Source organism: Schistocerca americana, chromosome 9 (genome assembly GCF_021461395.2).
Source record: "Schistocerca americana isolate TAMUIC-IGC-003095 chromosome 9, iqSchAmer2.1, whole genome shotgun sequence".
NCBI classification, from domain to species: Eukaryota; Metazoa; Arthropoda; class Insecta; order Orthoptera; family Acrididae; genus Schistocerca; species Schistocerca americana.
Genome location: NC_060127.1, coordinates 139,212,187 through 139,356,365, shown reverse-complemented (window position 1 = coordinate 139,356,365; position 144,179 = coordinate 139,212,187). Strand labels below are relative to the sequence as shown.

General features: G+C 41.4%; 2 protein-coding genes across 2 annotated transcripts; one reads left to right on the top strand and one right to left on the bottom strand.

Moving 5' to 3' along the window:
- Positions 1-3,741: 3,741 nt before the first annotated feature.
- LOC124550748 lies at positions 3,742-4,287 on the bottom strand. The gene has a single exon (XM_047125470.1). It carries the CDS (start codon positions 4,285-4,287, stop codon positions 3,742-3,744), a length of 546 nt encoding a protein of 181 aa, XP_046981426.1.
- Positions 4,288-47,756: 43,469 nt separating this feature from the next.
- Positions 47,757-112,274, top strand: LOC124550747 (cytochrome P450 4c3-like). Its single transcript, XM_047125469.1, has 5 exons — positions 47,757-47,952; positions 50,850-51,077; positions 70,803-71,033; positions 93,837-94,037; positions 111,837-112,274. Exons 1-5 carry the CDS (start codon positions 47,767-47,769, stop codon positions 112,272-112,274), a joined length of 1,284 nt encoding a protein of 427 aa, XP_046981425.1. The 5' UTR covers positions 47,757-47,766.
- Positions 112,275-144,179: the final 31,905 nt, after the last annotated feature.

Sequence of the window (144,179 nt, the reverse complement as noted above, 5' to 3'; positions counted from 1 at the left end):
TCGTCCGTAAATGGGAAAAGGAGTTGAAGTATAAGAACTGCTGGAAACCTATACAGATGAGGTGAGTCAAGGATGACATAAGACTTTCATGCCTAGCTTTTCGGTTTAGCCTTATTAGCATATGATGAGACAACAGCTATCAAACAGGTTGAAACCTTTGGAGAATGTGCAGAGAAATTTGGTCTACAAATATCTATCCTAAATTCTGAGTTCATCGCCACAAAAACTGACACCCAAAATCTGATTACAAAATATCAATAGAGTCCCATATTTTAAATACGTATGTGAAGTCATTGAATCTACAGTGTGAGAGAAAACAGCACAAAATGTTCGCCTCCAAAAACAGAAGAGAGCCCATGTAAGATCCTACAAGGAGTGCATTAAAAATGCATGTCCAATAACAATAAAATTCGGCAATATAACACAGTACTAAAACCTGAAGGCTTTATGCAGGTGAACCCCTGACAGTCCACACATAAGGTGATCTTGAAAACTTACTAAAGGAAGAATAAAAAATTATGAGAAAGGTACTAGGGCCAAAGAAAACAGAAGGGTGCTGTAGACCCCAATCTCGTCAAACAACTCAGAAATTGTCCAGCCTTGCAGCAGATGTTATGAAAATGCGATTAAAATCTAACACGCACGTCTCTAGACTTCACAAAAGAAGACTTATGCAAAATATTCTTAAATACATAGAAGGACTTAAAACTATACCCTGGAAACAAGAGGTCAAAAAGGCCCTGCAAGAAACACAGATAAATTATTCAGATATGTTGTTGAACTTGAAACAATCATGCGGTTACAGTTTGAAAGTGAATATACATGCTTTTATTAACATGCACAGAATGAATGTAACACAAGGGTAGGCAAAACATCACCACGTTAGTAGAAACGTCCTTAAGATGTCCGTAGCAACTGCGACAAAGATAAATATGTACCAGAGGCATCGATTCTAAATTCCAACACCCCCACTAGAGGAATGTCTCTCAGTACTTCATTGTCGCAGTCCAAATTCTTCAGTTGGTTGCTCATGTCTGGTTCTTGGCAGTGGCTTTGTAATCATATCTGCAAGCATTCCATTTGTGGAAATTTGTCCACTGTGATTCCTCCTGTATCTATCTTTTCCCTGATGAAATGATGCCTGGTGTCAATGTGTTTAGTGCGACCTTTGTATCCATTTGTCTTTGATAGATCAATTGCACCTTTGTTATCGCAAAACAATCTTACTGGGCCCCTCTTATGGGAAAGGGGATATCTCTCTTTTGATGATTCAGCCAAACTGCTTCCTGACACGCAGAAGTTAAATCCATATATTCTGCTTCCGTCGTCGAGAGAGTTACTGTTGGTTGTTGTTTACTATTCCATTAATTGCTGCACCTTTTTACACAAATAAAAAATCATTGGTTGATTTACTATCCCCTATGTCCCCAGACCAGTCAGCATCAGTGTAACCTGTGATGTCATGATCTTCTATGGAAAACTGTAGCTTGAAGTCTTTAGTTCCCTTTATATACCTTAGGATTCGCTTTACAACTTGTCAGTGGGATATTCCAGTGTTATTATTAAACTGGCTCACAACTCCAATTGCGTACGCTAGATCTGGTCTAGTATCTAATTGTGCATACATTAAGATACATATGGCGTCTTTAATTTGGACTTTCTTCATGGCTGCTCTTTCTCTCCCTGTTTTTGGGCTCATTTTAGGAATTAATACTTGGTTATTGTCAAGCGGAGTGGATACTGGATTACAGTCTTCCATGTTATACTTTCGTAAAATCTGATTTATGTAATGAGCCTGATCCAACCATAAAAGTACAAGCTTATGATCTCTTGTCACACGGATCCCTAGACAATTGGATACTTCTCCAAGGTCCTTTAGTTTAAGTTGTTCCTTTAGTTGTTCTTTAAATGCAATTCCCTTTTGCATATTGTTACAAAATACCAGCATGTCATCTACGTAAACAGCTACAATTGATATATCACTTTCTTGGTTTCTGTGATAAACACATGGATCAGTGATGGACCTGCTGAATTTTAAACTTCGTAGAACTTTGTCCAGTTTGAAATTCCAATAGCGACTTCCCTCTTTAAGTCCATACACTGCTTTCTTGAGTCTTTTAATATCTTCACATTTCACTGTTCTTGACGTGTAGTCAACTGTGGGAATTTTGACATAACTCTCTTCTTTCAAATCACCTTGCAAAAAAGATGTCACCACATCACAATGATCAATGTCCGAGTCGTATTTAGCAGCTAGACTAAACAAATATCTGAGTGAATTGTATCGTATCACTGGTGAGTATGTTTCTTCATAGTCTAAACCTTTAACTTGAACATCCCTTAACTACAAGTCGAGCTTCATGGAGAATTATCTGTCCTTGTTAGTCTCTTTTTATCTTAAAGGCCCACCTAGCATCCATCCCTTTTTTGCCTTGAGGCAGGATAACTGACTCCAAAGTTTTATTTTCCGCATGTGACTTCAATTCTTCTTCTATTGCTTGAAACCAGTTCTCTGAATCCTTGGATTGCAAAGTACTTCCAAAGTTGTGGCTCTGATTCTTGTGAATCTTCTTTAGTAAGATAGGTCACATAATCATCCATCTTCTTCGGTATGGGTGTTCTGGAAGATCTTCTGAGCGCTTGTTGAGGCGGTTCTGATTCTTCTTCTATTTCGACTAAGCCCGTTTCTTCTGAAATGCTGTTATCGGATCCGTTGTCCCTTGAGCCATCTTCAATCGTAATGTTCTCCTCCTTATTTGTGAATGGAATAGATATCTGATTTGTTTCCAGCAAAGATCACTTGTCCCTGGCTTGTTATTATTCTCTTGAATTGTTTCTTCTTTAAATATCACATATCTGGATTTAATGATTCTTTGTTGAACCGAATGGAATAACCGGTGTGCCTTGCTATCTTCACAGTATCCAACAAGTAAACACTGAACACATATCTTGTCCCATTTTAGCCTAATGGTTTTTGGTATGTGGACAAATGCCTTACTACCGAATAATCTTAGATGCTGGAGGTCAGGTTTCTTCCCTAAGAAAGCTTGCTCTGGCATTAGGTTGTTCAAAGCTTTTGTCAGTACTTCCCCACAAAAATTCATAGGCAATTTCGCTTCAAATAACATACATCTTGCCTTTTCCACGATTGTTCTATTGTACCTTTCCGCCACACCATTTTGTTCTGGACTGTAGGGAACAGTGGTTTCATGTTTAACTTCGTCTTCCCTTAAAAATTTCGCCACTGTTTCATTTACATATTCTTTTCGATTATCGGTTAGCAAGATACAAAGCCTTTCGACTGAGTCTCTATGAACTTTTTAAAATTGCGTATAATGTCAGGTACTTGGTATTTGTTGCTGACAGAATACAAAATCCTTCCAGAGAAATCATCAGTCACAGTTAGTTATTCAGCTCCACCAATCGATGTGGTTTGCATTGGACCACACAAATCTGAATATACTAACTCCAAAATCCCTTTAGCTCTAGAAGTGGAGTGAGGAAAGGAAAATATAGTTTGCTTACCTTATAGGCACGTAACACACGGAGTGTCGACGGCTCCTTTATATTTGATGCCATTAGCCAAACCCTTTCGTAATTCTTCTGTCGCATCTGAGCGTAGGTGGCCTAATCTTCTGTGTCATAAATTCACATCGATAGACAAGGATGCGTATTTTGTTTCTGCACTGCGATCACTTGGTTGGTCCAGCCAATATATTCCCTTGACTAACGATACTGTAGCTATGAATTTCTTCTCTGTATCTCGAATGCGACAGCCTCTATTGTCAAAAATGACTGAGTGACCTGTTGCACTATTTTGCTCACAGAAAGTAAATTTGTACCCAGCTGAGGAACATAAAGTACATTCAGCACCTTAATATTTATTTTCTCTCTGCCTGCCACAGATTTAATATGCGTGCAACCTCTCCCTTTAACGGGTAAATTTTGGTTGTTGGCCACGACCACTTGTAAACTGGGAAATGACGCCAGGAAATTTAAATCACATGGATGGTGTGACATGTGAGCTGATGCACCAGAATCCACAAACCAGTCTTTGTGTATAGTTTTAGTTGACGGTGGCATCATGAAGAATGTCTTGTAACTGGTTTCTTTAATTACTGATTTTTCGGTTGCCTTGTTTTTACTGCGAGAATTTATCGCTATGTGTCCATATTTGTTGTAGTTGTAACATCTTGGACCTCTGCGATTGTCGTGTGAGCTGATTTGCTTGTCTTTTTTATTCGCCTGGAGAGCCACGTCATTAACATCGTGTTGCTCTCGCTTCATCCTTTACTTCCTGTAGTAACTTCTTTTGAATGGAATTTTCTGTAGTAATTTGTTTTTAATGGAATTGCCCATTATTGGCGTGTTGGAGTTCTCTGAACCCATTATCCTTGGTTTGTGCTCATTAGGCAGCCGAGCTAATGAGATGCATCCTACCCACTCGTATTTAACTTCAAAGTTAAGATCGTTCAATTTGTTGACGTTAAAATTATTCTCGACACATATTCTTCCATAGACGTTCTCCAATCGTGTTGATTTCGTTCTCAACTAGCCTATTCATCGATAAAGTCCTGAATCTTCATAACTTAGTTTTAATTCAACCCACACTTCTTTTGCAGAAGACGTGTTCTGGAGATGCACATAAATAGCAGGATCAACTGATAAGATTATTTTGGCCCTTACAGGGCATATCTTAACTTCATCTTTCATCTCGCCTGTTATACACTGCCACAGTTGTTCGTGCTGTAAATAAATTTTCATTGCAAATTGCCATGTATTGTAATTTACTCTTCCTTTCAGTTATTCAATTAATGGCAACGAATTAGCACTGACTGGACTCATGATATCGGCGTTCTGTATCTGCATCTTAATGTGACGAAAAAACGTAGTTTTTAATCACTTCAGATAAACTGCTGAGTGACTGTGACTCAGCCCATAACCTGTTGTTATTGAACTTGAAATAAACACATGGTTACAGTTTGGTAGTGAACATAAATCCTTTCATTAACATCCACTGAACGAATGTAACACAAGGGTAGACAAAACACAACCATGTTAATAGGAACGTCTATAAAAGAGTCCATAGCAACTGCAGCAAAGGTAAATATATAGCAGAGGCATCGATTCTAAATTCCAATGAGATATTTTGGACAGAAAGGTATTTAAGCAGAAAGCTGACAGATGGGAAGTTATGTCAGAGATCGAAGCTCCAAAGAAAGCTGGAAAAAAAAGCACAGAGAAAAGGAAGAGAGACCATGGAGAAAAAATTAGAGCAGTGTGGAAAAAAAGAAAAAAATCAAGCAGCTTTATGTGATTCAACAGGGTCTAATCTCACATAATAATACTATTAATAATAATGTATGTATCCTCATTGCTTTGTATTAAATCTATGATCTTATTATCATAAGCAAGTTCTTTCACAAACAAATGAGAATCATATCCTGATAAATTATGTAAATAAATTCGTACCAAACTGGGATGTTTTAAGTGTAAATTATAATTATTACATAATGGATATATATATATATATATATATATATATATATATATATATATATATATATATATCAGTTAAGTGATCATGGTAACGAACTTTTTTATTATTTCTTGTATAATGACATCTATGTAATGTACAAGTTTTCAGTACACATGACCTCATTGTTCTTCAAGTGATAATGGTCTCATTTCTTCAATTTTCTCCAGTTTCAGCATATTTTCTTCCAATTTCTTCAACCTCTTTTTTATACAGTCAATAACTTTTTTATGACAATTTAGTTCTGTGTATACAACACTATATTTATAATGTCCATTAATGTATCTGATATAATAACCAACTCAGTACATTTTGATATTTCGTTGTACATGAATTTCGTGGATTTGGTTGACAGTGGTCCATATTTTCAATATACTCTCAAAACCTTCATAAATAACAAATGGGACTTCCTATTTATATCTGTTTTTCAAAACTTACATATGACACTTTCTGTGGTAACTCAACTTTTAATGGTTTGTTACTGAGTAATTTGGTGTGTGGCAATCTAATTTCTCTTGACTAATGAAGTGGAATAAACATGTATTACAGATAAATTTGGATCCTTTATGTTTTGAGATATCAGCTAAAAAGAATGAAGAAAAAACCTTTAATCCAACAATAATGTTGGTTTCCATTGTTTTTAAAATATAAAAAATTTACATGTTTTCTTTCTTAAGTTTTCTAATTTTTGGTAGATACACTTGATACTGTTCATGAGATAAATAAACGTTAACAAATGCCATTAATTCTACTCTCAGTTTTTGGAATGTTATCAACAACCAGAGGAAATTCAAAATTTTCTGATTTCTGATCAATATACATAATGCAGATTTTATACACCACATAAAACATTTTTCATCACAATTTTTTTTCGGCCCCGGTCAGGTTGTACGATCGCGGTCCACATCAAAGAGCTTCTCTCTGGGCTTCAGGTTTTCACTGTTCCACCTCCTTTCCGGGCCACTTTTCGTACACCCTCATGGTGTGTTCCTCGCCCTTGCCTTCGGCTCGACTTGGCACTGGCCTGAAGGACTCAGTCCCTCCAGAGGCCTTCCGCTGCCGCTTTTATTCCATCCTGGCCACGTATCAGGGCTCTGGCGTTGCCTACATTGACGGTTCGATGGTTGCTGGTTATGTCGGTTATGCACTAACTCTAGGGGACCATTCTGAACAACGTTCCTTGCCGGATGGCTGCAGCGTTTACACTGCTGAGCTGGTCGCCATCTTTCGTGCCCTAGAGTATATCCGCTCCTGCTCAGGTGAGTCCTTCGTTATCTGTAGCGATTCCCTGAGCGGTTTACAAGCTCTCGACCAGTGTTTCCCTCGTTCTCGTTTGGTGATGGCTATCCATGAGTCCCTGCATACTCTTGCCCGTTACGGCCGCTCTGTGGTCTTTGTGTGGACCCCCGGTCATGTCGGTATCCCGGGCAATGAACGTGTTGACCGCCCGGCCAAACAGGCCACCAGTGAACCCCCTCTAGACATTGGCCTTCCGGAGCCTGATTTGAGGGCAGTCTTACGCCGCGAAATTATCTCGCTTTGGGACGCTGAATGGCGCAGTCTGGCCTACCCCAACAAACTCGGTGCCGTCAAGGAGACGACGACTATGTGGCACTCCTCCTTGTGAGTCTTTCGCAAGGAGTCTGTCGTCCTCTGCCGACTGCGTATTGGGCACACACGGATGACCCATGGCCACTTATTGCGCTGTGAGGACCCCCCCTCTCTGCCTCTGCGGCTCGGCATTGACAGTGGTCCACATTTTGTTGGACTGTCCACTTTTATCTGTGCTCAGGCAGACGTTGGCGCTGCCTCACACGCTCTCTGCCCTTTTAATCGATGACTCTGCCATGGTGGACTTAGTTTTGCGTTTTATTCGGGCAGGGGGTTTTTATCGTTTAATCTGAGTATTTGTTATGTTGTTTTGTGTTGATTCTGGCCATTGGCCTACGATTTTAATCTGGGTTTTTGATGTGTTTCTCGTTGGATGGCTTTTCCTTTTTTGTTTCCATGGTTGGCCAACCACCATGACACTCTGTGTGATTTTAGCTCGTCTTGTCTGGTCTTTGTCTAAGTTTCTCTTGCTCTGTGTCATATGTGATCTATTCTGTTCCTCGTTTTTATTCTCTGTGGGTGTTTTTAGTATTTGGAAAAAGGGACCAATGACCGTAGCAGTCTGGTCCCTTTAATCCCACAAACCACAAACCACCTCACTATTTTTTTACATTAATAGGAGCTTAATTATCGTTTATTTTTCTCGTACTTCGATGCAAGATGATCCTCTCAATGGAACATATCTGTTAATTTCTAATTGAAGCCCAAATAACTCTTTTTAAAGTCCATTCTGATCCCCATGCTTTCTCTGTAATGAAAGTATAGGTTTGTGTTTGTTGTCCAAATTTCTGAACTTTATCATTTGTCTGCAATCTGTACTCACAAAATAAATATATATTTACTTTCAAACCATTAAATTACTCTAAATTTTCTGTAACTATTTTCATAATTTTTGGTTTTTCCGCATTTAAGAAATAATCCAGCTCAACTGAATGTATATTATTTTCAAAAGTTATAGTTTGCAATCTGTTTTTAAATGCTGTATCAACTAGATGATCTATAATTGTTTTTCTGTCTCTTTCCTCTCAAATACATTATTACAAAAAGGATATATTTCTTTCAGTGGTTTAGGTTCTATATTTTGAAAAATTTCGTCATCACCTCCGATTTTATGAAATCGTAATTGTTTCCAAGATTTTTTCAATATTAAAATGACCAATAATAAATGTAATTAAATCAGCTTTTCTAACTATAATATCACTGCAAATTATTCCTTCTACAATAATCATGGAGTTGGGCAACTGTCAATTCCTCCCTCTATTAGAGATACAGAACATTAGGCTTTTGAAATATAACTTTCGTTTTCACTTTTTGGTTCTTTGTACATAAATGTTTTTTGTGATAACTTTTAATTACATCTTTTCCACTTTTACACACCTTTTTTCAGCTTATCTTGTATTTGACATAGCAACCATTCATTTGAGAGTTTGTCCCTTCGAGAATTTAAGTAAAAACAATTAATACCTTTAATTTCTTGAGAAACTATACATTTTTGTTGAACTATCACAATCATCATTTTCCATAGATAACGATATTTTAGAATTCTCCTCGCATGAAACTTATTGTAAACGTTTTTTTTACAATATTCAGATATAATATTTTTTCCACACACACTGAAACTCTTGAATAGATGTATTTCTTTGATAGTTTCTAATACATTACTTACACATATGTGAATGTTTATCCTTTGTATATTCATGTGAGTTAAAGTTATCAATTGACTTCTCCCATTCACAAATTTTACACTTATTACATATAATCCCTTCCATTTATTGAGATAATTTTCATCAGTGTAATATCAATTATTATTTATTAAATACAATGGAAACTCATAAGTTGTTACAATCGGTAAGGAAATTTCAACAATATATAAATTAGAAAAGCATCATTATGTTATTGGCGACACAAAAATTAGGATACGTTCTGAGAAAGAATCTGGGAAAATATAAGACAAATATGTAAAAATGACTCATGAAGAGAATCTGAGACGATTTAAGAAATATATTGAATATTGTGCAAAACAACAGGATAATTATTTCCATTACCATAAAAGTATGATTTAGCAGGTTCTTTTATAAGAGGATCAAATATGATATTCACATATGAGAAATTATAAGATTAAGAAAATGGATCTAACTTCACGGCCTACCAATTGAGTACTTGAAGGATTACCTTCATTTTCACATTGCAAAACAAAGTTCATATTACTAAATGAATGTTATTTCATGTTGCTGCAGACTACATAATGTATAGGTAAAATTTTTACACTCCCAAATTTCTTTCTAACTAGTATTTCTACTATGTAATTTTTATTTCGTTTATGAGTTTTTAATACAATACACATTTCATGAAAAAGAAAATCTGATCTATAGTGACACAATCTTAAGGAAATTAGTGAAATACAGCTAAGCAATTGTATCTGATATATTTTTATTGTATGGAGTCAGTGACAGTTGTAGCAGTCTTTACTCTATGTCCAGTTGCAGGTACCTTAAATACAACATCTATTATGACTGAGTGAGGTGGCACAGCGACTAGCACACTGGACTCATATTCAGGAGGACGATGGTTCAATCCCACATCTGGCCATCCTGATTTAGGTTTTCCGTGATTTCCCTAAATCGCTCAAGGCAAATGCCAGGATGGTTCCTTCGAAAGGGCACCTCTAACTTCCTTCCCTGTCCTTCCCTAATCCGATGAGACTGATAACCTCGCTGCCTGGTCTCCTCCCCCAAAATAACCCAAACCTTCTATTATGAATGTATTTCAATTTATTAACAACAACAGTTGTCAGCTGAATTTGGAAAACTGGGTTAAAAACATTTGGTTTCCATCGTTTGAAGATAAAAATGTTCTTATGGCGAATGAACTTTTATTATTTATATATTGAATTCTAGATGTATCCATTCATCCCAATAGAAATTTTAAATAAATGAAAAACATTTATATTAATTTTCTTAGAGACAACTAAATATCGTGTACAGAAACAATATGTGACCATTATATGGCTCTATAATATGAATTTATAGAAAACGAAATTTAGTTATCAAGAACTAATAATCTTGTTCAAAAGAAAGTGATTTTATTTGCTGTTGAAAGTTTTAAAAATTCGGTAATTTCATTCAAAACAAAACAATGTAAACAAGTAAAATATAATACATATCTTTAGAAAATAATTTATTCAGTTACCTGAATTCTATTACAATAGTTCAAAAAATAAATCTCAAAAAATTATTTAACAATAAATGATAGAAATACAAGCAAAAGGAAAAGAATGCTTACAGCCAATAAGTATACTTTCTGATGCAGTAGAGATAAAGAAAAAACAAATTAATTATTTGCCACATCTAATTTAGTATTGGAGGGCAGCGTGGAGGGTAAAAATCGTAGAGGGAGACCAAGAGATGAATACACTAAGCAGATTCAGAAGGATGTAGGCTGCAGTAGGTACTGGGAGATGAAGAAGCTTGCACAGGATAGAGTAGCATGGAGAGCTGCATCAAACCAGTCTCAGGACTGAAGATCACAACAACAACAAGCAGTAGGTCAAGAAAAATTAAAGTTGGTGATGAATTATCTTAAAATAAATTTTCACAAAGGTTATCTGGTTGTAATAGTGGAAGACCTGAACAAGATAAAACATTTTGTATTACAAAGTATGAAAGTACAGCTTACAAACTAGTGAAACATATGCTTAATGTTTATTTTGGTGTACACAGAGTAGATGAAAAAGTAAACAAACGTAAGAAAGTTTCTTCTCTACTAGCCATTCTCTGTAGGTAATGCTAATGCCAATTCTTACTGGTCTCACTTGCTCCTTGACACTAGGTAAAAAATTATGAAAGAAGCTGCTATGAGCTTCTCACTTGCTGGCCACTCATGGTAGGTAATGTTACAAGCAACCCTTGCTCATCTCACTAGCATCTTAACACTAAGTAATAAATCTATGAGAGATCATAGAGAAAGCTTCTTGTCTACTAGTAATACTTAGTGGGTAATGTGCCACCAATTCTTACTGCTCTCACTAGCTTCTTCACACTAGGTAAAAAATTTGTAAACAAAGCTACAAAAAGATTCTCATCCACTAGCTACTCTTGACAGAAAATGTTACTAGCAACACTCACTCATTTCACTAGCTTATGTACACTAACTATTAAGAGATCATAAAGAAAGCTTCTTGTCTACTAGCCATTCTTAGTAGGTAAAGCTACTGCCAATTCTTACTGCTCCCACTTGCTTCCTCACACTAGGTAAAAAGTTCTTGGTGGCCAGTTGGTGAGAAACTTTTTGTAACTTCATCCATAAATGTTTTACCTAGTGTGAAGAGTCTAGGGGCATAATTTCACTAAAAGTTTCAATGTTCTCATTATGCTTATTTTCAATCTTTTTATAAATTCTCTATGTATTGGTTGATCCAAACTATTAGAATTAATGGACAAGTGATTAATTTTTTTTCATTTCAACCATTCTGGAGCTAGAATATAGTTGGAATAATTAATGTAGCTTTCCCACAACAACTTTGTCCAATTACTGCACATTGAGTTGTATTTCATAAAAGCTTACCATGTTTACATTTTGGTTTCTTTCCTGGAATTCTTAATTTTTGGTTCTCAAACAGCTTTCATTTAGTTAAATAAAATATTTATTAATAAAGGAGTACAGTATTACAACTGAGTGGTGAGTTACCTTCTCTCAAAAAAAGACTGACAGTGCCTATATGAAACAGCTTATTAATGTTGCACTGGTTGGCCCTTATTCAGCTTTTTTAACTCAGAATATTACATCGAAAAATAATGAACTGTATGGTGACAGAGAAACAATAGTGATTCCTGCGTGTTAATATAGTTTGAAAAACTTATAAAAATTTATTCATTCCAGAAAGCCTCATATAAACATTAAAGCACTTGGAATTATAAACAGACTAACTACTGAGTGCCACTACAACTTAAAATTACTCATGTATATAATAGATAGTATCAGAAGTGTGCTTGGATTTAGTGATCAGATTGTTATAGCTGAGGAAATGACTGTTTCTAATGATCTTCCTAACATTATTCTGTTAGAATTAATCAACATAAATTTTAATCTACTTGATGCAATGTTTGTAATGAATATTTTCAACGAGTAACTAATATTATTGCTTCTTTCAATCCAATACTGAATTTTCTCGACTAATAATTCATGAACCACATTATCCTGTGTAATTGCAATTTTTGATACCTCAAGATTAAGAAATTACTCTAACTTATGAGAATGATCATTTCATTGACTTTATTGGTGCTAATGCAACAGTTGTTTTAGAAACTCAATGAAACTGTTCCTTACTAAAAGAGGAACAAAATCGCGTGAGTTACCAGTTTTATTAACTTCCTGTGAATGACAAGACTACAATAATCTCAATATCCCCAACAAGAACACAGAAGTTAATATAAATATTGGTGATGGTTTGGTTCATCTTAACCATGTTGAACTGTATATCAACTTCAGTATTATTATTACTAATGATACACATAATAACATATGATTGAAAATCCAATAAAAATTGATTGATAACTACATGCCAAAGCTGTTTGATGTCACCTCCATAAAGAAAGGAAAAAAATATTTGGTCTAGAATGGAACAGCCATTAATATCTTCATCTATCGATTGACTTCCACTCTAGCTCATGAGTGAGCCACAGGAGGTCGATTGATAACTACATGGCAAAGCTGTTTGATATTATCACCATAAAGAAAGGAAAAAAAATTTGGTCTAGAATGGAACAACCATCTTCATCTATCGATTGACTTCCACTCTAGCTCATGAGTGGGCCATGGGAGGTAGTATCCTTAATAATGTAAAGAAAAATGTAAGAAAAATGAAGTACTTTTCCCACTAGATTTGTGTGGTTTTTTTTCCAGAGATTATAAAGAAGTGATGCGGGAAGGAGATTTAACAGTAATTTTTTTACTTGAAAGTGCTGGAGATGATATTCTAAGATGGGATGATAAAAAGTGCTGGAGTTAAGAAAAAGGGTACTATTCCAAAAGCAGATGAGATTGTATCAGTATTTATAGTGTTCCAGTCGTAAACTATGAATGAAAATATTCACTAGAACTAGAAGAAGGAAGACTAAGAAATCCAAAAATTCTAATTTCTTTCTTTGAGTAACATGCAGTTGAAGTAGCTTGATTAGATGTAAAAAGAAATTTTGAGCTACATGTTACTAATTATTATAATTCTCCAGAGTTTGATATGCTTATTTTATGTTCGTTATGTTTCAAACTAATCGTAAAAGTAATCTGCTAATTGATTCTTCTATATTAGATCATAATAATTTGCAGAATATCTACATAGAGAATAGAAGAAACGAAGTTTTTCCTCAAACAATGTGGAATCTATATCCACCAAATGATTACGTGAAAACATATCACGCTTTCCTAGATTTCAAGAGAGTAACTCAATTTAATAGTGATTTTAACGTATATCCACTCAGTTTTATTGGAAATTATATTATTTTTGCTATAAATACATCTAGGAAAATAAATGTTATAGCCACACAGAATCCAACAATGTAATTAGTTGCCACTTTAAACGATAAAATTGCCAAAGGTACAATTGCCTACATTGTCATGTATGGAAAGAAACATGTTATGTATCATGCTCAGCATATATTTTGGGTGAAAATTATAATATTATTAACTTTATTCTATATAAATGGATACTCTACTGAAGAAGCTCAATAATGCAAGCAGTTCTAATTTTTTTAAATGAAATGAATTGAATGAGGTTAGTGGTTGTGAATTTTTAAAAACTAGATATGGGGAACTAATTTGTAGAGAACTCGATAGAAAATTTATAATTATTGAGATTTACAGTTCTTTGAAGAAGGTGATGTTAAAGTAAGAAGAAACTTAAAAATAATGATAATGAATTTCGCTATATAGAATTCACTCTGTTAATATTTCGTACAAAATATTTTCTAAAACCTGTATTATTTATACTGCGAAGGCAATTGAAAGTATAATTTCAACCACGTTGTTAAATTTATGTGCTTTATATTTAGAGTGCAGTTGAAAATATAATTTCAGCTACCTGTCAATTTGGGCGCGTGGGTGGAATGAGTGGGTAAATTGAGTTATTGCGGTAATTTATAGATAAAGATGTCGTTTTACATGCATGTAATTGCCTTCTGTTTTGTCTAAAAAATAAAGCTTTTTATTTTTATCGGTTATATAAAATACCGCTATTTGGTAAAACTGCCCCTATGTCACCCATATAATCTACAGGGTTATTACAAATGATTGAAGCGATTTCACAGCTCTACAATAACTTTATTATTTGAGGTATTTTCACAATGCTTTGCACACACATACAAAAACTCAAAAAGTTTTTGTAGGCATTCACAAATGTTCGCTATGTGCGTCTTTAGTGATTCGGCAGACATCAAGCCGATAATCAAGTTCCTCCCACACTCGTCGCAGCATGTCCCCATCAATGAGTTCGAAAGCATCGTTGATGCGAGCTCGCAGTTCTGGCACGTTTCTTGGTAGAGGAGGTTTAAACACTGAATCTTTCACATAACCCCACAGAAAGAAATCGCATGGGGTTAAGTCGGGAGAGCGTGGAGGCCATGACATGAATTGCTGATCATGATCTCCACCACGACCGATCCATCGGTTTTCCAATCTCCTGTTTAAGAAATGCTGAACATCATGATGGAAGTGTGGTGGAGCACCATCCTGTTGAAAGATGAAGTCGGCGCTGTCGGTCTCCAGTTGTGGCATGAGCCAATTTTCCAGCATGTCAAGATACACATGTCCTGTAACGTTTTTTTTCGCAGAAGAAAAAGGGGCCATAAACTTTAAAACGTGAGACTGCACAAAACACGTTAACTTTTGGTGAATTGCGAATTTGCTGCACGAATCCGTGAGGATTCTCTACCACTCAGATTCGCACATTGTGTCTGTTCACTTCACCATTAAGGAAAAATGTTGCTTCATCACTGAAAACAAGTTTCGCACTGAACGCATCCTCTTCCATGAGCTGTTGCAACAGCGCGGAAAATTCAAAGCGTTTGACTTTGTCATCGGGTGTCAGGGCTTGTAGCAATTGTAAACGGTAAGGCTTCTGCTTTAGCCTTTTCCGTAAAATTTTCCAAACCGTCGGCTGTGGTACGTTTAGCTCCCTGCTTGCTTTATTCGTCGACTTCCGCGGGCTACGCGTGAAACTTGCCCGCACGCGTTCAACCGTTTCTTCGCTCACTGCAGGCCGACCCGTTGATTTCTCCTTACAGAGGCATCCAGAAGCTTTAAACTGCGCATACCATCGCTGAATGGAGTTAGCAGTTGGTGGATCTTTATTGAACTTCGTCCTGAAGTGTCGTTGCACTGATATGACTGACTGATTTGTGTGCATTTCAAGCACGACATACGCTTTCTCGGCTCCTGTCGCCATTTTGTTTCTCTGCGCTTTCGAGCGCTCTGGCGGCAGAAACCTGAAGTGCGGCTTCAGCCGAACAAAACTTTATGAGTTTTTCTACGTATCTGTAGTGTGTCGTGACCATATGTCAATGAATGGAGCTACAGTGAATTTATGAAATCGCTTCAATCATTTGTAATAGCCCTGTACTCACATGTGTTCAGACTTAGAATACACTGCACCATCTGTAAATACAAGCTCTTAAAATCGCATGTGTCTGACATCACTGATGATTAGGTCCCACAGAGATAAGTAATTGTGAGGATGTTAGCTGCAACGTTTAACCTGTTATTACAAATAGTTGCAGATATCTTACGTATGACTAACATTCGGTGGCTCAGCTGCCCACTTGAAGAGTCCTATCCTTCCTCGGAGTCCAGTAGTTGTTTCCGATGCACAACTGAAGGTTTACTGTAACCCGTGGACCTTCAGATTGACGATGAAACACAGAAATGGCGTCGGGATTGAATACATCAGGCACCATACCGACTTCTGTCCACGCGAGTAACGTTTCAAACGGTATCTGCTTGGAATCTTTCCTAGGAGTCCAGTAGTTGTTTTCGATGCACAACTGCACGTTTACTGTAACCATAGGACATTCACATTGACGGTGGAACACAGAAATTGCATCGGGATTGAATACAACAGGCACCATGCTGATTTCTGTCCAGGGGAGTAACGCTTCAAACGGTATGTGCTTTGATCCATTCCTGGGAGTCCAGTAGTGGTTTCCGATGGAAAGTTGCAGGTTTACTTTAAGCCGTGGACCTTCAAATTGACGATGAAACACAGAAATTGCGCCGGGATTGAATACAGCAGGTACCATACCGACCTCTATCCAGCCAAGAAGGTTTCAAACGGTCTCTTCCTGGAATGTTTCCTGTGAGTCCAGTAGTTGTTTTCGATGCACAATGCCAGGTTTACTGTAACCCTTGGACCTTCACATTGACGATGATACCCAGAAATAGCATCGGGATTGAATACAACAGGCGCTATGCTGATTTCTATCCAGGGGAGTAATGCTTCAAACGGTTTGTACTTTGATCCATTCATGGGAATCCAGACGTAGTTTCCGATGGAAAGCTGCTGGATTACTTTAACCCGTGGACCTTCACATTGACGATGAAAAAGAGAAATCTCTGCTTGAAATCTTTCCTGGGAGTCCAGTAGTTGTTTCCGATGCAGATGTGCGGGTTTACTGTATCCCTTGGATTACACATTGTCGATGAAACACAGAAATTGCATCGGGAGTAAATACAACAGGCACTATGCTAATTTCTTCCAGGGGTGTCACACTTGAAGCGGTCTGTGCTTTGATCCATTCGTGGAAGCCTAGTAGTAGATTCCGAAGGACAGCTGCAGGTTTACTGTAAGCCTTGTGCCTTCACATTGATGATTAAACACAGAAATTGCATTGGGATTGAATACAAAAGGCACCATGCTGAATTCTGTCAATGGGAGTAACGCTTTAAATGGTATGTGCTTTGATTCATTCCCTGGAGACTAGTAGTGGTTTCCGATGGTAAACAGCTGGTTTAGTTTAACCCATGGACCATCACATTGACGATAAAACACAGAAATTGCGTCGGGATTGAACACAGCAGGCACCATACCGATTTCTGACAAGGCGAGTAATGTTTCAACGGTATCTGCTTGGAATCATTCCTGGGAGTCCAGTAGTTCTTTAGCGATGCAGAACTGCGGGTTTACTGTAACCCTTTGATTTCGCATTTACGATGAAACACAGAAATTGCTTCGGGATTGAATACAACAGGCACTATGCTGATTTCTGTCCAGGAGAGTAACGCTTGAAACGGTCTGTGCCTTGATCCTTTCGTGGGAATCTAGTAGTAGTTTCCGATGGACAGCTGCAGGTTTACTGTAACCCTTGGGCCTTCACATTGATAATGAAACATAGTAATTGCATCGGGATTCAATACAGCAGTAACCATGATGATTTCTGTCCAGGGGAGTAACGCTTCAAACGATCTCTGCTTTGATCCATTGCTGGGAGTCCAGTAGTACTCGTATATTCCGGTAAGCAGCTGCTGGTTTACTGTAACCCTTGGGCCTTCACATTGACGAAGAATCATAGATATTGCATCGGGATTGAATACGACAGGCACCATACCGATTTCTATCCAGCAGAGTAAGGTTTCAATCGGTCTGTTCTTGGAAACATTCCTGGGACTCCAGTAGTTGTTTCCGATGCATAACTGGAGGTTTACTGTAACCATTGTGCCTTCACAATGAGGATGAAACACAAAAAATCCATCGGGATTGAATACAATAGGCACCATGCCCATTTCTGTTCATGGGAGTACCGCTTCAAATTGTCTGTGCTTGATTCATTCCTGGGAGTCCAGTAGTATTTTCCGATAGAAAGCTGCAGGATTTTTCAACCCGTGGACCTTCACGTTGACGATGAAACACAGAAATTGCATCGGGATGGAATACAACAGACATCATGCTGATTTCTGTCCAAGCGAGTAACGTTTCAAAGGGTATCTGCTTGGAATCTTTCCTAAGAAACCAGTAGCTGTTTCCGTAGCCATCCTCAGGTTTTCTAAAACCCATGGACATTGATATTGACGATGAAACACAGATAATGCGTCGTGACTTAATACAGCAGGCAACATACCGACTTGCATCCATGCGAGCAGCGTTTCAAACGGTATCTGCTTGGAATCTTTCCTGGGAGTCCAGTAATACTTTCCGATGCAGAACGGCGGGTTTACTGTAACTCTAGGACCTTCACAATGACGATGAAACACAGCAATTCCATCGGGATTGAATACAATTGTCACCGTCCTGATTTCTGTCCAAGGGAGTAACGCTTGGAACCATTCCTGGGAGTCCAATAGTTGTTTCCGATGAATAACTGCAGGTTTACTGTAACCCTTGGGCCTGCACATTGATGATGAAACCCGAAATTTCATCGGTATTCAATACAACAGGAACCCTCCGTCCAGGGGAGTATCGCTTCAAATGGTCTGTGTTTTGATCCATTCCTGGGAGTCCATTAGTAATTTCCAATAAGCAGTTGCTGGTTTACTGCAATCATTGGACCTCCACATTGACGATGAAACACAGAAATTGCATCGGGAATGAATACAGTAGGCATCATACCGATTTCTATCCAGTCGTGTAACGCGTCAATCGGTCTGTTCTTTGAGAGTTTCCTGGGACTCCAGTAGTTGTTTTCGGTACACAACTGCAGGTTTATTGCAACCCTAGGACCTTCACAATGACGATGACACACAGAAATTTCATCGGGATTATATACAACAGGCACCATGCTGATTTCTCTCCAGGAGAATAACGCTTGACACGGTCTGTGCTTTTGATCAATTTTTAGGATTCGAGTAGTAGTTTCCGATGGACAGCTGCAGGTTTACTGTAACCCTTGGGCCTTCACATTGACGATGAAACACAGATATTGCATCGGGATTGAATACAACATGCACTATGCTAATTTTTGTCCAGGTCATTAACGCTTTAAACGGGATGTGCTTCGATCCATTAATGGGAGTACAGTAGCAGTTTCTGATGGACAGCTGCTGGTTTACTGTAAACCGTGGTCCTTCACATTGACGATGAAACACGGAAATAGCGTCGGGATTGAACACAGCTGGAACCATACCGACTTCTGTCCAGACGGGTAACGTCTCAACCGGTATCTGTTTTGAATCTTTCCTGGGATTGCAGTAGTTGTTACCGATACATAACTGCAGGTTTACTCTAACCCTTGGACCTTGCCATTGACGATGAAACACAGAAATTGCATCGGGAGTGAATACAACAGGGACCATGCTGATTTCTGTCCAGGGTAGTAACGCTTCAAACTATTGTATCTTTATCCATTCCTGGGAGTCCAGTACCATTTTCTGGTCGAAAGTTGAGGGTTTACTTTAACCCGTGCACCTTCACATTGACGTTGAAACACAGAAATAGCGTCGGGATTAAATTCAGTACTCACTATACCGATTTCTATCCAGGCGCAACGTTTCAAACTGTTTCTTCTTTGAAACTTTCCTGGGACTCCAGTAGTTGTTTCCGATGCACAACTGAAGGTTTACCGTATCCCGCGGACATACATATTGACGATGAAACACAGAATTTGCATCGGGATTGAATACATCGCGAAACATACCGACTTCTGTCCAAGCGAGTAACGTTTCAAACGGTATGTGTTTGGAGTCGTTCCTCCAAATCCAGTAGTTGAGTCCGTTGCACAATTGCTGGTTTACTGTAACCCTTGGACATTCTCATTGGCGATCAAACATAGAAACTGGATCGCGATTAAATACAACAGGCACCATGCTGATTTCTATCCAGGGGAGTAACGCTTCAAACGGACTGTGCTTTGATCCATTCGTGTGTCTCCAGTATTAGTTTCCAATTGAAATCTGCAGGTTTACTGTAACCCTTGGGCCTTCACATTGACGATGAAACACAGTAATTGCATCGAGATTGAATTCAACAGACACCAGGCTAATTTATGTCCAGGATAGTAACGTTTCAAACGGTGTCAGCTTTGAATCTATCCTGGTAGTCCAGTAGTAGATTTTGATGCATAACTGCAGGTCTACTGTAACCCTAACACCTTCACGTTGACGCTGAAACACTCAGATTTCATCGGGATTGAATACAACAGGCACCTTGCTCATTTCTGCCCAGGGGAGTAACGCTTCAAACGGTCTCCGCTTGAAACCATTCCTGGGAGTCGAGTAGTTGTTTGCATTGCACAACTGCAAGTTTACTGTACCCCTTGGGCCTTCATATTGATGATGGAACACAGAAATTGCATCGGGACTGAATACAACAGGAACCATGCATATTTCTGTCCATGGGAGTAATGCTTCAAACAGTTTGTGATTTGGTCCATTCCTGGGAATCCACTAGTAATTTCCGATAAGCAGCTGCTGGTTTATTGTAATCAGTGGACCTTCACATTGACGTTGAGTTACAGAAGTTGCGTCGGCATTGAATACAGCTGGAACAATACCGACTCCTGTCCAGGCGAATAACGTTTCAAACGGTACCTGCTTGGAATCTTTCCTAGTAATCCAGTTGCCGTTTACGTTGCACAACTGCAGGTTTACTGTGTCCCTTGGACCATCGCATTGACGATGAAACACAGAAAATGCATCGGGATTGAATACAACAAGCACCATGCTAATTCCTGTCCAGGAAGTGCAGCTTTAAACGGTCTGTGTTTTGTTTCATTTTCAGGATTCGGGTAGTAGTTTCCGATGGACAGCTGCAGGTTTACTATAACCCTTGGGCCTTCACCTTGACGATGAAACACAGAAACTGCGTCGGCACTGAATACAGCAGTCACCATACCGAATTCTGTCCAGGGGAGTAACGTTTCCTTTAACTCGTGTACCTTCAAATTGACGATGAATTACAGAAATTGCGTCGGCATTGAATACAGCTGGAACAATACCGACTCCTGTCCAGGCGAATAACGTTTCAAAGGGTACGTGCTTGGAATCTTTGCTGGGGGTCCAGTAGCTGTTTCCGATGCACAACTGAAGGTTTACTGTAACACTTGGATTTCACAATGACGATGAAACACAGAAACTGCGTCGGGATTTAATGCAACGGGCACTATGCTGATTTTTATCCATAGGAGTAACGCTTGAAACAGTGTGTGCTTGGAACTATTCCTGTTAGTCCAGTAGTTGTTTCCGATGCACAACATTTAGGTTTACTGTAGCAATTGGGCCTTCACATTAACGATGAAACACAGAAAATGCGTCGGGATCGAATACAGCGGGCACCATACCGACTTCTGTCAAGGCGTGTAACGTTTGGAACTGTATCTGCTTGTAACCTTTCTTGGGAGTCAAGTTATTGTTTTAGATGCACTACTGCAAGTTTACTGTAACCCTTGGACCTTCCCACTGACGATGAAACATAGAAATAGAACTGGGATAAAATACAACAGGCACCATGCTGATTTCTGTCCAGCGGAGTAACGCTTGAAACGGTTTGTGCTTTGATCCATTACTGGCAGTCCAGACGTAGATTCCGATGGAAACTGCAGGTATACTTTAACCCATGGACTTCACATTGAGGATGAAACAAGGAAATTGCATCGGCATTGAAAACAACAGGCACCATGCTGTTTACTGACCAGGGGAATAACGCTTGAAACGGTTTGTGATTGGAACCATTCCTAGGAGTCCAAGAGTTGTTTTCAATGGAGAGCTGCTGGTTTACTGTAAACCGTGGACCTTCACATCGACGATGAAACACAGAATTTGCGTAGGGATTGAGTTCAGCAGGGACCATACCGACTTCTGTCCAGGACAGCAAGGTTTCAAACGGTGTCTAGTTCGAATCTTTCCTCGGAGTTCAGTAATTATTTCCGATGCACAAATGCAGGTTTACAGTAACCCTAGGACCTTCACGTTACGATGAAACACAGAACTGGCATCGGGATTGAATTCAACAGTCACCATGTTCATTTCTGTCCCGGGGAGTAACGCTTCAAACGGTCTGTTCATTGATCCACTCCTGGGAGTCCAGTAGTAGTTTCAGACGAACAGCCGCAGGTTTACTGTACCCCTTTTACCTTCACATTGACGAAGAAAAACAGAAATCGCGTCGGGATTGAATACAGCTCGAACCATACCGACTCCTGTCCAGGAGAGAAACGTTTCTAACGGTCTCTGCTTGCAATCCTTCCTGGGCTTCCAGTAGTTGTTTCTGATGCACAACTACAGTTTTACTGGAAACTTTGGATCTTCACATTGACCATGAAACACAAAAATTTCATTGGAATGGTATACGACATGCACCATGCTAATTTTTGTCCGGGGGAGTAACGCTTCATACGATCTATGCTTTGATCCATTTTTGGGAGTTCAGTAACAATTTCCAATAGGCAGCTTCTGGTGTACTGTAACCCTTTGTCCTTCACATTGATGCTGAAACACAGAAATTGCGTAGGGATTCGACACAGCAGTCACCATGCTCATTTCTGTCCAGGGGAGTAACACTTCAAACGGCCTGTGCTTTGGTCCGTTCCTGGGAGTCCACTAGTAGTTTCCGAAGGACAGCTGCTGGTTTACATTAACCCGTGGACCTTCACATTGACTATGAAACACAAAAATTGTGTCGGGATTAAATACAGCAGGCAACATATGGACTTCTATCCAGCCGAGAAACGTTTCAAACAATCTAAGCCTGGAGTCTTTACTGGGACTCCAGTAGTTGTTTTCGATGCACAACTGCAGGTTTAGTGTAACGCTAGGACCTTCCCGTTGACAATGGAACACAGATATTGCATCGGGATTGAATACAACAGTCATCATGCTGATTTCTATCCAGGGGAGTAACGCTAGAAACGGTCTGTGCTTGGAAGCATTCTTGGAAGTCCAGAAGTAGTTTCCGATGGACAGCTGCAGATTTAGTGTAACCCTTGGAGCTTCACATTGACGACGAAACAAAGAAATCGGATAGGGATTGAATACAACAGGCACCATGATGATTTCTGTACATGCGAGTAACGTTCAAACGGTCTCTGCTTGCAATCTTTCCTGAGAGTCCAGTAATTGCCTTCAATACTGACTGCAGGTTAACCTTAACCCTTGGACCTTCACATTGACGATGAAACACAGAAATCGCAACGGAATAGAATACTGCAGGCACCATTATGATTTCCCTCCAAGCGTATCACGTTTCACACAATCTCTGCTTGTAATCTTTCCTGGGTGTCCAGTAGTTGTTTCCGATGCACAACTGCAGGTTTACTGTAACGCTTGGACCCCCACATTGATGATGAAACACAGAAATTGCATCGGGATTGAATACAATAGGCACCAAGCTGATTTCTGTCCAGGGGAGTAACGCCTTAAACTGTTTGTGATTAGAACCATTCCTGGGAGTCCAGTAATTGTTTCCGATGCACAACTGCAGGTTTACTGTAAACCTTGGGCCTTCACATTGACGATGAAAAACCGAAATTTCATCGGTATTGAATACAACGGGCAGTATGCTGATTTATGTCCAGGCGAGTAACGCTTCGAAGGGTCTGTGCTTTGATCAATTCCTGGGTGTCCAGTAGAAATTTCCGATGGTCAGCTGCAGCTTTACTGTAACCCTTGGACCTTCACAGTGACGATGGAACACAGAAATTGCGCCGGGACTAAATACAACAGGCACTATGCTGATTTCAGTCCAGGGGAGTAACGCTTCAAACGATCAGTTTTTTGATCCATTCCTGGGAATCCAGTAGTAATTTCCGATGTACAATTGCAGGTTTCCCGTAACCAGTGGACCTTCACATTGACGATAAAACACAGAAATTGCGTTGGAATTGAATACAGCTGGAACCATACCGACTTCTGTCCAGGCGAGTAACGTTTCAACCGTCATATGTTTGGAAACTTTCTTTGGAATCCAGTCGTTGTTTCCGATGCACAACTGCAGGTTTACTGTAACCCTTGGACCTCAACATTGACGATGAAACACAGATATTGCATCGCGATTGAATACAGCAGGCCCCATGCTGATTTCGGTGCAGGGAAGCAACGCTTCAAATGGTATATGCCTTGATCCATTACTGAGAGACCAGTAGTAATTTCCGATAGGCAGCTGCTGGTGTACTGTAACCGTTGGACAATCACATTGACGATTAAACACAGAAATTGCATCAGGATTGAATACAACAGGCACCACGCTCATTTCTGTCGAGAGAGTATCGCTTCAGAAAGTCTGTGATTTGATCCATTCCTACGAGTCCAAAAGTAGTTTCTGATGCACAACTACGGAAATACTGTAACGCTTGGATCTTCACATTGACGATGAAACACAGGAATAGCATCGTGATTGAATACAATAGGCGATATGCTGACTGTCCAGGGAAGTATTGATTCAAACTGTCCGATGGAAAGCTGCACATTTCCTGTAATCCGTGGACCTTCACATTGACGATGAAACAAAGAATTGCATCGGGATTTAATACAGCAGGCACCATAATGATTTCTGTCCAGTCGTATAACTTTTCAAACAATATCTGTTGGAACCATTCCTGGGAGTCCAGTAGTTGTTTCCGATGCACAACTGCATGTTTACTGTAACGCTTGGACCTTCATATTCACTATGAAACACAGAAATTGCATCGGGATTGAATCAATAGGCGCCATGCTGATTTCTGTAATCGGGAGTACCGTTTCAAACGGTCTGTGATTTGATGCATTCCCGGGAGTTCAGTAGTTGCTTCCGATGCACACCTGGTGGATTACTGTAACCCTCGTACATTCTCCTTGACGACGAAATACAGAAATTGCATCGGGATTGAGTACAACAGGCACCATGTTCATTTATGTTTAGGGTAGTAACGCTTCAAACGGGCTGTGCTTTGATCCATTCCTGGGTGTCCAGTACAAGTTTGTGATGGACAGCTGCAGATTTACTGTAAACCGTGGGCCTTCACATTGACGATGAAACACAGAAATTGCATTGGGAGTGAATACTAGAGGTGTTATGCTGATTTCTATCCAGGGAGAAACGTTTCAAACGGTTTGTGCTTTGATCCATTCGTGGGAGTCCAGTAGTAGTTTCCGATGTACAGCTGCAGGTTTACTGATAGAATTGGAGCTTCACATTGACGTTGAAACACAGAAATGGCTTCGGGATTGAATACAACAGCCAATATGCATATTTATGTCCAGGGGACTACCGCTTCAAACGGTGTGTGCTTAGAACCATTCCTGCGAGGAAAGTAGTAGTTCACTATGGATAGCTGCAAGTTAACTGTAACACTAGGAATTTAACATTGACGTTGAAACACTGAAATTGCATCGGGATGAATACAACAGGCACTATGCTGATTTCGGTCCAGGGGAGTAACGCCTCAAACAGACAGTGCTTTGATCAATTCCTGGGAGGCCATTAGTAGTATCTGATGGACAGGTGCAGTTTTACAGTAAAACGTGGCCCAACACATTGACGATGAAACACAAAAATTGTGTCTGGATTGAATACTGTTGGAACCATACCGACTTATGTCCAGGCTAGTATCGTTTCAAACGGTATCTGTTCTGAATCATTCCTGGGTATTTAGTAAACGTTTCTGATGCACAACTGCATGTTTACTGTAACCCTTGGTCTTTCACATTGACGATGAAGCACAGAAATTTCATCGTGATTGAATACCACAGGCACCATGCTGATTTCTGTCCAGAGGAGCAACGCTTCAAACGGTCGGTGCTTGGAACAATTCCTGGGAGTCCAATACTAGTTTCCGATGGAAAGTTGCAGATTTACTGTCACAATTTTACCTTCACATTGACGATGAAACACAGATATTGTTTCGGGATTGAATAGAACAGGCACCATGCTGATTTTTTTCCAGTCTGTGATTGGATCCGTTCCTGGGAGTCCAGTAGTAGGTTCTGATATACAGCTGCAGGTATGCTGTAAACTGTGGAACTTCACATTGACGATGAAACACATAAATTGCGTCGGGAGTGAATACAACATGCACCATACCGACTTCTGTCCAGGAGAGTAACATTTCAAACGGTTGTTGTTGTTGTGGTCTTTAGTCCTGAGACTGGTTCCATGCAGCTCTCCATGCTTCTCTATCCTGTACAAGCTTCTTCATCTCCCAGTACCTACTGCAGCCTACATCCTTCTGAATCTGCTTAGTGTATTCATCTCTTGGTATCCCTCTACGATTTTTACCCTCCACGCTGTCTTCCAATACCATATTGGTGATCCCTCGATGTCTCAGAACGTGTCCTACCAACCGATCCCTTCTTCTAGGCAAGTTGTACCACATGCTCCTCTTCTCCCCAATTCTATTCAATACCTCCTCATTAGTTATGTGATCTACGCATCTAATCTCAGCATTGTTCTGTAGCACCACATTTCGAAAGCTTCTATTCTCTTCTTCTGTAAACCATTTATCGACCGCGTTTCACCTCCATACGTGGCTACACTCCGTACAAATACTTTCAGAAACGACTTCCTGACACTTAAATCTATATTCAATGTTAACAAATTTTTCTTCTTCAGAAACGCTTTTCTCGCCATTGCCAGTCTACAGTTTATATCCTCTCTATTTCAACCGTCCTCAATTATTTTGCTACCCAAATAGCTAAACGCCTTTGCTACTTTAAGTGTCTCATTTCCTAATCTAATTACCTCAACATCACCCGACTTAATTCGACTACATTCCATTATCCTCGATTTGCTTTTGTTGATGTTCATCTTATACCCTCCTTTCAAGACACTGTCCATTCCGTTCAACTGCTCTTCCAAGTCCTTTGCTGTCTATGACAGAATTACAATGTCATCGGCGAACCTAAAAGTTTTTATATCTTCTCCATGGATTTTAATACCTACTCCGAACTTTTCTTTTGTTTCCTTTATTGCTTGCTCAATATACAGACTGAATAGCACCGGGGATAGGCTACAACCCTGTCTCACTCCCTTCCCAACCCCTGCTACCCTTTCATACCCCTCGACTCTTATAACTGCCATCTGCTTTCTGTACAAATTGTAAATAGCCTTTCGCTCCCTGTATTTTACCCCTGCCACCTTCAGAATTTGAAAAAGAGTATTCCAATCAACATTGTCAAAAGCTTTCTCTAAGTCTACAAATGCTAGAAACGTAGGTTTGCCTTTTCTTAATCTAGTTTCTAAGATAAGTCGTAGGGTCAATATTGCCTCACGTGTTCCAACATTTCTACGGAATCCAAACTAATGTTCCCCGAGGTCGGCTTCTATCAGTTTTTCCAATCGTCTGTAAAGAATTCGCGTTAGTATTTTGCAGCTGTGACTTATTAAACTGATAGTTCGGTAATTTTCACATCTGTCAACACCTGATTTCTTCGAGATTTTAATTATTATATTCTTCTTGAATGAGGGTATTTCGCCTGTCTCATACATCTTGCTCACCAGAAGGTAGAGTTTTGTCAGGACCGGCTCTCCCAAGACTGTCAGTAGTTCTAATGGATTGTTGTCTACTCCAGAGGCCTTATTAAGACTCAGGTCTTTCAGTGCTCCGTCAAACTCTTCACGCAGTATCACATCTCCCATTTCATCTTCATCTACATCCTCTTCCATTTCCATAATATTGTCCTCTAGTACATCGCCCATGTATATACTCTCTATATACTCCTTCCACCTTTCTGCTTTCCCTTCTTTGCTTAGAACTGGGTTTCCATCAAAGCTCTTGATATTCATGCAAGTGGTTCTCTTTCCTCCAGAGGTCTCTTTAATTTTCCTGTAGGCAGTATCTATCTTACCCCTAGTGAGGTAAGCCTCTACATCCTTACATTTGTTCTCTAGCCATCCCTGCTCAGCCATTTTGCACTTCCTGTCTATCTTATTTTTGAGACGATTGTATTCCTTTTTGCCTGCTTCATTTGCTGCATTTTTGTATTTTCTCCTTTAGTCAATTAAATTCAATATTTCTTCTGTTAGCCAAGGGTTTGTACTAGCCCTTCTTTTTACCTACTTGATCCTCTGCTGCCTTCACTACTTCATCCATCAGAGCTACCCATTCTTCTTCTACTGTATTTCTTTCCCCCATTCCTGTCAATTGTTCCCTTATGCTCTCCCTGATACTCTGTAGATCCTCTGGGTCTTTCAGTTTATCCAGGTCCCATCTCCTTAAATTCCCACCACTACTACTACAGGCGTGGGCTTCGTGTCTATCTTGGCCACAATAATGCGTTAACTATGCTGTTTGTAGTAGCTTACCCGTACTCCTATTCTTTTATTCATTATTAAACCTACTTCTGCATTACCCCTATTTGATTTTGTATTTATAACCCTGTATTCACCTGACTAAAAGTCTTGTTCCTCCTGCCACCGAACTTCACTAATTCCCACTATATCTAACTTTAACCTATCCATTTCCCTTTTTAAATTGTCTGACCTACCTGCCGATTAAGGGATATGACATTCCACGCTGCGGTCTGTAGAACGCCAGTTTTCTTTCTCCTGATAATGACGTCCTCTTGAGTAGTCCCCGCCCGGAGATCCGAATGGGGGACTATTTTACCTCCGGAATATTTTAATCAAGAGGGCGCCATCATCATTTAATCATACAGTACAGCTGCATGCCCCCGAGAAAAATTTCGGCTGTAGTTTCCCCTTACTTTCAGCCGTCTTCAGTACCAGAACAGCAAGGCCATTTTGGTTAGTGTTACAAGGTCAGGTCACACAATCATCCAGACTGCTGCCCCTGCAACTACTGAAAAAGCTGCTGCCAGTCTTCAGGAACCACACATTTGTCTGCCCTCTCAACACATACCCCTCAGTTGTGGTTGCACCTACGGTACGGCTATCTGAATCGTTGAGGCACCAACGGCCAAGTCCACGGTGGAACGGTATCTGCTTGGAATCTTCCCTGGGAGTCCGGTAGTTGTTTCCTATGCACAACTGCAGGTTAACCCATAGGCCATAACATTGACGATGAAACACAGAAATTGCATCGGGATTGAATAAAACGGGCACCATGCTGATTTTTGTCCAGGGGAGTAACGCTTCAAAAAGTCTGTGCTTGGTACCATTCCGGGGAGTTCAGTGGTAGGTTCTGATATACAAATTCAGGTATACTGTAAACCGTAAAAATTTCACAGTGACGATGAAACACATAAATTGCGTCGGGAGTGATTACTGCTAGCACCGTACCGACTTCTGTCCAGGCGAGTAACATTTCAAACGGTATCTGCCTGTAATTTTTCCTGGGAGTCCAGTAGTGTTTTCCGATGCACAACTGCAGGTTAACCCATGGGCCTTCACTTTGACGATAAAACAGAGACATTGCGTCGGGATTAAATACAGCTGGCACTATGGTGAGTTCTGTCCACGGGAGTAACGCTTCAAGCGGTCTGTGGTTGGAACCATTCCTGGGAGTCCAGTAGTAGTTTCCGATGGACAGCTGCAGATTTACTGTAACCCTTGCGCCTTCATATTGACGATGAAACTCAGAAATTAATCGCGACTGAAAACAACAGGCACCATGCTGCTTTCTGTCCAGGGGGGTAACGCTGCAAACGGTCTGTGCTTGCAACCATTCCTGGGAGTGCAGTAATAGTTACCGATGGACAGCTTCAGGTTTACTGTAACCCTTGGACCTTCTCATTAAAGATGGATCGCAGAAATTGAATCTGGATTGTATACAGGAGGCACCATGCTGACTTCTGTCCACGATAGTAACGCATAAAACGATCTGTGCTTGGAACCATTCCTGGGAGTCCAGTTGTTGTTTCTGATGCACAATTGCGTGTTTAATGTAACTCTTGGACCTTTACATTGACGATGAAACACAGAAATTGCATCGAGATTGAGTACAACAGGCAGCATGCTGAATACTGTCCAGGGGAGTAACGCTTCAAGCGGTATGTACTTTGATCCATTCTTGGGAATCCTGTAGTCGTTTCCGACGGACAGCTGGAGATTTACTGTAACTCGTGGACCTTCACATTGACGATGAAACACAGAAATAGCATGGGGATTGGATACAACAGGCACCATTCAGAAATCTGTTTCGGAAAGTTACGCTTCAAACACTCTGTGCTTTGATCCATTCCTGGGAGTCCAGTAGTGGTTTCAGAATGACAGCTGCACGTTTACCGTAACCCTTCGACATTCACATTGCCGATAACAAGAAGAAATTGCATCGGGATTGAATAGAACACTCGCCAAGCTGATTTCTGTCCAGGAGAGTAAAGCTTTAAACGCTCTGTGCTTGGAACTATTCCTTGGAGTTCAGTTTTAGTTTCCGATGGACAGCTGCAGGGTTACTGTAACCCGTGGACCTTCACATTGACGATGAAACACAGAAACTGAGTCGGGATTGAACACAGCAGGCACCATACCGACTTCTGTCCAGGCGGAATTGAACATGGTGCCTGTTCTTTTCAATACCGATGCAATTTCTGTGTTTCATTGTCAATGTGAAGGTCCAAGGGGTACAGTAAACCTGCAGTGGTGCATCGGAAGATTCCAAGCATAGACAGTTTGAAACGTTACTCGCTTCGACAGAAGTCGATATGGTAACTGCTGTATTCAATCCCGATGCAATTTCTGTGTTTGACCGTCAATTTGAAGGTCCATGGCTTACAGTAACCTGCATCTGTACATCGGAAACTACTATGGTACCCTAGGAATGGATCAAATCACAGATCGTTTGAAGCGTTTCTCCCCTGGAGAGAAATGAGCATGATGAGTATTGTATTCAACCCGGATGAAATTTGTGTGTTTCGTCGTCAATGTGAAAGTCTAATGGTTACAGTAAATCTGCACCTGTCCATCGGAAACTACCACTGGATTCCCAGGATTTGTTCAAAGCACAGACCGTTTGAAGCGTTATTCCTCCGGACAGCAATCAACATGGTGCCTGTTGTTTTCAATCGCGATGCAATTTCTGTGTTACATCTTCAATGTGAAGGTCCAAGGGATACAGTAAACCTGCAGTTGTGCATCGGAAACTACTACTGGACTCCCAGGGTTGATTCCAAGCACAGACCGTTTGATGGGTTACTCGCCTGGACAGAGATCAGCATGGAGCCTATTGTATTCAATCCCCATGTAGTATCCGTGTTTCATCGTCAATGTGAAGGTCCAAGGGTTACAGAAAATCTGCAGTTGTGCATCGGAAACTGAACTGAACTCACAGGAATAGCTCCAAGCACAGAGCGTTTGAAGCTTTAGTCTCCTGGACAGAAATATGAATGGCGAGTGTTCTATTCAATTCCGATGCAATTTCTTTTTTTTTATCGGCAATTTGAATGTCCATGGGTTACGGTATACCTGCAGCTCTCCTTCGGAAACCACTACTGGAGTCCCAGGAATGGATCAAAGCACAGACTCTTGGAAGCGTAACTTTCCGAACAGATATCAGAATGGAGCCTCTTGTATTCAATCCCCATATTATTTCTGTGCGTCATCGTCAATGTGAAGGTCCACGGATTACAGTAAACCTCCAGCTGTCCATCGGAAACGACTAAGGGACTCCCAGGAATGGTTCCAAGCACAGAACGTTTGAAGCGTTGCTTCTCTGGATCCAAATGGGCATGGTGAATGTCGTATTCGATAGGATGAAATTTCTGTGTTTCATCGTCAATGGGAAGACCCACGGGTTGTAGTAACGCTGCAGCTGTCCATCGGAAACGACTACTGGATTCCCAGAAATGGATCAAAGCACAGACCGTTTGAAGCGGCACTCCCCTGGACATAAAAAGAGCAATGTTCCTGTTGTATTCAATTCCGATGCAATATCTGTGTTTCATCGTCAATGTGAAGGTCCACGGGTTACAGTAAATCTCCAGCTGTAAATCGGTAACGACCACTGGGTTCCCAAGAGTGGATTAAAGTACAGACCGTTTGAAGCGTTACTCCCCTGGACATTATTCGGCATGCTGCCTGTTGTACTCAATCTCGATGCAATTTCTGTGTTTCATCGTCAATGTGAATGGCCAAGGGTTACAGTAAACCTGCAGTGGTGCATCGGAAAGCACTACTGGAGTCCCAGGGAAGATTCCCACCATAGACTGCTACTCCCCTCGTCAGAAATCAGCATTGTTCCTGTTTTATTCAATCCCGATGCAATTTCTATGTTTCATCGTCAATGGGAAAGTCCATGGTTTACAGTATACCTGCAGCTGTCCGTCGGAAACTACTTCGGGACCCCAGGAATGGATCAAAGCACTGACCGTTTGAAGCACGACTTCCCTGATCAGAAGTCAGCATGATGCCTGTTGTATTCAACCCCGATTTAATATCTGTGTTTCGTCGTCAGCGTGAAATTCCTAGGGTTACAGTAAACCTGTAGCTGTCGATCGGAAACTAATACTGGACTCCCAGGAATAGTTCCAAGAACATATCGTTTGAAGCGTTACTCCCGTGGACAGATATCAGCACGGTGCCTGTTGTATTCAATCCGGATGCATTTTCTGTGTTTCATTGTCAATGTGAAAGTCCATGGGTTACAGTAAATCGGCAACTATCTATCGGGAACCGCTGCTGGACTCCCAGGAATGGGTTAATTGGCAGACCATTTGAAGCGTTACAGCCCTGGAAAGAAATCAACATGGTGCCTGTTGTATTCCAATCCCGATCCAATTTTGCTGTTTCATCGTAATTGGAAGGTCGAAGGGTTACAGTAAACCGGCAACTGTCCATCGAAAACTACTACTTGACTCCCAGGAAAGATGCCAAGCAGAGAACGTTTGAAACGTTACTCGCCTCGATAGAAGTCGGTATGGTAAGTGCTGTATTCAATCCCGATGATATTTCTATGTTTCATCGTCAGTGTGAAGAACCACGGGCTACAGTATACCTGCAGCAGTTCATCGGAAACTTCTACTGGACTCCCAGGAATTGACCAAAGCACAGACCGTTTGAAGCGTTGCTCCCCTGGACAGAAATTAGAAAGATGCCTGTTGTATTCAAACCCGATGAAATTTCTGTGCTTCGTCGTCAATGTGAAGGGCCAATGGTTATTGTAAATCTGCACCAGCCCATCGGAAACTACTACTGGAATCCCACTGTTTGAAACGTTACTTCCCTGGACAGATATCAGAATGGTGCCTGTTGTATTCAATCCCCATGCTATTTCTGTGTATTATCGTCAATGCGAAGGTCCGCGGATTACAGTAAATCTCCAGCTGTCCATCGCATACGACTACTGGACACCCAGGAATGGATCAGACGCGGACCATTTGAAGCGTTACTACCCCGGACAGAAACCAGCATGTTGCCTGTTTTATTCAATCCCGATGCAATTACTGTGTTTCATCGTCAACGTGAAAGTCCAAAGGGATACAGTAATCTGCAGTGCTGCATCGGAAACTACAACTGGACTCCCGGTGTTGATTCCAAGCATAGACCGTTTGAAACGTTACTCGCCTCGAAAACGGTCTGTGCTTGGAATCTTTCCAGGGGATTCTGTAGTTGTTTCCGATGCACAACTGCAGGTTTACTGTAACCTCTGGACTTTCACATTCACGATGAAAGACAGAAATTGCATCGGGATTAAGTAAAGAAGTTACCATACCGACTTGTGTCCAGGCGAGGAACCTCTCAAACGGTATGTGCTTTGATCGATTTCTGGGTCTCCAGTAGTCGTATCCGATGGACAGCTGGAGATTTACTGTAATCCGCGGACTTTCACACTGACGATGAAACACAGAAAGAGCGTGGGGATTGAATACAACAGGCACCATTTTGATATCTGTCCAGGGAATTAACGCTTCAAACAGTCTGTGCTTTGTTCCATTCCTGGGAGTCCAGTAATGGTTTCCGATGGACAGCTGCATGTTAACTGTAACCTTTGGATTTTCAAATTGACGGTGAAACACAGAAATTGCATCCACATTGAATACAACGTGCATAATGCTGACTTCTGTCTAGTTGAGTAACGCTACAAACAGCCTGTGCTTGGAACCATTCTTGGAATTAAGGTGGTAGTTCCTGATGGACAGGAGCAGATTTACTATAACTGTTGGGCCTTCACATTGACGACGAAGCACAGAATTTTCATCGCGTTTGAATACAACAGACACCATGTTGAATTCTGTCCCGGGGAGTAACGCTTCAAACGGTCTGTGCTTTGATCCATTCCTGGGAGTCCAGTAGAAGTTTACGATGGACTGCTGCAGGTATACTGTAGCCCGTGGTTCTTCACACATACGATGAAACACAGAATTTGCATCGGGACTGAATACAGCAGTCACCATACCGACTTCTGCCGAGGCGAGTAACGTTTCAAACGTTCTCTGCTTGGCATCTTTCCTGGGCGTCCTGTAGTAGTTTCCGACGGACAGCTGCAGGTATACTGTAAACCATGGAAGATGAAACATAGTAATTGCATCGGGATTGAGTAAAACAGGCACCTTGCTGAATTCTGACGAGGGAACTAACGCATATAACGGTCTGTGCTTCGATCCATTCCTGGGAGTCTAGTGGTAGATACCGATCTACAGCTGCAGGTTTACTGTAACCCTTGGACATTCACATTGACGATGAAACACAGAAATCGGATCGGGATCGAATACAACAGTCACCATGCTCATTTGTGTCCACGGAGGCAACGCTTCAAAAGTTGTTTGCTTGGAACCATTCCTGGGAGTCCAGTAGTCGTTTCCGATGAACAGCGGGACATTTACTGTAACCCTTGGACCTTCGCATTGACGATGAAATACAGAAATTGCATCTTTGTTGAATACAACAAGCACCATGCTGATTTTTCTCCACGGCAGGTACGCTTGGGAGGTATGTGCATGCTTTTGGTGACAGCTGATTTGACTTTTCGTTTTAATATTCTGTGGAGGGGTTCATCGATGAGTGAGTGTAAAAATGTTGGGTTATATGAACATTATTATTATATTAAATCTTTTTGCGAATATTATTCTATTATTTTTTCTATTAGTTTATTGAATGAACGGCTTGGCATATGTACTTGGTCATTCAACAGGATTTTCCCCTCTGCTTTTTTTTCGTATGTGGTAATTTTCTTGCAGGGTTTGGAAGTTTTAATGACACGAAAATAATTAGAATCAACCAAAAAAAAAAAAAAAAAAAAAAAAAAAAAAAAAAAAAAAAAAAAAAACGCCTCCATCAGACCAGATGTGAAGAAACGCAGATCAGCAAATCGTAAGTAATTACTATTTTCACAAAGAAATCACGAAGCGAACTGTTTAATAATCTAAAACTAACAAAGCTCTATCTTTATAGATGCCACTGTTAATATCTTAGAACAAGAGAAGGCGAAACGTGTATGGGATAAATAGAGTAACTAGCAGCAGGAAAAGGATGTTTTATTTACGAAACAAGAATTTAGTACAAGAACTGGTACAGTACTGTTGAGACAACGTGTAGCGCGCCTTATGATCCACGTGTGCGTGTAGTGTGCAGAACTTGTCCCCACCTGGTCTACACGGCAGTTTCTCGCTGTCGACGTCGGACAACAGTTGTACTGCAGACTGGCACCGACACTAGTTGGGAAATATTTTTACAAAGTGACGTAGGAATGAAGTGCAGTGCTCCATTTGCTTCGAAACATTAAATATTTGTATGCCGTTTCTATGAAATAATGGAAACGAGGAAGGAAGTTAAGGAAACAGTAATAAATTAAAAAATTAACGATTAATTCGTGTCAACTTCGGTAGCTGAGAGGTCAGCGTGATGGAATGCCATGCATAGGGGCCCGGGTTTGATTCCCGGCTGGGTCAGAGATTTTCTGCACTCAGGGATTGGGTGTTGTGTTGTCTTCATCATCATCATCATCATCATCATCTCATCCACCGGGGTGGCGACAGGAAGGACATGCGGCCACCCCTTAAAATTAACCCTGCCAAATTCGACGGTAACCATGCCGACCATGCGTAAATGCTGGACGAAGGCACAAGAAAAAGAAGAAGAAAAACAACAATTAATTCATATTAAACAATGAAAATTGAAAGTAGGTAATCTGATGTCTGTGTCTGCATAAAATGAATTTATCCGCTTGAAGCCCTTAAAAGCGGACAAATTAACACGAGAAACAGAGTTCTCTAACCTCAGTTTTTACCATTTAGCTGTGATTATTCGTAATGCTACAACAGTGGTATGATAACCCATTAGAACATTATTTTTGAACAGTTACAAAAATTAGAATCAGTAGGGGAATGCTGGTGAATTTTTTATCGTATTTAACCACTTTTCGAGAAAAGCGTCGAAAGGTAAACGAACTGAGATTTCTTTCACTTCCGTATTTAATTAAATACGTGATTGCGTGCATCTTGAAACTGAGAGAGTCAACATTTTTAATTTTTTTTATTTCTACGTTTGTTACAGAAAATAATAAGAATGAAGACTAAAAACAGATTTTTCAGAAATCGATTATGTTGAACGGTTTTAACATCACATGAATCTGTCGTGAAGAAAAACCGATAGGCCCGGAAACCAGTTGTGGCAGCGGAAGTCGCCATCCCTTGGCTGTTGCCGTCTTGGAAGATGGCAGTCTCTCCAGCATACTCAACATAACGATATACAATGAGGTGAAAAATGTCATGGACTATCTCCTAATAACGTGTAGTCTCCTTTTGCTTGAAGTAGTGCACCTACTCGACATGGCATGGACTCCAGAAGTCGTTGGAAGAAATATTGAGCCACACTGCCTGTACAGCGGTCAATAATTGAAAGTGTTTTGCGGATGCGGGATTTTGTGCACGAACTGCCCCCTCGACTATGTCCCATGATTGTTCGATGGGAATAATGTCACTTACTCCAACTGTCCAGAATGATCTTCGAATCACGGACGATTGTGGCCCAGTGACATGATCCACTATTTCCATAAGAGGTTCATCGTTGTTTGGGTACATGAAGTCCATGAATGTCTACAAATTGTCTCCAAGTAGCCGAATCAGAGGACGCAGTCCATTCCACGTAAACCCAGCTCACATCATTATGGAGCCACCACCGGCTTGCAGAGTGCTTTGTTCAGAACTTGGGTCCACCGCGTCGAGGAGTCTGCACCGCACTTGAACCGTGCGACCAACGGAGGTCGGGACTCATAATACCAAGCAACGGTTTTCCAGGCATCTAGGCTCCAGGCGATGTGATCACAAGGCCATGTAGTGCTGTTAGCAAAGGAATTCGTGCCCGTCGTCTGCTACCATTGCCCATTAACACCACATTTCGGCACACTGTCCGAACTCATACGATAGTCGTACGTTCCACATTGATTTCCGCAATCTAATTTTGGACGTCTCTCCAAATCTCGGTGAAGATAACAGGGCTTTATATTCAATAACTTCGGCACACAACAAAATGATAATCACTTCACTGTGTATCTTGTAGTTTTATACTCATCTTACTTGCGAATGGGCTGTAGGGGGGTATAATCTTACCGCACTACAGTCCTTTTGTAAGAAATACTAATTCTACGAAATTTCGCGTTCGCTAACTCAGAAAGACCAATTTAATTGTAGTGTTTCAGAACCCATTTAACTTTTATTGAAACGAGTTTTGTTTATCAGTGTGCTGCTTGGACACCAGAAGGATTCATGCTGTGATATTTACCATGTAACCCAATGGCTACCATCATTAAGTTGCAGTTGCGAATTAATGAAAATTAAATTACTGGAGAATAAGTGAAATTACTCTCATGATCAGTATCAGCAAATAAGTTAGCAATGCGATCAGTAAAAGTTAAGTTAGCGATGAAGCTACTAAATTTCAGATAAATACGCATAGATCTGAAGCTCTCTTTTCCATCTGCACTGAATGGGCTCTCACACGTTCAGTAGTAATAATATTGTCAAACTATCCATATATTGACAGTCTGATTGTTCGCATTGACGTGAGAGTATCGACGGTTTGGCAATATCCTCCGTTCACACGTTGCAGAGCTTCATGAACCAGAATAAAAATTGTAATGGAATGAAGAGTGATTGCAGCAGCAAGAACGAAGATTTGTGTAAAAATCATTTACTCCATGCAGAGGACAGTTATCTTGTAGTAGGCCTATACGTCGATAAAGTATGGCTTTCACAAAATCAAAAACGTATTTTACTAGACTTCAGCGCAAGTAATGGCTGTACCTACGTTTACTTTTGTGCAGTGTGGGGAATGTTCTCGATCTTATTGAGGCGAGCCGTCGTAACTGAAATACTGGCGCCACCAATTCAGCACTCTCGCGCTCGGAGTTTGTCGTAAATAAAATGCGTTCTTACCTGACACGATACAATACTGATGTCTCAGATGTTAGCAAAACTAATTTCATAGTTTGATTAACAACTTTGCCTCTGGAATTTTGCACACGGTCCAACACAACGCAAATTCAGCAGCGACGACTTTTTCGTTACAGAGGCGGAACAGCTTCACATCTCCTACGGTATTTTATTTTTTTATCTCGAGAGCCGCAAATTTTCACGATAAAATATCTATCGCATGCATCTATAACATTTGAGAAAGTTCTTATATCATATTCACTCCAAATATATCGATGGTTCTGTTTTTTTCCGCGGGCTGAAATACTATACAAATGCGCACAGGATAATCTGTTTACCGTATACAAATTCCAGGAATTGACTACTGACAGGCTGCGGAACAAAAAAGGTCTCATGAACTTATATTCGGCAATACATGGTTTCATGTCCATTATAATTATCCGGGCTGTTATGGCGTGGTCGGTTGATGAATTTTGTCTCAATTCCCAACGTTTCGTCTCCGACTGCGGGAGACATCATCAAGGGGGTCCGTAGGTCAATGGAAGGTCCAACACACCCACTGGCTCGCTACTGACTGCCGCTAAATTCCGTGTCCGCGCGCTCCCGCGACGCGGTGTGACGTCACGTGTTTTGAAAACGTCAGTGCAATTGGCCGCTGTCCGTCGCCGTCGATCGCCGTTGCCATCACCCAGTAGTGGACGGGTGGTACACATCTTCTTTAGCACCGGCATCCATATCCTGCTTAATTTCACGCCCTTCTCCTTTCGGTTGAAATTATTTGGGTGTTTAGCGATTTCGATTGCCTCCCTGTAGAGCCTTTCGTAGCATCCGCTTGTGGCCGCTAGTACTTGCGTCTCCTCGAAACGAATATTGTGGTTCCCTGGCTGAAAAGCATGCTCAGCAACAGCTGATCGTTCCGTTTCTCCTCATCTACAATTTCCCTTGTGCTCTTCCAAACGTTTAGAAGCAGTTCTTTTAGTTGTACCCACATAAACATCACCACAGCTGCATGGGATCCTATACACTCCAGCTTTTTCCAAAGGTTTGCGAGCGTCCTTGGCAGGCTTAAGGTATTCCTGTATCTTCCTGGTGGGCTTGTAAATTACGGTAATATTCCGCTTCGTTAAGATCCTCCCTATTCTTTCCGTTACGTTTTTAACAAACGGCAGGAAAACCTTAGATTTTGCAGTAGCCTGTACGTAAGTGTGATTTCTGCGTGGCTGCCTCAACGCACGTTTTATTTCGGCGGACGAATATCCGTTCTTCGTTAGTGCATTGTGGAGATGTTCCATCTCAGCGTCGAGCAACTCAGGTTCACAAATATTTCTAGCTCTGTCCGCTAACGTCTTGATAACACCCCGCTTCTGTTGTGGGTGGTGGTTCGAATCCCGGTGCAAATAACGGTCCGTGTGCGTGGGTTTGCGGTACACTGAGTGGCCCAAACTACCATTTTCGTTTCTAAAAACAAGCACATCGAGGAAATGTAATTTGCCGTCTACCTCCTCCTCCATTGTAAACTGAATTCTCGAGTTTATGCTGTTTAGATGTTCGTGGAACCGGCTTAGTTCCTCCCTACCATGTCTCCACAGCACAAACGTGTCATCCACGTATCGGAACCATACATTTGATTTTTTGCTGGCAGTACCTAAGGCCTGTTCTTCGAATTTCTCCATAAAGAAGTTTGCAATTACAGGACTTAGGGGGCTCCCCACAGCCGCGCCATCCGTTTACTCATAAAACTGTTCATTCCACTTGAAGTATGTGATGGTCAAACAACACTTAAACATTTCTAAAATATCGGCAGGAAAAATTCGATCCAGCTGTTCCAATACATCATTAAGTGGAACAATGGTAAACAGCGATACCACATCGAAGCTGACCAATATGTCCTCAGGCTGGACCACTATGCCATTTAATCTGGTGATGAAATGTGTCGAATTCTTATATAAGAGTCCGAACGGCCCACATGTGGCTCCAACAGCGAAGTCAAGAACTTGGCTAACGAGTAGGTGGCGAACCAATGGCACTTAGTATCGGCCTTAACGCCGCATTTTCGCCGAATTTTGGGCAATCCATAAAGCCTCGGTGGTGGCGCAACCGAATTGCAGAGACCTTTCTGTACACTCTCTTCAATGGAGGACTTTTTTATTAACCGCGACACAGTTCTAAGAACGTTATTTGGGTCCTCATTCAGCTTCCTATATGCCTGCGGATCCAATAGATCAGTAATTTTACTCTGATAGTCGGCCACATCCATAACCACCGTTGCGCTTCCTTTGTCAGCTGGGAGAACCAAAATACTATCGTCGTCATTCAGGAGTTTTAAAGCTCTTCTCTCACCCACAGTTATATTACTTTTCGGCGGTTTTGCATTGGCTAATATTCTCACTGTTTCTATACCGATTTCTTCAGCTGTTACAGAATCCACACTGCGAATTCCTGCTTCTACACTGGCTATAATTTCTTCCGTGGGCACAAAACGCGGCCTAACAACAAAATTTCCTCCCTTGGCAAGCACAGATGTCTCATCGTCAGATAACGAACGTTTGGACAAATTGATAACGGTCCGGGAAACGTCTAAATGCCGAACAGTCTGATTAGGTAGCAAATTATCAAACTTCTTCTGTCTACTAGACGTTGTCAACATACGCTTCTCCATGGTATCATGCAGTAGTCTATCAATTTTGTCCCAGTCACTGCTGCACAGTTTATTACTGATCGTAATATGGAGAGACATTAACTTACAGTTTGTGCTTGCCAAGTCCCGTCGGGTCTGCTGAATGCGCTCTAGCAGTAAGGCCTCCTCAGTCCGTTTGAAAATGCGTTGTGCCTTTCCCGAACAGAACAGTCGCTTTATCTTCAGAAACTTCGGTATAACGCCCGCAGTCGGAGACGAAACGTTGGGAATTGAGACAAAATTCATCAACCGACCACGGCATAACAGCCCGGATAATTATAATGGACATGATATTTCCGGCCGTGAAAGTCAACATTTTAGCATCAGACGCCTCTACGGGGCGGAGATGTCAAGAGAAGTGCGACGCCTGGAAGGCCTCCAGAAGAAGAGAGTGCAGCTTTTGTGTTCCCTCACATTCCTGTCTCGTTGCAGAGCCGTCGGCGTTATACCGAAGTTTCTGAAGATAAAGCGACTGTTCTATTCGGGAAAGGCACAACGCATTTTCAAACGGATTGGATCCGCAAACATATAGGAAGCTGAATAAGGACCCCACTAACAACGTTCTCAGAACTGTGTCGCGGTTAATAAAAAAGTCCTCCATTGAAGAGAGTGTACAGAAAGGTCTCTGCAATTCGGTTGCGCCACCACCGAGGCTTTATGGATTGCCCAAAATTAGGCGAAAATGCGGCGTTAAGGCCGATACTAAGTGCCATTGGTTCGCCACCTACTCGTTAGCCAAGTTCTTGACTTCGCTGTTGAAGCCACATGTGGGCCGTTCGGACTCTTATATAAGAATTCGACACATTTCATCACCAGATTAAATGGCATAGTGGTCCAGCCTGAGGACATATTGGAACAGATGGATCGAAGTTTTCCTGCCGATATTTTAGAACTGTTTAAGTGTTGTTTGACGACCACATACTTCAAGTGGAATGAACAGTTTTATGAGCAAACGGATGGCGCGGCTATGGGAAGCCCCCTAAGTCCCGTAATTGCAAACTTCTTTATGGAGAAATTCGAAGAACAGGCCTTAGGTACTGCCAGCAAAAAATCAAATGTCTGGTTCCGATACGTGGATGACACGTTTGTGCTGTGGAGACATGGTAGGGAGGAACTAAGCCGGTTCCACGAACATCTAAACAGCATAAACTCGAGAATTCAGTTTACAATGGAGGAGGAGGTAGACGGCAAATTACATTTCCTCGATGTGCTTGCTTTTAGAAACGAAAATGGTCGTTTGGGCCACTCAGTATACCGCAAACCCACGCACACGGACCGTTATTTGCACCGGGATTCGAACCACCACCCACAACAGAAGCGGGGTGTTATCAAGACGTTAGCGGACAGAACTAGAAATATTTGTGAACCTGAGTTGCTCGACGCTGAGATGGAACATCTCCACAATGCACTAACGAAGAACGGATATTCGTCCGCCGAAATAAAACGTGCGTTGAGGCAGCCACGCAGAAATCATACTGACGTACAGGCTACTGCAAAATCTAAGGTTTTCCTGCCGTTTGTTAAAAACGTAACGGAAAGAATAGGGAGGATCTTGACGAAGCGGAATATTACCGTAATTTACAAGCCCACCAGGAAGATACAGGAATACCTTAAGCCTGCCAAGGATGCTCGCAAACCTTTGGAAAAAGCTGGAGTGTATAGGATCCCATGCAGCTGTGGTGATGTTTATGTGGGTACAACTAAAAGAACTGTTTCTAAACGTTTGGAAGAGCACAAGGGAAATTGTAGAAGAGGAGAAACGGAACGATCAGCTGTTGCTGAGCATGCTTTTCAGCCAGGGAACCACAATATTCGTTTCGAGGAGACGCAAGTACTAGCGGCCACAAGCGGATGCTACGAAAGGCTCTACAGGGAGGCAATCGAAATCGCTAAACACCCAAATAATTTCAACCGAAAGGAGAAGGGCGTGAAATTAAACGGTATATGGATGCCGGTGCTAAAAAAGATGTGTACCACCTGTCCACTACTGGGTGATGGCAACGGCGATCGACGGCGACGGACAGCGGCCAATTGCACTGACGTTTTCAAAACACGTGACGTCACACGGAATTTAGCGGCAGTCAGTAGCGAGCCAGTGGGTGTGTTGGACCTTCCATTGACCTACGGACCCCCTTGATGATGTCTCCCGCAGTCGGAGACGAAACGTTGGGAATTGAGACAAAATTCATCAACCGACCACGGCATAACAGCCCGGATAATTATAATGGACAAGATATGTCCGGCCGTGAAAATCTACATTTTAGTATAACACATGGTTTCCATGCCAGAGGCCACCCATTCAGTCACACTTTGTTACAGAGACTGCGATCTAATACCGGTGTACCATGCAGCCACAGTTACAGTATGCATGGGTTCCTCTTATAGGGTGGTACTGTTCCTGATACGTCATGCCCTAACGGCCACTCTTGCCGTAGTAAATGGTAATGCTGTATCCGATTCGCTTCTCTTGCTGACTGACCTTGTAGTGGATGCAATACAGCGTTGCTCACAATTGCTAATTATTCGGCTCGAGAGCGTGCCTACATGGTGTTTACTTACGGAAAGGCAAATGGCAATGTGCCGCAGGCAGCAATCTTGTATCAGTAGACCTATCTCCGCCGACAACAACCACAGCATTCAATGTTTGCAACAGTGTTTCACCGTTTTTCTGAGACAGGAACGTTGCAGGAACCAGGAAATCATGAAGGACGTAACCAAAATATTCAGACACCGGACCTGGAGGAAAATGTGATTAACATTGTGGAAGGCGACTATCGGTTAAGTACCAGGAGGTAGGCCTGCCAGTACAGGGTAAGCCATACGATCGTCTGGAACATCGTCCATGACAAATCTTACTAGCCTAGTCACTTACAGCGTGTGCAGGTCTTACAAGCGATATACTTTCTACATCAAAAGCAATTTTGTCACTTCACCACGCAACCACGATTTTGAGATTTGTGTCATCCATCCCATTCACAGATGAGGCAATCTTTACATGGAATCGCATCTACAGCTTTATTAACGGTCATCTTTGGAGTAGTATGCAGAACCCAAAGGTATGGTGACTGTGAATCATCAGCATCGGTGCAGCTGGAATATGTGGGCTGGGATAATTGGAGACAATATTTTGGGACCAGTCTTCCTACCACTTCAGCTAACAGGCCGGAACTATCGGCGTTTCTTGAAGGTGACTTTGCATTCTCTGCTGGAAGTTGTGTCATTCATGATTCGAAGGGCTATGTGGCTGCTACATAATGATGCTCCAGCCCACTTTGCTATTAACGACCGGACGCCTCTAAATCGTGTCTATCCTGGTTGATGGATCGGACGTTGTTGTCCAGTCGCATAGGCTGCTCAGTCACCGGATCTCAATGTAGTAACCAAAACCAACTGCGGGAACGCCTTGGGCTACGGATCGGAGCCGCCAGGTGGGGAAGCCGCCGGCGGTGGAGCACACACCACCGGGTGAACACAGGACGAGTCGGACGACAGACCAACGACAACTGACAACAACCGACCACGACCGGCTATGACCGACACAACAAGGAAGAGACAAACAACGGAGGCTTGTGGAAACCACAACACCAAACACCAACAGTAAATCCACTCAGAACCAGAGCCAGGCAAATGTCAACAACGAGCAACTACCAGAACGCAGTACCGCCGAGATAGAAACGAAATCCAGAGCGAGTACCAGACTGACTGGACTAGGGTAGAGCGGGTCCCTATATACTAAACCGGAGGGAGCGGCTATTGGCCGCTGTCTGCACGTGGCTTAGCGGTGGCGCCCTCGCTGCGCGGAATAGCCGCCGCGGAGGCGGAGCCCTCTATGGGCTGACCACGTCCATTTCTTCCGGCGCGTGTTCGACCCGCGGCGGAAGGTACTAAACTCAATTCATGCGATGTCTGGTTATGGGTTCATCTCAAAAGTATCGTATATGCAGAGCCCAATTCAGATTTGGAGATGGTGGAATGGCGTATTCAAGCTGACTTTGACACTGTTCGGTTTCAACCTGGCCAATGTCACTGTTTGAAACAGGACATGATACAGTGCTTATATGTATTCGTTGAGGCACATTGAAACCATTTGCAACATATACTGTAACTGTAGCTGCATCATACCAAAACCCAGGCAATCATTGTAGGCAAAACCACCCCTTCCTTCCGCCTCCATGATTTCTATCTCACCATCTATGGCCGTCCTATCGCCCTCACTCCCACCCTTAAGTACCTTGACGTCACCCTCGACCGTCGCCTCTCCTGGACTCCCCATCTCTGGACAATCCAAGCCAAGGCACACTCCCGACTCCGTCTCCTCAAACTCCTCTCCGGCCGTACGTGGGGTCTGGACCCCTCCACCATCCTCCACACCTATAAATCCCTCATCCGCCCTATCCTTTGTTACGCTCATCCGGCTTGGATCTCCGCCCCCCCTACCTTTTATAAATCCCTCCAAATCCTTGAACGCCATGCTCTCCGCCTCACCTATCGCATCCGTCTCCCCTCCCCCACGCGGATCCTGTACGATCTCCTCCCCTTCCCCCACCTCCTCCTTTTCCTTGAAAGGGTACGGATCCTGTACACCTCACGCAAACTCGATCCTCCTCACCCGCTAGTCTCCCCCATCCTCTCCCACCCCCACCTGCTGCCGCGCCTGCATTCCCACGTCCCACCCGGTCTCCATCTCTCCACCCTCCTTACCCTCTCCCAAGGTGGCTTCCCCTCCCTGATGATGTCCTCCTCCCCTCCATCTACCCCTCCTACCAACTTTGATCCTCCCCCCCACTTCCTGTGTCCTTTCCTTTCGGCACCCTCCCTCCCTACCCTTCCCTTCTCTTTCCTTTTCCCCCATCTCCTCCCTCCTCCCCTCTTCCCCCAGGCTTCCCGTCCCCCTTCCTCCCTTCCCCCTATCTCCCCTGCCCTCTCCCACCCCCCCTCCTCCTTTCTTGGCAGGTCCCCGCACTTGTACACAGTTAGTGAACATTCGCGCCGGAGATCTACGCCTCGTGTTTTGTTTGTGCCGTCGTTTTGTGCTTAAGTGGTTCCTGTGTGACAATATTCGTCTCTGTCCAAGTGTCTGAACAAATATTATCTTGGACTGTACGCCCATGGACGGCTCCATGTATTTTAAAAAGTGGTTATCTCCGTTTCTATGTCCACCATGTTTTTTCTCTCGATGTCTTCATTTATCTCTTGTGTGTTTCTCTGAGGCCAAAGAGCGGCGTAGCATGCAGCTGCTGGCCTACCTGTACCCAGGTTTGAAAATAACAATAAAGAAAAAAAAACTGCATCATATAGTGCATATATAGAGTGTTTTATTGTAGATGCTACAGTGCTGTAGTTGAAGAGTGCACAACGATAATTGCCCTGGCCTTTGCGTCTCCTTTGAGATAGAATTAACTTATTACTAAGTTGGCTGCAATTTCCGTCATACACTAATGTTGGATAACCATGCTTTCCAAACCGCGCAATATCTGGAGATAACTGTATGACACATATAACTCCGCCACACTAATTTTCACTCGAATATGCACAGATTCAGTACTAAAAAAATATTACCATCGGCAGTCATGACACAGCTACATCCACACGCTACGCTATCCTGCCTGCAACTGTCACCCTTTGGTTTTCTCAGCGAGAAGAAGACAGCTGATGTAACTTGTCTCATTTAGCATCCACGCACGCAACTACAGCCAACGGTGCATGGCGACTCAAATCAGAACTATTCCTATGCATCTTCATATAGCGTGTCAAAAATCTTACATGACCAATAACAAATGGCAATATCTTGCATTATTGTCAAAATAATCCACATGGATATTTAACGCCACATGCTCCATTGCCAGAAAATTTCCAGGAGAGATATTTCATTTGTGCGTTTGCAGTACTAGAAAGAAAGAAATGCTGTTTTTATATTTCCTGATATGTGTGCATCTTTGAGATGACCTTGGCCATGTTTCTCCGAAAACTAACGAACTGACAGGGCTGTGATTAGCAACGCACTGTTTGCGTTATTGACGTATTAGTTACGGTGACACAATGGATGCTGATTATGAGCAAAGAATGAACATTAAGTTATACTTTAAGCTCGGGAAAACCCCTAGTGAAACGTGAACAATGATTCAGCAAGCATATGCACGCGTGGCACGTTCAAGAAGTCATGATTTCGAGTGGCACAAAAGGTTTAGTGAAGGCAAAGATTCACTACAAGACGATTCCAGAGCTGTTCGCCCGTGTACAGCACATACCGATGAAGACGTGGAAAGTGCAAGGCAGTTCTTGTAAGAACACTATCAAGTACCTGTGTGTGCGACTTCAGAAGAACTTAATTTGAATCGCGAAGATTTAGGAAACGGAAATTTAAAGCAAAGCTCGCCCCTTACACACCAACAGACAATATCCATATAGATGTAGATGTAGATGTAGCTTGTTTGGTAGCACTTGCTCATTCCCAACCTCCATTGCTGCTAATGAACGTTTGTGGTCAAAGACACATGAATTATTTATTGAGATCTCCAAGAACAGAGGCATTCCGTCCTTGACTCGGTGCCAAGTTGTTTAGGAACTTTTATTACAGAATTTGAAGAAGTTATATCATAATGAATTCTTAGTGCATTGTACACATCTTATACAGTCCTGTAGATCTCCTCACTGGTGTATTGTCATGTTCCTGAACTGCTGTGTCACACTCGTTGTAGTTGTTATATATGTACAGCTATTTTGTCTGCCATATCAACAAATGAACATGTGAGTGCGCTTGATGTCCTGTGGCAGGCTTTATGTGGGCCCAATGTTGGTGGTATTGGTGGCGCACCCAGACGATGTGCAGCACATCCTGCTGACGTCAAAGCTGGTAGACCGTGGTGCCATCTGCACCAATGCCATGCGGATGTTCGGCGGCGACGGGTTAGTCACCATCGATGCCAGCCGGTGGAAGGTGCACCGGAAACTCATAAACCCGACGTTCCACTCTGAGGTAAGTTAACCAGCCTAGGTAAGCAGCTGGAAGACCTAATGGGTTCACAGGAAGCCCACAGGCAGCTCGGTGGTGAACCAGTCTAACTTGCGTTGTTGGAGCTAGTAATCTTCCGTTATTTGTAAGGATTTGCAAGGATAGGCAAAATACACAAGACAGAAATGAAAACAATCGGAGCTCGTGAAGAAATTTTTATTCACACCCTACAGAGATTGAAGATTGTTTAAGATCAAAATCTCAAGATCATATTTCAGAGGACTGATACCCTTCAACTATACTGTTATTGTCATATTCATTATATTATAAGCATAACACGTAAGCTAGGAATCCAAAATAAACAAGTTAAATTTCTTACTACAAAAACATAGTCACTCTGGTCGAGATGAAAAATACTAGGTTGGGACTTAAGTTCGTAAGAGTTTTTGTTTTTAATTTTGGTATTCCAATTGCTATGAGTTTATTTGTCGATTGTCATTTTTTATCTGTAGTTCACTGCCGCTTTTTGAGTTTACATGTGATCATTTTGTCTTTTGGAGGTAATGAGTGGATGAACAGAGGATTAGGAACATTTCCGACTTATTATTTTTGTTTAATTTCAGTAGATGGGGGGACAGCTAGGGAGGAACCCAGAAATATTTTCAGGGTGTATGGGGAAAAATACCATTGGACAGACGACGACAAGATAATGGTTTTCTCGTTTTAAGTCATATCGTTTTGACTTTAGTGACTCTCCACGTTTAGGAAGATCTTTGGGGCTTTATAAAGTTCGTTTAAACGCATTAATCCACATCAGTGTATGCGAGAAGTGGAAAAAGTCATGAACTTTGATATCAGTCCGCCATCGTGCCATATTTGCATGCAATGGCGAAGGTTCAGAAACTGAGTATGTGATTACTGCTTGCTCTTAGGCAGCATCACAAAAATGAGCAATTGACCATTTGTGCATTTTTGCTTGCATGTCGTCAATTGGCTTGTGAACAACAGCGAGCGTTCCTGTCATTTATTGGTACTGGGGGTAATGCTAAAATAAAGAAAAGACATGAATGGCTGAGCCCAAACAAAGTAGAAACTCCCCATACAAAAATCTGCATGCATCCACCAAAAAAAAAAAAAAAAAAAAAAAATGTTGTTGTGCACCTGGTGGAACAGCAAGTGTGTGGTGTACCACGAATTGCTTTGGCGGTGTGTAACCATCACTGCTGGCATTTACTGTCTACAACTGAGGCGTCTTACAGACGTAATCCAAGAACGACAGCCAAGAAGACTGCGTGAAGTGATGGTACTCCATAACAACGTCTGCCCGCATCCTTCTAGACAGACAGAAAAACACTGTGCAGGAGCTGGGCAGGGAAGTCACTCCTTACTCATCCTATTCACCTGATGTTGCGCTCTGGGATTTTTCGTTCTTTACCAAACATGCTTCAAGGACTTTTCAGGATGAAAATGCGCTTCGAACATGGCTTGACATGTTCTTCACCTCAAAACCAAGTGCTTTCCACAGTCGCGGAATAGAAAAGTTACCCCAACGTTTGTAGGCTGTTGTAAGTAACATAGGAAAATACATTATTGGTGACTCTGTTATGCATATCTGTGGTGCAAAAGTGTGATACAAGCAGGCACCCATGCCACAGAGATGCACTCGTGTTTGCACAGCCAACTGAGCGTGCTTGAAAAATTGTGGTCTTTCGAGTTTCGGGATGATCCTTTGCTAGAATTGGCACATAAGTTCGACGTGCTTCTAAGGTTGTGCAACGATGTTGGTGTCAGTTGTCATGTGATCGTAATCGCACTGCAGATGATGTTCTTGACATCCATGTAGCACAGACGTCCACCATGATCATTGTACTGTAAGAACAGTAGTAACACATTGTACAGCTACCACAGAACAGATAAGAGGGCTTGGGGGCTAAACGACGGTAATATGAACCATGTCAAATCGGTTATTGGCAGTGAGACCACAGGCACACACACCTCCAGCATCTCTTCCTCTCACGCGATAGCACGGAAGTGCACGGCTTGACTGGTGGCGTCAGAGAATCGCATTCGAGATGGAATGACGCGCCGTGGTCTTCAGCAATGAAAACAGATTGTGTCTGCATGCAAATGATGGTCGCTTGCGCCACGATGTACACCTGGTGAGCGCTGTCTCTGAGAATGCATTCGTCCAAGACACACTGGTCCCACTGCCGGCCTTATGGTCTGGGATGTGATAAGCTACAACCTTTCACTTTTGATGGTGAATCGCTATAGGATGCTAACAAGCGCTCGGTGTGTGCATAATATTGTTACTAATGGTCTTTTGCTATTTTTGCAATACAAAGGTGATGCGTTGTCCCAGCAGGATAGTCCTTCCCCACATACTGCCCATGAACTGCAATGTGCTCTGTAAAATGTGCAGAAACTTCTCTGGAGAGCAATATCCTTGGACTTTTCTCGAATGAGACATGTGTGGGATATGATGGGACGAGAGGTGACTTGCGTGATGGGTCAGCTAACAACTGTTTCACAGCTAAGTGAGCAGGCCGAGCAAGCGTAACGTATCTCAGTACAGAACTGGCCATCTGTCCTGTCGGCTGGATGCCGGAGTCAGTGTCTGCATCGGGGCCCATGACAGCTACACCACATATTAATATGGTGGGTGTTTCAGTATGTCGTACCTCAGAACTCCTTGTGCTATTTATCTTTAATTGTAATCATTTCATATACTGCATATGCACTCTTGTAACAATAAATCTTGAGTGAAATGGAAACCTATAAAAGACTGTAATAATCTATTTTTTCTGAAAGTGTATATTAGAAACTACAAAGGACGCAAGGTAGAACACTGTGGTACACAATTCCTATTTCCATGCAGTTTGCAGTGCATGCTATGGGATAGACAACTGCTGGTGTTACAGATTCTGAAGGGATTTCTGGAGGCTTTCCACGATGGTGGTCTCTTCGTGTGCGAGCGGCTCGCCAGGACCAGAGGTGCAGCTACTGAGGTTCACCCTCCAATGTTGCTGGCAACCATCCGCAACTTCATCAGCACTATCATCGGCGTGAACCCTGACCTTCTCATGCCAGACGCCTTAGCAGAGGAGGAGCTCTCTGCTACAATGAGCTATGCTGTGAGCATTGTGCAGGTAAGATGGATTGAAATAGTGAGGTTACCGACTAGCATTCCAAGAACGGATCTGTCTGCTGTCGAAGCTCTTTATGTACCTCTTGAACCACCTTGTGATTTGTATCGTAGGAAATACAGTACATTGTATCGCATGGAGTGTGTTAATCGGACATACAGATATCTTCAGGGGTCCCCAGCGAAGCTTTGTTTCCCTACACAAAACAAAACGACCTTTAAAGCGGAATTTTATGTACTCATGCTACAGGACGATTTTTCCCACAGTGCACAAATTCTAGATACTGATCGATGGGAGGGTACGGAAGAAAAAGGATCTAATGAACTTATATCCAGAAATGCATGATTTCCATGCTGGAGACATTTTATTCAATCATACACTGTTATAGAGAATGTGATCTACCTCGCGCGGGACCATCCAGCCACAGTTACAGTACGGATCGTTCTGTTTTATTAGGGTAGTATTGTTCATCATACATCATTCCGTAGCGCCCTCTCCTTCCATAGTAATGGCTAATGTTATATCCGATTCAATTCTCTTGCTGACTCATCTTGTACAGGGTGTGATAAAGCATTGTACATATGGTTCAGTATTCGAATCGAAAGCTTGCTTGACGTGGTGTTTATTTACATAAGGGCAAATGGCAACGGGCGGTGGGCAACAAGGTTGTATCGGAAAAATTACCCCCGCCGATAACAGTCACGGTATTCAACGCTTGGAACAGTGTTTCGCCGTTTGTCTGAGATAGCATCATATCAGGAAACAGGAATTCATGAAGGAAGTGACCGAAATGTCCGGCCACCAGACTTGGGGGGGGGGGGGGGGGGGGGGGGGGAAATGTGTTTCACACTGTGGGAGGCAACTTCCGCGTCAATAGCAGGTAATGGGTCCTCCTGAACAGGGTACTGTGGCACAGTCTCCACGACAAATGTTACTACCCTCGATTCTTACAGCGTGTGCAGGGCTTACTAGCGACAGATTTCCACATTTGGAGCAGTTTTGTCACTGGTTTCTTGATCAGGCAACCACGAATCTAAAACTTTTGTCATCCATCCTATTCACAGACGAGGCCAGCTTTACATGGAGTGGTACGTTCGACATTCATAATTTTCACCTGTGGGGTAGTATGCAGCGCCTCCACGGTATGGTGACAGCGAATCATCAGCATCGGTGCAGCTGGAATGTGTGGGCTGGGATAACTGGCGACCATATTTTGAGACCAGTCTTCTTTCCACGTCCCCTAACAGGACGCAACTATCGGCGTTTTCCGCGGGTGACTTTGTCTCACCTGATGAAAGAAGTGCTATTGATGGTTCGGTCGGCCTGAGTGGCCGTGCGGTTCTGGGCGCTACAGTGTGGAGCCGAGCGGCCGCTACGGTCGCAGGTTCGAATCCTGCCTCGGGCATGGATGTGTGTGACGTCCTTAGGTTAGTTAGGTTTAATTAGTTCTAAGTTGTAGGCGACTGATGACCTAAGAAGTTAAGTCGCATAGTGCTCAGAGCCATTTGAGCCATTTTATTGATGGTTCGAAGGGTTGTGTGGCTACTACATGATGGTGCTCCAGCCCACTTCTTCGTTAAGCAAAGAGAACGGGTATTCATCGATTTGTGGGCGATTAGAATAAACACATGGGTCCAGAACTGCTACACCTGCTATGACTCAGGGCACCCAGTTAAGTGCCGTGGGCTAGACGAAGCAGTCCACTGCAAGTACTCCCAACTTGGACATATTCACACCGACTGCACTGATAAGGCGGTTGATAGCGTACCATGTATGTACAGAAACCGCACTTCCAACAAAGCAGGCGATCCTGAAACCCTACACACAAACAGTTACATGAAAAACTGATCTCTAACACAGACCACGAAATATCAAAACTGTGCTTACTAAGACCACATCATGCCAAGAGGACATTCATTCCACGTATCTTGACAGCGCGTACGAAGACATTCACCGCCGGAAACATAACCCTCCAGCTACTAGGGCGCGCTGAATGGCATGGCGGCAACAAATGGGCTTCCTCCAGGAGACGTTCTATGATAACGAAATCCTACCGTCATTGGTTGCCAACGACGCGTTTCAGTGACATGACAGACAACGAACACATCGACCTACTGTGAATGCAAGGTGCCATGGACTATGGGGTAGCAAGGCACCTAAAACGTGAAATGTACCAATGAGCTACCCCGCAGATATCCTTATTGTTAAGAACAGAAGAACTGGAACTAGAATTAGTTTGTAATGGTAGTGGAAAGCGTAGATATGACAAACAAGAACAATACGAAATTAATGACCACATGTACACCAACAACTACACAGCTCACGAAACTTGCAGACCCTCAGCGATACACACAAAACACAGACATTTGAACAAGCACCGTCAGACAACACAAACGGGACACACTGAAACACAACAGGGTATACAACACAAAAATATCAAGACCACATCAAACCAGTGACGTTCATCTCAGGATGGTTGTCAAACACAAATAACGCAGCACACAATATCACAACACGTAAACTGCTTGGAAGCGAAGATTCCAGAGGAACACAGACAGACAACCCAACACAACTTCGGCTACAAAGCTCGAACGTAAACAAGAGTGCAACACAAAACACGAAATACAGCTACCCATAACACAATCACAGCCCTAGCAGACTGCAAAAGAATGATCAGACCCAGAAAAAGAACACGGAACTTGGGGAACAGACGAAATTTTGAAGTTTGGAAGAAAATATACGTCTTTCGAGAATAGAAAACAGAGACGCCTTTCAAACAGCACTGCAACTTTTGATTAGCATTGGCAACTCAGAAGGTGCCACAATCTCCTATGCAACGACCGAGCAGGCTGAAAGTATTTTGCTGAAATCAGACAATATACCGACAGACATTACAGAACTATCTGCGTTACTATACAAAATCTGCACCAGAAGGGGCGAAAAGTTCACTCCAGAATATGTATGCAAAGACTTTACGAGGGCCCACGGACGAGTAGAATTCGATTACAGTGAATGAGCCACGTGCGGCTGGCGTTCTTGCCGCTCATAACTTGATGTCGTGTAATAGCGGTAGTGGTGTCTTCATTCCTTCTTGTGTTAATGGTGCCACTGAGTTGCTAGTATTGTTTGTCCGCGAGTGGCAGCAGCAGTGGTTATCGATAGCCAGTCTTGTGGTACTATCTTTGGCGCCACAGCTAGTATTCCAGGTCGTCGTGTGTGTCCGGCAACTCGGCTTCGGACAGAGCAGCGAGGAGGTCCACAGCGCGAGGGCAGGCTGCGACTGCTCGCGGCGTGCAGGCACTGTCGGACCGAGGGGCTGCAGCCGACACCCCCGGGATAACAAGGCCGTCCAGCAGTGTTAGTGACGTCACACTAAGCGGCCCATAGCCGACGCAGCAGTCCACGGACACCTCCGTACAGACGCGCCTGATGCTAACGATCTTCTTTCCGTCATACAGAAGGGAGCGAACTACAATTCGAACCAAAGACCAAATTATATATATTCTTGTAAACAGCATAAAGGTTCATAACGAAATACCGATTACATATACGGGCAGGAATAAGTTTAATCGATTGAGGAACTTTGCCACCATTTTATAATTGTCAGAACACTATTTAGCTTTAAAACTCGCATACAGGTGGTGACAAATGCCAACTGACAGCAGGACTTAACATTTTCAAGCTATTACACTCAAAGTAAATTATCTTAAACACTGTCATACATAGCAAAACCCTCACAACTTTCGTTTACAATAAGTTAACAAGAGTTCGCTTTATCTCATAAAACACATGACTATTGTGAATTTACTCATATGTTCATGGTGACAGCTCTTTTCAAGAATTTTTACAAGTGTATCCCCAGTAATAAAGAATGGAAACAAAAGATAGATATCAAATATACTCCTTTTAACATAGACATCACTGAACACAATATTCTGTCTTGAACTGTGATGCTAAGGGACTGCTCTTTCCTTTAAGAAAAGCCTGACAATTTGAAGTTCACTCTGCTATTGAAGATACACTTCTTGAAACAATATTAAAAATGTTATGAAAGGTAAGGAAATGAAAAACAACCAAGTGCATTACATGTAAGAATGTGAGCAAAAGGCTGAGGCTCTCTTTACTTGCCATTTTCAATCTCTCTACAGCTTTTCCACGTAGAAATCGCCAACTGCAAGTCTCATTATCGCTGTCTGTTACTAACAAAGTGCTTTTCTATTTAGAAAACCTGACAGTTTGATGTTCATTCTGGTACTGAAGATAAACACTTTTCAGAGGAGTTCTAGAACCTATTCCTGCCCGTATATGTAATCGGTATTTCGTTATGAACCTTTATGCTGTTTACAAGAATACATATAATTTGGTCTTTGGTTCGAATTATAGTTGGCTCCTTTCTGTATGACAGACAGAAGATCGTTAGCATCAGGCGCGTCTGTACGGAGGTGTCCGTGGACTGCTGCGTCGGCTATGGGCCGCTTAGTGTGACGTCACTATCACTGTTGGACGGCCTTGTTATCCCGGGGGTGTCGCTGTAGCCGGCGACAGAACGCAGGGCGTTTGAAGTTGAGTGAATCACGTCCAGTACTGAAACCTCCACTGTTCGAGATCTCACTGTTGTTTGTGTGTTGCTGCTCCCAGACCAACCGAAACAAGTGGTGTCTGTTTGGTTGGCGGAAGCTATTAGCTGCCTTCTACTCGTTGATGTTAGTTTGGCTTCAGTGTTATTCTAATTACTGAAGTGCAACCAGCGGTATTTTCTGCCTTGTGGCCGCTAACGCTCCAGTTACCTGACCTGGAGGCTAGCGTACTTTCCCGGCAGTGTACTTTTCCTCGGCGTGTTGATGATGTCCGACATGGCGTGTAGTTCGACAGCGTCTTGAGTTGTACTGTGGATATGTTTTGGGAGGTATACGTTCGTTCTAATGTTTCCTTCGGCCTTGGGTGTGTTTCTGAAGACGTGGTGCAGTCCATATCTTCGCCCTTGCCTAAAAATACTCCATCGCTGTACTGGTGATCAGACGTTAGGCGGATTGGTTAGTGGATCGATCAGCGTTTACGCTACCCATCATGTGAGTTGCCATCCTGTTACATGAGTACTACTCTCGGTTGCGTGTCTCACCGCTTACACAGCTGTCGTCACCCTCTTTAGGTCGATCCAAGGAGCACTGTCTGTGGATCAATCTGTCTTATTTGGACAAGTGGTCATAATTGTTTAAAATTTACTCTTATGTTTTAACATGTTATTGCCTTCTCCTCTTGTAATTCCAGCCTTCAGTCATTAATTGTTTCTAACATTGCTTGTGGCCTTCAGATTCCAATCTTAATCAGGCCTTCAGTCGATAATTGTTTGTAACATTGCTTGTGGCCTTCAGCCGACAAATAATTTTCAATTGTGTTTTAGTGAGGCCTTCAGCCGTCACTATACCTTGTTACAAGTTTTTAAGATTATTAGAAAGGATTTTAAATTTTTAAAGTGTAATTGTCCACCTTATTGCTAATTCAGGCCATCAGCCCTTGTGTATTCTGAAATTGCTTCTGGCCTTCAGCCCACGAATAATTTTCAACATCCTTAATCAGGCCTTCAGCCGTTGATTGTGTGTAACATTGTTTGTGGCCTTCAGCCGATAAAGAATTTGCCTTCAACCGTTACTATAGATTGTTACCATTTTGATTGTGAAGAAGTAAATTCTTGATATTTGTTGATGTGTAACTGCCTTGCTCACTTGTAATTGAGGTCTTCAGCTGTTGTGTATTCTGAAATTGCTGTTGGCCATCAGCTGTTAATTGTTTGTAACATTGCTTGTGGCTTTCAGCCGACAAATAGTTCCAGTTCTGTCTTGATAAGGCTTTCAGCCATCATTATAACTTGTTACAGTTATCAAGATGGTTAAAAGGGTTTGGGGTATTTTTAACGTGTAATTGTCCACCTTATTGGTAATTCATTCCTTCAGCAGTAGTGTATTTTTGAAGTTGCTTCTGGCCTTCAGCCGACGAATAACTTTCATCCTTCTTAATCAGCCCCAGCCGTTGATTGTGTGTAACATTGCTTGTGGCCTTATGCCGACAATAACTTGCAGATCTTCTAATAGGGCTTTCAGCCGCCAGTGTAATAAATTCTTTTAAAAATGATTGTTGAGAGGTTTTTTTTTAATGAAGAGTATGTGTTTTCTGTGCAACGAACGGCGAATGATTAGGCCCTGTCCACACCTTTCCTGCTTTCCCTAAGTCCCACGTCTCAGTGAAGAGAGATCTAAATGTCTTGATATACCCGACATCGATGAAACTCTTACATTTGAATGCAAACAACCAGGTTCGCAGGAGAGCTTCTGTAAAGTTTGGAAGGTAGGAGACGAGATACTGGGAGAAGTAAAGCTGTGACACCGGGCGTGAGTCGTGCTTCGGTAGCTCAGATGGTAGAGCACTTGCCCGCGAAAGGCAAAGGTCCCGAGTTCGAGTCTCGGTCGGGCAAACAGCAAATGTCGTAATAATTAAAAAATTACAGAACAAGAATGCCTCAGATCCAAAAAACTTAAAGACCTATACGCATAATTAACACCTTGGCCAAGGACCAGGAACAATTTGCTTGCAATAGCACAAGGATCTGCTTGGGCTTAGTCCACATGAATTCTCTTTCAAGACGGTAAAATCTATATATGACGCACCAAAAAAGGCACTAACCGCTGTTCATAACATAGAAAACAAATACGCAGCTGCTATTCCTATAGACATTTCGGGCGCCTTATATAATCACTGGTTGCCTGCATAGTTTGTGAGAGTCAGATCCAGGTACCTAAGGCCCTCTACCGTATCCTCTCGGAGTACTGTAGAAACAGGGTGGTTGAATGGTACACGGGAAGTCAGGAAGTGGTTAAAATAATCACCAAAGGTTGCCCACAAGGGTCAATCTGTGCCCCATCTTTTGGGATATCGCCTTTAACCCCTCCTACATAAATTGGATGGGGACAGCAGCGTCAACAAAAAAATGGTTCAAATGGCTCTGAGCACTATGAGACTTAACATCTATGGTCATCAGTCCCCTAGAACTTAGAACTACTTAAACCTAACTAACTTAAGGACAGCACACAACACCCAGTCATCACGAGGCAGAGAAAATCCCTGACCCCGCCGGGAATCGAACCCGGGAACCCGGGCGTGGGAAGCCAGAACGCTACCGCACGACCACGAGCCGCGGACCAGTGCCAACAGGGCGGACTCCAGAGCGCAACTCAAACATTGGTCAACACAGCTAGGGACAAGCATCAGCCAGTGCCAAACATAATAAACTATAAATGGCTTTACACAAAACAGCTTATATTCTACTCAAAGGAACACTACAAAGTAATCCAACCATAAAACTACACGACATTAGCATACACAGACAACGAAAAATACGATACCTTCGTGTACAACTCGACGAACGACTATCCTTTGACGAAAAAATCAGAACAACGACTGATAGGGCTGCCACGATCATGCACAAGCTGGCCAGACTCAATATGATACACTTCAGGTGAACTTGACATTGTGCGATCCTTGAGTCTGTGGTCTGTTTTGCAGCCAGTGCGTGGTCCCACCGAGTATATCTGGTGACAAATAGGAACATCATGTGGCGAGGGCAGAGAAGTATCTTGGTAATTGTATGAGGAGTTTTCAACACCACATCAGTGGAAACACTGTGCGTGGTGTTTGAAACCTTCCTTAGAGACATAACCATTCGATTTCGGGCTGCAATGTAAAGAAGCAAAGGCGAGTGGGAGATAATAAATATAATCGATGATGATGTCTCAAGGGCATTAGATGATGAATACAGACAGATACAGCCCTATGACAGAACACTGCAATACACATGAAGCACATAAGACAGGAGTTTCAAATTGAACACCAACACACACAGCAGTACGGAAACACACATTTACTCAAACAGCAAATATTTTCACCAAAGCGTACTGTAGACAACATTACACAACATCTAGAATGATTAAACTGTATCAGAATAAACAGCACAATGGCACCAACCCTGTAAAACTGTTATAGCCTAAGTATAAACAGCAGGCATATCCATTCTGCGGTGATTAACACTTGTAACTGACCACTTAGTATACAAGCAACATAAGAGTTTGCATGTGTTGGAATAAATCAGTCTGTGCAGACCGGTCCCAAGTTGGTTTAATGTGATGTTTGTGTTATCGATATGTATTAACAGGGACAGTAAAATACGAAGAACAAACCAGTACTCCAGTGGCGACTGAGCAGCGCTGTTCGGCGTTAGCAGCTAGCATGGTGTTGTCAGTGCGGGAATACGGGTTTGTTCTTCGTGTTTTACCGTTCATGTTAATACATATCGAACATCGCGTTAGACTAATTTAGGACCGCTCTATCGCAAGGGCACGTAGAATTCCGCTTTTCAGAACATTTTGCTCGTCACAGGAAACAAACATGACAAAGCTAATGGGTATTAACAATAGACCAATAGTGGATGATTCGGTGGTTTACCTGGTCATGATTGGTAAATGTGGCTTCAACACTAGATAAGGTAATTAGGAGTGCCCTGTCTTAATTCCCATGTACAGAAGCTAAACACGATTCTCATATGTTGTGTTGGCAGAAGAGCCAACACTGTGTTACTAGTGGAGGCCGAAATACACGCGTTTTAGCTCACGCAGGCTGGCGTGTAGAGGGAAGAACTATACTGACGTGAGATCTGGAACATGACAAGGAATGAGAATTCAGAAAGCGGACATAATTAGTTTGATACTTAACTTTAATCCATTAATGATGAACGTCGCTCTTGACGGTACATGACTCACAATATTATCTGTTCAGATTATAATAACTGATTATGGCACCTTGCTAGGTCGTAGCAAATGACGTAGCTGAAGGGTATGCCAAACTATCGTCTCTGCAAAGGAGAGCGTATGTAGACAGTGAGCCATCGGTAGCAAAGTCGGCTGTACAACTGGGGCGAGTGCTAGGGAGTCTCTCTAGACTAGACCTGCCGTGTGGCGGCGCTCGGTCTGCAATCACTGATAGTGGCGACACGCGGTTCCGACGTATACTAACGGACCGCGGCCGATTTAAAGGCTACCACCTAGCAGGTGTGGTGTCCGGCGGTGACACCACATCATAATCGTCTCCATGCAGCTCCTGATGGAAACTGATGTGGTAGGTATGTTACCTAGGACACGTTCCTGACACTAATGTGCAGTTTAACTGCAACAGTAGCAAGAACATTAATTTCCCCCTCTTCTTCCATCACTTGTTTCCTCCAGTTACGTTGTCTACCTCCTTCACGTAACTGGTTGAAGAGGTTGATAAATAACTACCCAGATGATTTACGTCTATTGGGATATCTTGCTGCATACACCATACAAGAACGAACTGCATTCTTCCTACACTATTCATAGATGATGAACATGTCGGTTTTTTCTGCATTAGTAAATACCATCGTCCACTCACGACCTACTGCATGGGCTGCCACATCTATATGACAACTGAGTAACAGTGCACTGAAGGAACACACAACCACAATGTAAGCAAAGATGATATTGTACCTAGCAACTACGCAGGTTGAATGTGTCGGTCTGGAAACTTTTCAGAATACAATGTATACTGAGATGACAAATGTCATTGGATAGTGATATATCGAACATATCGATGACGGTAAAACTGTCTTCTCAAAGTATGTTGGTGGGGCTGTCATTTGTACTTTGGTGAGTCATGTGATTATGGCCGCACGATGGGAATTACCATACTCTGAATGTGGAGTGGTAGTTGGAGCTACACGTATGGGACATTCCACTTCGGAAATCGTTAGGGAATTCAATATTCCGAGATTCAAAGTGTCAAGAGTGTGCCGAGAATGCCAGATTTTGGGCATTACCTCTCACTGTAGACAACACAGTGTCAGACGGCCGAGAGCAGCGGCGTTTGCGTAGAGTTGCCAGTGTTAGGAGACAAGCAAGATCGCATGAAATAACCGCATTAACCTACGACGTGGGACGTATGGCGAAGGTATGCTTTAGGACACTGCGGCGAAATTTTGAGTTAAGTGGTACGGCACCAGATAATCGACACGAGCGCCTTTGCTAATGGCACAACATCGCCTGCAGTGCCTCTTCTGGCCAAATGACCTTTGCGGATGGATTGTAGATGACTGAAAAATCGTGGCCTGGTCAGATTAGTACCGATCTGAGTTGGGTAGAGCTGATAGCAGGGCTCCAGCGTGGCGCAGACCCCATAAAGCCATTGACGCAATTTGTCGACAAGGCGACTGGTGGTCGCTCCATAATGGTATGGGCTATGCTTACATGGAATAGAGTGGGTCCTCTTGTCCAACTGAAGCGATTATCGACTCGAAATGTTAATCTTCTGTTACTTGCAGTCCATTTTCAGCCATTTGTAGACTTCACGTTCGAAAACAGCAATGGAATTTTTATGGATGACAATGTGCCATAGCGCTGGGCCACAGTAGTTCGAGACTGGCCTGAAGAAGATTCTGGTCATTTGAAATGATACGTCTGGCAACCCTCATCACCAAGCATGAATCCCATCGATCATTTATGGGACATCATCGAGAGGCCAGTTCGTCCATGGAATTCTGCCCTGGCAACTCTTGCGCAGTTATGGACAGCTAAAGCGGCAGCATGGCTCAATATTTCGTTGAGTACCAGCCACGTCGAGCTGCTGCGCCACGGCGACTGAAGGGGGGCCAAATATAATACTTGACTTTTGCCACCTCAGTGTGTAATCTCATCGGACAAAATATTAGTTGCTGCTAGAGATATCAATTCAACCATCATTTAATTGCATGTAATTCCGCTTCTGAACTTGATGAGAGCCTGGATTCGGTCACTCCACAAGTTCGTGCAGGTATGCTACCTCCAGGTTAAGCCACCCAATGAGGATTCCATCTGGTAGGTCCTCTAAATTGCGTTGATGCTGAAGTCAGCATTTCACCTGCTACTGCAGCTTTTGCCACAGATTTTCTATGGGTTTCATTTCTGGTGATTTTGCGGACTACTCGGGATGTAGTAGCGTTGGGGGAGTGACCAGGAAACCAGCCGCATATTCTCGCAGTCCAGTGGACTTTGCTGTACTCGTCTTTATGTGCCTGTGTTAGCAAACGTCGTCTTTTATGTGACTGTAGGAGGATACAGCAGGAATTCTTGTGGGTAAATCTTAGTTAATGCAGACGAGTAGGGAAAGAAATTCAGTAATGTTTTAATAATGTGCCCTGCTTGACATGGTCAAGCAACTAAATATCTAGACATGCCTTTCGAAAGTGATATGATGTGCAACAGTCTCGTAAGGTCGTATGTAGGTAAGGTGAACGCTAGGCTTCGGTTTGTAGGAAGGGTTCTTGGGAAATTAGAGAGACCTTGAGAGAATACTTGGGCGACCCACACTTGAGGACTGCTCGAGTGTTTGAGAGCCCCACAATGTTGGACTAAAGACGTGCTGTTGGATTTGTCACCAGTATGTTCCATCAAAATGCTAGTATTACAGAATTGTTTAACGAACTGAAATGAGATTACCTAGAGAGAAGAAGACGTTCATTTAGGAATGACTACTGAAAACGCGTAGAGAACCAGCATTTGCAACAGACTGGAGAACCAGAGTAATGCCACCAAAATACGTCTTGCGCAAGAACCGTGAAGAGAAGATGAGGGCTTTTACAGAGGCATGTAAGTAAACCCGCTTCTTCCCCGCTCTGTTTGCTAGTGGGGCAGGAAAGGAAGTTACCATCGGTGCTACAAGGTACCCTCCACCATACACTGTTTGGTGGCTTGCAGTGTATTGAGTGTTGATGTAGCTTGTAGATGTACCAAAATAGCTTTCTGCCCCTCCCTGTTCAGCAGATCAGCCCAAACGTACCCAGAATGCAGTAATGTTAGAGGAGGTAACATACAGGGTGAAGAAAAAATTCCACACTTGGAGGTCGGCAGGCGATTCCCCATTTCAGTTGATGACAAAAGTTGGTCTTACATAGCCTACTTCCACCAATAGCTTTAACAGAAATGCGATTTAAAAACGAGGCTCTGGCAACACTGTACTGCATGCAGCGTCGCCAAGCAGCGTGGCACTGTGAACCCTGAAGAGCGCCAGGGCTGTCCCACTAGCTCAGTGGTTCAAATCGCTCTGAGCACTATGGGACTCAACTGCTGAGGTCATAAGTCCCCTAGAACCTTTAACTACTTAAACGTAACATCACACACACCCATGCCCGAGGCAGGATTCGAACCTGCGACTGTAGCCCCTAGAACCGCTCGGCCACTCCGGCCGACAGCACAGTGAGACGAAGCAATGACGTCGAGAATGAATATGCAGACTCGCCGACGTCTGAGACGCGTCTGTGCCAAACTCCTTTTTTCAGTTAAAGCATCAAATTTTATCCAATTAAAACTCCACAGTGTATATATTTCTTTCTGTTACTCTTACCTTATTTAAACATTATGGTGTAACATGAACTTCTTACAGATCTTAACGACCACCTTCTTTCTTCCTTGACCCACATAAGGGCCACAAAAAACAGATCTGAATACATTAACATTGTCTGTACTCAATGATGTACAAGAAACTTAACAGACAGGCTACATCAGATTGCACATTACACTATGCTCAATAATTTCATTCTGTACATTCCAGGCTTACCTTCACAGAGCTGATACGTATACGTGCAAGCAACGATCACTTTAGAGAAGATGTTCAAAAGCGACCACTTCGGATTTGCGAACACTTCGTGACTCTCTGGATCATACTTTGCTGGACCCTACGCATCGCAGCTGAATCCACGACTGCGGAAGTGTGATCCACGCGATCTATTAGGTCGGAAACATCCATGTGTGAAGTATAATGAACTCGTTGCTTTAAGTGTCTTCACAAATAAAATTCTAGTGGATTAAGGTTCAGGGAACGTGGAAGCCAGAGCACTGGAAGTCCAAGACCAATCAATTTCCCTGGAAACGCACATTCGTTCCAAAGTGTCACAGTGCACCATCACGCTGATACCGTAGCTGTCGCCGAACACCAATTGGTGCATCTTTTATTACATCACACTAAGTAGTGCAAAGAAATGTACAACATACTGGTGCATTCAACTTGTCTTGCAATAGTTTAAGGGCCAGTGGACGCCTCCCACGATTCGAGCCCACAGCTTTATCCCATAATGTAAAGCCAGGTTCACAGGTGACATCTGGGTTCTCTTCCGACCAATAATGGCTGTTGTGGATGTTGAAAATACCTTCACGAGCGTAGCTTGATAAGTCAGTCCTTACCACGTTATTTGTAAAATGTTCATTATCTTCCACTTGGTGCAAAAGCCAATCACAAAACTGTACCTGTCGAATGTGGTCTTCTTCCTGATGATGCTAAGTTAACATGTAATATGTAGTGATATGTATGTAGATTTACCGGGTGATAAAAAAGTCAGTATAAATTTGAAAACTGAATAAATTTGTGATTCTTTATTTTTTTTTAGTTTTTGTTCTATTAAAACCCCATGCCACTCCAAGCATGTGTGTCAATTTTTACCTCTCTATCTCCATTATTCCGGTATGTATGTAGATCTCCATCGTGCTTCAACCGGTCTTTGAGAGATGTGGAACTGCCCTGCAATATCACGTGTATTTCGTCAAGGTGATTGGTGAACAGTTTCAAGAATCGCGTCCTCTTTTGTGGAATATGTGTACTCCTTGGACGACATCTGTATTGTGGACGAATTGTAGCAATTTCCCGAAAGCGTTCCTCCAGGAAATAAGGAACTTTCTCATCAGGTAGGCGCCTTTGAGGATACTGGGCAGCATATGCTTGAGCAGCAGCAGAAGCTTGGTTATTGGATGCATCCAGCATCAAAAGCATATCGACGTATTCATCGCTTGTGTACTCCATCGGGAAGCCGCCCTACATCAACTTGTCAGGACCAGTTGTGGGTGTGCACTGCGCCGTTAGTGGATTCGTAGATGGTATTTGATGGATGATCTACTTAAACGATGTAAGTCATATGCGGGTCATACAACACGCACCATTCATGAGAGGTGAGTGGAGCACCAATGTCTGAAGCGCTTACTACAGCCAGACAGATGTGACAGAACATTGTTTACATGTGGGTCATTCGATGAACAACAGTGACGTGAAGATTTTGATGTCCACCTCTTCCTTTTGGGATTCTGTTTTCAAGGAAACCACAGAAATTAACCGATAACTTAATAAACTGAGCTAATGGTTTTAATTTGCATAAGGCAAGGGATCCGGCTCTTAGAGTAATTAAATTGCAGAGGAGTCTTCAAGGTGTTCCTTTCGCCGAATGTACATCGACAAGCGAATCGAATGTCTGAACAACGTGTGGCGTGTGCGTGAGTTGACGTTTCTCCCACCAATCAACCTCTTTGACACGCATGCGCAGTACCGCCGCAGTGGTGGATACAAGACCGCGTTTGGCACTTTGCCGTCAGTCTAGCGACTCTGAGGATGGCCGGACGATACGCGGCCGAAATACCAGTTGAATAAGAAGTATTTGGCCGGAAGTACATGCCCGAAATTTAATGGAAATTTCTTTTGTGTTCTTGTCAGTCGGTTCAGGGGATCAACTGTGTTGTGGTGCAATTAATGGTGTATGAGGTAAGTCACTTGGGGCATACTTAAGCTAGTTAACAGTTACAGGTGCTCGGCCGATTTCTTGATGTCCCACTCGGCAAATTGGGGGTCACGAATAAGGATAAATATAAAATATGGTTGACAGGCGATATTGCTGTCTGAAAACGCCAGTACAGGCTTTCAGCCACCACGACGAAAGCCTTGTGGTAAGTCGTGGATAACAAGCTCTGTAGTGCCACTGCAAGATCATCTACCTCCCCATACGCCTCGACGATGTTTTAGTCTCAGAAAACAGGTGGGCTGGTTATCGTCTAGTTCTAAACTACACAGTACATAATGATAAGGTTATTTGAGAATCAGTGCCGCTACCGGACTGACACAACTGTATTGCTTGGTTTGTGGGGAAACGCTGGTCCACTGTCTTGGATAAAATCCAGGTGTGTTGTCCCCTCACCAAATATTGCAAATAATGTAGCCGCATTTTGCACCATATAAAATCTCTATGATTTTAATCGAGTTATCCGCAGGGGCAGCCTTGTTGTAGTGAGTTTCAGATGTGGTATTGTATGATCTAAAGTTAAAAATCACATACAATTTTTCGGATGATGTTGCTGCAAACAGCTCGATCTTCAAAGAGAAATCCAACATCTGAAACAGGTCCTGATCCACCTCCATGAGGCCGGTTTGACTATTAAGCCAACCGAGATCAGTCTTGATGGCAAACAAATTTCCTTTATGTGGCATCACATTATGGTATTCGTTCTGCAAAGAACACGCAACTTGTATAAATTTTCCTCTCCAAGGAATAAGAAGGGAGTCACCCATTTCGTCAGCATGGCAAAACTCTTTAGGAAGTTCGTGGCTAATTTTGTCCAATAGATCGGCTCATTGAATAATTCACGTAAGGAGAGAGAAATCTTGCAGTGGGGAGAGAGTCGGCAATCCAGTTCGCCTCTGACGTCGTTAGTAGTCCACCAGTCTTGTCCATTCAGAATTTCGAGTGCCCCTAATTGATCCAAACTGACCCTTCGAATTCTGGAGTTGCTGATCTCGTTTTGGGAGAGAAAGCTGTGAGTCGTCGGCTGTATCGTATGCCTCGAGGGCCCTTTCCACAGCTGAGCTAACGTACTCAGTCGACGAATGGAAGGCCCTGGCGATGACGTTCGCCCTCGAAAATTTTAAATTCTATTTAGAGCCCGCCAACTTACTCTTCAGACCGACAATCGGGCCCTAAGTACGGTCCTGACACATCCCAGAAAAATGGGGACAGTGGCACGTTGGGATGGACGCATTTAGTTTCCTTGTGGAGAACATTAAGTGTTTAGGCTATCAATTAGCTGATGCGCTTAGGTGCATGTTTGAGAAGGACTATGAGGAATTCCTAGGGAATTACGGGACTGGAGACACTGACAGTCGGGGACCATTTGGCACAACCGCTCTGCACCAGGAAACAGTTTTGCAGCCGTTCCACTGGGTGACCGTAGCAGCGCCACAAGGAGTCGCGAACTGGAGAAGGGGGAACCTCTTTGCATCCGCGACCCACGTGACCTAAAATAGCTCCTGCAATATGCTGCCGCGAGACAGTATTTAGACCCGCACACAGCTGTACAGGGTCAGTTCACGTCGAGCAAGAGCTACACACAGTCATCCGCTCCACTGCGACGCCGCTGCCCTCCATCCACCAACTGCTTCCTCGACGGACACCACCTGGCCTCTGCAACTTCGCCGGCGGTCCAGCCTCTGTGTTTGCATGCTATAACTAGTTGACGAACTTTGGTGGATCATTGACTGTATTTTGTTTTTCCAGGGATCTATATTACTGTGCAGGACCGCAAAGTAAACTCTTGTGGAACTTAGTGTCCAATGGAGCAGAACAACATTGTAAATATTATACTTCCTGGCAGATTAAAACTGTGTACCGGACCGAGACTGGAACTCGGGACCTTTGTCTTTCGCGGGCAAGTGCTCTACCAACTGAGCTACCCAAGCATGACTCACGCCCCGTCCTCACAGCTTTCCTTCTGCCAGTACCTCTTTTCCTACGTTCCAGACTTTACAGAAGCTCTCCTGCGAACCTAGCAGAACTAGCACTCCTGAAAGAAAGGAGCTTCTGTAAAGTTTGGAAGGTAGGAGACGAGGTACTAGCAGAAGTAAAGCTGTGAGGAGGGGGCGTGAGTCGTGCTTGGGTAGCTCAGTTGGTACAGCACTTGCCCGCAAAAGGCAAAGGTCCCGAGTTCGAGTCTCGGTCCGGCACAAAGTTTTAATCCGCCAGGAAGTTTCATATCAGCGCACACTCCGCTGCAGAGTGAAAATCTCATTCTGGATTGTAAATTTTAATTTGTGGAAAACTCGACAAAGTTCGAGTTGACAAACGAAGGCCTTCAGCTGATCAGTCATTTTGAGTGTTAGTTATGTTTTGTTCATCTGAGCAGATGAGCATACTATTTTTCTCCAAATAAACTACACTTATGTTCATAAAGAACAGAGAAAGAAAGACTTGAGCGACGACTTTAATATTCACAGGATATGTGTATTAAAATATTCTGCACAAATGATTTGCATTTGAACCATGTCGGCCCACCGGTTCAAGGTCAACATCAATATCGGTGTGCAGCACCACCTACTTGCTATTATGTGCCTGGAAAAGTGCGGCTTGAGTAGACGTGCATGATGCCCTGCAGACGTTTTCGTAAACGGTATCGCCAAGTCTTTTGCAGTGTTAATTACTTAAATACGTTTCCTGGACAGACGTATTCCCAAAATTTAATAACTGTACATTAACTATTTTTCTGCTGGTAGGATTTTTTTCAGTCATTGTCCTTAGAATGACAATCTATGGTCATAAGAGAGACGCGCACACTCGAAAACGCTACAAGTTTCCACTGGAGCAAACTGAATTTACTGTCTTCTAAAGACCTCACCAAGTCTACCTTGTTGTTTTCTACACGTTCCAATATGAAAGCTTTATCTATCAAATGCTAACTTATTACCTCGCTCTGTTTCTTACAAAAAGCGGAAAACCACTACACTGATGATAACCGCTCACTCCCGTCTTCATACACCCTGCAATTTTTAACCACAGCTCTGCCTCATAGGGCCTACGACTTTCGTGCTAGCTTTGCAAGAGCTTTAAGCTTTATCTATCAAATGCTAACTTATACCTCGCTCTGTTTCTTACAAAAAGCGGAAAACCGCTACACTGATGACAACCGCTCACTCCCGTCTTCATACACCCTGCAATTTTTAACCACAGCTCTGCCTCATAGGGCCTACGACTTTCGTGCTAGCTTTGCAAGAGCTTTAAGCAGACAGTCCTACTTTGTCAGCAAGTAACATTGCTCCACGAAATTATTTTAATATGCCGACCTTTGGATTAATCACTTTCCACAGCAGAATATACACTGATAAGCCAAAACAATCTGACCACTGCCCACCGCAACATTCGATGCCACCTAGTGGCGTGATGCGCTAACAGAAGTATGTAAGCGGAGCAGACACCGACAGGGGATCACGCTAGCGAAGATATGGGCTGCAAATCGGGAAAACCATTGAGATACGCGAAATGATAAAGGGCAGATTATTATTACTAAGAGCCTGTGAGCGAGTTCCTCGAAAACGGTGAAATTGGTCGAATGTTCACATGCTACAATCGTGCGGATCTATGAAAAGACGTAGCACAGTGAAACCACCACTGGACGCTAAATGGTTGGACCTACGCGACTCTTCAAAGAACGTGGGGTTCGGAGAGTTTTCTACTACATAATATAGGATAGCTGGTTACTGTAGAACGTCTGCCGAAAGAGAACAAAACTGGTGCACGCACAAGTGTTTGGCAGCACACCGCTCATCATACATTGTTGAACGTGGAGCTCCGCAGCAGACCGCACCTACGGGTTCACGTGTTAACCAAATGACATCGTCAACTATGATTGCAGTGAGCTGGGGACCATCAGGCTTCGACCGTCGATCAATGGAAACGTGTCGGCTCTCCGGGTGAATCACATTCTTGCTACACTAGGTCGAGGGTCATCTCCAAAAAAGCCGTCATCGAAGGGAACGGCGGCTCGAAACATGCAGCGCGCCACGTACGCAGGATAGTGGGACCAGTATTATGCTATGGGAGATATTCTCCTGTTCTTGAATTTGACTTGTCGTAGTAATGGAAGACACGCTGACAGCTGCAAACTACCTGCATTCCTTCATATTTGATGTCTTCGACGAAGGCGATGTCATGTTACAGCAGTATAATTGTCCGTGTCTCGGAACTAGAACCCCGCTACAGTGGTTTGGGGAGCATTGCAGTGAACCCACATTGATGTCTCGGCGACGAAATTCACCTCATGTAAATCCTATTGAACTCGCCTTGATTACTATCACGTGCAATTACGGCGTATCCATATCAGCGGCTCGGTTTTTACGGGAACTCTATGACCTGTGCGTAGAGATCTAATGCCACATACTTCTACAAACCTGCCAACTAACTGTCGTATCCATGATACACAGAATCAGATATGTGTTTCTTTTCAAAGAGGGATAAACAAGGTACTAAGCTGGTGGTCATAAGAGTTTTGCCTCATCAGTAAGGCACTGCGTTCAGTTATGTCCTGGTAATGCTTATAGTACTTACCGAAAGGTGCTTGTTTCTGTCAGTTCTGAGAAGTTTCTTTTCCAAAACCGTGCTGGAAAAAATTGGCGTTCCTTCGGGAATCATTCGCCTCTGCAAACAGGAGGAGTGGGCCAGTGAAGTCACTGTTAGCTAGATAAAGGAAAGGCTGATCCGTCATCTCCAGGCTGGAGAAAAGTATCTGTTTCCCGGAAGCTGGTTTACTGACATTGGTGCTCGCAATAGCGACCACCACTAACCAATAGGAGCAGCCAGGAACTGATATGTAGTAGTTTATAAGTTAAATCAATTTTTCAATTTTTACAATGAATTAAATTTTCACTCTTATATATTTGGTGTTACATAAGCAGTTTCACCAGTATCTGTAATTTGTGCGAATTGGTTAGATTAACAGAGACCAGTGTTTCATGGCCTACTGTCAACCCCCCCCCCCCCCACGCCCCCCCCCCTCTCGCCACCAGGTCCCCCTCATATGGAGACCAGCATTGACGAGAGCCACATTGTTTTTGCAGAAGATGGTATTCCGGCCATGGATGCAGAGCAAGTTCCTGCTGCAGCTCACCTCCAAAGGACGTGGTCTGCTCAGGTTCGTGAAAATGCTGAACAACTTTCCGCTGAAGTGCATCGCCATCAGGTCGGCAGCCACAGAGGACGGACCTACCAAGACACGCCAGAGCCTGCTGGAAGCTCTGATCAAGCCAGGCGGGCAGACTGCGGTACCACTCGACGAGGTTCAGGGCGAAGTGAGTTACAGCCTGAGGCAGAGATCTGTCCTCCAGATTCTGATTGCTTTCCTCTTCCTGCTAATTCTATATTACATTGCCCCTTTCTACTTCACCCATGTCTGTAGTTTCCTCCGCCTCTTCATCGCCATTCCTCTTTTTTTTCTTCTTTCTCCCTATTTTTCCCACTTCTTTCCTTTTGTTTCTTCAGTTTCTCCCTCTATACTTCCACCTCCTTTTCCTCATTTGCACTTCTCTTCTTCCTCTCTCACGTTAAACTCATCACTGCATCATTTCTACTTTGCCTTCATTCTTGCTCCACCACTTCATCCAATTCTTCTTCCTCCTGGTCTTCATCCACTACTTTATTCCCCATTACACTAGACTCTCGCTAATCCGGCCATTCCTGGCACATATGGGTGCCGGATTAGCGGAAGTACCGTATTATTGAGTGTCTGAAATTCATTTTATTCATTTATTTTGTTTTTTATTTTTTTTGAAAACATAGGCGATATAGTGTACTGTATTTTATTAAACCGAAGGATACAATTTAACATAGAGGATATACTTTATTAAATCCAAAAATACATTAATTTTGAAAAAAAACTTAGTCCTTGAGTGTACACTGTACATAATTATACAGTCGTATCACTCACTATGAAACATGTCCCTAATTTTTAACTGTCGCAATGACGATACGCGACGGTATCATGTTTTATCACGCAACCGCTTTACAAACATTACATCGGTATTGCATGTATCTGGTTGTTGCATAATGTACTCCAGGAAGACCTCGGCAGCTTCAGCATCAGCGCTGTGAGAAATCTTCATGCGCTCTCCTGCTGTGCTCTCTTTTTCATCACTTTCATCATTACTTTCTTGCACGCTTTTGATTATTTCTTCATCTGTTAAAGTTTGGTTTGTATCACAATTTTCCTCGTTCAGTCACTTAGTAACATCTTCATCATGAATTTCGTCTCCTCCTGGAATGTTGTGGAATATGTCAGTGTACAAAGTAATTAATAATTCCGAACTGACTGGTTCATCGTTGTCACTCACTACTGGATCCAACTCGGCATCAATGGATGGGCACAATTTTCTCCAAATCTTCATTACGGTAGCGCTCTCCACCTTACCCCATGCTTCAGCTGCTTGGAAAACAACATCACGTATGTTAATTGCCTTCCACGACTTCTGCGTAGTCTCTATAGAGTCGTTTTCACTTTCATTCAGCAAGGAGACGAGATGTGAATGTCGATAATGACGTTTAATTGATTCCAAAATTCCCTGGTCCATGGGCCGAATTAGTGCTCTCACAGTGATTGGGAAAAAGAGTTCTTGTACATGTATACCATCGGACTTTAGAGAAACATCTGAAGGATGACTGGGAGCATTGTCGGTTTTAAGGATAACTATCAGTGGAAGCTTTTTCTTCTTTAGCTCTTTTCTCACAAATGTTTCATGAGACCACCGAAAGAATATTTGTCTGTCCATCCACGCTTTTTTCTGAGCGCAATACTTCACTGGTAGAGTATTTATGTAAGTGTGTTGAAAACAACGTGAATACTGGGATTTTCTAGTCACCATAAGCGGTAGTTTATGACTTCCATTTGCATTACAAGCCATTAATGTTACTTGCTGTTTCTGTTGCTTGTAACCTCGAGCTTCCTTCTCGTTCTTGGCAGCTATGTTTTTGAAGGAAGCATCTTGTAAAGGAGTCCTGTTTCATCAGCGTTATACAAGGCATCAGTAGCTAAATCTTCTTCCTCTGTTATCTTCCGTATATTGCTTACAAACTCAACAGCATCCTTAACGTTAGCTGAGCGACTTTCCCTGGTGACTGTCAGCTGCCGAATGCCATGTCGTTTTTTTTTTCATTTTCATAGCCAACCTTCACCCGCTGCAAACAAGTTACTACCTCCAAGTTATTTGTTAAATGCAGCTGCTTTTTACTTTATAATCCGGCGACTGACTGGAATTCCTTTACAACGTTGTTGTATGAACCATCTATAAACAGCTACGTCCACATCTTCTGTGGTGTCACCGCCAGACACCACACTTGCTAGGTGGTAGCTTAAATCGGCCGCGGTCCATTTAGTACATGTCGGACCCGCGTGTCGCCACTGTGTGATCGCAGACCTAGCGCCACCACAAGGCAGGTCTCGATATACGAGCGAGCACTCGCCCCAGTTGTACGACGACATTGCTAGCGACAATACGGACGAAGCCTTCCTCTCATTTGCCGAGAGACAGTTAGAATAGCCTTCTGCTAAGTCCATGGCTACAACCTAGCAAGGCGCCATTAGCCTTACATAGTTAGAGAGTTATAGTACAAGTGTCTCATGAAGAACGCTGTAGTCATCAACTAATAAAGTTAAGTATAAAGCAGCTACGTACTTTTCTTGCTACCATTCAATAGTTATACTGTTCCAGAATTCACGCACGTCGGCGTGTGTGTACGCGTGCCTTTCTTTCGGCTACTTCAGTGTGGCGTAACAGTCTTGTTACGTCACAACATCTTCATTCTCACTCTTTCGCATTACCAGCCGTTTTTCCAACTCACTATCCATTGTTAAGTACTGTCGAATAACATCTTCTTTCTTTTTGATGTCAAAAATAGTCGCTCGTCCAACACTGAACTCAGCAGCAATCGCTTTCTGCGAAGAACCTCGATTTAACTTATCTAAAATCACGAGTTTCTGCTTGAGGTCTAGCGTAACTTGTTTCATTTTAGAAGACATGATTCCGAGCTGTAAAGAAAGCTACAATTTCAAATCAGTATATAAAGCATTGTTTAACTAAGTATTGTTGCGCACGATAATTCATTGAGCACGTGTTTTGGGATGTGTGCCAGACTACAGAGAGGCTGGATTACTGAGGATCGGATCAGCGAGAGTCTAGTGTACTTTCCCCACATCTGAGATCCTACTCCTTTTTCATTCCCTTTCCCTCATCCACATTTCTCTTTCTCTTCCATCACATTATCCAACTCATATTTCCTGTTCTTCTTCCTTTTCTCTCCACCACTTCCTCCAACTCTTCCTCCAACTCTTGCTCTTCATCTTTCATTGTCTCATGCCAGTTCTTCAGCTCCTACTTCTACTCATTTTTCCTCAGACATTTCATCATAATTTTCCTCCACCTTGTCCACCCACCTCTACCTTAATCCTCTCAGCTTCTTCCTCATATTGATCCTTCTCCTTCTTTCACTTCTTTTTCCATCCTGTGTCCCTCATTTGCTCCTTTGTTTCTTCTTCCCATTCTTTTTAATCTTTGGTTGAGTACCATCTTTATTTATCTCTCTTTCTGTATTTTCTTTCAGTCTGCTTTCAAACAATACTGCCTTCCTCGAGTTTTTTCTCATCCTTTTTTGCTTCATTTTCGTCCGTTACCCACAGTCTCTTTCCTCTTATCCTCTGTTTCTTCCCTTTCTCACTTTCTTCATACTCCTCTTTCCCTTCATTCCCATAGTTATATTTCTCTACTGTCTGTTACCCATTTCATTATGCTTTCTTCTCCCACTTATTTTTCGTCTCTTTTCTTCATCTTGTACTGCTATTCTTATTCTATAACATTTATACCTTGATGTCATCATCCACATTCCCTCTCCCTATATCTTTACACTTCTCCCAGTTTTTCGTCTTATCTTTCGTTCCCCTCTCCTAGCCCTTTTCTGTTTGTTGTTCTAATCATTTGCTGCATCCTTCTTTTCTTCCCTACTCTTCTCCCTTATAGCCCTTCATCTTGCCATTCTTCTCCATTTTTCATATACAAAAAATATGCTCTTTCAAACTAAATGGGCAGAAACTTCCTGGCAGATTAAAACTGTGTGCCCGACCGAGACTCGAACTCGGGACCTTTGCCTTTCGCGGGCAAGTGCTCTACCAACTGAGCTACCGAAGCACGACTCACGCCCGGTACTCACAGCTTTACTTCTGCCAGTACCTCGTCTCCTACCTTCCAAACTTTACAGAAGCCCTCCTGTGAACCTTGCTTCGGTAGCTCAGTTGGTAGAGCACTTGCCCGCGAAAGGCAAAGGTCCCGAGTTCGAGTCTCGGTCGGGCACACAGTTTTAATCTGCCAGGAAGTTTCATATCAGTGCACACTCCGCTGCAGAGTGAAAATCTCATTCTAAATGGGCAGGTTGAAAATTTCTCTGCTTGACAATGTATGATTGTTTTTAAAGTAAAAAACATTTCTTTTTATGTTGCTCACAATTATTTTACTCATACATTCAATTAATAAATTGTAATTTGTTGCAGTCTGTATAAGAAACCATCTTCACACTTTCTTCAACACCCTTCCTGCAACATAAGACATTTTCACTTTGATCTAACAACATAGACCTTATTAATGAAACAGGATAAGAACAACCAACATAGAGGCAGAAAGACTCTTTCTTCTGTGAACATAGGTGTTTACCTTAGTACACATTAAATTATCTGTAACTTGTTACTGATTATAAAATGTTTATTTACTGGAAGGTACAGAAAAAGAGTACCCTCTAGTACTTGTTGGTTGTCAGTTCTTCCACTTTACTGAAAATAATACGAAGCATAGCTCACAAAAGTTCACGTCCTTCCAGTGCTTGACATTTGCCCAGTTTATGCACGACTCACGCCCGGTACTCACAGCTTTACTTCTGCCAGTACCTCGTCTCCTACCTTCCAAACTTTACAGAAGCCCTCCTGTGAACCTTGCTTCGGTAGCTCAGTTGGTAGAGCACTTGCCCGCGAAAGGCAAAGGTCCCGAGTTCGAGTCTCGGTCGGGCACACAGTTTTAATCTGCCAGGAAGTTTCATATCAGCGCACACTCCGCTGCAGAGTGAAAATCTCATTCTGGAAACATCCCCCAGGCTGTGGCTAAGCCATGTCTCCGCAATATCCTTTCTTTCAGGAGTGCTAGTTCTGCAAGGTTCGCAGGAGAGCTTCTGTAAAGTTTGGAAGGTAGGAGACGAGGTACTGGCAGAAGTAAAGCTGTGAGTACCGGGCGTGAGTCGTGCTTCGGTAGCTCAGTTGGTAGAGCACTTGCCCGCGAAAGGCAAAGGTCCCGAGTTCGAGTCTCGGTCGGGCACACAGTTTTAATCTGCCAGGAAGTTTCATATCAGCGCACACTCCGCTGCAGAGTGAAAATCTCATTCTGGAAACATCCCCCAGGCTGTGGCTAAGCCATGTCTCCGCAATATCCTTTCTTTCAGGAGTGCTAGTTCTGCAAGGTTCGCAGGAGAGCTTCTGTAAAGTTTGGAAGGTAGGAGACGAGGTACTGGCAGAAGTAAAGCTGTGAGTACCGGGCGTGAGTCGTGCTTCGGTAGCTCAGTTGGTAGAGCACTTGCCCGCGAAAGGCAAAGGTCCCGAGTTCGAGTCTCGGTCGGGCACACAGTTTTAATCTGCCAGGAAGTTTCATATCAGCGCACACTCCGCTGCAGAGTGAAAATCTCATTCTGGAAACATCCCCCAGGCTGTGGCTAAGCCATGTCTCCGCAATATCCTTTCTTTCAGGAGTGCTAGTTCTGCAAGGTTCGCAGGAGAGCTTCTGTAAAGTTTGGAAGGTAGGAGACGAGGTACTGGCAGAAGTAAAGCTGTGAGTACCGGGCGTGAGTCGTGCTTCGGTAGCTCAGTTGGTAGAGCACTTGCCCGCGAAAGGCAAAGGTCCCGAGTTCGAGTCTCGGTCGGGCACACAGTTTTAATCTGCCAGGAAGTTTCATATCAGCACACACTCCGCTGCAGAGTGAAAATCTCATTCTAAATGGGCAGGTTGAAAATTTCTCTGCTTGACAATGTATGATTGTTTTTAAAGTAAAAAACATTTCTTTTTATGTTGCTCACAATTATTTTACTCATACATTCAATTAATAAATTGTAATTTGTTGCAGTCTGTATAAGAAACCATCTTCACACTTTCTTCAACACCCTTCCTGCAACATAAGACATTTTCACTTTGATCTAACAACATAGACCTTATTAATGAAACAGGATAAGAACAACCAACATAGAGGCAGAAAGACTCTTTCTTCTGTGAACATAGGTGTTTACCTTAGTACACATTAAATTATCTGTAACTTGTTACTGATTATAAAATGTTTATTTACTGGAAGGTACAGAAAAAGAGTACCCTCTAGTACTTGTTGGTTGTCAGTTCTTCCACTTTACTGAAAATAATACGAAGCATAGCTCACAAAAGTTCACGTCCTTCCAGTGCTTGACATTTGCCCAGTTTATGCACATTAATACGATATCTATGATTTCACACAGCTATCATTTGTTTCAGTGTCATTTGGTTGCATATGAACAAATGTTTATCATGTAGAATGCGCAAATTAAAATCCAGACTAATGCATTAGCAGTACTTCATCCAGGCCTACATAAGACAATGATACTGTTTTCATGAAAGAGATAATTTTTCAAAATGTGGTTTCCTATCTCAGCCAGTAAGACTTATTTGATACAACTTTTAAATGATCTAAATATGTATGAGCAACTAAACAACTAGCTGTTTCTTCAACAAAATTTAATAGAAAAAAGCAATCAGTAAACATGCAGTCTTCATGAATATCCAAAATACATAATCACAAAAGTTCTCAAACCGAAGATGCATGTTTAAGAAAGAAGATATTGCTAAATGGAAAATCTTTCCCACAACTACAACGTAGTTAATAGTTGTGTTGTTAGCATATTAGTTCAGAATTGTTGGCATTAACATGGTATACTCTCTGTGAGATGGGTCAAAACCTTCAGTTTTGTCCAGAAGATTAGTCGTGGTAATGAATACCGAACACTTCCTGTTTTTCGCATTCTGTCCTGTTGGTACTTGAGGTTAGGTTGAGGAACCAGCTCATGCAGGCAGCGCTTCAACTTAATTTTAATGTTGATGGTAGTCTTCTTGTAGATTTACCTGCTTACAGTGTTACAGGAACAGTCTGTGACGACCCTCTCCTCTATTATTACGAAAAACCATTTAAATTGTTCGAATTTCAAGCATATCTAATGAAATTCACTTTTTTAGCTATTGAAACATTACTAAAGTGCAGCTAATAAAGCACTGAGAACGTAGATAGTGTTATGATATATTATATTTTTCTTATCTGTTTCTTGTGGCTCCTCACTGAAAATGTGTCTCACTGAGAAATATGGCTCATTGTATGAGTACTTCGTGTCCATGAAGTATGAACAAGGTTTGACTATTTCCGATTCACTTAGTATGCTTCTGTTGATATATTCATATCATTTAAATTATTTTTAGTGCAAAATCTTCACATTAAAACTGTTTCGGAATATGCAACAACTTCAACCACATCACTTCTGACATATCAGAACAGACTCTACAACAAATTCCAGCAATCGTTTTACAACAGCACAGATCAGACTCGAATTATTAACGCACGCCAAAACATTTTTGGTCATAAAGAACAAAGACACTAATTTTACAGTAAACTGAGGTGTTGTTTGCCTATCGGCTTTTTAGAGTCATAGAAAGTCAGACATAGGAAATAATCTACTTTACAAATGTTTTGAAATGATTAGCCACGCTAAATTATAGAAATAACAATAGTCGAAATAACATTTATTAATTTTAAATATCCTTCTACAATTTAGAACAATATAATTACTAAAAAAAGGAAAAAGGCTGTATCATGTAATCTGGCTATCTTAGTGCGCTTTGTACTTCGAGTATTTGTACATATTGAGTGCTCCAGTTGTTTGTGTGCATCGTCAAGTACAAAACATAACAAAAATGAGCTAGTGATCAGTTCCTTGCAACATCCAGACTGCTTTCTTTCCCTTCTGGCATTTTCATTACATCAAAATGATGCAGAGAATTTAAATCTGTGACACAAACTGTTAAGCCACTGACGAGAACAAAGTGAAATATGTAATAAAACAATTTACTCTGGAGATTCACTGACAAATTTTTCTTGAAAAATGGCATTATGACACCATATCGAAAAGAACCGACATGGAAAACCACACAATCAGAACATGCCTTCCCTAACCGTTCTAGGTTTAGATTTGGAGCTTATGGAAATTTTATCTTGATATAAAGCAAGAGCCTAAACTTACTCGCACTAATAACACTCTTTAAGATATATTTTCTGTGCCATTTTCTGAGTGTCCCAGAAAATGGTTCACTGAACAGTTTTACGGCATGAGGGTAATACTGACCACACATGGCGCTCTCTGCCATGATAAGTTCGTCATCAGCAATAAAATCATAGTGAGGAAGTTAACGACACACGTCCTGCACATAACATGGACATACTTAATTGTTCAGGTGGGACCAAGTTCTATTCCTAATCACATTACTCGTCGTTTCAGAATAGAACTTAAACTAAACCTGTGAAGTAAATTTGAATGGTTAGAACTGTTTGAACTTTGGCTATTAGAGAGTGTGCACACTTAAATACCTGAAATATGATAGGCTCAGCCGCCTGGCAGACCTCTGCAATGTCTGCTGGCACCTGTTGCTGATTCCTTCACCACGAATTTCGTCACCCTGTCAACGTTACACTGAGCTTCTTTCGTCGTTCCTTACTTTCGCATCTGACAGTTTTAAATATCTCTAACACATTTCTAAAATGTCACAGTTCCCTGTTATGTTGAATTTTCTACTGCACTATATTTTATTCAACTCCCATCCAAGTCAAAGGCATGAGTCCATCCACTTGCCTGAGGGATGCCTTCGTTGATTTACTGCATCTTAACAATTCTTTAGACCAGAATCATAACTACTCAGAAAGTTCTGTAAGATTCTCGACACCCACATAGTCCATACATGTGGGCACCTCCAATTGATATGCTGACTACGTGTCTCTCCTTGATTAATATTTATAGCTAATTGGCCTTTTGCTATCTAAAAAATTTCAGATATGACCTTGGTTCATTGTGAGACAATCATCGGAAGGCAACTAACGCAGTATACAGAAAATGTAATATCGCAGAATGTGGTATAAACTCATGCAAGACTGGGTGCATTGACGATCATGTGAAATTCGCTTTTCCAGAGCAAGCCCATACAGGGACATAATGCCTTTTTGGCCTCTTATTGGGCAGCATTCGAGGACAGAGCCCCCAGTCAGCCTGACACAAAGTTTGGTGTCAGTCTAAGGTGCATGGAGAAAGAGGTACATAGTATGAGAGTGCCTTATATCCTGTTTTGGTTGTGTGGAAATATTTTCATGTGGCTTGTAATAAGCCTTGGTACACATTTCACAGTGGCAAGCAATGACAAGTATTATGGCATCCTTCAAAAATACGCATTGCCAGTACGTCAACAGACTGTTAAAATCATTGTGACCCTCGCTGCAGTAAAGGTCAGTGTTATTAGTGGACAGACCTACGAGCAAACGATATATTTTGAGTAAGGGACAGAGCTGTACATGACTCATGAGTGGACAAAACATTAGTGAAGTGTGGCTGAGGAGTACATATTCACTTAGAATACCCATGTGAAACTTCTAGCTCATATACAGTCCATGTAATCACGTCTTCGGCTGTAGCATTGACTGGAGATGATGCAAACAGTGCACCTACTCTGAATACTGTCACATTGCTTAAGACAAATATAGAAATGCGTTCTTTTATAATTCTTTGCAGCCTGTCGTCTCGTATATTTACTACAAATTAATTACCAGACAGCTTCTCCTTTTAACAATGATTACACAAACCTATTCACAAATAATTACTCTTTCATACTGCTGGTCAGTGATTGTTTCATCCATTACATTACAATAATAGTAACAAAAATATGAATCGTTAGATATGGAATGGAGTGTGGATGTTAAGATTGTGCAAGGAGCAAATCGTGAAATCTCGAGTTGCCATACCTCAAGTTCTTCGATCCCACTCCTAAGAAATTGCGATTTGGAGGCTCTCATTTCTTGATTCACACCTATCTCTACATGAGGGCAGCCTTGCTGCTGGTACCTCAGACATATCACACCTCGCTGCTGCCCAGAAACCTTTTTACATCTACGCTGAAGCCTCTCTGCTCACTGCTCGCCTGGAGTAATTAACCTGCAACTGTTCACATAGCTCGCAGAGTCAAACACAGCACTGCTGGAATAACGTTGAAGAAGCGGGTTGGTTTTCAACCATTATTTGTTTATTTATCATGTGGCAATACATACATAAAGATTACAAATAACTACATGTCAACATTTAAGCGCAGCTCTCCAGCACAAAATATCACAAACAAGAACAGCATTAGTTAGACATCATGGTCTTTTACGTATTTTATAACAGCATATTCAGTATGTTGGGGTGGATCCTATTGACCCACTAACAACGCTCATGATCTCATTATGTTGTACATCAATCTCTTTTACTAAGGACTATTAAGGCAGACAGGTGCACAGTACTCTGCTGCTGGATATACCAAACCAACTGCTGATACCTGGAGACTGTCTTCTGACGATCCCCAACTGGAGCTGTAGAGTTTATGGAGAGTAATGTTTCTGGGTTTGGCCAGTGATCCTTAAAAGAAAGTGTCCTATCTAATGTGACGCCAAGGTACTTTGGGTGCATATTATGATGAAGTATGTCTCCTTCAAAATTGACATTGAGGGCATTGTGTGCCAATCTTTTGGACAGAATATGAAACTTTTGTTTTATTTCAGTTTGGTTGGAACCTCCATTTGCGGAAATAGTGGCTTGAGATACATAAATCAGAAGTTAGGATTTCTTCAGTTCTTTTAATAGTTTCGTGTGGTTTGTGTTTGTATATCTATTGCCCAGTCATCTGCTAGCCCAACTTTAAGTGATATCATACATACATACATACATATATATATATATATATATATATATATATATATATATATATATATATATGTATTAAACAAGAGAGGAGCAGGGACAGATCCCTGTGGCAACATATTATTCAATACTTTTGTGTACCTAGCGTCTTTTTCTGTAGTTGCAAGAAGTGTCATTGCCATCAACATGTTTCAGTTACTTTCATGGTCTGTTTGCATGGGACAAGTTGCAATAATTTATAAAGGAGTTCATTCCTCCAAACTGTATCATATGCTGCACTTACATTGAGGAAAGCAACTGACTTTTTCTGCTTCATTTCGTATCCTGCTTCAATAAATGTTGTTAATGATAAGACTTGATCAGTGTAGCTCTGTCCATGATGGAATCAAGCTTGCTCAAGAGGAAGGTTCTGAAAGATTACTGGACTAAACCGACTGCATAGAATTCTTTCAAGGAACTTATATATAAACTGCAAGGTATATGGTGGGTTGTTGTGATACCAGAATGACCTGTAGAGGCCAAGAGGCAGCCAGGGGTTTGTATACATTAATTACTGGCAGTTCTCCTATTTTTACTATAAGTTTGTGAATGTCATTGAGATCAGATAGAGAGCAATAATGTGCATTTTTCATTGACGATCGTGTGTTTGTTTTCATTCCGCAAGCTCAGTGGTATATAGCTCCTAGTAATTCAAAGTGAGGAATTTTTCCTCTCTGATTCGTTTGCTCTTCATTTTTGGCACAAGGTTCCTGAACAACAACAACATGATTGTTATATTTTGATAAAATCTTCTGTAAGATTTGGGCACTAGATTTACTTATGTCTTTAATCTTGATTTGACATCCTGAGAACAACTGCGTGAGTCTATGTCTTGTGACAGACTTATTTTAGCCAGAAGATCTTTGAGATTATCTGGCTGCCTCTGTTTCTTGGCTTTAGATATTTGCCTTGAAGTGACTGTCCTTCAGCCCCACTTAGGGTATGTCATGGACGCAGTCATAATGACTATGAAGTCCTTCTTGATGGAATCCTTGCATAAAAAGTTCTCAGTTTACTTGCTGTGCCAAATTTCTTACCCCTCATGAAGATGACGGAAGTAGTAATCGAAAGCTTGGGATTTTATCCACATTTGACATGGCAAGTAAACTGAGAACTTTTGATGCTAACAGTCATTGTCCCCCAGAAATCACATCATAATCATTTAATAAATCAGGGTGGTTTTTAGTTATTTTCAACACTGCAACCCAAGATAAACCTGGTGCTGTATAATACCAGATGGATCTAAACACTTTAGGAAACTTTAATATAAGTTTTTCAAAACTTTTCAAATACATCAGCCAATAACAACACATCAGTTTTATGATATAGATCATGGTGTTCAACAATATTTTTAATATTAAATTTTTCCAAAACTACTTTTGCATCTTCATAATCTCCATCACTTATTTCAATGTCTTTCACTTTATTATAAAATACCTCATTTGCTGGTAAGAGTGCCTCTTCAAATTTTCTCCAAGAATCCATGTAATCATACGAATATAGTCCTTTGATGGTCACTAGATTGAATAACTCTTCTAAGAAAATCTTTTTAATATTTATCGTTTGGTCCTTATCCAATGTTTTTGAAAGTTTGACAAATGACAAATTCATAAATTTAAATGTATTAATAAACCTCATTTTCAACCTTTTTGCACTCGTACCAAAGCTTTCATCATTATTTGGTATAAAGCTATGTCTTTTTCATCATAACCAAGTTCTTTCACAAACAGATGCAAATCTTATTCTGATAAATTAGATAAATAAATTTTTACAAAACCAGGATGTCTCAGTTGTAAATTGCAGTTATTACATAATTGATTTATAAATTTTCCAGTTTAATGATCATGATGATGAACCTTTTTATTTTTCTGTGAATAATGACATTCACACACCGTAAGTGGAAGTTTTAATGTACCCGTGGTCTAGGGGTAGCGTCTTTGATTCATAATCAAAACGTCTTCGGTCCCGGGTTCGATCCCCGCCACTGCCTACATTTTGATAAATAATCAGCATTGGCGGCCGAAGACTTCCGGTATAAGAAGTCAGCCTCATTCTGCCAATGGCCTTGTCAAAGAGGGCGGAGCGGATAGAGGTTCAGGGCACTCTCTTGTCCTAGGGGTGGGAAATTGCCCCTAAAGGCGGAAGAATCACCAATGATCAACGACTTGAGGATGCAGAAGGCAATGGAAACAACTGCATTAAAGACACGTAACGTGTATTCAGAGGACATGTAGCCTGTAATTGAAGAAGTGTCATGATGATGTCTCCATTGGCAAAAGATTCCGGAATAGTCCCCCATTCGGATCTCCGGGAGGGGACTGCGAAAGGGTAGGTTACCATGAGAAAAAGACTGAATAATCATCGAAAGGATAACGTTCTACGAGTCGGGGCGTGGGAATGTCAGAAGCTTGAACGTGGTAGGGAAACTAGAAAACCTGAAAAGGGAAATGCAAACGCTCAATCTAGATATAGTAGGGGTCAGTGAAGTGAAGTGGAAGGAAGACAAGGATTTCTGGTCAGATGAGTATCGGGTAATATCAACAGCAACAGAAAATGGTATAACAGGTGTAGGATTCGTTATGAATAGGAAGGTAGGGCAGAGGGTGTGTTACTGTGAACAGTTCAGTGACCGGGTTGTTCTAATCAGAATCCACAGCAGACCAACACCGACAACGATAGTTCAGGTATACACGCCGACGTCGCAAGCTGGAGATGAACAGATAGAGAAAGTGTATGAGGATACTGAAAGGGTAATGCAGTACGTAAAAGGGGACGAAAAACTACTAGTCATGGGCGACTGGAATGCAGTTGTAGGGGAAGGAGTAGAAGAAAAGGTTACAGGAGAATATGGGCTTGTAACAAGCAATGAAAGAGGTGAAAGCCTAATTGAGTTCTGTAACAAGTTTTAGCAAATAATAGCGAATACCCTGTTCAAGAATCACAAGAGGAAGAGGTATACTTGGAAAAGGCCGGGAGATGCGGGAAGATTTCAATTAGATTACACCATGGTCAGACAGAGATTCCGAAATCAGATACTGGACTGTAAGGCGTACCCAGAAGCAGATATAGACTCTGAGCACAATATAGTAGTGATGAAGAGTAGGCTAAAGTTCAAGACATTAGTCAGGAAGAATCAATACGCAAAGAAGTGGGATATGGAAGTACTAAGGAATGACGAGATACATTTGAAGTTCTCTAACGCTATAGATACAGCAATAAGGAATAGCGCAGTAGGCAGTACAGTTGAAGAGAAATGGACATCTCTAAAAAGGGCCATCACAGAAGTTGGGAAGGAAAATATAGGTACAAAAAAGGTAGCTGCGAAGAAACCATGGGTAACAGAAGAAATACTTCAGTTGATTGATGAAAGGAGGAAGTACAAACATGTTCCGGGAAAATCAGGAGTACAGAAATACAAGTCGCTGAGGAATGAAATAAATAGGATGTGCAGGGAAGCTAAGACGAAATGACTGCAGGAAAAATGTGAAGACATCGAAAAAGATATGATTGTCGGAAGGACAGACTCAGCATACAGGAAGTCAAAACAACCTTTGGTGACGTTAAAAGCAACGGTGGTAACATTAAGCGTGCAGCGGGAATTCCTCTGTTAAATGCAGAGGAGAGAGCAGATAGGTCGAAAGAATACATTGAAAGCCTCTATGAGGGTGAAGATTTGTCTGATGTGATAGAAGAAGAAACAGGAGTCGATTTAGGGGATCCAGTATTAGAATCGGAATTTAAAAGAGCTTTGGAGGACTTATGGTCAAATAAGGCAGAGGGGATGGATAACATTCCATCAGAATTTCTAAAATCATTGGGGGAAGTGGCAACAAAACGACTATTCATGTTGGTGTGTAGAATATATGAGTCTGGCGACAAACCATCTGACTTTCGGAAAAGCATCATCCACACAATTCCGAAGACGGCAAGAGCTGACAAGTGCGAGAATTACCGCACAATCAGCTTAACACCTCATGCATCGAAGCTTGTTTACTTTTTCATCTACTCTGTGTACACCAAAGTAAACATTAAGCATATGTTTCACTAATTTGTAAGTTGTACTTTCATACTTTGTAATACAAAATGCTTTATCTTGTTCAGGTCTTCCACTATTACAACCAGATAACCTTTGTGAAAATTTATTTTAAGATAATTCATGACCAACTTTAATTTTTCTTGACCTCCTGCTTGTTGTTGTTGTGATTTCAGTCGTGAGACTGGTTTGATGCAGCTCTCCATGCTACTCTATCCTGTGCAGGCTTCTACATCTCCCAATACGTACTGCAGCCTACATCCTTCTGAATCTGTTTAGTGTATTCATCTCTTGGTCTCCCTCTACGATTTTCACCCTCCACGCTGCCCTCCAATATTAAATTGGTGATCCCTTGATGCCTCAGAACATGTCCTACCAACCGATCCCTTCTTCTTGTCAAGTTGTGCCACAAACTCCCCTTCGCCCCAAATGCTATTCAATACTTCCTCATTAGTTACATGATCTACCCATCTAATCGTCAGCAGTCTTCTGTAGCACCACATTTCAAAGGCTTCTATTCACTTCTTGTCCAAACTATTTATCGTCCATGTTTCACTTCCATACATAGCTACACTCCATACAAATACTTTCAGAAACATCTTCCTGACATTTAAATCTATACTCGATGTTAACAAATTTCTCTTCTTCAGAAACGCTTTCCTTGCCCTTGCCAGTCTACATTTTATATCCTCTCTACTTCGACCATCATCAGTTACTTTGCTCCCCAAATAGCAAAGCTCCTTTACTACTTTAAGTGTCTCTTTTCCTAATCTACTTCCCTCAGCCTCGCCCGACTTAATTCGATTACATTCCATTATCCTCGTTTTGCTTTTGTTGATGTTCATCTTATATCCTTCCTTCAAGACACTCTCCATTCCGTTCAACTGCTCTTCCAAGTCCTTTGCTGTCTCTGACGGAATTACAATGTCATCCGCGAACCTAAATGTTTTTATTTCTTCTCCATGGATTTTAATACCTACTCCGAACTTTTGTTTTGTTTCCTTTATTGCTTGCTCAATATGCAGTTTGAATAGCATCGGGGATAGGCTACAACTCTGTCCCACTCCCTTCCCAACCCCTGCTTCCCTTTCATACCCCTCGACTCTTATAACTGCCATCTGGTTTCTATACAAATTGTAAATAACCTTTCGCTCCCTGTATTTTACCCCTGCCACCTTCAGAATTTGAAAGAGAGTATTCCAGTCAACATTGTCAAAAGCTTTCTCCAAGTCTACAAATGCTAGAAACGTAGGTTTGCCTTTTCTTAATCTAGCTTCTAAGATAAGTAGTAGGGTCAGTATTGCCTCACGTGTTCCCATATATCTACGGAATCCAAGCTGATGTTCCCCGAGGTCGGCTTCTACCAGTTTTTCCATTCATCTGTACAGATTTCGCGTTAGTATTTTGCAGCCGTGACTTATTAAACTGATAGTTCGGCAATTTTCACATCTGTCAACACCTGCTTTCTTTGGGATTGGAATTATTAAATTCTTCTTGAAGTCTGAGGGTATTTCGCCTGTCTCATACATTTTGCTCACCAGATGGTAAAGTTTTGTCAGGACTGGCTCTCCCAAGGCTGTCAGTAGATCTAATGGAATGTTGTCTACTCCCGGGGCCTTGTTTCGACTTAGGTCTTTCAGTGCTCTACCAAATTCTTCACGCAGTATCATATCTCCCATTTCATCTTCATCCTCTTCCATTTCCATAATATTGTCCTCAAGAACATCGCCCTTGTATAGTCCCTCTATATACTCCTTCTACCTTTCTGCTTTCCGTTATTTGCTTAGAACTGGGTTTCCATCTGAGCCCTTGATATTCGTACAAGTGGTTCTCTTTCCTCAAAAGCCTCTTTAATTTTCCTGTAGGCAGTATCTATATTACCCCTAGTGAGGCAATCCTCTACATCCTTACATTTGTTCTCTAGCCATCCCTGCTTAGCCATTTTGCACTTATCGTCGATCCCATTTTTGAGACGTTTGTATTCCTTCTTACCTGCTTCATTTACTGCATTTTTATATTTTCTCCTTTCACCAATTAAATTCAGTATTTCTTCTGTCACCCAAGGATTTCTTCTAGCCCTCGTCTTTTTACCTACTTGATCCTCTGCTGCCTTCACCACTTCACCCCTCAAAGCCATCCATTCTTCTTCTACTGTATTTCTTTCCCCTATTCTTGTCAATTGTTCCTTAATGCTCTTCCTGAAACTCTCTACAACCTCTGGTTCTTTCAGTTTAGCCAGGTCCCATCTCCACAAATTCCCGCCTTTTTTGCAGTTTCTTCAGTTTTAATCTACAGTTCATAACCAATAGATTGTGGTCAGAGTCCTCATCTGCCCCTGGAAATGACTTACAATTTAAAACCTGGTTCCTAAATCTCTGTCTTACCATCATCTAATATATCTGAAACCTGTCAGTGTCTCCAGGCTTCTTCCATGTATAGAACCTCCTTTTATGATTCTTGAACCAAGTGTTAGCTATGATTAAGTTGTGCTCTGTGCGAAATTCTACCAGGCGGCTTCCTCTTTCATTTCGTAGCCCCAATCCATATTCACCTACTACGTTTACTTCTCTTCCTATTCCTACTATCGAATTCCAGTCACCCATGACTATTAAATTTTCGTCTCCCTTCAGTATCTGAATAATTTCTTTTATCTCATCATACATTTCTTCAATTTCTTCGTCATCTGCAGAGCTAATTGACATATAGACTTGTACTACTGCCACAGCCATGGGCTTCGTGTCTATCTTGGCCACAATAATGTGTTCACTATGTTGTTTGTAGTAGCTTACCCGAACTCCTATTTTTTTTATTCATTATTAAACCTACTCTTGCATTACCCCTATTTGATTTTGTATTTATAAACCTGTATTCACCTGACCAAAAGTCTTGTTCCTCCTGCCATCGAACTTCGCTAATTCCCACTATATCTAACTTTAACCTATCCATTTCCCTTTTTAAATTTTCTAATCTACCTGCCCGATTAAGGGATCTGACATTCCACGCTCCGATCCGTAGAACGCCAGTTTTCTTTCTCTTGATAACGACGGCCTCCTGAGTAGTCCCCGCCCAGAGATCCGAATGGGGTACTATTTTTTCCTCCAGAATATTTTACCCAAGAGGACGCTATCATCATTTATCCATACAGTAAAGCTGCATGCCCCCAGGAAAAATTATGGCCATAGTTTCCCCTTGCTTTCAGCCGTTCGCAGTACCAGCACAGCAAGGCCGTTTTGGTTAATGTTACAAGGCCACATCAGTCAATCATCCAGGCTGTTGCCCCTACAGCTACTGAAAAGCCTGCTGCCCTCTTCAGGAACCATACTTTTCTGACCTCTCAACAGATACCCCTACATTGTGGTTGCACCTAAGGTATGGCTATCTGTGTCGCTGAGGCATGCAAGCCTCCCCACCAACGTCAAGGTCTATGGTTCATGGAGGGGTAGAACATTTTATGTTAATTAATTTTTCAGTAAGTTGTTTAGGTTGATGATTGTTTAGGTTGTCATATTTACCGAGTTGCGTTAGACTACTCTCTAGCTACGTCATAACCATTTCCTGGGTCCTTCAAATCTACTATTCATGTACCTTTAGAATAAATATATACTTCAATTGCTTTCAAAATGGCATGTAATTCTTTATGGAATTGTTTAATTAAACTCTCAATTTTTGGATCAATTTTTGCTGCTAATTCAATTTTTATGTTTTCTAAATTGGTCTGACTATTAATTGTCTGTCATTTACACTTCAGCTTATCTCCAAACATATCCATTTATTTGATTCAAAATATAATTAAATTTACAATTATCTAATAATGGTTTTAAAAGAAACAAACACAGATGACCACAAATTGATTCATTGAATTTTTGTATTCTCTCGACACTGTAGTGCAGATCATTTGTACCAAATACTTAACTAGTTGTTTTGGTATATATCCTGAAAATAAATCAAAAACAAATATTGTGTCTTAATTTTTATAATAAATTCAGTGAGTAAAAGGATGATTAGATGTATCTAAATTTACAATTCCACATTCATTATTGTTTGATTGTTTAGGTAATTCATAAATCATAAAAACACCTCTAAAGTAATTAATTTTTAATTCCTTAACAAGTTTTTCTATATCAAAATTAGGTAAACGATTTCTAAATTTTGTTTTGTTTTGAACACGTAATAACTAAGTCTACGATGGAGATATGTACCCATTCAGGGAGCCACAGGCGGGAGAACTGGTCAGACAATAATGCTGAACAGGGACGAATTTAAAACGTGGAGGCTGCCCAGGAGGAAAACAAGGACACGCAGGTCCGAGCGTTGTCCGTTCTGAGCCCATTTTAGTAAACTCGAACCAGTTGGTAATTGTAAATTCGTTACAGGCTATCCTACAACAGTTAGTAGAGGCTAATAAAAGTCAAGCAGAAGGGAATAAGAGGCATATCGAAGAAGTTATTACGAAATTTAGTAACGATATAGTACAGGTTGTCGGAGATAGACTGAAGATCATGGACCAATGCATTAGCGCTTTAGAGGAGGGGCAGCTGGTCATTACCAAGCGTGTTGTGGAGCACAAAAAAAGGGTCGCTGGGAATCTCCACACGTTAGAGGAACAATACCAGAGTGACCACGCGGCTCTTGTGTCCGGAACAGGAAGTGCTGCTTTTAAATGCCATGACAACATCAGGTCCCAGGTAGAAACCCATGTTCAGTGGCTAACGGTCTGCGAGCGAGGTCAAGAGGGAATGCAATTACAGGAGGACATGGCCCCCTGAAATATGCTGGAAGAGACATCCAAAATCTCGGTCACAATAGCGGGCAACTCTGACTGTAATTAGGAGACTATTAAATCGTCATTAGCAGACACAGATGAAATCCGGTCGCTAATGAAATTTCAACACGGACAGTGTGAGATAAATACCCAAAAAGACGGGGTCACCAAAGTACTGTGCGGGCACATGGCCCATTTAGAATTACACATGAAACGTGTAACGGCCCATGAAGCTAAAACATTATGAGCACAAGGGTAATTACTGCGACAGTGATTCCGGTAACGACGGCGAGTTTCATTATCGTTACGATCATGGTTTCCATACAAGGTGGGAACGACACGGGTCCCCTCAGGAACGTAGGAACGTTCGCCAAGGAGTGGAAATCATGAATTTGATTGCAAACACTTTATGATGGTGAGGAAGTCTGAAGTGTTCTGTAATTCGGCCACGGAAATTCACCCGCAGGCCTGGTTGCAACAACTCGAATTCTTTCTTCCTCCAACGTGGCCAAGTGCGCACAAAATTGAACAAATGTGCAGTTGCCTCGAAGGTGAGCCAGCGGCATGTATGAGGTCAATTGCACGCAATTGCAGCGTGTTATCGTTGAAGGACGGTGTAAGGAAGACATAGAGGGTTGCCATAGCCTTCTCCTAGAGCTTGTGTGTGATGCGAACGGCAACGCCTATTATTATGGCCGGAGCGCCTACGAGCAGTGGTCGCGAGAGCGGAGCCGCAGCCGTAGAGGCAGAATGCACTCACGGCGCAACGGGTCACCCGGGAGTCACAGAGTGAGCGATAGTTCTGTGTGTCGCTACAATTCGCGGAACTCGGGTAGAGCGAATGATGCTAATGGACACCGATCGCCAAGAGGAAATCGGAGACACCCCGGAGAGGTAGAGAGATATGGAAATGAGCAGCGATTTACGCGTAACTATGGCATACCAGGGAACGGTAGTCATGACCAGCGCCGGAATGATTACCGACCAAGCAACGTCGGGGCTGCTAGAAACAGTGCGAGTGGTCCGGGAGTGGGTGTAGAAATTCGTCTGGCAAACCCCTGACACAGTCTGCCTAATGCCCCAATCAGATCTAACAATGAAGCTGAGATGCATCAACTTACTGAGGACCAGTGCTAGTGTCGATGTTGGAGTACACTTAATAGAGGAGTATTTGATAGGGAATATTTGTTAAGAGAGGGCATTGCCTTGTGCTCAAACTCATGATTCCACTGCGTGAATTACGCTCATACCATCTTCAAAGTGTATCACTTGTAGAGAATTCCTAAGTGGCTGAGAGAGAGGGAAGTCCCACGGCAATAACTCTGAGCTAGATGGTGTACAAGACAAAAAGTATTTGGGCATATGTTCACAGGTTATTACACTCGGATATGGGCATGCACTATAGTATTGGAATAAGGTTTACTTTGGATTCCTGTCAGACCTAAAAACCGATCTTGAGTTTTTTAGTGTCTTCTCACAGACTTCTGAATTAAGCATAGTAACACAAGGAGGACTGGGGGGGGGGGGGGGGGGGAGGGATTTTTCACATAATATACACTTTAAAACTTTGAGGAAAATATTTATTCTCCTCAATTAATATTTTCACCTGAAAGACAGTTATCGAACTTTGTGTTTTTTAAGTTTGATAGTTGATGCTTTGCCAGCACATCCACGTGAATGGCATCAACACTATCCAAGAAGAGTGTCATGATTTTTGTCAGCAGAAGGAGCTGGGTTGATTTTGTCTTCTTTCGTGTATGCACTAGATGCCACTATAGTGACTGCATATTCGTTTCTGGCTAGATGTGATGCACCGAAGTTGCATAATCTGTAATGACCCATGACAGGAAGGCCTCTTCCATTGCCCTCAGACTGCTCCAATAATTCAGATGAAGAGGCACTTTTTATCTTGTGGTTTCTTGTGAACATTTATGGAGGAGAACTTTGAATATCCAAGAGTCTCATTCTCTGCGCACATACTTAGGTAATTCTCACTGACAGCCGTACAGCGTATTGTCGAGTTGTGATGCGCCAGTCTGCGCGAATGATGGGATCTGCCTGATTCACCAAGTCGCACACGTGCAGAAACGGAACATCAAATTTGAACCGTGTAAAGTATCTTCTTCTACATTATACGTTGGTATTCCGGTTGCTATGGGTTTATTTATCGAATGTAATTTTTTATTTGTAGTGACTGTTGCTGTCGGGGTTTACATATTGTCATTTTGTCATTTGGAGGTAGTGAATGGGGCTGCGTATGGTAAAAAATGGAGTGCCAAGTGGAAAAATCGGAACACTTGGGACATATTCTTCTGTCTGAGTTCAGTGGAGGGATGGCAGAAGGAGAATATATTATTGATGATTAAAGTCTCGGTTATGTGTATCTGTTGTGTTTATTAAACCTACGGAGAAATGCTATGAGCTTACAGACGAACCCGATATGTTAAAAGCTGTAAAAAAAATTTCGAAAGTTATTTATTGAACAACACTTGTACATTAGCAGTTCCAGACTCATAGCTTGCAAATAAATTTTGAACATCTGATTTATTGCGACTGTTCAGTTTGTCCCGGGATATTTTTTGGTCTAACAGTACACGGGTGTACAATGTCGGAGATACTTGCCGAGAACACCACAGGCACATTCGCCTAATGTATCCCAACTAGTCAGCGGCCGCAGAGCACTGTTCGTTCGAGATTCATGCGAGGAGTATGAACATAGCAGGATGTTAGCACAGACTTCCAAGCACTGGGACTGAGGCCATAGAAATTCGCACCAGGGGCGACCTCATCAACCAAGATTGGGGGTATAATCTTAGGAAGGCTTGGGAACAAGCAATGAGTTTAATTAAGAAGACTCGGCAAACAAAACGATCTGGCGACCGGGGCGGACAGAGAACTTACATCTACGCTGCCACTGAGGCCGACGCTAGGGCCTCCGCGACTGCAGACGGAGCTGCGGGGGCGGCAGGGGATACTGGTTGGCTCCCGAGGAGCTCAAGTCGCCAGCGCACCTGACGACGGCGATGTGTCTGAGCACCGATATGCTGTACCAGTAGAACATTATGAACTGGCAGTATACCCATGGACTGTTCGATCATCTGACAATATTCCTCTGTTCCTGTGTGTGGTAGCTTTCGGCTAATAATGTGTTCTGGATTTCCCACCCTAATGAACATTTCTTCCTGTTGGCCTACAGAATGAACACTCCAACAAGCTAATCTAATTCAAATGCCTCACAGCTCATGAATCTGCTGATGGCCGGCACGGAGACGACGGCTGTGACTATCAGCTATGTTCTGCCACTGCTCGCCCTCCACCCTGAGTGGCAGGATGCAGCCCACCAGGAGCTGAAGGACGTCTTCGGCGAGGGTGACGACTACCTGCGGGCCCCCAGCCTTGCAGACCTAGGCAGACTCAGGGCGCTGGAAAGTATCATCAAGGTGAGCCACTGTCCACTGGCTGCCCGTGTGGTCGCAACATATGCCACTTTTCCATATGTCGACCAACGTAGTAGAACCCCATATTCTATACGTACTAGCGGTTGGAAAACCGGCCAGTACACTTTAGAAATAATATATGTTTCAGTCTACAACAGCAATTTTTAATTTTGCCGACTGGCTACAAGTTTCCATAAAGTATATCATCCTCAGGCCACTCCCAGGCATGCAGTCAGCCCAGTCAGATGCATCAAATACTGCTATACAATGGGGTGACAAAACTGATAATTTACCTACATGTACACATACACACAATGGTAGTATCACGTACACCCGACGGAAATTAACAGACTTTGACTGGAGTTAGACGCAATTGACATTCCATTTCGGAAGTCGTTAGGGAATTCTATATCATGAGATCCACAGTGTCAGGAGTGTGCTGAGAATACCAAATTTCAGGCATTAGCTCTCACCACAGACAAAACAGTGCCCAACAGGCTTCACTTAACAACCGAAAGCGGTGACGTTTGCATAGAGTCGTCAGTGCTAACACACGAGCAATGATGTGTGAAATAACCGCAAAAATCAATATGGGACGTACGATGAATGCATCCTCTAAGAAAGTCGGGCGAAACTTGGCGTTAACGGGCTGTGACAGCAGACGACCGACGCAAGTGCCTTTACTGGCAGCATGTCATTGCCTGGAGTGCCTCTCCTGGGCTAGTATTATTATAAGTTGGATCCAAGGCTACAGCAACACAGTGGCCTTGTTAGATGATTCCCGATTTCAGTTGGTAAGAGTGTGGCATAGATCCCACGAAGTAATGGACCCAGGTTGTCAACATGACACTGTGCAAGATGGTGGTGGCTCCTGAATGGTGTTGGCTGTGTTAACATGTAATGAACTGGCTCCACTGCTCCAACGGAATCGATAAATGACTGGAAATGGCTATGAATGGCTACTTGTCCCCAAACAATGATGGAATTTTTCTGCGTGACAATGCGCCGTTTCACCAGATCAAAATTTTTGATAATTGTTTTGACGATCATCCTGAACACTTCAACTGAATGATTTTGTTACCCAGATCACCCGACAGGAATCCCGTCGAACATTACTGGAACATAATCGAAAGTTCATGCTGAAAATCCTGCACTGACTACGTCTTCGCAATTATGAATGGCTATAGAGGCAGCATGCCTCATTATTTCTGCAGGGGACTTCCAACAGCCTTTTGAGTTCATGTGACAAGTCGAGTAGCTGCACTAAAATGGGTGAAAGGAGGATCAGCACGATGTTGGGAGATATCCTGTGACTTTCGTTCACCTCAGCATATACACTTGGAAAGTGATGCTGATGACTGCACCCCAGAGAATGCCCAGGGGAGGTACTGTGTAGGGAAACCAGTAGCCAGTAGCCGAAATTAAAAGTGTGACTGTAGACTAATACAAATATTACTTGTATAGCAGGACCTGTTTCGATTTTTGTTGTGGTGTTGATGCTGGACAGTAAAGCACCAGCAAACTAAAATGTCTGTTAATATCTACTGTGTCCAACTAGAGCAGGCACCAGGCAAACTTCAAGGCTACTGACAACAATCCGTATGATGACCACAAATTTTGAACTACAATTTAGGTTGTTGTTGTAGGGCATGTTAGTTGTAATGGATAACAACTTCTAAGTGAGGATTCTATCACGAACTTCCGTGTGCCGAGATTGCTGTAATAGTGTGTATAATAGGAAATCACCAGGGTTCCATGTGAAGACTGCATCTTTTCCACTACAGTTTACGTTGTTCTTGTTGATAGTGGTAATGGTGAGGGTGGTGCTGGTGGTTGTATTGGATAACAGCACCTACATGAGCAGTCACCCACAATCTACTGCGTACCAAGGTTACAGTCATAAAGATTGCCTTTAGAGCATGCACGATTTTGTATTTCTGTGTGTTGTGTTGCAGTTGTTGGTGGTGGTGATAGTGGTGATGGTGGTGTCATTGATGCTGGTGGTGATGTTGATGGTGATAGTAATGACGGTAGTGCTATGTAGCGACATCCACCTATCACGCACTTAAGCTACTGTTTCCCAAGACTGCTCTCAGAAGGAGGGCTGTGAAAGAATGTCCCTGTGGTCCTATATGTGGACCATGTTTTAGAGAGTTCAGTGTAACTTCTTGTTGTTGGAGGACCTTCCTGGGTATATTAGCCCAGCTGAGTATCAGGCCTAACCTATTATGTTCATGTGTAGGTTACAGTTCCTAGGGTTCTTTCAGTGAATCTGAGTTTGGCAACTGACTCTCCCCTGACAAGTCTTATGTATTCGTTGCACTCTAAATTGCTCCATATGCATCCTCCCAACTATTTAATGAAATATCGTATTTTTTTCTGCTTTTATATATATGCCTAGGGTTGACTGTCTGCTGTCAATCCTTGCACCAAATGTCAACCCTTTGCACATCTTCTTGCTGTTCGCTAGAGTTTTCTAGTATAGTGACGTCTCTATATAAAGCAGCAGCATCCACAACGCCATGAGGTTCCAACACTATCTACAAAATCGTTTATATGAGCTGCAAACCGTACCAGTTTTATAATGCGCTCTTGTGGCGAGCCAGAAGTTTCTTTCACGTCTCTAGATTTCTCTCTGTTGAGAATAACATACTGTGTTCTGTTTGCTAGTAATTTTTTAGATAGTGAGAAAGAGCGCCTGTTATTCTCTACAATCGTATTTTGTTCATGAGCGGTGTGTGACTCGAGTTCATGCCGTTTGTTCTTTGGCATTTTGTCACATCGAGTGCCGTCTAGTTACTTCTTTACTTACTGGTGTAACGAAGTTGCTAGATTGCCTCCATGAGTGGCAGCAGCATTGCGTATCGATACTAATACTTCCGTACTATCTTTGGTGTGACCACTAGTATTTCCAAGTAGTGTGTGTGGTGGTCAGTCGGTTGGGACGGAGCAGCCAGGAAGTCTCCACAGCTCGAGGCCAGGCCGGGGCCGCTGGCAGCGTGCGCGCGCTGTCGGATCGTGAGGAGCCAGCTCCGAGAGCGACAATGTTCATTGTCCACCAAACCTGGAAGCTGAAGTTGAGTGATCAGTTAACCTGTTATGAAACCTCAACTATTGTGACATCTCTTCGTTCATTTGTGGGTTGTTGCTCCCTGGGCCATCTGGGATAGCAGCAACGTGTGATGTGCTGGAGCTGGAGAAATCGTGGAGCCATCTTCCTATTTTGTGATTAACTATGAAATTAACTGTTACTTGCCAGTGGAGTGCACCAGCGGTATTTTCTGTCCTGTGGCTGTTAACGCCCCAGTTACCAGCACCAGTCGTTAGCTTACTTTTTCGGCAGTGTGCTTTTCCTCGTCGTGCTGATGCTGTCTGGCACGGCGTGTAGTTCGACAGCCTTTTAAGTTGTTTGGTTCATATTATGCTTAGAGTGCTTATTGTTCCCGTGGCTGTTTTTAGACGCCAATTTCTAAAGATGTAGTGCTGTTCGTATCTTCGTCCTCGGCCGATATTTTCCATCGTTGTGCCGTTGGTCGGACGGAAGAGAACAGTTTAAATTGTTGGGAGGTCCTTGGGCCATCCCTAATTTGGTTTGCCATCCGATTATTTAACTTCAGCTGTTGGCTGCCTGTCTCACCTCACCTTAAGTTTGAGCTACCTTCTCAGGCCGACCCTTGAAACATTTCTGAGCACCACTTGTTCTGTTTGTATTAGATTGTGGTTTTCTTTTCAGTTTGAAGTTTTGTGAGAGGCCTTTGGCCATCTATTAATTCAGTTATTTTAAAATTTGACATAAAGGCCTTCAGCCGTGTTAAATTAAAATTTTGAAGATTTATTTTATTTTAAAAATATGTTGTCCTTCAAATTTGTTCTATCCGAAATTGTTTGTAATCCAGGCCCTAAGCCGTTGGTTGTTTGATGTGTTATTTTTTACCTTTAGCCAGGCAATAAATTAATATTTCTTTAATTAGGCCTTTGGTTGTTCTGTTGTAAGTTTGAAAAGAAATTTCTTGGTTCGAAAAAATTGTTTATTAGTGTGTTTTAATTATAGATGTCCTTCAGTAGTGTAGTGTAGCCCTTCAGTCGCTAACTGTTTTCAATTGCATGTTTTTTTTAAAATTTTAACTTCTATTTTTAATTGTTTTTGATTTCTAAGCCAGGCCTTCAGCTGTTCTTGTTTTGGTGTGGTTTTGGGCCTTCAGCCAAGAAAGCATCTCAAGTTTTCTTTAACTAGGCCTTCAGATATATTGTCTAATTGTGATCTTTTAAGGCAATGTGTAAATAATTGGTTCTAAGAAAAATGAAGTTGTGTGTTTTATTGTGCAACTCTCAGCAACTGTTGACGGCCCCATCCACAATCGTAACCTTATCTTGTGCGTTCTCTGAGTACCCACCAACCAGGTTTCAGTTCATTAAATAATGGTACCGAACAGTATAGCACACCATCTGGAAGTGGTAGTACATGGCGTTGCCTGAGCTGTAGTATCTACAGCCTTCTGACACTCATGCGTTGTTGCTGTGATCTTCATTCCAGAGTCTGATTTAATGGAGCTCACCATGCTACCCTATCCTGTGCAGGCCTCTCCATTCCCGTGTAACTACTGCAACCTACATCCTCCTGACTCAGCTCAGTCTGTTGACTTCTTGGTCTCGCTCTACGGTTTTTACCCTCCACACTTCCCTCCGGTACTAAACTGGTGATCCCTTGATGCTTCTGCATGTGTCCTACCAACCGATCTCTTCTTCTAGTCACGTTTTGCCACAAAATTCGTTTCTCTTCAGATGTATTCAGTTCCATCGTATTAGTTACCTCACCTACCCATGTAATCTTCACCATATTTCTGTAGCACCACATTTCTAAAAATTCTAATCTCGCCTTGTCTAAACTATTTATTGTCTGTGTTTCACTTCCATACATGTCTATACTTCATACAAATACTTTTGTTTCCCTTGCTGCTTGCTCAATATACAGATTGAATAACATCAGAGATAGGCTACAACCCTGTCTCACTCCCTTCTCAATCACTGCTTCCATGCCCCTCGATTCTTATAACTGCCATCTGGTTTCTGTACAAATTGTAGATAGCCTTTGGCTCCTCTGCTCCTGCCACCTAGGAATTTCAAACAGTGTCCAGTCAACACTGTCAAAAGCTTTCTCTAAGTCTACAAATTCTAGAAACGTAGATTTCCCTTTCCTTAACCTGTGTTCTAAGATAAGCCGTAGTGTCAGTATTGCCTCACGTGTTAGAACACTTATACGGAATCGAAACTGATCTTCCCCAAGGTCGGCTTCTACCAGTTTTTCCATTCGTCTGTGAAGAATTTGTATTAGTGTTTTGCAACTATGACTCTTTAAACTGATAGTTCGGTAATTTTCACTCCTGCCAATAGTTGCTTTCTTTGGGGTAGAAATGATTATATTATTCTTAAAGTCTTAGGATATTTCGCTTCATTCATCTTGGTCACCAGATGAAATAGTTTAGTCATGGCTGGCTCTCCCAAGGCTATCAGCAGTTCTGAAGGAATGTTGTCTATTCCTAGGGCCTTGTTCTTTCAGTGGGCTGTCAAATTCTTCACACTGCATTGTATCTTCCATTTCATTTTCATCCACGTCCTCTTCCATTTCCACAATGTTGACCTCGAGTGCATCACCTTTGTACAGACGCTCTATATATTCCTTCCACTTCTCTGCTTTCAAGTTTTTGTTTAGGACTGGTTTTCCGTCTGAGCTCTTGATATTCATACAAATAGTTCTCTTTTCTCCAAAGGTCTCCTTAATTTTCCTGTGGGCAGTATCCATCTTACTCTAGTGAAATAAGCTTCTGCATCCTTACATTTTCCCTCTAGTCATCCCTGCTCAGCCATTTTGCACTTCCTGTCGATCTCATTTTTGAGTATTCCTTTTCGCCTGCTCCGTTTACTGCATTTTTATATTTTCTCGTTTCATCAATGAAATCCAATATCTCTTCTGTTACCCAATGGTTTCTACTACCCTTCGTCTTTTTATCTACTTGATGCTCTGTTGTCTTCACTATTTCATCTCTCAAAGCTACCCATTCTTGTTGTACTGTATTTCTTTTCCCTGTTCTTGTCGATCGTTCCCTGATGCTCTACGACCTCTAGTTCGTTCAGTTTATGCAGGTCCCATCTCCGCAAATTCCTACCTTTTTTCAGCTTCTTTACTTTTAATCTAGAGTTCATAACCAATAAATTGTGGTCGGTCCACATCTGGTTTATAGTTTATAGGTGAGACGCTAAACCCACAGCCCGCAACAGGTAGTTTAAATTGTGGAAAAGGGCCAGAATTAGCGGCTGTCAGCTACATTCAAACATACAACTTCATTTATTTCATCAAACATTGAGAGGCACCCACATGCCTTGCTCATACTGTGGCATCAAGCAGTCAGGCCTGCAAGATGAGTGGTCTGCCAAGTGAGTGGATTCATTCTTATTTATCGAGTAACCTGAACTCTCGTACTCACAATTAAGTTACAAATTATCCTCCTGTATGAATAATACGCAACGGAAACGACATCTGACTATCAGTAATTTACAGAACTCTTACTGTTCACTACGCACTGGCAATACCACATTTTCTTTCTTTTTTTTTATTTAACGGCTTTTATCAACACGTAGCCATCGCACTGAATATGAGTGGCGCACACATTATAAATTCTGGATATCATGACAACATACAATTCGAAGGAAAAGGCCACCAATCTTTTTCTTTTCACTGTCTTATTTATTCCGATAAATTCTATAACCTAAACACACAAATACTATAACCTACAACAATAACACGTGAGAAATTCCTCCCAGTGGGTATGGCTTTACATTGGTGAATCTCTATCTTATGGTCTCGTAATTATTTAACGCTACAGTGCACTTTCTGGATAGGATGGTGGATCTTTTTCTATATCTCACACTTCGACTCTCACAACCAACATCACGAAACTTTCCTCCAGACCGAGCGGTACAAAAGGAACATGCATAACCCACTACCTCTGAAACTACCTTGCTACTCTCCCATGCAAACCACACATACTTAAATTACATGACATACACCACACTGCAACATGAAATACAAGACAGGGAATAGTCACAACATTATCACTTTCAGCTTTCCCACATCAATTAATATTTATCCCAGTTTCACACGACACTGCCCCACTTCGCAATTCTACTTTCCTACTCTGAACTCTGGAGATATATGCACGTCTTCCTGTGCAATGCAAGCCAAGTGGCGTTGCTGGATAGACGGCTGACTCACCTTGTTTCTCTCTCAGAGTGTTATAGTTTGAATTAAGCGTCACACGGAAACATATCTCGCAAAGTAATATTAAGAACATATTCATCACACACACGAGTCCTCAACTGATACCATGGACGAGTACTTCTCTTTATCCTTTGTCTCATACACAGTACTCACCACATGAAAGTACTCGCCTCTAATTTCAAGTCCTGCACTCGCTATTTCTTAAATATTTCAATTTATAGTACGCACGCTAGTAATTCAGCTTAACTTAAGCACACGGAAGTATTTCAACTTATTGCTACACGTGGTTTCATTGTGACCGTTGGTCACTTCCGAAGATTATTACGATACCATTAATATTACCTGCCTGACATGTAATTCTCCCCACAAAAGTTCCTGAAATAGAGAAATTATTATTTCAAACTACTCTTAAATATTCCACAAGCATACCATGTCTCCACTCTTTTGTCTTTACGGAGCACAATTAAGACAGGTCTTAACAGCACAAGATCCAGCGGCAGAATGCTGAAACGTGGCCATTCTTCAGGTCCTCTCGCACCTCTGCCGAAGTGGGGGAGCACCTTGCTACCGTATTGGTCAGCCACATTTCAGGCGCTCAAAGCTCAGGTAAATTTCATCTCTTTGGTCCCACCAAAGGTTGCCAAAGGATCGTCTCAAAGATGATCATCTATTGACATTCACCATCTGCGGTTAGCAGACGACCATACATTCATTCATTTCACAGATCTCACCAAACTGGATGTAGGGATTTATTTTGTGGGAGTGCACATGTGATCAATTAAATCAATAAATTGTCATTCTTTCCCACACTGGTATACAGCTTTGCTGTATTAATTGAAATTGAGTTATTATTAGAAAAAATATATTGCTCTGACAAGAATAATGAAGTATGTTGTACCTATTTTCAATGTCGGGTGGTACTGTATCCTTTCACCATTACAAGAGCCAAGAAAATTAAAAAAAATAAAAACACAAAATTAATTTTTTGAACTTAATTACCAATTGAATGCGCCATACAATCTCATGACTTAAGGTCAAGACCACTTTCATTTAAATTTGGCTGAAAGCCTCAAAGACTCAAACCAAAATCAGAAATTTAAAAGGCAAAATGCCTCATCTTAAATCAGTTCTTTCAATTTGGCTGAAGGCCCAAACAATCTCACACCTTAAAAGCAAAACAACTTTAATTTTTTAAAAAGTCAGCTGAAGGCCCATCTCTTAAGACTCAAACCAAAATTAAATTTTTTAAAGGCAAAAGGCCTTATCTTAAAACAGTTCTTTAATTAGGCTGAAGGCCCAAAAAATCTCACACCTTAAGAGCAAAACCATTTTAATTTAAAAATCGGCAGTAGGCCCATCACTTAAGACCCAAACCAAAATAGGTTCTTAAAAGGCCAAAGGCCTTACCATAAAACAGATCTCTAAATTAGGCTGAAGGCCAAACAATTTTACGCATTAAGGGCGAACAACCTTAATTTAAAAATCTGCTAGAAGCCATACAATACAAACAACAAGAAAAGGCAGTACACCCAACGGCGCTCAGAAGTTTCCGCGGGTCTGACTGGAATTCAAAAACTAGCGCTCGCTTAGGTGAAACAGGCAGTCGGCCTAACCATTCTCGATCCGACGATAGCCCAACTGACAGACAGTCAGCAGACCTACCGACAAGATAACTTCCACTCCACCCGACCAGCACGCAACACGGAGTTCAATGGAACAACATAGAAGGTATTGACGCCCACAACCAGTTATACATTGAGCTGGACTGCCACAACACAATGTGGAAAATACACTGCCTGAATTTACGTCAACGGCCAGGGCAGGTAACCAGAACGTAAACGGCCACAATGCAGAACGCTCCGCTGGTGCACTTTAATTCAAAATAACCAGGTACAGTTAAACTCCGCCGGAGAGTGGCTAAAATTTCCCAATTTGAAAACACACGAAGTTACTCGTGGAAATGTCCCACCAGCCCAAACGAAATCCAAACGACACAAGGTGAACAGTCGTGACTTGATGGTAGATTAAGTCAAAACTCAACTTTCGTGTCCAGGATCGGTGAGCCATGGACATCGTAGCAATGTTAACAGCGCCACACACTCCGACCGCCAGCGGCCTCGGCCAAACTCGCGCCGCGGAGATTTCCTCGCTGCTCCACGCCAACCGACCAACTGCCAGCCTCGGAAACGGTGAAAGGACCAAATATACGTCGGCCGATGAGACAACCAACAGAACGACCAACCAACGGTCGTCCCGCTCCAATCTCCCTCCGTCGGACAGTTCATGTGTGCCGCCAGCGGTCGGCGAGCACTGGCTGTCGGCGCCTCACCGGCGCTCCGTCCCCGACTTCACTGCTGCTGCGTCCCGACTGCACTGCTGGTCCGTCTCCAACACACTTCCGGACACACGACGACCCGGAAATGCTATCGGTCGGTCCAGAGATGATACGACAGTGCACTTATCGATACGCGCTGCTGCTGCCACTCACGGGCAGGAAATTACCCACGCCAGTAAATGGAATAAGAAAACGAGGCAGCAGTACGGCAATAGAAGATGACAAACAATACATGTCGTGAACACGAGCCATGCATGTCTCAGTAGGTGTGAGCTTCGTGTCTACCTTGGCTACAATAATGCGTTCGCTACACTGTTCATAGTAGCTTATTCGCATTCCTATATTTTTATTAATTATTAAACCAACTCCTACATTATCCATACTTGATACTGTGTATAACCCTATATTCACCTGACCATAAGTCATTACAATTCCTGCCACCGAACTTCGTTGTTCCCACTATATCTAACTTTAAACTATCCATTTCCCTTTTAAAATTTTCTAATCTACATGCCAAATTAAGGGATCTGACATTTCACGTTCTGGTCGGCAGAACGCCCGTTTTGTTTCTCCTCATAAGGACATCCTCCTGAGTACTCCCTGCCTTGAGATCCGAATGGGGCACTATTTTACCTCCGAAATATTTTACCCAAGACGACGCCATCATCATTTAACAATACAGTAAAGCTGTACCAGCACAGCAACGCCGTTTTGGTTGATCTTACAAGACCAGATCAGTCAATCATCCATTTGCCCCCGCAACTACTGAATAGGCTGCTGCCCCTCCTCAGGAACCACACATTTGTCTGGCCTCTCAACAGATACTCCTCCATTGTAGTTACACCAAGCTTATGGTTACCTCTATCGCTAAGGCACGCAAGTCTCCCCACCAATGGCAAGGTCCATGGTTCATGTGGGGGGTGTGGTGTCACCGCCAGACACCACACTTGCTAGGTGGTAGATTAAATCGGCCGCGGTCCATTTAGTACATGTCGGACCCGCGTGTCGCCACTGTGTGATCGCAGACCTAGCGCCACCACAAGGCAGGTCTCGTGATACGAACAAGCACTCGCCCCAGTTGTACGGACGACCCAGATAGCGACTAGATGAACGAAGCCTTTCTCTCTCATTAGCCGAGAGACAGAATAGCCTTCAGCTAAGTTAATGGCTACCAACTAGCAAGGCGCCATTAGCCTTACCGTGATTGTAATTAAAATCTCCTGTGTATCGTCAAGAGCGATGTACCACAATGATTGATTAAAGATAAGTATTAATCCAGCTACGTACTTTTCTTCATAGCATTAATTACGTAGCCTGTTCCAGAAATTCACGCCCATCGGCGTGTGTGTACGCGTGCTATCCTACCAGCTACCTCAAGTGGCGTAACAGTCTTGTCACGTCACAACAGGGGGAATCTCATGTCCTTGCACTGTGTCGATCCTCTGCATGTCTTCTTGCTGTTCGCTACAGTTTTCTGACATTGCGACTTTTCTATATAGAGCACCATCATCCACAACGTCATGGGGCTTCCAACACTATCTACAAAATCGTTTATATGTGTGCGACGAACTACAATGGTTCTATAACGCTCTCACGTTGAAATCTTCTAGAAACATATAACACTGCACCAAAATATATAGTGACAATTAACGTTACTTATAGTCAACTTTTTGAGGACTTTTTACTGGAAAGATAAATTTTATTAAACTTCAATGAATCATGGTTTTTACTCAAACAGGCTGAGTGACGATAACCTTCTTTGGAAGAGAAAAGTAACTGAGGTCCGAAGCCAATCTTGTAGTTCGATGAACTGAAAATTGCAGCATGAGAAGTGTTGTGTACATAGTTCCGCGTAGTCAGCGCATACACAACTTTCCCACTAGAGCGTGCCCCGCTAAGTCCAACAGTGCAGGCGCAGCGCTCGTCCGTCTCCGCACTACGAGATGGCGCTGTCTTAGAGACAGACCAAATTCTGCTTCCGCCGATCTGCGTATTAATATGTAACGCAGCCAATGAGATTGCTGCTAACGTAGAATCTTTTCTCCTCGTGGATCATACTCGCGCAGTGAAACCTGAACGCTCGAGGTATTATAACGAGTGTACAGACCTCCGATTAGTCAGTCTGCATTAGTCTGCATTGGTCTGTAGTCAAGTTTCATACTGCGCCTAATACGATTATCATATTCCTCTACATAACCATGAAGAGAAATGTATAGACACTTCGTCAGGTATCAGGGATATGTGAGAGTAAGATTAACGTACCAAGACCAAAGGAACTTCAGATTGTCAATTGTAAACAGCATCCAGAATCAAGTTACGTAATGTCTATGATTTTTATTATTTTAACAAATGTTTGTGAAAATTAATCAAGTTCTGTTTAAAGTTGGTCACCGTCAATCTGCTGCTCTAAGCGTTCAAGTGGCATTTCTATCGTCTGACCTAACAGCAGAAGATAAACACGCCACGATAAGACCACGAGACATATTGCTGACACTCGCCTACTTCGTTAGAGCGACAAGTCAAATAATCTGATGGTGTGTGTACCGAAGGTCTTACAGTACGCACACCACAAGGAGTACTATTTCTATGGGGACTCCAGGCCACAGGTCAAGTTTCCGCCACTTGCTGGGCACTGCAGTCACTGACATTGGCCGGCAATTCAAAATTCCAAGACGATGACAACAATGCTCATCTCGTCTCTCTCTCATGACAAATCAAACCGTCATTATCAATCACGTGACACACCACTTCGCTTCCCTCCTCCTCTGCTATTCCCCTCCACTTTCCAGCTAATACCAGAATACTATTAAAGTGAAGCAGCCAATTAGTGTGTAGTACGTCAGCGGGCATTAAAATGGAATGGCACTATGCACCCGAAGTAGGCATCTTGGCTGTTCTCAAAACTGTCAGCACTAACAGAATTTTTGTACCATGTCCAAACGTATTTGTCCAAAAAATTACATAAATAATGTATCTTGCAGTAATTCTTCACCTAAATTACTCCAACATCCACAGACACACACACACACACACACACACACACACACTCACGCACACCACTTGCTGATTCCGCTGCTGAACAGTTCTGTACAATATTGACATGTCTATCTCATCATAATCAGTAAGTTTCATCTCTCTGATTTGTGCATAAAAGTACATTTCCCCTCACTCACTTTCTGTCTTTAATGAGGCAGAAACATTGCAATATATTACTGAGGGATTGAACGGGATACAAGTGTTTCAACTGGCTGACACCCCTTATAGCTGACTCCCGCTGCACTGTGGGAACAAGTCTTGACTTGATAAGTCTCAACAGTCTCTACAGTATGATTTACGAACAATGGCAGTACAGACAGGTCGAGTAATGAACGAGGAATGCAGTATTGCCAGTTCAAAGTGAGAGTTGTCATGCATGCATAAAGAGGCTTTGCACTTCAAGAAATGTATGTCCTGCAAATCATGTCTCTCTCTCTCTCTCTGTCGCTTATGATGAATTCCTCGCTTATTGTGCATGGAGGCTTACCACAGCCATCAGTCATCTCAGCTCACCACAATTGCAAAAAAAATTCAGAAATAACTTGCTGTAGTGAGGTTTAATGGATGCACTGGGTATGACATTCCCAGCAGAGTGTTCAAGACACTACCGAGCCCTCATTGGATACCAGGAAATGCATGAGGTCATGTGTACAGAATGAGCTTAAACTTAGTGAGCGACATTCGTGACTCTTCCATCTTGAAATAACTCATAACTTTCCAGAACAAGCCTGAACTTGTTTAATTGATATCATGATTAGACTTGCTGACATCTGCATATGTACACTGATGCAATCTTCCAGTATGTCATATTTTGAAAAGCAAATATACATGCATATGCAAGGTGATAACAGTCACCTTGTCAGCTGACCATCACTGCCGTACCTAATACCTTCTAGGGTGTAATACCAGTCACTTTGTCAATTGATCATCATTGCCCCCACGCAATAAAATATGATGGAATTGCAGTCACTCAGAATTTTGCTCCAGTTTGACAATGTGACTTGTTGGAACAGAAGTAGTTAGAACTACATAGAGCATTTAGGAACTTACCTGGGTTAATGGTAGTCAGTCTTTAGAATACTATGTCAGTTCAGAATGCCTATTTGTTTGTGTTAACTATCACTGCCTTTTCTGCTTAGCATTATCAGCGTAAGGTTTTGTAATGGAGGATAAAATTAATACCCTAGCACAGAATCATTATAATATTGGGTGACTTTGAGCAGATAGCAATTTCCTTTTCTTGCCTACATAAGTGTTATATATGCTATTTCATGTAGTTTCCCCTATGTAACAACAGATGACGACATACATCCTGAAACAAAAAATATGATGTCAGTGCCATACAATGGGTTCACCGTCTGACTGGTAGTATGTCTGTATATAGCACATTCTGTCTAAAGTAAAGGTTGAGAATGAGGCTTTTGTTAAATGTTTCTTTTGTTTTGTGTATCCCAAATTTTGCGTTTAGTACTTCATTCCTAGGATGCTTTATAGTTAGTGTGATTTGAGTCTGTACCTAATGATGAGATGAGATGACATCATGATGTGCCTGTTCTGTTTTAGAGTCATTGCATGTGTTTTTGGTCGATAGATGTGATGGATGGCATGTTTGTGCCTTTGTGTATCTGTGTATGTGCAACGAACTTGGGTTCATCTGTAATGATTTTAAAGCACTTGTAGTTTGCACAGATGAGTATCAGCAGCTGTACCCCAGACCTCACAGCCGTACAGTTCAGGAACTGATGAAACCTGCCCAAAACCCCAATTACATCCATCAGTAATGTGTAACTCCAAAGTAGTTTGTGGTCAATATTTTACCGATTCACACCATGGGAAATCTCGCTTCTCTAGAGACAGCTGATGACTGGGTGCTCTCCTCCTGGTTGTGAACATTATGCAGCTTTCTTTGGAGATTAATTTTGATCCTCTAGAAATTGCACGATTAAGTAATTTGCTCAAGGTGCCGCTGCAGGTGCATGACGATGTAATTGGTGTTTGCGTGACTGGCATAGACAACTGTATCATCTGCAAAGAGTGCAAATGACTTTTGCCTTTTTTGAGGATGTTGTTAATACAGACACCATGTGGTATGGGACCCAGGACAGAACCCTGGGGTATTCCTGCATCTATGATTTTATGTTGCTTTTGCACTTGTCTAAGCTAGTAAAAAATTTTATATTGCTTAAGAAAAATGCCAGAATTGATTATGTGGAGCAGATACTCGATTTCAGTAAGTTCGTGTAGTAAGCCCTGATGCTAAACATGGTCGAAGGCCTTCTCGATACCCAAGAAGGCAACTCCCATGCTGTGCCCTTTTACCATGACCTTGCAGATTTCCTTGACCATCCAGTTGCTCTGGGTTGTTGTGCCATGCCCCGCGCGAAAGTCAGATTGTTAGGGGGATGATGATTTGCCTGACGTTGAGGAAGGTTTTCAATAATGTGATAATTATGCGTTCCACGATTTTACTAAGAAAGCTTAAAAGATGTATGGGTCTGTGGTTTTGTGTAAAGAGGGGATTTTTGTTTCGTTTCGGAGGGGTCATGACTTTGGCTGTCTTCCAGGCTGTAGGAGAATAATGCAATCTAGACAGGAGTTGTAGATGGAGGTAAGGTAAACGACTGCTAAGAGTGGAAGATTTTTGAGTTGAAGTGGCCTAACGCCATCGGTATTAGGAGGTTTGGAGTTACGAACCCTTTGATGGTTGAGCTGATTTCACAACTGGCTGAACTTCCTCTTCACGGTTTTCGGTGACATCGTCGACAACGTTTTCTCGAAACAGTTGATGAGATTCGAGTAATGTAAATATACGAAATAATCACAGTTTCTCAGCGGATTGACTCTTCAGGAATAACATTGATGATATCCATCATTTATATGACATGGGATCAGTATCTGCCATACGTATGGACTGTTACTACTGACACATTTTGTGAAATTTCTGAAATGCGTTTATTATTTTTTTTTTAAAGTATCGTTGGTGGCATATGTTTCCTGATTTTTTCATGTTTATTAACGAGACATAATATCTGAATACGTGTTTCACAAGAATTTCCCGCTTCGGCAATGATGTTGTAAACAAAAGACAAAAGGAGACTGGCAATCACACACACACAGCGTGGCACAGAATTGTACTAGGAGGGAACTGATTCGGATGGCCAACAACACAAACCATGAGTAGCTCTGTGGCAGAAGTGAGCAGGGAGAGAGGGGAAGGACGGTCCACCCCCACTCCTCCCCCATCACATCGCACTGCTCACAGGCAATCGTCTCAGCAACTGCAATAGTAAGCTTCTGCCCAGTGGTCGGCCGCGGCAGTGGGCATTTGTGCCAACGGAACATCGTCGTAATCGCACGACGTAATCTAGCGACTAACTATAGTCTCGTATGTTACGCACTTGTAGTTAAAACTTGTATTCCATCCAAAATTAAGGACTTTCCTTAGCTGTCTATCTGATGGTGGGAACACGGTGTAAGACGTGATACCCTACAATGATGGAAAAAAAAATGCAGCTCTAAGAAGGAGTTATGCGACATAAACGAAAGTTGGTAGGCGTGTCTCTACATCTGAAACATGATGTCTATTAAAATCATGCTCCACTCGCATCAGTGTGGCACCAGTACCGTCACTACGAGGCTGCAACTAAGGTTCACTTTAAATAAGCGCTGAAAGGGTCGTGAGAGCTAGATATCGTTAAGACTGGACGCGGTGAGATGATGCTGCTCAAATATGCCAAAGATGGCATTGTCAACAGCTCACTGACTATGATTGTGGTCGAGTAATAGGGCTACGAGAAGGTCGCTATTCCTTCTGCGATATTGCTTAATCGCTGGGCGTGAATGTAGCCACTGTACGTGATTACTAGCAGAGGTCGTCACGAGAACGTACTGCCGCAAGAAGACCGGCCTCCGGAAGGCCACGTTGCACTGTTGAGAGGAAAGGCTATCATGTTCGGCGTACGGCTCTGTCGTATCATACTGCATCAGCAAATAGCAACTTGAAAAGCAATTGACACCAGTTTATCACAAAGAACTATTAGAAATCTTCTACTTCAAGGACAGCTCTGACCCAGACGCCCTGTAGAACGCATTCCACTGGTTACAATTGGGAGTTCATTGAACAGCATACTGGAGGTCTGCGGCGTTTTCTGCTGAAAGCTGGTTCTGCTTCGATGCCATTGTTGGCCGTGTATTGGTTAGATGGAGGTTAGTTGAAGGTCTGCAGCCAGTCTGTCAGTGTGTTAGACACACTGGACCTATACCTGGACTCGCATTCGGGAGGACGACGGTTCAATCCCGCGTCCGGCCATCCTAATTCAGGTTTTCCGTGATTTCCCTAAATCGTTCCAGGCAAATGCTAGGATGGTTCTTTTGAAAGGGCACGACCGACTTCCTTCCCCGTCCTTCCCTAATCCGATGAGACCGATGACCTAGCTGTTTGGTCTCTTCCCCCAAACAATCCAATCCAATCCTATACCTGGAGTTATGGTCTGGAGTGCGTTTTCGTACGACAGCAGGAGCACTCTCGAGGTTATCCTGCGCACCCTGACTCCAAATGTGCGTGTCATTCTTATAATTTAACCTGTTGTGCTGCCATTCATGAGAAGCATTCCAAGAGGCGTTTTCCAACTGGATAACACTCACCCTCATATCGCTGTTGTAATCCAGCATTCACTACGTGATGTCGGCATGTTGCCTTGGTCTGCTCACTCACAATATATGTCTGCGATCGAACACATATATCATTGGACAATGTCTTCAGCACTATCCACAACCTGTATTAACCATTCCTGTATTGACCGACCAACTGCTCAAGCACGAAACTCCATCCCAAAAATAAAGATGTGGCATCTATAATACAATGCGTGCACGTTTGCATACTTGCATTCAACATTCTGTCGGTCTCAGAGGACAATGTGCTCTCCATCATGCTACAGATCATTAAGTCTATTATTAACATATCAACATTTCACATTCGCAATGGATTATCTCGCGCTTAGATTAGGCTGTTATCTTGCAATGTTAATCATTTAAATGTGTTAAATAGACCAATAAATGTATTCCTGAAGTTTCATTACCCTACATTAATTATTTTTCTGGCGTTGCGACTTTTTTCGGTCAGTGTATCTTCACTCTCTTCTGGTGTGACCAACAGGAGACACTGCGATTGTTCCCAACCGTCCCGATGCTTCCTCGGGTGGCCACAGAAGACATCTGGCTGTCTGGAGGCTCTGCAGAGCGGGTGTCAGTTCCTAAGGGTACCCTGCTTTTTGTGCTACCCTTCCTCACACACCGCCTGCCGCAGTTCTTCCAGGACCCACAGCGGTTCGACCCTTCGCGCTTCCTGGAGGACCGTGTCGGCAAGGAACATGCGTGCAGCTACCTGCCATTTGGGTTGGGCGCGCGCAACTGCGTGGGCTCTCAGTACGCCAGCCTGCAGCTCAAAGTCTACCTGGCAGACATACTGAGGCGCTTCCGTTTCCTGCCATGTAACCGTCGCGAGGACCTGGAGGACAGTGCGCTCTCCTTCAGCCTCAGCCCCATCAAGCCATTCAGAGTGTCGTGCGTACCCGTGGATGGTCCTAAGGCATAGGACCACTCTCAACATTACTGATCATCATATTGGCCAATGTCCTGAGACAGTTTTCATTCCTGTCATAAAGCTCCTGACAATAACAACACTCACTCTGTCAGTGAACACACTGTCAAGAGGAGGATGGTCTATTGCAAGCCTCAGCATGGTTCCAGCCCATTTGGCCACCCTCGTCATTGCTGAAAATTAAGATCTTCCAGGCCATTATCCTGAGATGCTTTACCTTCCTGTTGCACAGCTACATGTATCACCGTAATCCACCTCCAGAAACTGAACATACAATAACATTGAAATCAAAATAATAATCCAAATACATTGGGACCTGTAATAAATTACTGTATATTGGACGCTCCAGTAACTTTAGTCCTAACTGTTTCCAAGATCGTGTATACAGTGAAGTATGGTCGACGACATGTTTGTCTTCTTGGCTTTGCAAAGCTCTACTAACTTGCGAACATTTTGATTTTTCTGTTTTTCTATGTTCAATTTTTGTAGGTAGTACTTAGGTGGTTTAGAGATGGTTGCTGGCAGCCTGTAAAAATGTTTGTTCAGAGTTGTAATGTTGTTTACAGCCAATAAAGAGATATTTAATTAAAAGGATTGCATTGATCTTAACAAAAGCCAAGGGCCTCTGCTGGATCCCAGGACATATAACCACACACCACACTCCTGGATCTGCAGGTCTTCCTCAACATTTTGCTGCGATGCTTCCGCTTTTTCCGCAAATTGCTGCTGTGAGAGCCTGGAAAGCAATGCACACCATCCAGATTTTTTAGCCTCTGCAAGGTTTCAGCATATGGAACCACTCTGTAGTACTGAAGGTCTTTCTGGCAAATGTTCCAAAGTGGTTCTGATTTCTCCTATGCCCCTCTGCACAGGTCCAGCACGTAAGGACTACCATTCAAATTGCTGAAGCTGAATGACTTTCTAGCCAGTATACTGAGGTGTTTGTGCTTTCTGCACAGCTCCTGGGGGGACCTTGAGGACAACGACAACCCTACATACCACTCAGCTGATCAGTCTCCTGCATCCATCTATAGGGCCACTGCACTGCTAATGATGAACGTCCTCCGGGTCAACATCCTGAGGTCACTGGGAGTACCTGGACGACAGTCCACTGTCCACCATCCTACATATAATCAAGTTTAAAGGGGTTTTCTTCGTAGCTTTTCATGACCTCAGCACATAGGACCATCCTGTAGACTGCTGAAACTGAAGTGTTCTATCTGGACATCATGACGATGTCTCTGCACAGCACAGGTTCTGGATGATGTGGATGGCAAGTCCTCCTGTTTCGTATCGCAAGGTTTTCCCACTTTCTCCCGTATAGCTGCTGACAGGATCTGGAGAACAAGCTCTCCGCAATCCAACATACCAACCAGCTGAACAGGGTTTGTTTGTGGTTGCACGATATCCCAGCACATGTGATCTCCCTCCACATTTTTGGAGCTAGTAGGTCTAATATCCTGAGGTTTCCTCACTTCGTTCTACATACCAGGTTTTTGCTCATGGAGGCTCCAGTGTGGGCTACGGTTATCTTATGGCAGCGAAACGAGTAGATATGCTAACGCGTTAATGCAGAACCATTCACGTTGGTGAACAAATCAGTTTGGATTGTGGACATCAGCTGAAAATTTGGTGCTGTACAGTGTTTTGACGGCGGTATGACATCCACACTGTCATTTGACAATTCACGTTGTGAATTAATAGTGTGGCTATAGATAAGATAGACCGCGCACTTTTAGTGAAACTGTTTTATGTGAATGGCAGTAATTACTGTACTGCATTGAGAGAGTATTGCCGAATGAAAGGACTGAGTAGAGTTCCGACGTCATTAAATAGTTTAAAGATGATAACAATGACATTCCAAAACAAGGGTGAGCTTTGTGTGGTACCTCAGAGAGAAAGGCACCCTATCGCAGTGGAAGATTTTGATGAGGTTGCTGTTCCTGTAACTGACCATGCAGCATGTGCCCTGGGTAGTGCTAGTGTTCATGCAGTGTCACGAGAATTATCTATCCCATGGTCAACAATATGGAAAGTTTTGCGGTCTATTTTACGTTGGTACCTGTACAAGATACTAACAGCGCAGCAACGGAAACCTCATGATCTGTAGCAATTTTCCTAAATTTGCTGTTCACTTTCTGACATGGATCGAAGTTGATGACATGTGGCCAGGAAATATTCTATGGAGTCGTGAGGCACATTTAACACTACAGGGTACAATGAATACAAGTTATCTAAGTTTTAGTTGTAGCACTGTGCAATGCTTATTGTGTCAAAGACGATGTTAATGTGGAGTGATGAATGTTATTTTTCGTTCTGGCATTCTAATCGCGGTCATCTTTTTTTCTTTTAAACTGCAGTTTATTGTCTACAACAAACTTCATGAGGGATTAAATATGCTGTCAAGCAGTGGTCAGAATGCCCAACCCCTTACAAACATGTCAACAAGATTGTCGTCGGTGAGCACCACATATTACCCTTACAGCACTTCTTGAGTAATGCAGACTTTCTTTCTTAAAGATGTACCCTAGTACATGGTTTCACAGGACATTATTGATTGAAAATATCGAAAATATGTCAGCTTATTGATTTGTCTCTCTCAAAGATTTGCAGCAATTCTAAGTGCAATTGTGCTGGACGAAATTGTTTTAGCAGTTCCAATATGTGCTTTATGCAGTTCAAATTCGCATCAACATTATCACTTAAGAATTTGTTTCCACCCCATTAATATTTTCCTTACCATGTGTTACACTTACCATTGGGGTTGCACCTCTAGTCGTGCAGAAATGAATATGTTGTGACCTTTTAAAATTGAGGGTGAGTCGATTTGCAGATAACCAGTTACTGATCCTTTTAATGACACTGTTTACCATTTATTCCGTTTCTGTATGTATGCTTGGACTGATTACAAAACCAATGTTATTTGCAAAAAGAACTAACTCTGTTTTTTGTGTATTACACAGAAGATCGTTTGCTAACGTTTACGAATGTGAGACCTCAGATTTTTGCCCTAGTCAGAGTAATTTCCCCAGGCGACATTCACTGACTTACTAGGTACAAGTCTTAGCTTTAATTTGGCTAAATATGACATTATCCATTGGTTGATTGTACAATAACCTCACAAAACCTAAATTCGTTTTTGAAACTACTGTGAGTCACACAGTCAAATGCCGTAGATAGGTCGCAGAAAAACAATCCGACGCTATTTCATTATTTGGTGCTTGTACTACTAATTGCTTGTAGTGGATTACCCATTTACTATCCTCATATACTTTCTATATCTCTACATCTTCTGCCTGCGACGTCGTCACATATATCTGAACTATTGTTGTCGGCATTGGTTGCTGTTCTCAAGAGAATTAACAGTAGACCAACACCGACAACGATACATGCTGACGTCGTAAGCACAGGTTGATGATATAGTAAATGTATATGAGGATACTAAACGGGTAATTCTGTAGGTATAGGGAGATAAAGATCTAGTAGTCATGGAGGACTGGAATGCAATTGTAAGGGAGGGAGTAGAAGAAAAGGTTACGAGAGAAAGAATCAGTGAACAAAGAAGTGGGATATGGACACACTGAGGAATGAAGAACTACGCTTGAAGTGCACTAAGGCTCTCAACACTGCGATACTGAATAGCTCAGTAGGCAAATTAGTTGAAGAAGAATGGACATTTCTAAAAAGTTTCATCACAGAAGTTGGAAAGAAAATCATAGGTACAAAGAAGGTAACCGTGAAGAAACCATGGGTAACAGAAGAAATACTTCACTTGATCGACGAAAGAAGAAAATACAAAAATTTTCCCTGAAAATCAGGTATAGTGAAATTCAAGTCACTATGGAGTGAAATAAACAGGAACTGCTGTGAAGGTAAGGCGAAATGGCTGCATAATAAAAGTTAATAAATCGAAGAAGAAATTATTGTAGGAAGCAATGTCTCTGCTTATGAAAAAGTTAAAAGAACTTTCGGTAAAATTAAAAGAAAGGGTGGTAATATTAAGAGTGCAATGGGAATTCCCCTGTTAAATACAGAGGGGAAAATGGACGCGTGGAAAGACTACACTGAAGGCCTCTGCGAGTGTGAAGTCTTGTCAATCAGCTTAAACATCTCACGCATCCAATTTGTTGTCATGAATCATATACAGAGGAATGGATAACAAGACTAAGAATGAGTTATATGATGGTCAGTTTGGCTTTAGGGAAGTTAAAGACACCGGAGAAGCGAGAAACTTAACATCAGAACTGGAGATCACGAAGCAGACGAAGCTAAGAAATATTCCTACCCACTCAGCAGAATAACCGATGGCGTACAAAGCAAGGACATAAAAGCAGATTAGCACTGGAATAAATGCATTCCGTGCCAAGGGAAGTCTTCTAGCATCTAACATGGCTCTCAATTTTAAGGAGAAATTTCCGTTTCCAACACAGCACTGTATGGTCATGTGACAAGGACAATGGGAAGACCGGAACAAACGAGAATCGAAGCATTTGAGAGATGGTGCTACAGAAGAATGCTGAAATTTAGGTGGATTGCTAAGGTAAAGAATATGGGGATTCCTTGTAAATTGGTGAGGAAAGGAATATGTGTATAAAACTGACAAGAAGAAGGGACAGGATGATTTCTGATAAGACATGAGGGAATAACTACATGATGCTAGAGGCGCTGTAGATAGTAGAAACTGTAGAGGAAGATAGATATTGAAATATACCTAGCAAATAATTGAGGATGTATGTTGCAGTTGCTACCCTGAGACGAAAAGGTTGTCACACGAGAAAAATTCGTAGCGGTTCGCATCAAAGCAGACGGAAGACTGATGATTCAAAAAGAAAAAAATGGTGAAATTTGTTGAGTGAACATGTCAATTGCATTCCTGGTAGAGTAACTCTTGTGAAACCGACTATGGTTTGATGAGGATATTATTGTCGCTCAGGTGAAATACTATTCTAGAATACATCACGTCAAAAATTTTGCAAATTGACGTCAGCAGTGAAAGCAGGTAGGTAGGTACTGATATCTCTCCAGTCACGTTTCTTGTGCAGGAGTTTGACGACATCATGTTTCTGTCCCTCTGTAAAAATTGAGTTAGTAACGTATTTCAGACAAGATAGGACTTATTGTTAGGTAACAAGTCCTTAGAACTGTATTGAAAACATTATCAAGACCAGATGAGCTTTTATTTTAGATAGAGTATATATAGTTTTGTTATTTGCAGAAGGAGAGGTTGGTGATACATTCATAGTACTGACTCTTATGAGACTTACTTTTTCAACACACTGCAGGAATTTTTTCCTGAACTTTTTCTCCCTATACTTTCTACTACAAATAGAAAATGATCATTGAATATATTTGCTACCTGTGAGTCGTTATTTATAAACACTTCCATTGAGTTCGTAGTGACAGCATCCTACTCTGTGTCTAGAGAAACGATAAACTAAACGATGACGTTTGAAAAATCAACAACTATTGCCTAAATCTCAGTTGGTTCTGTTCTTCCAGTGAGACACTTTTACATACATTTGCAGGAAACTGGGCGACAAGACAATCGAAGAAACACATACACAACAGGAAGATGCTGGAACAATTTTTAACGTTCTCATGTAAACAAACATCTGTACTTATAAGACAAGAAATGAGATTCTGTGCATAATGGAGATTCTGTGCAGAATCGATGAGGCAAGGAGTATGGCCAAAATTACCTATCAAATTGGACAGTATGATAGAACATGTATTCAGACTTCATAGAATGTAAATGGCAAAAATTGTAGTTGAACACAAAGACTGGAATGTTGACAACAAGTAAATGAAATAGGTGCATTTCTGAGATGAAGATATTGCAACAGGAAAGGAAATCACGGTGGGCCACATCATACTGCTCATAGTTTTTAATAATTGCCCCTCCTTCTCCAAATAAAAAATAAAACTAATAGTGCTGAGTTGCATACGAATGTAGACTGTAATTGCTGAATTACTCAGCATCCACAGTACCTACACTTTCCTGTAGATGATCACTGCAACAGTTTATGTGCATACATTTAATTTTAGAAATGATAATAATACTATCATTTATCACCTTCAGGGAAGTTTTTAAGTTTGTACCTGCACAAGAAAAACACAAAAAATTGAAGATTTCTATATTAAAACAATAATTGCGCACATCATTTGTTGTAAGTTAACGAATACATCTAAATAAAAACTCTAGTCAGAGATTTTTTATTTTGATGTATCACCGTTTGTCAGTCTATCCTCTTTTACAGTTTAAGTTTATTTCAGATTAACATTTAAGGGCCTATGATTGAGACTTTCAAGTTATAAGCTGAATGACTGATTGGTGGTAAGCATATCTAGCGCCATTAATACAAATGGTGTTGTTATACTTGTATTAGGTCTAAAAATTTCACATGTACTCATTATTTACGTATGGAGGTTACACAAAGAGAAGTGGTTGAAAAAAAAGAAAACTTCACAAATATAATAATTGAGCTCAAATGCTGTGGTGGAATGCTTTGTCTGGTCTCCACATTGCACTCTCAGGCTACACACTGATTATATTGCTGTCATGTGAGTGTCTTTGATGCCTGATGAGCGCCAGATCACTGACAGTAAACAAACAGAGATCAATGTTGTGCAGGTCAGGCAACATTACATGAACGCAAAATGGCTAAATGAAACCATAAAATTTAAGAAAGAAGAAATGCGTTAGTAGCCATCTCTCCAGAATATCATTTCCTTCAAGAGTGTTACTTCCTCAGGTTTGTTGGAAAAACTCTGTAAAGTTTGTAATGCACCAGAAGACATACTGGCGGAAGTAAAGCTGTGATGATGGCTTCTTAGTAGTGTTTCGATAGGTCAGTTAGTAGAGCTTCCGATCACAGGGAAGACAGAGGTGCACAGTCCTAGACCTAGTGTGATACTCAGGTATAATTTTGAGCCATGATTCCATAATAATCGGTTCCTACCACTTGTTAAATCTTGCTGCTCTTGATATTCTAGAGACGGTATCACAAGCATGATGAGAGAGAACATGTCTGTTGGTCGAGCATGCACACTCCCTCCAGGTCTCAGTGACTACCGACTGTTGGGCGTAGTAACTTGTGTTGATCAACGAGCACTGAAATTCGATTCATTGTGTTCTGGGTAGCTGTGTAAAGTGTGCCCGCCAAATATGTAAAATAACTGCTTCCTTCTGCCCTCATGATCGTGGATTTTAGTCGGTACATTTCCTGCTCAAATTTCCTTGGTTTGTGGATGCTGAGTCGCCAATATTTACTTTCCACCCTAAAACAGGAGTAAAAATAAAATTGGTGAGTACGTTTTGCTATGTGTGACTAAAATGTTTATTGCATCTTGACCAACTCTTGCTACAGAGACTGAGTTTGTATTCTCAACCTGCAACGCTGGTTGGCTTTCAGTAATGACTGTTATTTTGATCTTTGTCCATCAGTGTGGATCAGAATTACAAGTTATCAAGGTTGACTAATTTAAAGCTTACTTTTAAAGTCAAACAGAATATAAATTTCAGTGAATATGGTATTGTGAAATTTTCATTTCGTTTTGTTTTTTGTATAAAGAAGTTAATCTTTTAAATTTTCGTTTAAGGACCCATATGTTAAAATTTGAAAGACTTTAATCTCCGACCTAATTTCTCTTTTGAAAACTCATGTGTCAAACTTCAAAGGGCTTCATGAGATTTATTGTCATGCATATTAGAATTTAGTTCTATTATTAATTTAAATTTCTCTCTGTGTACTCAAGAAAGTCTGACATAAGCTCAGGCTGGACGCCTTGTCTTAACGTCTGTTTAATGACTAGATGTATGTGTTTCAAGCCTTAATTGTGATTAATATTACCAGCTTTTTTCCTGTTTAAAATTTTGTGAAAATTGATTTTATGATTTGCAAAAAAGTCTAACTTTCAAAATTTCGTTGTGGCATCTATTAAATGTAATATAGTGTTTCTTAATAGTTAATTCAGTCAGTGTTAAAACGCCGTTGAGGAAAATATATGTTCTTGAGAGTCCTGTTGTTGGCTATGTTCCTTATCATTTCCATTTCCATGACCATTGCCATTCAATTGTGAGCATAGTATGCCTCTTTTAGTCGGTGGGGTTATTGCATATTAAAAAAAGTTAGTAGGAAAAGGTAGTCTTAGTGTTGGAAATGTATATTGCTTGTTGTGTTTGTTCACAGTGGACAAGGGAGCTGTACTCGCAATGTCATATTTGAAGAAAAACCAACTACAGTACATCATGACAATATGTTGTTGGTCCAAAGACGTCAACTTCAGTGAGTTAAGCCAGTGTTTGCGCAGTGCATTCGATCACCAACTCTGCTGTATGCAATGTTTTAGTTTCTGCAGTTGAAGTAAATGTTGAATCGTTGCAGCAAACTTCTGCTTTGAAATTGCAGACCTTTGGAGTCTAGGCACATTTAATCATGTCTGTAACAATATTCAGGACTTACAGGTTTTCAATACAGACCCCAACTAAGCCCCCCTTTTATTGAACAGCTGCAATATAAAGCCATTAAGCAGAAACTTAGTACCAGTTTATTAAACTGGAAAGATAACGCCGTTCAAAATGGAGTGGAATGTTTTCTTCCTGGCCGACCTGCTCAGTGTCACAGGCAGTGAGCGTTGGAGCAGGTGGAGCCAGTTCAACAAATCACCTAATCCACTTCTGCCAATATCACAAAACTTCAACAACCCTGCCAGTTGAAACAAGTTGTGAAATTATGGACCTTTTATGGTTAACAGCTCAGTTACAAAAGTATGTGGAATTGGGTAATTTAAAGCTTACTACTACTAATATTGCTTTTCAATAGTTCAGTTTGTTATTTATATTGTAAAAAAGGATCTGACCTGGGAGAATCACCAAGAATAAACCTCGCTAGTCAAGTTAGTGAATTAAAATTATTCAAAGATCCCGAGTTCAAGTCTCGGTCCGGCACACAGTTTTAATCTGCCAGGAAGTTTCATATCAGCACACACTCCGCTGCAGAGTGAAAATCACATTCTGGAAGTTAGTAAATTGTTAGGTAACCTAGAAACTCATACCATAGCCTCGAAAACTGAATTAATCACGCAGGAAGGGACTAAGGCACAATGATGAAATGAAATGGAACGCTATGTAAGGATTAGTGAGAGTTAGCAAAATAAAATCAAAAATCTTTCAAATGACCAGATGTAATTTAGTGCAGAACAGTACAAAATACTTGTTATATCAATGTGAAGTTGGTTAATTTTTTCATTAAGATATGCTGCACTGCTTGTTCGGAATACTTAACGATTCAGATTTTGTAACATGTTCTTTGCCTAAATACTGTATAGTAATTGCATCATAAACATTTGCAAGTTCTTTTACATCTACTAATATTCTACCTTTACAATCAAGAAAACCTATAGTTGCTATAAAAATTTTACTTAATTCTTTCTGAAATTGCTAATTAAGCTATATATTTTGAGATCAATGTTATCTAATTTGTTAAGTATTTTTGCTGTTTTTGGTTGTGAAGATTCTAATTCCTCAGACTTTACTTTCATTTCTGGTTTTACTTTTTCAGTGCTCCGCTTAATGCTCAAAATGATGTCCGTCAACCTCAATGCATTTCACAATACGTGTAACAGCATGAGTTCTTAGAAATGATAAGTTCACAAAGGTACATGTATCACATTGGAACAACCGAAATGAAATGTTCAAACGTAGCTATGTTCTGTATTGTAATTTAAAAAACCTACCTGTTGCGAACTGATCGTCTAAAATTGTGAGCCATATGTTTGTAACTATTACAGCGCCATCTGGCACAAAGCGAAAAAAGTGGTCCAACTAAAACATTCATATTTCTTTACATACTACATGAATATATAATAAACAATGAGGGATCCTATTTAAAAGAACGCAGTTGATATTCGTTTGATCTATGGCAGCTCCATCTAGCGGGACAACCATAGCGCCATCTGGTTTCCACCTTGAAGCTAGACAAGTTTCGTTCTTTGTAGTTTTTTCGTTTCATGAGATATTTGGCCCAGTCACGATCAATGGACCACCCGGTATACATCGAAGCAGCAATGTTGGAAATAAAACAAACATTCAAAAGTGGGAAAAAAATTGAAGGAGAAATGATATCAATGATGAGATTCGCTGATGACATTCGTGTCCTCAGTGAAAGTGTAGAACAGTTGTAGGGTCAGTTGAATGAAATGAAGGGTTTAAGGGGAGCCGGAGATGCCTATGCTGCCCATGTTAAAATCACTAAGTTTGAGGAACATTTATGAATAAACTACCAAACACAAAAAATTTGAATTTTTTTTACATATAGAGTGGTTTAGTGTTGCAGTTATGACACAGGGATTTTGGAGTGTCTTTTCTAGTTTCCTTCAAATTATTTTTTTATTAATGATCCAATTTTTTTTACAAATAATTGCTTTGTAATTAACCTGAAATGAAGCTACTGAACATATTGCGAAATGGCTGTGTTACAATGTAAGTTTGACCACTAGGAGTGCTGTATAAAAATTTCATCTCTCTAGCTTGGGTGGATTTGGGAAAATGTTCCTTGTATTCGAAAAATTCTAATTTATGGGAAATGGCTGTCAAAGTTTCTCAATACATTCCTGCACTATAGGATGGATTATCAGGGTCTTCTTCTTCATCCTCCAAAAGCTTCCTCTTCTGTCTTCTTTTCTGGCCTGTTATTCCATCATACTTCATATGCCTTTCTCTTCTTTCTGCTCCTCTTATCCTTTCTCTGTCAATATTTCTTAGTGCTCGTACAGTGTTCACCCCAGCTGTAAATCATAACGCCTTCAGAACTTCACACTTCATACTGTTCCCTTGGTTTTAGGTTGCTATTGCATCATAAATGCCAAAGTGCAGTGTTTTTATGCTTACAAACACTATTTTAGGAATCACTTTCCAAATCAAATTGTTTACGCTCTCATTAGGATTCTGCGTCTCTCCGTGTCCACATTTGTGTAACAATTCTGGCTGTGCTAAGTCATGAAAAATTGGTTTTATTGCATTTATCACAGCTGCTGGCAAACCATGTTTGTGATCATAGTCCTTTTTTGCATTATATTTGCACCAGGAATCTTTTGGGTACAGGCTGTGTTGAGGGTATTCATTCGAAGAGGCAGTATGAAGGAACAATGCCCACACTGCTTTTCGCATGTCACTAACATTACTAGTATATTGCCTTATAGCATACCCGTACTATCTCTGTAGACGTTCAATCACCTCATCAGTAAGCCGGCCTCTCCCTCCTATTGTCTTTCCATCACTGAGCTTACTTGAACCCAAAGTTTGTTTGAGCCTTCGAAGTCGTGCACCCATACACTTTTGCACATGCCCAATGCATTCCAACTTTTCAACTACAAATTCATTTCCATATGGTTTCAGTTCCTCTATAGTCTTGAAACCTTTGGAGTCACCATCCCCAAGGTAGTATTTGTACCTAACGTTGTATCTGGGAACTGAACGTTCAAAAATTTGTTTCACTCCGTCCACTTTAATTGCTATACTTGATCCACTAAAATTTGCCTCACAGGTTCCACTGTGCTCTCCTTTGATTTTATTTTTGCACCTAGCAAAAAAAAAAATCGTAATTTTTTGGATTTGACCACCACTGGCTCCCCTTAATGCGTAAAGAACGTGGTCTCAAAGTAGATCGAAAACAGACAAAAGTAATGAAAAGCAGTGGAAATGAAAACAGCTGACACGGGGGTGCGAATCCATCTTCTTGGAGAATAGCACCTTGACACCCACACTGTGGGATGGAGACAAGCTGGCGGTGGCTCCCTTATGCACGGCAGAACACTCACCAGGGCATCAGTGAGTTCAGTGAAGATCGTGCAAGGCACTATGACGGCCAAGGAGTATCGTACACTGGTTGCAGATCATGTACACACCCTCATGATGACGGCAGTTAGATTTTTCAGAAAGATAATGTGCCATGACAAAAGATGTGGAGTATGATGAAGTGGTTCGAACAACACAATGGTGACTTCCAATTGATGTAATGGCCCCGCAACTTGCCAAATCTGAACCCAATCGAACACATCTGAGACGTGATCTAACGTAGCGTCAGAGCTCATCACAACCCTCCACGACATTTACAGGAATTTGGTGACTTATGAGTGCAGTTGTGGTGCCCACCCATTCCAGCGACCTACCAAGGCCTTACTGCTTCCACGTCATGACGTGACGCGATCCTGCTGTTATCCGTGCCGAAGGTGGACATACTGGCTATGACGTAAGTGGTCATAATGTTCTGGTTGATCTGTGTAGAGCGTAAAAACTGGAGACCAAGACAGATGGGAATAGATCCAGCAAAAATTGAGGACGTAGATTGCAATTGAATCTCTGAGATGAAAAGGCTGGCAGCCTTAGAAGACTAATGACTAAAAAAAAAAAAAAAAAAACAGCCTCTTCCAAAAATCGCTGCGTTTCTGGTTAAAGCTGTCTGTCACAACTTCAGTTCCTTGGGGGATATCGAATACCTCCTTTTAAAGCGCTGTTATTTTGATTCCAGTGCAACACGAGTAACCTATGATTCGTCAGCGGTGACAATGCGGCTTAAAATCATATTCCATTCCAAACAGAGGAATGGTATGAGATAATGATGAAACGTGTAGCGTCTGTCATCCCGATTTTTCTGAACCATGTTATTGTTCCTCATTGTGATATTTGTATGACCATCTTTAAAGTCTCTAAATGCTCTACACAATTTTCTAATGATTTCTGAATCATTTTATGTTATTTTATTTTTTGTTGATATATTTATTTTACACACACGCATGTATATATACACGACTTTTTTTTAGTCATCAGTCTGCAGACTGGTTTGCTACGAACTCCCACGGATTCCTCTCTTGGGCCAACCTCTTCATCTGAGAGTAGCACCTGCACCCATAATTATTTGTTGGACGTATATCAAACTTCGTATTCCCCTACAGTTTCCACCTTTTGCCGAACCCTCTAGTATCATGGAAGTTGTTCCTGATTCTGTATTATTATGTCGCTTTTCCTTTTAGGTGATGTGCAGTATGTTCCTTTCTTTGACGATTCTACAGAGAATCTCTTCACTCCTTAAGTTACTGGTCCACCTAATTTTCAAATCCCTTCTATGGTTACGCATTTATAATGCTTTAATCTTCTTTTTTCAAGTTTCTCTACGTTCATTTATTTACTGCCACGGAAATCTGTGCTCCAAATGAATATTCTCAAATGTTTCGGCCTAAAACTAAGATCTGTGTTTAATCAACAATGACCTATTTGTCATTGCAGGACTGACTCTTCTGTCCTCCTTGCTTGTTGGTCATTTGCTCCTTTGCTTCCCAGGTAGCAGCCTTGCTTGACTTCATCTACTTGGTGGTCACCATTTCTGATGTTAAGATTATTGCTAATCTCATTTCCCTTACTCCTGATTACTTTTATGTCTCTTCAGTTTATTTTCTATCCATATTCTGAACTCATTAGACTGTTCATCCCATTCAACAGATCCTGTAATTCTTCTTCACTTTCGTTAGGGCGAGTAAGGCCATCAACGAATTTTTTCACTGATATCCTTTCACCACGAATTTTAATCCCACTCTTGAACGTTTTATTTCCGTCTTTGCTTCTTCGATGTATCACTGAACAGTAAGGGCGAAATACTGTATCCATTTCTTACACCCTTTTAGTCCAAACACTTCGTTCTCGGTCTTACAGTATTATTGATTCCCTTTCGTTCTGGTACATATTGTGTCTTATTCGTGTTTCCCTGTAGCTTGAAAGCCGTCTGCTGTAAACGACTTTCAAGTCATGTATTCGTACACATGTTTCTAAGCACTTCTATGAATCAAAGAACCTATAGCTTATGTTTCCTTTTGTCAGCCTATACTTATATTTGGATGGAGACTACAGGGTTGTCTCTAGCCAGCACTTTTAACATTTAGCATAGCCAGCCAACCATATGGCTTGGTGTGGACACGTGAGTTCACTGCGCCAGCGTGCCTGACTGCACAAAAACTCACTGCATCGTCTTCTGCGAGCCACAGTGACACTGAGATGCGCACACTGATGCTACACTGTGAAGGAATCTGGTGTCCTGGTAGCAGACTCAGGCTGTATTTGTATAATTGGTTTGAAATTGTATTTCACATGAGCAATGCTAGTTCATTGGGTGTGTTTATGTTGTAACATGTATGGATCGATATGTAATTTAGTTTTAGTAATGTGAGCTTACATGCCACTAATGTCATTATCTTAAAACGCATTAGATAATATTACAGCTGCATGTTTGAATATGGTAATATTTTTCTGTCTTTCGTGAACTCATGGGTGAGTACATAGGACATAGTCTATCAAAGAGCATTTGTATGTACAATGATAGGCAGGACATTATGACCAACGACCTAATATCTGGTATGTCCAGTTTTGGCACTGATAACAGCAACGAAGCGTCATGGCATGGAAGGAGTCAGGGTTAGGTAGGTCGCTGGAGGGAGTTGCCACCTCAACTGCACACATACGTCACCAAATTCCTGTAAATTCTGAGAATGGGTTTGATTACCTCTGACACCACATTGTCACACATCTAAGTACGTCTTCATCACAATTAAATTTTCAGAAACATTATAAAATAATACATAGAAAATTAAGTTTGACGAAATTATTAACCAAGATGACAATTGGCATGGCATACAATGGTTACTTACCAAAAATTACATTGTGAGAAAGCAATGGTCAAAGTTTTGAGCAGATATGCTCAAGTCCAAAGTTATATTTAAACACATTCAAGCCTTTGGAGTGCATGTCTTGCTAGCAACAACATCAGAATATTCGGCCTAATGGCTTAAATTACTGTTGTAGAAACAATACAAGCTGCATCACCTATTGGCCAATGAAGGTGACATGTGCCCATTTGAGATATTTAATTACTCACTGAAAGGCTGTCAGGCTGATGGTATGGATTTGCACTGAAAACAAAACTGCTGTATTTTACTACTGTTCTTCGAAAACGAATTAGGTCAGTCATTTGCTCATCAGGAATCTTTTTTAAAAGTACATAGGTCTTTCTCAACGGTATCGATAGTTGTTTGATCAGGTACATTAGTATACAGATTCGTAATATCTAGTGATAACAATTTAGTAATTTGATCACACTGCAAATCTTTGATTTTACTGACTGGGTTTTAATTATTGATGACACAATAATTATTTCGAAAGCAAATGATCTTTTATTTCTTTAATGGCGAAACCTATACATACTGTTTACAAATGGACATATTGGATGGTGAATTTTACAAACATTAAACTGGAAACATAGTTTTGGGGCTATGGATTCACATTTATAAGCTATTTTTAATGAAATGGTTTAAGCAAATGCATAGCACTATTAATGGCAAGGCTAATTCCTATTTGTATCATAGGGTTGGATACTCATGTAGCACCAGAACATTATTCTCTCCAAAAGCTGTAAAGCCTTAGATTCCTATTCGTTCTGTATAGCAATGATTACAGAATTCACTTTTTCACACCTCTTTTACTCTGAAATTAATATTTTTAATCAATTCTTTATCATTATTACTGTGACAGCAGCTTTTAACTGGACGTTTCTCAGAAATACAATGTATGCCGAGAAGCATCTAATTTGATGCTATCAGGGCCTATTTTAAGATTTGCACTCATATTTTCTACAACATTTAGCCCTGACACTATATTTTAGCCCATTACCCAACTATGTCTCAGATGGGGACATGTCACTGTCTACACCAAATTGGTGGTGTAACTTGTATTTTTTTTTTGCGTCAGCAATGTAAGCCACTGGGCCAATTGCTCAGTGATATCCCTAGTAAGGCAAACATGTCTAATTTTAATACTGACTTGAGCACGTCTGCCCAAAACTTTGATTACTGCTTTCTCACAATGTAATTTGACATAAGAGACCTTTGCATGCCTTGACAATTGTCAAACTGCTTTCTCTCTCTCTCTCTCTCTCTCTCTCTCTCTCTCTATATATATATATATATATATATATATATATATATATATATATATATATATACAGGGTGTCCCAGCTATCTTATCCACCCAAAATAACTCTGGAACAATAACAGCTATTCCAAAACGACTTTAACCGGTGTCAATGTATTATTCGTTTCGGACCTCTTGATAAGTATGGGGGTGTGATTACACATGTCAATCGCATCGCAATTACGAGCAGCATGGGGTTCACGCCTGAGCCTCCGGACGTGCGCTAGCAGCGCATGTCGGGTGTTTCAAGTGTCTACTTCGCGTCTCATTATCTCGGGATGTAATGGGAATATTGCTATGCTATCAACGCCATTGTGTATGTGCTTTGTCATGCTATGGATTGCTGAAGATAAAATATAGGAGGTCCATTTAAAAAACATTAGTTTGTGTTAAAAACACATATGCTTTCGTTTTAGAATGTTCCCAAATATGTACATTCATGGGCCCCAGCCCTGCATTGATACCGGTGAAAGTCGTTAACCAATAGCTGTTATTGTTCCAGAGATATTTTGGGTGGACAAGATAGCTGGAACACCCTGTGTGTATATATATATATATATATATATATATATATATATGTGTGTGTGTGTGTGTGTGTGTGTGTGTGTGTGTGTGTATATACATATATATTATTATTATTATTGGTGTTTTGCCCTTAAAGAGCGCATTTGGACTAAACTACATGGCCAGTTCCTTTTGCTGCCTTCCTTGCTGCCCAAACTTCCCTCATTCGCTCGCTGTGTTTCTGTTTCCGGTCCTCTGTCCATGCTTCTTGTCGGCTTCGTGTCTTCGGCTTCATCTTGATTGCCTTTTTGGTTGCCCATATTTCTTTCATCTTCTGGCTGTGATTTTGCTTGCGTTCTTCGGTCCATTTTATGCCTGTTCGTTTGTCGCATTGTATCTCATGTAGTTTACTTTTCTTAATGATGTTTCTGAACTTTATTCTGTCGTTTATTGTGTCTGCTGTTATGTTGAGCTGGTTCAGGTCGTTTTCTACCTCTGCCACCCATTTGTTGTTTCTAGTGGTTACTCAGTCAAAGATCTGTTTGGTCAGCCTGTGTGATGGCATTCTGTATAGGTGTCCATAGAATTGTAGTCTGCGTTTTCTAATCTTTTCTGTGATTGTCTCCGTATGTTTGTACAGTTCCTCTGTAGGTTTCTTGATCCATATTCCATTGTTGTTAGTTGCGCCAAATATTTTCCTAAGTATTTTCCGTTCTACTTTTTCTAATTGTCTGATACGTGTATGCCCTCGGATTAGTGTGGTCTCTGCTGCATATAGTGCCTCGGGGAGCACCACCGTGTCGTAATGGCGTAATTTGGCTTTTTGTGAGATAGACTTCTTGTTGTAATGATTCCACACTACTTTGTATGCCTTGTCCAGTTTAGTCTTTCTTTCTTCATTTGAGTCTCTGTTATGTCCACTCATTTGTAGTGTTTCACCGAGGTATTTGAAGTTTGCTGTTTTGTAAATCGTGCCATACTTTGTGTTCAGAGATGAGAGTTTCTTTGTGCTCATAAACTGTGTCTTTTCGTAAGAGATCTGTAGTCCAGTTTTGGAAGCGATTTCGTGCAGTTTTTCAATAGCGTCTTTTGTTTCCTTTATACCTTTCGTGACAATCGCCAAATCGTCTGCAAAAGCCAGGCATTTAATCTGTAGGTTTCCTAAGGTTATCCCCTGTTGTAATGTTTCCCATTCTCTTATGACCTTATCTAACACCAGATTGAAAAGGAGAGGTGAGAGGCCATCGCCTTGTCGGACACCTGTGCGAATTTCAAAGGGCTCTGATAGTTCCCCACAGAACTTTACTTTGGAGGTCGTGTTGGTTAAAGTTTGCTCTATGATAGCCCGTGTTTTGTTGTCTACTTTGTATTCTGCTAGAATTTTGAAGAGAGTTTTCCGGTCGATAGAGTCGTACGCCTTTTTGAAGTCAACAAAGGTAATGATCAGGTTCTGTTTGTGTTGTAAAATCATTTTCAGGTTCCAAATTTGTTCCGCACAAGACCGCCCTTTACGGAAGCCTGCTTGGTATTCCCCAATCAAGTGGTCGGTTTGGCATTCTAGTCTGTTCAGTAAAGCTTTAGAGAGGATCTTGTATGTGACCGGTAGTAGGGATATTCCTCTGTAGTTGTTCGGGTTAGTCTTGTCACCTTTTTTGTGTAGTGGGTGTATCAGGGCAGTTTTCCAGTCGTCAGGAATTTTCATGGTCTTCCAGATGTCTTCCAAGATCCTGTGGATGTCTATGGTGAGTTCTGGGTCTTGTAACTTCCAGATTTCCGCGATGATGCCATCTTCTCCTGGTGCTCTACGATTCTTGAGCGACTTTATTATTTCTTTAACTTCTTCTAGAGTTGGAGGTTCACTATCTGGATTGTATGTGCTCGTTTCTGTCATCATTTCTTCCATGGGGGGGTCCGTGTTGAGCAGTTTTTCAAAGTACTTTGCCAGAATGTCACAATTGTTTTTGGTATTGGTTTCTAGGGTTCCATCCGGTCTTCTGAAGCACAAGTTGGATGGTTGATATCCAGTCATATTTTCTCTGAACGTTCTGTAGAAGTTTCTTGTATTGTTCTTCATGAAGTCTGATTCGATCTCTGTCAGTCGCCGTTTGTCATACTGTCGTTTTTCACTGCGAATGATTTTGCTTGATTGCTTCTGTGTTTTCAAGAAGTTCATCCAATTCTCTTGGGATTTATGGCAACTAAATTTTTTCCATGCACTGATTCGTTGGTCAATAGCTTGGTCACATGTGTGGTTCCACCAACGGTGTTTCCGTGTTCGTGGTGCTTGTGCTAGTTTCATGGCCTCTCGGATTCTTCGTGAAAGTTGTGTCCAGTCTGTCGTTTTCTCCATTTTAATTTTGTGTAATATTTGTGTCTGGTTTAAAGTAACGTATTCTGGATCTGGTCTAACAATTTTGTTCTTCTGGAGCTTTTTCTTGGGCAAAGGACGAATCCTGATCTGTAGTAGGTGGTGGTCTGAGTCGAAGTAGCCTTTACGGGTGTCTATGTTCAAAATTTCTTTTTGTGAGTCTTTCTGCACTATTACGTGGTCGATTTGTAGTTCTTGCTTTCCGCTGGGGAATTTCCATGTGGTAAGTTTTCGTGTTGGTTTCTTGAATTTTGTTGACATAATGGCGAGGTCGTGGCTTTTGCAAAAGTCTATCAGATGTTTTCCGTTTTTGTTGGTGTCCTTGTGTGGAGTATGTTTTCCTGTGATATGTCTGTATATCTTTTCTTTTCCGAGTTTGGCGTTGAAGTCTCCCAGTATTATTTTGACTCTATGTGCAGGAATTTTTCTGATAGTTTCTTCCATTGTCGTCCAGAAGTCATCAATTTCGTCCGGGTTTTTCCTGTTGTAGTCATTAGTTGGTGCATGTGCGTTGATTATTGTGTAGGATTTATTGGCTGATTTCACTGTGATGGTGCTGATTCTTTCGTTTGGTGACGAAAAGTCGATTATGCTGTCCGTGATGGACCTGTGTACTGCAAATCCTGTGCCAAAAAGCCTTAGGTTTTTCAGTTGTCTCGATGGTTTTCCTTTGTATATTCTGAAATTCTCCGTGTTGAAATGGTCTTCGTCTGTGAATCGTGTTTCTTGCAGTGCACATATTTTGATTTGAAATTTTTCGAGAGTGTCTGTCAGTTGTTTCATCTTTCCTGTCTTCATCAGTGTGTTCACGTTGAGTGTGCCGATGTAGTGTTTGCGTTTGGTCTTGAGGGAGTTTGAGAAGCTCCGATTCTTCTCATGATGTCCGTGAGCCCCCTGAATCCGATGCTCACGACAATCCCAGTCTATTGACTGGAGCCCGGGGTAATGAGATTTTTCTCGTTGTACCATCATGATGTTTAGTAGTTGGATGTATGGCATGCTGCCGAGTACAACCTGACTTTCCAGATCAGGAGGTTGGTTGAGGCCGCCACTGACATGTGGAGCAGACGCCTTTTGTAGCCGCCCACTGTGGGAACAGACGCTACTAGTAGTTTTGGTCCGCCCCGAGTATTTCATTTCCTCGGTACCACCTATATCTAGGAGGCATTCCCCTATCCGCCACCTGGGGAGGCGCTCGGTTGCGGGTCTACTAACCGCCCCGAGATATACATATATATATATATATATATATATGTATAATATTTTTATTCTGATGAAGGCATCCTTGGAGGTGTCGAAATATAGGTCAATGTATGAAACATTCATTTGCAACCAGTGGGCTTTTTGATTCCTATATTGAAACTTATATATGGTTTCGGATCGATAGCTATATTTAAAGCTGTAGTATATGATACATGTTTCAATTTATTGAAGAAGGAATTTCTGAACTACATATAATGGAACTGAAACTAATAAGTTTGTCGATATAGAATTCACTAATATATCCATTACGATTCAAGCTTGTGACTTTCATAAAATTAACTTCACTATAGACTAACTTATTGATTTTTGAACATTAAAAAATTAAAAGACTTCTATAAACTAATGAACATAACTGAATCACACTTCTATAAAACACTTAATAAGAAACAGAAAAATCGAGAATCCATTACCTTTATCAAATACTGAACACAATGATATAATTTTTGAAAATAAACATTTAGAACAATAGTTAATTACTACTTATGCAGAAAGGCATTCTCGGTCGGGCACACAGTTTTAATCTGCCAGGAAGTTTCATTTTAAGAAAAGTTACAAACTCTATTTTCCAAAAATTATATAAACCAAATTGAGCCAAGTCATAATGTGGCGAAACCTACATTATGAAATTAGTTCAAGTAATATTAAAATTATTTAAGGGTTAAAAATAAATTTCAGTTGATCTTGGGAGTACAAAATGCAAACGAATGATGATGTCAAGGAATATGGAGATCAAACCCTAAGTAATAGGATTACTACTGAAAAAGATATAATCAATAAATTTTATAATGTAAAATAAAAAATGTTTACAAAACTGACTGCTTTTAAACCTTGTTGTTCCAGCTGGACATTTAACAGAATTAATGGAATACAATTTACAATTAATAGTTACCCTCTATTAAGAAGGTCAGGTAACATCAGCTTACAAGAAAAAAAATAGAAGTCAAGAAGTAAAAGCTTCTGTTAATGTGAAAAATAATGATTAAAAATGTCTTCTGTGGGTTATAAAAACTGCATTATTCCTATAAAGAAAAATCCACACAGAGTTGCGGAATATAAAAATGTAGAACTCAATATTAACCATAGACTTAAAGATTTTTAATTACGAATTAAGGCTGATGGTTTATAAAAATTAATGCCATAGTTAATAAATCTGTTCTTCTTTTGATAAGAAATATCAGGTACATCCATTTCATTCAACAAAATTTTAAAAAGGAGACAAAAACATACTCATTTTTTATAGTTTGTAGAAGGAAATATTTCACCCAAGTGTTGGATAAAATATTTATCTAGACTTGTTTCACCTGAAGTCTCAAAACATAAAAAAACCAAAATTTATTTGTAACATGTGTTTATCACATTCCAGTAGGACTGAGTAAGATGGCGGACAGTGCAGTGCATCGTATTGCGAATGCTCTTGTGATGATCGGAAAAGTGGCAGAAGAAGGAGGACATATGAAGAAGGAACTGAAGAACGATTTACTAGAGGCGGTGAGTGAAATAAGAAAATGCTTAGGATCTTTGAAAAACGAAACAAAAGCAAAGATGGTGGAGAATAGGAATCCTACAAGAGACGTTAGGAACATCCAACAAGAGGAGACGAGCAGGGGGAAGACAGCTGCACTGGTGGACAACTAGCAACATCTATTGGAGAAACGCAGGAAACAGCACATAGCGGACAGTGGCCTGCTGGGCACTAAGCGACATGTATTGGCGCAACACAGGAAACAACACATGGCAGACAATGGACTGCTAGTCACCTAGCGACATCTATTATCGAAACGCAGGACACAGCACATAGCGGACAGAGACAGACAGAAGAGACACCTACAGGATCTGAGAAGAACTGCAATGGAGACATCGGTGTGGGTAGCTTTCTGGAAAAAGCAAAAAAAGACGGAGATAAGACGGAAATGGGAGAACTGAGGCGTAAAGTGGAGGAGATAACTGATTTCCTAAAAAACCAAGTAGGGATATTAATACAAGAGCAAATAAAGAAAAGTCTAGAAAAGGAAAGCCACCTAGACACAAAGAAAACCAAAACTTATGGAAACAACATACAAACTAAATACAACAACAAAGTTAAACCAGAGGGAACGACAATATACAGAAATCCTCTGCTCCAGCAACAAAATCAGCTACAAGTCCAAATCAATACACACGAGCAACATAATAAAACCCGAAATCAGGTCAATGAACTAGAGGAACCGACTTGGAGTACTGTGATAGGGAGGAGCGGGTATAGAAGAAACCAGAGTAATAATAAAACCATGATGGCTACAAAAAAAGACGAAGAAATGCAAGCAGCAGAAACAACAGCCTGGCTATACATCGGTAACTTAAAGAGAACCACCACAACTGCTACAGTAGTGAAATACCTTAAAAAGAACGGAATACTGGGACAACTAGAGTGTGAAGAACTGCGCACACTGGGCGACAAAAAAGCTTTCGAAGTAATCATTCCATTTGAAAAGCTACAAATCACACAAGAACCATGATTCTGGCCAGAAAACGTAAAAGTACGTCGATTTCGTTTCCCAAGGCGATCAATGGAAGACTGAGCAGAGCTCAACTGAACTAAGAAGAAAACCAGAGGAGCAAGAAATAAAAGCAGTCTTATGGAATACAGAGGGAGTAAAAAGTGCTCTTAACCTAACACCAACAGACATTCTGCAAAACTCGGATCTTGCAATTCTAACAGAAATCTTCCTGATAGACAGCTGGCAACATAACGATTTCTGTAATCATTACCTAATGGCAAAGAAGGGAGAAAGAGGATGACCCATGGGAGGAATATGTATCGTATTGAAACCTTGGATGACGCCCACCAAAAAAATCGTAAAACAAGAAAATAGTATCCTAGTAGAAGCAGCAAACATAAATATAATTGCAGCCTATTTTAAACCGCACACAAATGCTGTAGACATAATTGACAAAATAGTCACACTCATCTAAAAATGAGACTGCAAACCCACCATTATTGCAGGCGATCTCAACTGCAGAATAGACACATAAAACTATAAAACAAAACCAGTCGTTGAAACCCTAGAAGAAGATGGTTTCACCTTACTTAACGATGGACACATACATATGCCACAATGGGAAAAGCACCATTGATATCTCATTAACAAGAGGAGAAATAGAAGGAAGTATTCAACCAATATGGCATGAGTCCATTACTCCTATACGAAAGCACATTCCAATGAAAATAAAAATAAATATCGTCACGTCACCGCCAGCAAGAAAGACCCACCACACAAAGAAAAATTGATATAGAAAAACTAACAAACCAGCAAGAACAATTAACAAAAATAGAAACTTTCATAGAGGAAGGAGATCTTGAAAAAGCAACAGACCAAATAGAAGACCTTCTAAAAAATTCAGTGATACAAACAATCCACAAAACAAGGACGGCAAAAAAATGGTTCGATGCTGAATGCTACAGCAAAAGGAACACTGTTCTAATAACGCTCCACAGACTAAGAAACCAGAATGTTGAGGAAACATACAAACTGTACGCAGAATAGAGGAGAATCTACAAAAAACTAATAGAAGAGAAGAAAAAAGAATACATAGAAAGAGAGGCAAAAAGAGAAGCGGATAAAGCATAGAAAGACACATACATAGCAGCAAGACCAAGAAAAATGGCTCATACGCCAAATATAGACCTGAAGGAATGGGAAGACCACTTCAGTAAGATACTGAACAAACGAGTAATCAAAACACCCCCAAATAAGAGAAACAACATCAAACTAAGGAAAAAGACAATATACGGGAACCTCTAAATGAAGAAATGAAAGAAGTAATAAAAGCACTGAAGAGCAAGAAAGCAACAGGACCCGATAATATACATAATGAACATATAAAAGATGCAAAAGAGGCCCTCCAACACATATGGACCAAACTGTTTAACAAATGCCTGGAACTCGACAATAGAAGTTCTCTACAATGGTAGAGGAGACCCAATGGACCCAAACAAGTAGAGAGTCATAGCCCTGGAAAATACTCAATTCAAGATGTTTTGAAAGATTATAACACAAAAAATCCAAGCCTCTGTGGACAGTCATCTCTCAGAACGACAAATTGGTTTCAGATCTTGAAGATCAACACTTATGGCAGTCAGGCTTCTTCTAAACAACATCGACGAACAGCTACAAAAGAAACAAATGTTCTACACAGTGTTCATAGACTTTTCCAAAGCCTTTGACCTGTTGGAAAGAGATCTCATAGTCCGAAAACTGGAAAAAACAATGGGAGAAGACAGTGTATGGGCAAGAATAATCAAATCAATCCTCGAATACAACTTAATCACAATATCAGACAACCTCTCTTTTTCGAACCCCATTCTGCAATCGAATGGAGTCTTACAGGGTGACCCAATGAGCCCTTTGCTGTACATTTTTGCCACTGAAGAAGTACTCCGAATTGGGGAAAATGAAGGAGATGTGTATGTACATGCATATGCTGACGACATAACTGTAGGTTCAACAGATATACAGAAGCCGCAGAGAATCACTGAGAAAATAGACAGATGGTGCAGTGAATACAAACTACACTTAAACATAACAAAGACAGAAATGGTAATTTTCAGAAAAGGAGGCAAAACACCCAAGAATGCGGAAATCAGCATCAGAGGACAAAAAACAAAAATCTCATCAGACTTTAAATATCTGGGAGTGACATTGCAACCAACAGCCAAATGCTTCACAAAACATACAACAGAACGTGCAGCCCAAGCAATAATAGCAATACAGGATATCAAAAACATCTGCCTACTCAGTCTAGAAACAGCCATGAAATTATTCAACACAAAAATCTTGCCAATCCTGGCCTATGGGATGGAGGTTATATGGGACCACCAGACAGAAAAAAATCTAGAAACACTAGAAAAGGTAAAATCGACCTATCTAAAAAGAGCACTAGGGCTCTCAAAGACAACAAGATCTAGACTAGTGTACCTGCTACCGAGAGAGACATTTCTAATTGAAGACATCAGACTTTGATATATGATGCCACACACCAGGGCTTCCAGAAAGCAACTGAAGATCATAGAGGACAAACGAGAAAAAATATCGCTGGAGTTCTATGGCACCGAAGCAATGACTAACCACTCATGGACAGCACCATACTTTAAACATTGACATGTCGTAACTAGACTTTCTATCCACGGCTTTCATCATCTAATCTGCAAAAACAAAACTTATCACGACCCAACCAAAACATGTGTGTGTGTGAAATGTGTACGAAGCCTGCGCACGGTATCACATAGAACTGTGCAGTAAAAGAGTGAAATCGATAAATGAATATGCAAAAAAGTAAAATGTAAATGTAAAATGTTAAGCAAAGTAACTGTATATGGCTATTTGGCTGCAATTTTATTAAATAAAAATCGCATTCCAGTAATAAAGAAGAATAAGGTGAATATATAAATTGTTGTTTAATTAATAATACAGTAAAAGCCAGACTACCAGTAAATGAATACATGGAATTTAAGAATTATAACTATAGTCAAAGAGTTCCTGTTGTTATTTACACTAATTTAGACTGTCTGTTATTAAAGACCGATAACTGTCAACACAATCCAAAATTGATAAAAATATTGAAATCAATTCAGAAACACCCATTATTAACAGAGAACTATTTTCACAATAGGTGTACAAAGAAATATTGAAACATAGATTCAAACTTAGGAATGAAAACAAATACAATAGAATTGCAATTAAACGATGATGCCTATGGTATGAACTATCAAAAACGTTTTCTGGCCAGAATCATGGTTCTTGTGTGATTTGTAGCTTTTCAAATGGAGTGACTACTTTGAAAGCTTTTTTGTCGCCCAGTGTGCGCAGTTCTTCACACTCTAGTTGTCCCAGTATTCCGTTCTTTTTAAGGTATTTCACTACTGTAGCAGTTGTGGTGGTTCTCTTTAAGTTACCGATGTATAGCCACGCTGTTGTTTCTGCTGCTTGCATTTCTTCGTCTTTTTTTGTAGCCATCATGGTTTTATTATTACTCTGGTTTCTTCTATACCCGCTCCTCCCTATCACAGTACTCCAAGTCGGTTCCTCTAGTTCATTGACCTGATTTCGGGTTTTATTATGTTGCTCATGTGTATTGATTTGGACTTGTAGCTGATTTTGTTGCTGGAGCAGAGGATTTCTGCATATTGTCGTTCCCTCTGGTTTAACTTTATTGTTGTATTTAGTTTGTATGTTGTTTCCATCAGTTTTGGTTTTCTCTTTGTCTAGGTGGCTTTGCTTTTCTAGACTTTTCTTTATTTGCTCTTGTATTAATATCCCTACTTGGTTTTTTAGGAAATCAGTTATCTCCTCCACTTTACCCCTCAGTTCTCCCATTTCCGTCTTATTTCCGTCTTTTTTTGCTTTTTCCAGAAAGCTACCCACACCGATGTCTCCATTGCAGTTCTTCTCAGATCCTGTAGGTGTCTCTTCTGTCTGTCTCTGTCCACTATGTGCTGTGTCCTGCGTTTCGATAATAGATGTCGCTAGGTGACTAGCAGTCCATTGTCTGCTATGTGTTGTTTCCTGTGTTGCGCCAATACATGTCGCTTAGTGCCCAGCAGGCCACTGTCCGCTATGTGCTGTTTCCTGCGTTTCTCCAATAGATGTTGCTAGTTGTCCACCAGTGCAGCTGTCTCCCCTTGCTCGTCTCCTCTTGTTGGATGTTCCTAACGTCTCTTGTAGGATTCCTATTCTCCACCATCTTTGCTTTTGTTTCGTTTTTCAAAGGTCCTAAGCATTTTCTTATTTCACTCACCGCCTCTAGTAAATGGCTCTTCATTTCCTTCTTCATTTGTCCTCCTTCTTCTGCCACTTTTCCGATCATCACAAGAGCATTCGCAATACGATGCACTGCACTGTCCGCCATCTTACTCAGACCTACTGGAATGTGATAAACACATGTTACAAATAAATTTTGGTTTTTTATGTTTTGAGACTTCAGGTGAAACAAGTCTAGATAAATATTTTATCCAACACTTGGGTGAAATATTTCCTTCTATAAACTATAAAAAATGAGTATGTTTTTGTCTCCTTTTTAAAATTTTGTTGAATGAAATGGATGTACCTGATATTTCTTATCAAAAGAAGAACAGATTTATTAATTATGGCATTAATTTTTATAAACCATCAGCCTTAATTCGTAATTAATAATCTTTAAGTCTATGGTTAATATTGAGTTCTACACTTTTATATTCCGCAACTCTGTGTGGATTTTTCTTTATAGGAATAATGCAGTTTTTATAACCCACAGAAGACATTTTTAATCATTATTTTTCACATTAACAGAAGATTTTACTTCTTGACTTCTATTTTTTTTTCTTGTAAGCTGATGTTACCTGACCTTCTTAATAGAGGGTAACTATTAATTGTAAATTGTATTCCATTAATTCTGTTAAATGTCCAGCTGGAACAACAAGGTTTAAAAGCAGTCAGTTTTGTAAACATTTTTTATTTTACATTATAAAATTTATTGATTATATCTTTTTCTGTAGTAATCCTATTACTTAGGGTTTGATCTCCATATTCCTTGACATCATCATTTGCTTGCATTTTGTACTCCCAAGATCAACTGAAATTTATTTTTAACCCTTAAATAATTTTAATATTACTTGAACTAATTTCATAATGTTCTAAATGATTATTTTCAAAAATTATATCATTGTGTTCAGTATTTGAGAAAGGTAATGGATTCTCGATTTTTCTGTTTCTTATTAAGTGTTTCATAGAAGTATGATTCAGTTATGTTCATTAGTTTATAGAAGTCTTTTAATTTTTTAATATTCAAAAATCATTAAGTTAGTCTAGAGTGAAGTTAATTTTAAGAAAGTCACAAGCTTCAATCGTAATGGATATATTAGTGAATTCTATATCGACAAACTTATTACTTTCAGTTCCTTTATATTTAGTTCACAAATTCCTTCTTCAGTAAATTGAAACATGTATCATATACTACAGCTTTAAATATAGCTATCGATCTGAAACCATATATAAGTTTCAATATAGGAATCAAAAAGCCCACTGGTTGCAAATGACTGTTCCATACATTGACCTATATTTCGACACCTCCAAGGATGCCTTCATCAGAATTAAATTATGTGTATATATATATATATATATATATATATATTACGGGCAGCATAGGGTTCACGCCTGAGCCTCAGGACGTGCGCAGCGCATGTCGAGTGTTTCAACCGTCAACTTCGCGTCTCAATATCTCGTGATGTAATGGGAATATTGCGATGCAATCAACGCCATTGTGTATGTGCTTTGTCATGCTATGGATTGCCGAAGAAAAAATATCGGAGGCCCATTTAAAAAAACATAAGTTTGTGTTAAAAAACACATATGCTTTCGTTTTAGAATGTTTCCAAATATGTTCATTCATTCATGGGCCCCAGCCCTACATTGATACCAGTTAAAGTCGTTTTCCAATAGCTGTTATTGTTCCAGAGATATTTTGTGTGGACAAGATAGCTGGGACACCCTGTATATATATATATACCTGGGGGAGTTGCTAGTCTCCTACCAGGCGCCTCCCCAGGTGGCGGATAGGGGAATGCTCACCAGGTATGGTGGGTAAAGGGGAAATAAAATACCCGGGGTGGACCAAAACTAGCAAACTAGGGCACGACGGTTCCACATGTCAGTGGCGGTTTCCCGACAGCGCCTGTTCCACATGTTAGTGGCGGCTGACTTGTGTTTCAAGGCTCCACAACCTTGATCCTACCAACTGGCACATGTCAGACCAAAATACAATTACAAGTAAAATCATGGTTCGTGTATGTAATAACAAAAGTACCCCAGGTGGTGAAATCCACCCACCTAGCAGAAAGGTAGCAACCGGTCTATCAGATTCTGGGGAGACCGGACCTACACAACTTGTGAGTGGATCGGAGCACTCTGGAAAACTTCCCAAAAATCAAGATTACATTGGAACAGTAAACATACGGACACTAATACAAACCGGAAAATTATACACATTAACAGAAGAATTAAAGAAGCTGAAAATCCAAATCCTAGCAGTACAAGAGACCAGATTTCCTGATAATCAAATCACTGACTACAATGGCTTCAGAATTTTCAAAAGTGGAACGGACAGAAAAATTGGTAAAGGGGCAAACATGCTTGGTATGGCCTTTATGGTCGAAAAATCCTCAGATAAATTTGTAAAATCTGTAAAAACTATTAGCAATAGACTAATGTTTCTTAGGTTGAAACACAAGAATAAATATTGCACCCTAATTAATGTTCACGCGCCCTGCAACGTTGACAATAGAAAGGATCTAGACAATGTGGATAAATTTTGGGAACGATTAGAACTTGAAATGTCAAAGATACCGAGGAATGATGTCAAAATACTTCTTGGAGATTTCAATGCACAGATTGGCAGAGAAAAGAAATACAGGAAGACGGTTGGGCTATACCCAGCACACAAATTGACCAACAAAAATGGCATGCGACTAATCCAACTTTGTCAACAATTCAACATGAAAATCAGCTCAACGTCGTTCAATAAGAAACCAAGAAAACAGAAGACCTGGAGATCCCCTATAAGCCAATGGGGAGAATTTCAAATTGACCATGTGGCCATCTCATATAACTTCCAAAAAGAGATCAGAGATATCCAGGTTAGGAGAGGTGCAAATAATGACTCAGATCATTATCTCACAAGAGTTCGGGTCCAATTCACCCCAAGAAGGAAAACACCAAGAATTCCACCAGCAATCCCAAAATTTGACCTACAAAAACTAACAGAATCAGAAACAATTAAAAAATGGGAAAATTCTCCCGCAAACAACTGGGAAACATTCAAGGAAAAAATCACAAAAATAGCGAAGGAGCAAATACCACTGAAGAAGAAGCACAAACATCCATGGTGGAATATGGAATGCGAAAAGGCAATTCAAGTTCGTACAGAAGCCTTTGCGAAGTACAGTTCAAATAAAAATGAGAAAACTCTTCAAAACTTTTTAGAAACATGGGAACTTTCAAACAAACTTATTAGACAAGAGAAGAGAAAATATGTAACTCAGCAACTGGAATCAATAGAAGCAGATTTTAAAAATTATAATACGCATGGATTCTACAAAACCTTTGCAAACCAAATTAAAGGGTATATCCCTCAAAATGTCTGTTTTCGGAAATCAGATGGGAATCTGGCACTAAGCGACGAAGAAAACTGTGAAGAATTAGCCAAATATTTTGAAACGCTACTAAACTGTCCAGAACCAACAGAAGCTCTTCCAATATCCAGCACTAAAGCCCCGCAACAGCAAGACTCTGTACCGCCAACTGAAGAAGAAATTATCAAACACATAAACAAACTCAAAAATAACAAAGCATCAGGAGAAGATGGAATTGTAGCCGAATTTCTCAAAAGTCTAGGGTCTAACTCAAGAAATGAGCTAGTTAAAATTATTCAAAACATATGGGTTACTGAAGAAATACCAGAAGATTGGAAATGTGCTCTAATACATCCGTTACATAAAAAAGGGGATAAATCGGATGTGAACAACTATAGAGGAATCTCCTTACTTGCCATCACATACAAGATATTATCAACTTGTCTTCTTGAAAGAACACAAAAACTGCTAGAACCCAAAATCTCAGATTTCCAAGGTGGTTTCAGACCAAACAGATCATGTCCAGAACAAATTTTAAACTTGAAATTGATTACAAGGATGAGACAAATGCGAAGGAAGCCTACAGTATATGTCTTTGTCGACTTTAAAAGGGCATATAATTCAATTCACAGACCCACACTATTTAAAATTCTTGAAGAACAAGGACTGGATAAGAAGACACGGAACATCATAGAGCAGACATTAACAAATACAAAATGCAAAGTGAAATTCATGGGAAAACTTTCAAAATCATTTGAGATAAAAACTGGGGTTAGACAAGGTGATGGATTATCACCTCTGTTATTTAACTTAGTTCTGGATAGAGTCATGGCAGAATGGGAAAAAGAACTCAAAAAAGAAAAGTACTGGAAACCAATATCACTGGGAACCAAAAAGGATGACCTACAAATCCCCTACTTAGCCTACGCAGACGATCTTGCAATAATGGCAGATTCTAGTGAAATGGCAGTCAAACAGATAGAAACCTTACAAGAGTGTGCAGGAAAAGTTGGCCTACAAATATCTTTTGAGAAAACGGTGTTTACAACAACAAATCTAGAAATTTCTAAGTTACAAACCAAATATGGAGAAATTAAGAGGGTACCATACTTTAAATATTTAGGAGAGATAATTTCTGAAAAATACTCACAACAAGAAAGAATATTAAAAGCTCGTAGGGGTCTAGGGCTGGTCCAAAACATTTACAATAAAAAATGTCTATCTATAAATACAAAAATTAAACATTATAAGTCGGTAATTAAACCAATAATGCTATATGCCAGCGAAACCTTGACACTTAAAAGGAAAACAGATATGGAAAACCTGAAGAAAGAGGAAAGGAAAATCATTAGGAAAATTCTGGGACCAAGATGGACCAAAGAGGGGTATAGATTACAGAAAAATTCTAAAATTGAAGAATATTCTAACATAGAGATAGACATGAGGAAGAGGCGTCTAAAATTCTATGGCCACATAATGAGACTTCCCGATCACAGACTTACAAAAAAAATAGTAAGATACGTAGCATCCCTTGTTAATGGAGGAGAATGGATCAAAAATGTAAAGAAAGATCTGGAATTAGTCAACATTACTACTGAAGACATGAACAAA

Bases quoted from the DNA above. Each gene is read 5' to 3' on its own strand.
- LOC124550748 (XM_047125470.1), bottom strand. From the start codon at position 4,287: ATGAAGCGAGAGCAACACGATGTTAATGACGTGGCTCTCCAGGCGAAT.
- LOC124550747 (XM_047125469.1), top strand. From the start codon at position 47,767: ATGTTGGTGGTATTGGTGGCGCACCCAGACGATGTGCAGCACATCCTG. The intron at 47,953-50,849 runs GTAAGTTAACCA...CTGGTGTTACAG, and splicing joins ACCCGACGTTCCACTCTGAG to ATTCTGAAGGGATTTCTGGA. The intron at 51,078-70,802 runs GTAAGATGGATT...TTGTTTTTGCAG, and splicing joins ATGCTGTGAGCATTGTGCAG to AAGATGGTATTCCGGCCATG.